The sequence below is a fragment of the Rana temporaria genome, chromosome 5 (assembly GCF_905171775.1).
Source record: "Rana temporaria chromosome 5, aRanTem1.1, whole genome shotgun sequence".
Lineage (NCBI taxonomy): Eukaryota > Metazoa > Chordata > Amphibia > Anura > Ranidae > Rana > Rana temporaria.
Genome location: NC_053493.1, coordinates 3,614,146 through 3,758,324, shown reverse-complemented (window position 1 = coordinate 3,758,324; position 144,179 = coordinate 3,614,146).

Genomic DNA, 144,179 nt, shown 5'->3' with positions numbered 1-144,179 from the left:
ATGTCTAATTCATTCGAAGGTCCCGGGCACATTATTCCTTCCCTGACAAATTGCTTCCAGGATAATGGTTCACATGGAATCTAATTATTTCCCAATTACATTGGACCTCTTAACCTTCCAATGGCCAGAGCAGTTTGCAGTTTTGTGACTGTAAAAGGCAAATTGTCCAAAAAAGAAAGACATGGGCTAACAACGCTAACCTGCTGCTAACTGAAAGCACTGGTTGCCTGACTGTCATGCTGATCCTTTGGCTTTCTTTTTTGAGTCACTGACCAGAAAAAAATCTACAGACCAGGAGTTTTAATTTCGTTACGACTTCACCTTCCAGAAATTTGTTCCAATTCTGCAATGTATTGAAATCAGAGGCAGCCCAGCATAGAGAGTATCACGAGGGCCATGTACCTGAGGTGAGACCGAAGTAGTGGGGAGGCCTCCCTTTGCACCTCGGGTCCTTGAAGCCTCTGGAGATTGAGACAGAGACTTGGTGGACACCCAGTGGCACGGGTGCAGGGGTGCAGGGCACCGTGCAAGCCTTGATCCGAGCCAAGGTCAAGTCCGCTCTGGCAATGAAGTACAGAAGGGTTAATCGGAAGAATGGTTGAGATCCAAGCCAGGGTTGTAAGGCTTGCTAGAGTTCCCTCATAATATCAATGCATTGTAAGGCTTTCTAGAGTTCCCCCATAATTTCAATGCTTTTAGAGATGTATCCTTTAACCCAGAGCCATTAGGATTACCGTATTTTCCGGCGTATAAGACGACCCGGCGTATAAGACGACCCCCTAATTTTCCAGGAAAAATTTTGATTTTGGGATATACTCACTGTATAAGACTACCCCCTTCTTACTGTCTTTCTGGAAGCTGAGGGGGAGCCAGAACCGCTGACAGAAACAGGCTTTTTCAAATCTCACTGTGCCATTACATTACATGCCCAGACTGTGCCATTACATTCCTCACTGTGCCATTACATTACATGCCCAGACTGTGCCATTACATTACTCACTGTGCCATTACATTACATGCCCAGACTGTGCCATTACATTACATGCCCAGACTGTGCCACTGTGCAATTACATGCCCCCACATTGCCATTGTGCCATTACATGCCCCCACATTGCCATCACTTGCCCCCACTGTGCCTGAACTTGTTGCCCCCCCAGTGCATTAACACTCACTTTTTTCCCCAGCGCTGACAGTCCCCCATGCTGCGATCGCGATCGTGAATGATTTCAAAGCCGCGCCTTCACTGCAGAGTGTTCTGTGATAGGATGAACAAAAATCTTCCCAGCAGCGCCTCTGTTATGTTTCCCGCCTATCACGGACGTCTTCTCATCTCGTCCGAGGATGAGAAGGCATCTGTGATAGGAGGAACAAAGAACAGAGGCGTTGCTGGGAAGATTTTTGTTCATCCTATCACAGAACACTCTGCAGTGAAGGCGCGGCTTTGAAATCATTCTCGATCGCGATCGCCGTATGGAGACTGTCAGCGCTGGGGAAAAAAGTGAGTACTTAGACTGTACCCGGCGTATAAGACGACCCCCGACTTTGGATGCATTTTTTTGCATCCAGAAAGTCGTCTTATACGCCGGAAAATACGGTAATTACACAGAAGCTAGGAACAGCCTTGCCAAATGTTATTGTGTACGAGCAGAGTTCCAATCTGGGGTATCAGAGTAAAGGGGGCTGAATACAAATCCCCCCCACTTTTCACATATTTATTTGTATCATTTTCCTTCCACTTCACAATTATGTGGCACTTTGTGTTGGTAAAATCCCAATAAAATACATTTACGTTTTTGGTTGTAACATGACAAAATGTGGAAAATTTCAAGGGGTGTGAATACTTTTTCAAAGCACTGTAAACGCGTTGATGGTGTACTTTAACCTGTTCCTCTGATCAATAAACTACTGACCTTCCTGAAGAATTCACTTGGAAGCACCATTGGACCTCAAAAATCTGGATCTAAATCGTCTTGAATAGTGATGAGCTCAGGCATGTTCTGACTAGGATCCGAACCCACGTGTACCAACCTGCCAGGAAGCTGTCACCCTACACAGACCCATCATGTGGGGTGTCCCCCAGCTGATCTTTAATCAGGTCTAAAATGTATACCTGTAAACCTTTGTACTTTTTTATTTCCAAGAAATTTGGGTGGATTCAGCCCTCCCCCCTCCGTGTGTTGAAGGCGCAGACCAGCAAAATCACGACTTGTTTTCGGCACTAATAAGTCGAGCGTTGGCTTTTCTCGCACTCTGACTCTTCATATTTTGCATATTGTCAGCTTTCACTTCGGAACCGTTAATTGGTCTTTTCAGGCAGTTTAGCTGTTTAATTTCACTAAAAGCTAAAAGCAGTTTCAGAGCTTCGTCTGGCAGGCGGCTAACAAAGCGTCTGCCTTGTGCGTCGGAGGAACAAACCAGAAAACAGGCTGGTTTTTCTTTTTTTGAAAGTGTTCCTTAATCTAAAGAACACCAAGTTCAACTCTTCAATTATTGGTCTGATACACGTCTTAAAATAGACGTGGATTGTGAGAGCTAACATTTCCGTACAGTGAGGTGGCAGCATGAACACCGCCAGGATTCTGTTCTATGGGCTGCTGCCAAAAGAGTTGTTATTACTTTTATTAAATGTTGCAGTTCCCGTGCTTCTGCTGCTTTGGCCGTCTTACCAGGTAAGGAAACATCTTCCAAATTGGACCTTCTGGTAAGATGCAAGGCCCGATTATTAGATCTTAAGGGGGGAGGAATGCTAAGGCACAGGATGTTTGTGTATCAACCACACACTAAATGGAAAGTGAATTACAAAAAGTCCATAGCAGGGAATATGGGGAATAAAAAGTCAATAGCAGAGTCTTTATGTTGATGATGATCTTCTCGATGATGATGATGATGATGATGATGTTCTCAATGATCTTGATCATGATGATCTTTATCACGATGATGATGATCTTCTCGATGATCTTGATCACTATGATGATGATCTTCTCGATGATCTTGATCATGATGATGATCTTCTCGATGATCTTGATCATGATGATGATCTTGAACTTCATGATGATCTTGATCTTCTCGATGATGATCTTTGGATAGAGGACCAGGCAAAAAGCTCTTCTTTGGAGTGAAGCCAACTCTGAGGTACAATATAGATGTAGCACCTTGATGTTTAGACGGGGTTGCTCCGAAATTTACCTGCCAAGTGTAGTTACATTGGCTCATTGTTAGAGATCAATTGAGTTCACCCTAAGTCTGGAATTGCTGCACTTCTTCTCTCTTCTACCGCTAGGTGGCCGGGTACCTGGTGACATTAGATAAGACAAGGGCAAAGAAAGGAAAGATTAGGAGTGTATGGTGTATCTCAGCCAATGGGTAGGGATTTTCTTAAATCCCTTGGCCTGCTTGGAGAACCTATATATTTGGGTGGAGTCAGGTGATCGGTGTTCTGCGCCACCTGGATGGCTGTCTGGGTGGACGTGTGTTGTACTGCCCGGGCTGCTAGGCCAGAGTTTGGGCCTATGCCGGGCACATCTGGCTTCTAGGCTGTCTGAGGGCCTATCCAGAAGCAAGAGAGCAGCGTAGGGTTGGGACTGCGGCTTGCAGTCCAACCAGAAGTGACTGTTCTTCCGGCCGGAGAACCTGTTGTGGTCGGAGGTAGAGGGGAAGCTGTCGCCACTAAGGGACTATCCGCCTTATACCAGGGACCACAGTGAGTAGCTGAAGCAAGTACAGGAGCAGCATTCCCACCAACCTAGGACGGTGAAAAATTGGGAAACTTCAGCAGATGTCAAGCAAGGGACCCAACCAGCGGAGGTGACACTTGCATAGCAGCCTTGTGTGCCAAGCCAGGGACCAAGCCAGTGGGGTGAAGCTTGATAAGTATCTGGAGTGCCAAGCTAGGGACCCAGCAGAGAAGCGGGGTTGACGCTTGAGGAAGATACCACTGAGAAGTTTGGAAGAGCTCTAGGGATTCAGCGGCAGTGAATCAGCAAGTCTAGAGAGAAAGACGGGGAGCTCAGTGGGTTGAGAACCTACAAAAAGTGATTGTAGAAAAGTAAAGCAATTTGTTACGACTTGTGTTAGGAACTGTTCTAAGACTGTTGGCCTAGGAGACAGCATTCCTACACATGCAGATGTACCAAGAGAGAAAAAAAGAAAAAAAGAAAAATGACTGCTGCACACCCTTAAGAGTTATTACTACGTTTTATTAAATATCAGAAAATAGAGCATAAATGGCATTAAAAACACACAGGTAACCAATTATGGTATAGTACCCTAGAAGTGACCTGAGAATACACTCACAAAAACGAGACGGCAAAAATCAGTGACAAATTGAAAACTGGAGCTCGATCATCCAATAAGGAGATCTAAGTCCATAACTCACCCATTCACCCTCCACACAACACAAAGAGACCCCCCACCCCAAGCACATATAAAACCCCCACTGCTATCAATAATCCTAAAGATTTCCACACCATGCGGTGGTTCCCTGTAACTACAGGTGAAGGTACCACCGTCTAAGTGGGAAAAGTGGCAAAAAAGAAAAGCTCAAAAATGGGGACATGAAAAGGATCCACTATATAGTGGTATAGTAATACTGCTCAATTGGAGATAAATAGCAAGTGATAAATCAGATGAGATAGATATAGTCCCAGGGACCGCAGACAATTCTACTAGGCTGGAGAAAAAAAGTGGTATATATGTATATATATATATGTCTCTGCTCTTCAGATGGGTCGCCGCGTCTGGCGTAAACAGTTATTCAATTTCCATCAGATAGTAACTGATAAGGAGGCATTCAACAAAAATATATATTTGAGACACTGTAGTAGTGATCATTATGTATCAGAGTTCACCTATGCTGCACTTAAGAGGACTTTGCAACAATGTAGCCACAATTAATTGACGGGTTCCCATTACTTATGGGTAGTGTCCATTCAAATATATCAAGTAGATATGTCCATCAGATATTGAAATCTTGTTGAACTGCTAGTGGCAATTAGGCTTACATGAATATTGGATGTGTTGATATATACACTGTTGGTGAGCAGATAATTGATCAGCATTCCACAGAAAATAAACGGTTGAAGTTGTACTCACTGTTGGGCTGTTATGTGTAGCTCAGAGTCGTAGCTACCACATCAAATCTGTACTCACGTGCTGCCAGAGAGATTTGCAGCCGAGCCATCCATCCATGTGTAGCACACAGAGCCTGAAGCACTCCTCCTCAGTGCAGTAATGATAGGTGAATAATATAGTAATGTCCAGTATAGAACTGCGATTATACAGTGTCTTCAATGATGTTGGGCAAATACCAATCTCCAAAGTTGAGAATAAAGAATGTATTAGGTCTCCATGGGGTCAGTCTCTCCAATTTGAGCGTGCAAGTTATGTTCAGATTGCACTGTTCATGTCTCCATGTGATACTTTTCCTTAAGTTGCTTAGTGGCTCAAGGTAACCATGTTACCGAGCTCCAAAAGAAAGAAAAGCACTGAGGTTCAAAATATGCATCGGGGGGTCCCTGTACCCCAAGAGTTTACATGTTTCGTTCCTTTAGAACTAGGAACTTCGTCTGACGAAGTTCCTAGTTCTAAAGGAACGAAATTGCAGTGAGTACAACTTCAACCGTTTATTTTCTGTGGAATGCTGATCAATTATCTGCTCACCAACAGTGTATATATCAACACATCCAATATTCATGTAAGCCTAATTGCCACTAGCAGTTCAACAAGATTTCAATATCTGATGGACATATCTACTTGATATATTTGAATGGACACTACCCATAAGTAATGGGAACCCGTCAATTAATTGTGGCTACATTGTTGCAAAGTCCTCTTAAGTGCAGCATAGGTGAACTCTGATACATAATGATCACTACTACAGTGTCTCAAATATATATTTTTGTTGAATGCCTCCTTATCAGTTACTATCTGATGGAAATTGAATAACTGTTTACGCCAGACGCGGCGACCCATCTGAAGAGCAGAGACATATATATATACATATATACCACTTTTTTTCTCCAGCCTAGTAGAATTGTCTGCGGTCCCTGGGACTATATCTATCTCATCTGATTGATCACTTGCTATTTATCTCCAATTGAGCAGTATTACTATACCACTATATAGTGGATCCTTTTCATGTCCCCATTTTTGAGCTTTTCTTTTTTGCCACTTTTCCCACTTAGACGGTGGTACCTTCACCTGTAGTTACAGGGAACCACCGCATGGTGTGGAAATCTTTAGGATTATTGATAGCAGTGGGGGTTTTATATGTGCTTGGGGTGGGGGGTCTCTTTGTGTTGTGTGGAGGGTGAATGGGTGAGTTATGGACTTAGATCTCCTTATTGGATGATCGAGCTCCAGTTTTCAATTTGTCACTGATTTTTGCCGTCTCGTTTTTGTGAGTGTATTCTCAGGTCACTTCTAGGGTACTATACCATAATTGGTTACCTGTGTGTTTTTAATGCCTTTTATGCTCTATTTTCTGATATTTAATAAAACGTAGTAATAACTCTTAAGGGTGTGCAGCAGTCATTTTTCTTTTTTTCTTTTTTTCTCTCTTGGTACATTATATTTTTGATTGCACCCCCCGACAATATCGGTGAGTACTACATATTTGATAAATAGGTGGGATTCCCATATCCTTCTCTCCTTTGTTTACACATGCAGATGTGGTGTCTCGCTGGACGACGTTGCCTGCATGGCTGTCTACCTGTAGTAGTCTCGGAGTCTGCTAATTAACATTGCAACTACCTAAGGGTGTCCTGGCCCTAAACCCTCTCTCCCACAGTTCTGTTCAAGAGAAATAAAATCTCTTTGCATTTAAGAAGTGTCTGGCACCCATGAATCTACCTTGCATTACACCCACTATGCCTTATAACCCACTCTACATAGAAGGATGTCAGCAGCTCTTCGCCCTGGAGGTTCTCAATAGGCTAAAGGAGGCCTGGGATCTTGCTACATAAAAAAAAGACAGAGGAGCACCTCTAAGTGCAATATTTATTTTACAAATGGCAAGGATATATGAACACTCACATCAGGAAATTGATGGTCAGCTCATCTGGTGGAAGGAAACACACAGTCCCCACGCCTCTATTCCGGGGATGTACACAAACCGCGACCAGCGCGGAGAAGCAGGAAGAAGCTGGCCAGTGCTGTAGTTGTTCCGGGTTGGCTGGAAGAACCAGCTTGAAGCGCAGCACCCATAGATGATCACTTGAAAAAGGACAACGCATGCTCTGTACGAGCCTCGTGCACGCTCTGAAACGCGTTGTTGTTCCTGCCTTTTACCCCGGTGACGTCATATGCCTACGGGCACTGTGCTTCAAGCTGATTCTTCCAGCCAACCCGGGAAAAACTACAGCACTGGCTGGCTTCTTCCTGCTTCTCTCCGCGGTGGTCGCCGTTTGTGAACATCTCCGGATTAGAGGTGTATGGACTGTTCCCATGGGTTTTCATTCCACCAGATGAGCTGCCTATCAATTTCCTGATGTGTGTTCATATATAATTGCCGTTTGTAAAATAAAAATTGCACTTGGAGGCTCTCTTCTGTCTTTTTTTTTTCTTGATTATTAGATCTTGGTCCCCAAAATGTTTAAAAATGGTCTCAGTGAACAACCAGGATCCTTTTCCTGGTGGTCATCTCACAAGGTTCACAGAGATCCATAATTTTCTCACGTTCCGCACTTTTCCCTCCTGGCCCTAGGGGGTCCCAACAAGACTGTTGGAAAATAAATCGAGAGAAGATTTTAGACCCTCCCACAGGTATTTACCTTGATTTTAACAGAAATTGTGGACTTCTCAGAGGGATTTATTTATTTATTAAAATGCTTATTGAGAGCGCAGTCTTTACCCGAGGGCCTCGGTGCGCTCATGGAAAGATTTTTTTATCTTTTTTGTATTAGCAGCACACAGGGAATAGTATGGAGCTAAAACAGGAGTCTCCAAACTTTCTAAACAAAGGGGCAGTTTACTGTTCTTCAGCCTTTAGGAGGACCGGACTGTGACCAGTGGGAGTAAAAAAGGTTCCGACATCAGTGGGAAAAATAATACCCCACTGTTTATTTCAGTGAGAGTAATTGCGCCCCATTATTGGTGTAACTGGGAGGAACTGTTCTCCATCACTGATATTATTGGGCCCTATTGTTGGTGTCATTGAGAGGAATTGTACCCCATCACTGATGTTATTGGGCCTATTGTTGGTGTCATTGAGAGGAATTGTACCCCATCACTGATATTATTGGGCCCTATTGTTAGTGTCATTGAGAGGAATTGTGCCCCATCTTTGGTGTCATTGGGAGGAAATGTGAATCTTCATTGGTGTGAGTGGGGAGAATTTCCCCATTGTTGGTATTAGTAGATGAAATAGTGCCAAGGGCTGGATAAAAGCAAACAAAGGGCCGCATCTGGCCCGCGGGCCGCAGTTTGGAGACCACTGAGCTAAAAGAAAAGGAAACCCTCTTTTAACTAACCCCCATCTTCTTCATTGCAGGGCATGATGTTACCATCCAGCCTATGAGATCCTTGCAGAATGATGAGTACCTTAAATCATTACATGAAGGCACTTTAGTTTAGCGCAAGAGCGTCCCCTTGTGATATTTGGGCTGCTCAGCATTCCCTGGATCTCCCCCGGAAGAAGGATGTTGTCATTCTCACTGAGGCACCATGGGCAGAGGATGAGAGTAAGGCTGTACATGACTTTTGGGATCCAGACCTAATGCCGCGTACACACGATCATTTTTCAGGTTGTAAAAAACAATGTCATTTAAAACGATGGTGTGTGGGCTTCAGAGCATTTTTCGGGTTTTGAAAAACGACAAAAAAAATATTCGACCATGCTCTTATTTTTTCACAACGTTTTAAACGATGTCGTTTTTCGGGTTGTAAAAAATGGTCGTGTGTGGGCTTTAACGACGTGAAAAACCCGCGCATGCTCAGAAGCAAGTTATGAGACGGGAGCGCTCGTTCTAGTAAAAGTAGCGTTCGTAATGGAGTAAGCACATTCATCACGCTGTAACAGACAGAAAAGCGCGAATCGTCTTTTACTAACACGGAATCAGCAAAAGCAGCTCAAAGGGTGGCGTCAACGGCATGGAACTTCCCCTTTATAGTGCCGTCGTACGTGTTGTACGTCACCGCGCTTTGCTAGAGCATTTTTTAAAAACGATGGTAACGGAATGGCCTGTGATACCCAGAGACTTTTGAAGGTTGTGGGGTACTCCTGTGCCAGCTTCACTAATGACTCTTGGGTCTAGGGTCATCCTATGTCCCTTTTGGGCATAGAATGACTGAGAACTGATATCTCGGATTACATGAGATGGGACAGTAATGATAATTCATGTATTGCAGGAGATCTGGACATATTACAGGCGATTTCATTCTGACCCCACCAGGTCAATAAGAGTGTCTCCTTCAATGCTTAAAGCGGTTCTCCACCCTAAAGTGAAGTCCCGCTGATCGGAACCCTCCCCCCTCCGGTGTGACATTTGACACCTTTCAGGGGGGAGGGGGGTGCAGATACCTGTCTAAAGACGGGTATTTGCACCCACTTCCGGCCCGGCATTCACGGGCAAAAGACGGGCATTGCGTCACATCCCGTCGCCCCCCCCCCGTTGTGTGCTGGGAACACTCGGCTCCCAGCACACAGCGGGAGCCAATCGGCGGGCGCAACGCGACTCGCGCATGCGCCGTAGGGAACCGGGCAGTGAAGCCGCAGCGCTTCACTTCCTGGTTCCCTCAGCGTGGATGGAGGGGGGAGCAGCAGGGTGACGAGCGATCGCTCGTGCTCTGCTGCGGACGGCGCTGGACTCCAGGACAGGTAAGTGTCCTTATATTAAAAGTCAGCAGCTGCAGTATTTGTAGCTGCTGGCTTTTAATATTTTTTTGGGGTGGAACATCCGCTTTAACATAGACTTTTAAGATGCTAATTACGTCTGAATCTAAGGTCTTCCATTGTGTGATGTTAATGACACTGGCCCGGATTCAGATAGGAGATACGACGGCGTATCTCCTGATACGCCGTCGTATCTCTAAGGCCGGCCGGTCGCATCTATGCGACTGATTCATAGAATCAGTTACGCATAGAGATGCCTAAGATCCGACAGGTGTAAGTGACTTACACCGTCGGATCTTAGGCTGCAATTCCAGGCCGGCCGCTAGGTGGCGCTTCCGTGTCTTTTACACGTCGAATATGCTAATGAGCATTTACGCATTTACGCCGATTCAGAAACGAACGCCCGCCCGTCGCTTTTTTTTACGTAGCTTGCGTTCGGCTTTTTCCGGCGTATAGTTAACCATGCTATGTGAGGCGTATCCTATGTTAAGTATGGCCGTTGTTCCCGCGCCGAGTTTTGAATTTTTACGTTGTTTGCGTAAGTCGTTCGCGGATACGGATGGACGTAATTTACGCTCACGCCGAAACCATTGACGTCCTAGCGACGTCATTGGGAGCAATGCACGCCGGGAAAAATCACGGACGCCGCATGCGCAGTTAAATCGGTGCGGGGAAAATGCGGTGCCAGAGTGTCTGGATAATGATTAGTAATTAGCCCATCTGAATGTGTATCGAAGCCCCATTGTGTGATGTTGGGGGTGGAGAGTTTCATTGTCCCTGTAACTACTGTAGCATGCTTTGTAACTGTATACAAGAAAGCTAAGTTACCATTAAAAGTATTCATTCGTTTGACTCAGAGAAACAGAGCTTGTGTCTCGTCTTTCTGGGGAATTATTATGGATCGTGTCTGCTGGCTTGTCGGACTGTCGGATAAGCTGTCGTGGGTTGATGGAATGGAATATCGTAAACAGTGGTGACCGTTACAACGATAGTTTGTGGGCAACATCGTTTTAATGATAAAGTTGGAAAAAACAAAGTTTTTTCTATATGCTGAAAAACGTCGTTTTTTTCATGCCGAAAAATGATCGTGTGTACGCGGCATAAGAGTTGACAACCAGTTTTATCGGGTACATTGTGGGGAGTGGAAGTGTGGAGGGACCCAAATTTCAGCTGAAGACCTCTGATAAAAACCTCAATAGAGGAAAATGTAATGCATGTTATAAAAGTGACCTGCCCCTGACCAAGAGGTCTTGTGACCCCAGAGTTTCCATTAAATTGAATGTAGAGTATTTTTATTTCCTTTCTTTAAATGTACAGTATATGTGAGAGATTCATCCACCTTACCAACCACTCAGTGTCCTCAATCCCTCTACTCAGTATCCTCCACCACTCTCTGCCAATCCCTCCACTGGCCTCCATTCAGTGCCCTCCACTACTCTCTGCCAATCCCTCCACTGGCCTCCATTCAGGGCCCTCCACCCCTCTCTGCAAATCCCTCCACTGGCCTCCATTCAGTGTCCTCCACCCCTCTCTGCCAATCCCTCCATTGGCCTCCATTCAGTGTCCTCCACCCCCCCCATGCCAATCCCTCCACTGGTCTCCATTCACCCCCCTCTGCCAATCCCTCCACTGGCTTCCATTTAGTGTCCTCCACCCCTCTCTGCCAATCCCTCCATTGGCCTCCATTCAGTGTCCTCCACCCCCTCTGCCAATCCCTCCACTGGCCTCCATTCAGTGTCCTCCACCCCTCTCTGCCAATCCCTCCACTGGTCTCCACTCAGTGTCCACCCCTCTCTGCCAATCCCTCCATTCAGTGCCCTCCACCCCTCTCTGCCAATCCCTCCACTGGCCTCCATTCACTGCCCTCCACCCCTCTCTGCCAATCCCTCCATTGGCCTCCATTCAGTGTCCTCCACCCCCTCTGCCAATCTCTCCACTTGTCTCCACTAAGTATCCTCCACCCCTCTCTGCCAATCCCTCCACTGGTCTCCACTCAGTGTCTGCCACCCCTCTGCCAATCCCTCCACTCAGTGCCCTCCACCCCTCTCTGCCAATCCCTCCACAGGCCTCCATTCAGTGTCTCTCACCCCCCACTGCCAATCCCTCCACTGGTCTCCACTCAGTTTCCTCCACCCCTCTCTGCCAATCCCTCCTCTGGTCTCCACTCAGTGTCTGCCACCCCTCTGCCAATCCCTCCACTCAGTGCTCTCCACCCCTCTCTGCCAATCCCTCCACTGGCCTCCATTCAGTGCCCTCCACCCCTCTCTGCCAATCCCTCCACTGCCTCCATTCAGTGTCCTCCACCCCCCTCTGCCAATCCCTCCACTGGCTTCCATTCAGTGTCCTCCACCCCCCACTGCCAATCCCTCCACTGGTCTCCACCTAGTGTCCTCCACCCCTCTCTGCCAATCCCTCCACTGGACTCCACTCAGTATCCTCCACCCCTCTCTACCAATCCCTCCACTGGTCTCCACTTAGTGTCCGCCACCACTCCACTCAGTGCCCTCCACACCTCTCTGCCAATTCCTCCACTGGCCTCGATTTAGTGCTCTCCACCCCTCTCTGCCAATCCCTCCATTGGCCTCCATTCAGTGTCCTCCACCCCCCACTGCCAATCCCTCCACTGGTCTCCACTCAGTGTCCTCCACCCCTCTCTGCCAATCCCTCCACTGGTCTCTACCCCTCTCTGCCAATCCCTCCACTGGCCTCCACTCAGTGTCCTCCACCCTCTGCCAATCCCCCCACCCCTCTCTGCCAATCCCTCCACTGGTCTCCACTTAGTGTCCTCCACCCCTCTGCCAATCCCTCCACTGGCCTCCATTCAGTGCCCACCACCACTCTCTCTGACAATCCCTCCACTGGCTCCTAATCTCAGCTTGTTACCTGTATAAAAGACACCTGGGAGGCAGAAATCTTGCAGATTCATAGGGGATCAAATACTTATTTCTCTCATTAAAATGCAAATCAATTTATAACTTTTTTTGAAGTGCGTTTTTCTGGATATTTTTGTTGTTTTTCTGTCTCTCACTGTTATAATAAACCGACCATTAAAATTATAGACTGATCGTTTCTTTGTCGGCGGGGCAAGCGTACAAAATCAGCAGGGGGACAAATACTTTTCCCCCCTCACTGTATATTTGTGTGGTTGAGTTCATATAACCTTTCTGGCCAGGATATCTAGGACACAGAAGTTCCCGGCCATGGTGGAGATGGGAGTTGGGTTTTCTTTGTATCGATCTGAGAATAATTTCAGATTTTCATTTTGCCTCCACTCTTCACACGTACAACGAGTAGTGGTGCAACGGATTACAGTTGATCCGAACGGGTCACCCCATTCGGATCGTCACACACTGTGACCCGCGGCTTCGGAGCTAGGCCGAAGCCGCGGCCTTTCCTAATGTTATGGCCGCGGCTCTGGAGCTAGGCCGCGGCCCTTCCTAATGTTATGGCTGTGGCTCTGGAGCTAGGCCGAAGCCGCGTCCATAACATTAGGAAAGGCCGCGGCTTCGGCCTAGCTCAGGAGCCGCGGCCATCTTGGTACAAACCGGCGGCGGCCCTTCTCTCTGTTTACACCCACAGAGGAGGAGGAGCCAGCACTCGTGGGACACACCGCTGGGAGTACTACCTGGGGGGTCTGTCTGCACTACCTGGGGGGGTGTCTGCCTGTTACTACCTGGGGGGGTGTCTGCCTGTTACTACCTGGGGGGGTGTCTGCCTGTTACTACATGGGGGGGGGTGTCTGCCTGTTACTACATGGGGGGGTGTCTGCCTGTTACTACCTGGGGGGGTGTCTGCCTGTTACTACATGGGGGGGTGTCTGCCTGTTACTACATGGGGGGGTGTCTGCCTGTTACTACCTGGGGGGGGTGTCTGTACTACCTGGGGGGGGGGGGTGTTTGCACTACCTGGGGGGGGGGTGCACCGAGGGGGTTCTTTACTGAGGGGGGACTATAGTTGGTGGGAGGGGTGACAATTTTTTTCTTCACCAACCCTAGTGACGCCACTGCAGTGGGGGAGATGTGGATATTACAGTGGGGGGGGGGAGATGTGGATATTACAGTGGGGGAGAATTTTTTTTTAAAAAATTTTGCCGATCCGAAGAACGATCCGAACCGTGAGTTTTTTGATCCGTTGCACCCCTAACAACTAGTGCCTTTTTTATGATTATTATTTCTTTTATTTTCCATTTATTGTTCATATCGGGAACCATTTCATTTATTTATTTTTTTGCTGCTGCCAATGACCTGGTGAAATTTTTCTCTTTTATTCTCATATTAAAAATAGATGTGTATCCGCAGCTGGGGAAAGGCTGTACAAATGTTTTATGAACTGAACGTTCAGAGAAATTGCTCAGACGCCCCCACACACGCTGATATTTATGGCTCGGGGTCGCCTCCCTTCTCTCCCACGACTGACCACATTGTTTTCGGGATTTGGCATGGGGGTGTCGGGGGTGTTCTCTGGGCTTTGGGGACACGTGCAAGAATTTCTATAATGGTATAAAAGTGATAACGCCTTCTGCCAGGATAATGAGCACCCCGAGCGGCTTTAAATAGAACATATGCTAGTTCATAATCGGAATCTTTTGACTGCTAATTGTACGTTGCGGGAGGCGGTGGAAAAATAAAACTTCAATGAACAATAAAATGTATTTATAAAGGGGGACTAGAGGCAGCGCCGCTAATGGATTCTGCGTGGGAAATGTTAAGATCCCGGCAATGCTCCGGTAGTCACCCGGACAGGAAATGAAGGTAATTCTGCCCCACGAGGACACAGACTGCATTCATTAACCCCACCAAGGTTCTAACCACGCCTCCCCCTTTCTGGTTGTGGGTGGAGTTTGGAAGGAATAGAATGTTTGTCAGTTTCTGTTGTCTGGGTTCTCTTCATCATCATCATTTATTACCGGGACAAAAAACTGAAGGGAAATCCAAAATGTTACAGTTGTGAGGTGAGAGACAACCTTCCAGAGGGGACACCTCTCCAATGACAACCGTCTCAGAGGGGATATTGCTTCACTTCCTGTTTCGTCCCCAAGAAAGGAAATCCCCACAAGGACACAATAAAAAGAAAAAAAAAGCTTGGTGGGAATTTTAACCACTTCCTGCCTGCCACGGAGTCCCTTTAACCACTTCCTGCCTGCCCTACAGTCCCTTTAACCACTTCCTGCCCTACAGTCCCTTTAACCACTTCCTGCCTGCCCCGGAGTCCCATTAACCACTTCCTGCCTGCCCTGGAGTCCCTTTAACCACTTCCTGCCTGCCCCGCAGTCCCTTTAACCACTTCCTGCCTGCCCCGCAGTCCCTTTAACCATTTTCCTGCCTGCCCTGCAGTCCCTTTAACCACTTCCTGTCTGCCTTGCAGTCCCTTTAACCACTTCCTGCCTGCCTCGGAGTCCCTTTAACCACTTCCTGTCTGCCCTGCAGTCCCTTTAACCATTTTCCTGCCTGCCCTGGAGTCCCTTTAACCACTTCCTGTCTGCCCTGGAGTCCCTTTAACCACTTCCTGCCTGCCCTGGAGTCCCTTTAACCACTTCCTGCCTGTCCCGCAGTCCCTTTAACTACTTCCTGCCTGCCCCGCAGTCCCTTTAACCATTTTCCTGCCTGCCCTGCAGTCCCTTTAACCACTTCCTGTCTGCCCTGCAGTCCCTTTAACCACTTCCTGCCTGTCCCGCAGTCCCTTTAACCATTTCCTGCCTGCCCCGCAGTCCCTTTTACCACTTCCTGCCTGCCCCGGAGTCACTTTAACCACTTCCTGCCTGCCCTACAGTCCCTTTAACCACTTCCTGCCTGCCCTACAGCAAACTACAGATTTAAAAAAAAAAATCCGGGGACATATTTTTTTATTTTTTTTTACTAGTAATGGCAACAATCTGCGACTCTCTGCATGCCGCCGCCGCCTCACAGCCTGTCAAGTCTTACTCTCCGGGCCCCGGCTATTACTGGATGGGGAGAGGAGGAAGATCACTCCTCCAGGGAAGGCAAGGAGATAGGCAGGTGGCTGGCCAGGATTTGAGCCAAGGCAGAAGAACATGCCAGCGGAGCTGAATGGGCATGTGCCCGAAACTGAAGAAATATTCCCTCCGCTCCGACCAACACATGATCACCAGAAAGGGGCCCAGATAATGGGAAAAATACACCCCCTAAGCTAGTAGGCACGGCGGAGCGGGGGGGGTGTTTAATTCAATTTTTTTTTATTTTAATTCTACTCTGACTGGGCCAGATCCACATACATTTCGATCGGCGCAGCGTGTCAGAGATACACTACGCCGCCGTACCTTACCTGGCGTATATTCGAATCCTCAGCGAGTTTGCGCCGTAAGTTACGGCGGCGTAGTGTATTTCTGGCGGCGGATTTCAAATTGGGCGGGTTGGGGCCCTCAGGGATCTGCTCTCTAAGAAAGTCTCACTGTTAACCCTTTCAGTTACGAACTCCATATCTGGCCTTAGCCCAACTTGAAACCCCATTTGATGGGCGCTGGTAAAGCTGCATTTGATGGGCGCTGGTGAGACTGCATTGATGGGCGTTGGTGAGGCTGCATTGATGGGCGTTGGTGAGGCTGCATTGATGGGCACTGGTGAGACTGCATTGATGGGCGTTGGTGAGGCTGCATTGATGGGCACTGGTGAGACTGCATTGATGGGCGTTGGTGAGGCTGCATTTGATGGGCACTGGTGAGGCTGCATTTGATGGGCACTTCATTGAAAAAAAGGTGTATACATGGGCAGGGCAAATTAGGTGGAGTCAGGGGTGGAGTCAAGGGGCGCGGCAAAATGAGGGTGTCAGAAATCCCTGCACCAGCCCTGTATGCGGGCATAAAAGCCCACCCTTTTGCCGCTGCCACATGTCACATGTGTTACGTAGGGGGCAACATGTTAAATAATTCCAGGTCTGCATAGTACGCTGTTTGCCCGGAGTTCAGCTTTAAACATATAAGAAGAGCAGAGACACCTAATATCCTCACAATATTCGCATCGCTGCGGCACGCCGCCGCCGCATCGCCGCCGGTCCAAACCGCCAGGAAACATTTCAGAACGTCTGACAGTTGTTTTAATGGAAAAGATAATGTTACTTTCTGATACAACTCTTCAGAGGCGTATCGCTGGGTTTTATCACGCGGCGGCGGTGGCGGCGGCGGCGGCGTTCTCCATGGACCGCTGGGCAGTAATGTTATCTCTTTTTTTACCTAGTAGGCAATATTCTGATCGCCGACATCCCCCGGATCACATTCTAAATACTCCGGCAAAGTGTTATAATAGGCGGAAATGACAGCCGTATCGGATATAACAGGATACATTGGAAGGTAATTCTACGCGCTCGCGGCTTTCCCGCTAATATCGCATCCATCGCGGGCCCGAGACTCAGAGGAAGCCATTGAAGTTGGCGAAGTGAACGGCGGGTATATTGGTGCCGTAATAGAAGCGTTGGCTCTTTTTATAAGATGATGGATATCGAGACGAGCGCTGTGCCGCGTGCCGGGGAATTAAAGGGAACTGCCAACCTCTTATATAAAAGAAATGCCAATGTTGGTCTCAACATGCAGCCTCATCACTGCCCATCAAATGCAGCCTCACCAGCGTCCATCAAATGCAGCCTCACCAGCGCCCATCAAATGCAGCCTCACCAGCGCCCATCAAATGCAGCCTCACCAGAACCCATCAAATGCAGCCTCACCAGCGCCCATCAAATGCAGCCTCACCAGCGCCCATCGAATGTAGCCTCACCAGCGTCCATCAAATGCAGCCTCACCAGCGCCCATCAAATGCAGCCTCACCAGCGCCCATCAAATGCAGCCTCACCAGAACCCATCAAATGCAGCCTCACCAGCGCCCATCAAATGCAGCCTCACCAGCGCCCATCGAATGCAGCCTCACCAGCGCCCATCAAATGCAGCCTCACCAGCGCCCATCAAATGCAGCCTCACCAGCGCCCATCAAACGCAGCCTTACCAGCGCCCATCAAATGCAGCCTCACCAGCGCCCATCAAATGCAGCCTCACCAGCGCCCATCAAATGCAGCCTCGCCAGCGCCCATCAAATGCAGCCTCACCAGCGCCCATCGAATGCAGCCTCACCAGAACCCATCAAATGCAGCCTCACCAGCGCCCATCAAATGCAGCCTCACCAGCGCCCATCAAATGCAGCCTCACCAGCGCCCATCAAATGCAGCCTCACCAGCGCCCATCGAATGCAGCCTCACCAGAACCCATCAAATGCAGCCTCACCAGCGCCCATCAAATGCAGCCTCACCAGCGCCCATCAAATGCAGCCTCACCAGCGCCCATCGAATGCAGCCTCACCAGAACCCATCAAATGCAGCCTCAACAGCGCCCATCTAATGCAGCCTCACCAGCACCCATTAATGCAGCCTCACCAGCACCCATCAAATGCAGCCTCACCAGAACCCATCAAATGCAGCCTCACCAGCGCCCATCAAATGCAGCCTCACCAGCGCCCATCAAATGCAGCCTCACCAGCGCCCATCAAATGCAGCCTCACCAGCGCCCATCAAATGCAGCCTCACCAGAGCCCATCAAATGCAGCCTCACCAGCGCCCATCAAATGCAGCCTCACCAGCGCCCATCAAATGCAGCCTCACCAGCACCCATCAAATGCAGCCTCACCAGCGCCCATCAAATGCAGCACCACCAGCGCCCATCAAATGCAGCCTCACCAGAACCCATCAAATGCAGCCTCATCACTGCCCATCAAATGCAGCCTCACCAGCGCCCATCAATGCAGTCTCATCAGCGCCCATCAAATGCAGCTTTACCAGTGCCCATCAAATGCAGCCTCACCAGCGCCCATCAAATGCAGCCTCACCAGCACCCATCAAATGCAGCCTCAACAGCACCCATCAAATGCAGCCTCACCAGCGCCCATCAAATGCAGCCTCACCAGCGCCCATCAAATGCAGCCTCACCAGCGCCCATCGAATGTAGCCTCACCAGCGCCCATCAAATGCAGCCTCACCAGCGCCCATCAAATGCAGCCTCACCAGCGCCCATCAAATGCAGCCTCACCAGCGCCCATCAAATGCAGCCTCACCAGCGCCCATCAAATGCAGCCTCACCAGCGCCCATCAAATGCAGCCTCACCAGCGCCCATCAAATGCAGCCTCATCAACGCCCATCAAATGCAGCCTTACCAGCGCCCATCAAATGCAGCCTCGCCAGCGCCCATCAAATGCAGCCTCATCAACGCCCATCAAATGCAGCCTCACCAGAACCCATCAAACGCAGCCTTACCAGCGCCCATCAAATGCAGCCTCACCAGCGCCCATCGAATGCAGCCTCACCAGAACCCATCAAATGCAGCCTCACCAGCGCCCATCAAATGCAGCCTCACCAGCGCCCATCAAATGCAGCCTCACCAGCGCCCATCGAATGCAGCCTCACCAGAACCCATCAAATGCAGCCTCACCAGAACCCATCAAATGCAGCCTCAACAGCGCCCATCAAATGCAGCCTCACCAGCACCCATTAATGCAGCCTCACCAGCACCCATCAAATGCAGCCTCACCAGCGCCCATCAAATGCAGCCTCACCAGCGCCCATCAAATGCAGCCTCACCAGCGCCCATCAAATGCAGCCTCACCAGCGCCCATCAAATGCAGCCTCACCAGAGCCCATCAAATGCAGCCTCACCAGCGCCCATCAAATGCAGCACCACCAGCGCCCATCAAATGCAGCCTCACCAGAACCCATCAAATGCAGCCTCATCACTGCCCATCAAATGCAGCCTCACCAGCGCCCATCAATGCAGTCTCATCAGCGCCCATCAAATGCAGCTTTACCAGTGCCCATCAAATGCAGCCTCACCAGCGCCCATCAAATGCGGCCTCGCCAGCGCCCATCAAATGCAGCCTCACCAGTGCCCATCAAATGCAGCCTCACCAGCGCCCATCAAATGCAGCCTCACCAGCGCCCATCAAATGCAGCCTCACCAGCGCCCATCAAATGCAGCCTCACCAGTGCCCATCAAATGCAGCCTCATCAGCACCCATCAATGCAGCCTCACCAGAACCCATCAAATGCAGCCTCACCAGCGCCCATCAAATGCAGCCTTACCAGAGCCCATCAAATGCAGTCTCACCAACGCCCATCAAATGCAGCCTCACCAGCGCCCATCAAATGCAGCCTCACCAGCGTCCATCAAATGCAGCCTCACCAGCGCCCATCAAATGCAGCCTCACCAGCGCCCATCAAATGCAGCCTCACCAGCGCCCATCAAATGCAGCCTCACCAGCGCCCATCAATGCAGTCTCATCAGCGCCCATCAAATGCAGCTTTACCAGTGCCCATCAAATGCAGCCTCACCAGCGCCCATCAAATGCAGCCTCGCCAGCGCCCATCAAATGCAGCCTCACCAGCGCCCATCAAATGCAGCCTCACCAGCGCCCATCAAATGCAGCCTCACCAGCGCCCATCAAATGCAGCCTCACCAGAACCCATCAAATGCAGCCTCACCAGCGCCCATCAAATGCGGCCTCGCCAGCGCCCATCAAATGCAGCCTCGCCAGCGCCCATCAAATGCAGCCTCTCCAGGGCCCATCAAATGCAGCCTCACCAGCGCCCATCAAATGCAGCCTCACCAGAACCCATCAAATGCAGCCTCAACAGCGCCCATCAAATGCAGCCTCTCCAGGGCCCACCAAATGCAGCCTCACCAGTGCCCATCAAATGCAGCCTCTCCAGGGCCCATCAAATGCAGCTTTACCAGCTCCCATCAAATGCAGCCTCACCAGCGCCCATCAAATGCAGCCTCAACAGCGCCCATCAAATGCAGCCTCACCAGCACCCATTAATGCAGCCTCACCAGCACCCATCAAATGCAGCCTCACCAGAACCCATCAAATGCAGCCTCACCAGCGCCCATCAAATGCAGCTTCACCAGCACCCATCAAATGCAGCCTCACCAGCGCCCATCAAATGCAGCCTCACCAGCGCCCATCAAATGCAGCCTCACCAGAACCCATCAAATGCAGCCTCAACAGCGCCCATCAAATGCAGCCTCACCAGCGCCCATCAAATGCAGCCTCACCAGAACCCATCAAATGCAGCCTCAACAGCGCCCATCAAATGCAGCCTCACCAGCGCCCATCAAATGCAGCCTCACCAGCACCCATCAAATGCAGCCTCACCAGCGCCCATCAAATGCAGCCTCACCAGCGCCCATCAAATGCAGCCTCACCAGCGCCCATCAAATGCAGCCTCACCAGCGCCCATCAAATGCAGCCTCATCAACGCCCATCAAATGCAGCCTCGCCAGCGCCCATCAAATGCAGCCTCACCAGCGCCCATCGAATGCAGCCTCACCAGAACCCATCAAATGCAGCCTCACCAGCGCCCATCAAATGCAGCCTCACCAGCGCCCATCAAATGCAGCCTCACCAGCGCCCATCGAATGCAGCCTCACCAGAACCCATCAAATGCAGCCTCAACAGCGCCCATCTAATGCAGCCTCACCAGCACCCATTAATGCAGCCTCACCAGCACCCATCAAATGCAGCCTCACCAGAACCCATCAAATGCAGCCTCACCAGCGCCCATCAAATGCAGCCTCACCAGCGCCCATCAAATGCAGCCTCACCAGCGCCCATCAAATGCAGCCTCACCAGCGCCCATCAAATGCAGCCTCACCAGAGCCCATCAAATGCAGCCTCACCAGCGCCCATCAAATGCAGCCTCACCAGCGCCCATCAAATGCAGCCTCACCAGCACCCATCAAATGCAGCCTCACCAGCGCCCATCAAATGCAGCCTCACCAGAACCCATCAAATGCAGCCTCATCACTGCCCATCAAATGCAGCCTCACCAGCGCCCATCAATGCAGTCTCATCAGCGCCCATCAAATGCAGCCTCGCCAGTGCCCATCAAATGCAGCCTCACCAGCGCCCATCAAATGCAGCCTCACCAGCACCCATCAAATGCAGCCTCAACAGCACCCATCAAATGCAGCCTCACCAGCACCCATCAAATGCAGCCTCAACAGCGCCCATCAAATGCAGCCTCACCAGCGCCCATCAAATGCAGCCTCACCAGCGCCCATAAAATGTAGCCTCACCAGCGCCCATCAAATGCAGCCTCACCAGCGCCCATCGAATGTAGCCTCACCAGCGCCCATCAAATGCAGCCTCACCAGCGCCCATCAAATGCAGCCTCACCAGCGCCCATCAAACGCAGCCTTACCAGCGCCCATCAAATGCAGCCTCACCAGCGCCCATCAAATGCAGCCTCACCAGCGCCCATCAAATGCAGCCTCACCAGCGCCCATCAAATGCAGCCTCATCAACGCCCATCAAATGCAGCCTTACCAGCGCCCATCAAATGCAGCCTCGCCAGCGCCCATCAAATGCAGCCTCATCAACGCCCATCAAATGCAGCCTCACCAGCGCCCATCGAATGCAGCCTCACCAGAACCCATCAAATGCAGCCTCACCAGCGCCCATCAAATGCAGCCTCACCAGCGCCCATCAAATGCAGCCTCACCAGCGCCCATCGAATGCAGCCTCACCAGAACCCATCAAATGCAGCCTCAACAGCGCCCATCAAATGCAGCCTCACCAGCACCCATTAATGCAGCCTCACCAGCACCCATCAAATGCATCCTCACCAGAACCCATCAAATGCAGCCTCACCAGCGCCCATCAAATGCAGCCTCACCAGCGCCCATCAAATGCAGCCTCACCAGCGCCCATCAAATGCAGCCTCACCAGCGCCCATCAAATGCAGCCTCACCAGCGCCCATCAAATGCAGCCTCACCAGCGCCCATCAAATGCAGCACCACCAGCGCCCATCAAATGCAGCCTCACCAGCACCCATCAAATGCAGCCTCACCAGCGCCCATCAAATGCAGCACCACCAGCGCCCATCAAATGCAGCCTCACCAGAACCCATCAAATGCAGCCTCATCACTGCCCATCAAATGCAGCCTCACCAGCGCCCATCAATGCAGTCTCATCAGCGCCCATCAAATGCAGCTTTACCAGTGCCCATCAAATGCAGCCTCACCAGCGCCCATCAAATGCGGCCTCGCCAGCGCCCATCAAATGCAGCCTCACCAGTGCCCATCAAATGCAGCCTCACCAGCGCCCATCAAATGCAGCCTCACCAGCGCCCATCAAATGCAGCCTCACCAGCGCCCATCAAATGCAGCCTCACCAGTGCCCATCAAATGCAGCCTCATCAGCACCCATCAATGCAGCCTCAGCAGCGCCCATCAAATGCAGCCTTACCAGAGCCCATCAAATGCAGTCTCACCAACGCCCATCAAATGCAGCCTCACCAGCGCCCATCAATGCAGTCTCATCAGCGCCCATCAAATGCAGCTTTACCAGTGCCCATCAAATGCAGCCTCGCCAGCGCCCATCAAATGCAGCCTCACCAGCGCCCATCAAATGCAGCCTCACCAGCGCCCATCAAATGCAGCCTCACCAGCGCCCATCAAATGCGGCCTCGCCAGCGCCCATCAAATGCAGCCTCGCCAGCGCCCATCAAATGCAGCCTCACCAGCGCCCATCAAATGCAGCCTCACCAGCGCCCATCAAATGCAGCCTCACCAGAACCCATCAAATGCAGCCTCAACAGCTTCCATCAAATGCAGCCTCACCAGCACCCATCAAATGCAGCTTTACCAGCGCCCATCAAATGCAGCCTCACCAGCGCCCATCAAATGCAGCCTCACCAGCGCCCATCAAATGCAGCTTCACCAGCACCCATCAAATGCAGCCTCACCAGCGCCCATCAAATGCAGCCTCACCAGCACCCATTAATGCAGCCTCACCAGCACCCATCAAATGCAGCCTCACCAGAACCCATCAAATGCAGCCTCACCAGCGCCCATCAAATGCAGCTTCACCAGCACCCATCAAATGCAGCCTCACCAGCGCCCATCAAATGCAGCCTCACCAGCGCCCATCAAATGCAGCCTCACCAGAACCCATCAAATGCAGCCTCAACAGCGCCCATCAAATGCAGCCTCACCAGCGCCCATCAAATGCAGCCTCACCAGAACCCATCAAATGCAGCCTCAACAGCGCCCATCAAATGCAGCCTCACCAGCGCCCATCAAATGCAGCCTCACCAGCACCCATCAAATGCAGCCTCACCAGCGCCCATCAAATGCAGCCTCACCAGCACCCATCAAGTAGGCAGTGATTTGACGTATCACACAGAGGATATAACACTTAGGAAGTAGTTTTGATGTGATTATGCGCATGCGCACTGGGTTGCGTCCACGGGACGGCGCATGCGCCGTACGTTACGGTATCTTTATGACGCTCAATCCATCATTTACATGGGGTCACACCTCATTGGCATGGCTCACGCCCACTTCCACCTACGCCGGCTTACGCCGAGGAAACCCAGCGTAGATTTGGGGGCGAGTGCTTTGTGAATACTGTGCTTGGCGCTCTGCGCTACGCCGGCGTAGCCTAAAAAAGATACGCTACGCCGGCATAAATATGCGCCAATGTATGTGAATCCGGGGCCCATGTGTGTAAAGGTAGGTGTCCCAATACTTTTGACAATATAGTGTAGATTTAGAAGGATCTACTGAAAAGTTTGGAATGTTATGTGTGCACTGCTTCCTTTTCATGCATGTCTACCTACACCTTACTAATATGTTTATTGAATAGTTTTGCGTATTTCGCGCTCCGTATTCCGGGTTTTCTAGGTCAGGTAGAACCTCCTGCAGCATGTTTGTTTTTGTCTCTGATAATCCCGGCTTTATCACTTCTAGACGTTTCTCCGTTATAAAAGCGTCCTATTCACCGTCGGCAAAAGTAGACCTAAACGTTGATTATTTATTTCGCTTATTTCTCCCCTTGACCCACAAAGAATAGAACCGGCACAGGCTCCATTGTATTGGCGTCATTTCCAGCTCTCGGAGAGAAGTCTAATCTGGTGTGATTGTGTTTTGCCGAGTTCTGTGCCGGGAACTTCTTTTGTGTAGTAAATTGGCTGAGACCTACATTCAGATGACTCCGCGGTGCTGAATAACGGGGTCGAGTGGTTGCATAACTGCCTTTGGGAGCTCGGGGGAAAATCACATACTTTATGCTTCAGTATCCAAAAAAATCAAACAACTACATAAACTGATAAAGTATTGACTGTGACCCGGGAAATGTGTGCCGCTCAGGCTCGGTGGTAAGGTAATCAATGCTTTCGCAGCCGCTACTAGAGTGCCCACAGGGGATGGAACCCGTTCTGGGTCTTGTGAGGTTTCAGAGAGCATGTGGTCAATGGGGCAGAAGACAGGGTCAGCGGGACATAGGATGGGGTCAGCGGGACATAGGATGGGGTCAGCAGGATGTAGGACTGGGTCAGTGGGGTATAGGACAGGAGTCAGTAGGGCAGAGCATGTGGTCAATGGGGCAGAAGACAGGGTCAGCGGGACATAGGATGGGGTCAGCGGGACATAGGATGGGGTCAGCAGGATGTAAGACTGGGTCAGTGGGGTATAGGACAGGAGTCAGTAGGGCAGAGCATGTGGTCAATGGGGCAGAAGACAGGGTCAGCGGGACATAGGATGGGGTCAGCGGGACATAGGATGGGGTCAGCGGGACATAGGATGGGGTCAGGGACATAGGATGGGGTCAGCGGGACATAGGATGGGGTCAGCGGGACATAGGATGGGGTCAGCGGGACATAGGACGGGGTCAGTGGGACATAGGATGGGGTCAGCGGGACATAGGATGGGGTCAGCGGGACATAGGACTGGGTCAGCGGGACATAGGACTGGGTCAGCGGGACATAGGATGGGGTCAGCGGGACATAGGATGGGGTCAGCGGGACATAGGACGGGGTCAGCGGGACATAGGATGGGGTCAGCGGGACATAGGATGGGGTCAGCAGGATGTAGGACTGGGTCAGTGGGGTATAGGACAGGGCTCAGTAGGGCAGAGCATGTGGTCAATGGGGCAGAGGACAGGGTCAGCGGGACATAGGATGGGGTCAGCAGGACGTAGATCAGGGTCAGTGGGGTATAGAGTGATTGGTGATAAAGAGGGCGCTATAAAGTGATTAAATATATATAAGCACTCGTAGGTTAGTAAACTATAAATATAACAAAATATATATAAAAATAATCACAAATTCCACCTCAAGTGAATCAAGTCGCGATCAGAGCGAGGACCGGGAGCTGTGTGTCGCTCTATTTTTGTTTATAGCGCAAAAAAAAAACAACGCAGAGGTGATCAAATACCACCAAAAGAAAGCTCTTTTTGTGGGAAAAAAAGGACGCCAATTTTGTTTGGGAATTGAGAATCAGACTTAACGAGCACATAGCCAAGATTAGGAATGGCTTTCCCAACCATTCCGTATCGAGGCTTTATGATCTCGTTCATAGTAGGAACCCCGCAGGGACCCTCTTTGTAGGCATAGACAAGTACAAACCACATTGGAGGGGGAGTTCCTTGGTCAGAGAAATATCCAAAACTGAAATGTCCTGGATCCATAGATTGAGAACTTATGTACCATATGGACTCAATGTGGACACTGACATTAACGCCTTTATTAATAATGCGTAGTATGTGTGGATGTCCCCCACTTGGTCTGTCTTGCCTTTGAGGGGGTTGATAACCACCACCCTTATGATGGGGTGCTCATGTGCACAACATCATTGGATGAGTCATGTTGATCATACAGGGGCAGGATATCTTCCAATGACAGGATATTTGGTTGATTTGATTTTTATCACTTTTATACGTTTCCTGTAAATCTTTATTTAACGGTTTTAAAATAATTTTGTGCAATGTTTTTAACTTTTTTATGCAGTATATGATTCCTGTTGATTTATTTGTCCGTGTCCCCGGGATGTAGCTCGCATGAGCTCCTCTCCGGGACACGGTATTGCCATGCCAGCTTCCGGGGTTGTACGTTTGCGGCATCACATCTCCATGATAGCCCCTTGGGCGGGATTAGGGCTGTTGGCGAATCGGGAGCTGACTTCTGTTGGAGCGCACCGACGCAGCCACGTCCAATGACACGCACGCGCGGGATCCCGGGAACGAGGTCTGGTTATTTTCTGTAGTGTGTCCCCGCGATGTAGCTCGCATGAGCTCATCTCCGGGACATGATATTGCCATGCCAGCTTCCGGGGTTGTACGTTTGCGGCGTCACATCTCCAAGACGGCCCTATGGGTGGGAGTAGGGCTGTTTGACGAATCGGGTGCCGGCTTCTTTTGGAGCGCACCGATGCAGCTACGCCCAATGACGCGCACGCGTGGGATACCGGGAACAAGGCTTGGTTCTTTTCTCTGTAATTGTTTGTCGTCCATAAGAGGGGATGGCTCAGCGCGCCGCTCGTGCCCCGAGACGAAGTGACCTATCACGAAACGCGTCGGGCGGAGCGAGCGACGTGCTGACGTCATCCCCCTCATCGCAATATTCGAAACACGAGCGGCTTTTTCCTGGAAACGTCCGGCCGGCGTTACAGGCCAATGTTCGTTTTTATCTACTGAAATGTGAGTTTTCATTTGTATGTCGTTTTTTTTAAATAAATGTCCCTGGTTTTATGCTATGTGGAGCATTTCTTTTTTTCCATATTCACACACCACTTGAGCCCTATGTGAAGCCTCATCTCTTTGGGGACATACCATCATCCAATCTCTCTGCCGTGGATACGCCATTTACTAGCCTGCTTTGTGGAGTGATACGCTGGGTTTGGTCCATTAGGACCTTTGCATCTGGTAAGCAGTTTGCATACGGTGGTGGACTCACATGTGGTGTGCGGTGATTACTGAACAGTGGGATTGAGCACGGGTGTCTTTTCAACCTTGAACCCTTGAACTTTCTTTTTGTATATATTTGGACAAACACATGGACTTTGTTTATTCTTTTGTCTTAATTAATGTATTATTAATTCATTTATAAATTTTTATTTGTTTATACACTCTGTCACGTTTATGATTATTTATTGTGGTGTTCAATCACTGAATGTACCAAGTGGTGTCCTTTTTGTCAGTGCCGCATGCACCTGATCTCTGATTCGGGTGGCTGCGGCTCCCTCCACCTAGAGACACCAAGACACTGGGTCATACACAATTTATCTTTTTTGAGATCTTAATTCATAATAATACACTGTATATTTTTGGGGATTTAATTTTGTTTATATCCCTTTCACATGGTTTTTTCTTGAGAAACAACCACTTTGGTATAGCGCAATTACCTTTTTTATCCCTTTAAACTGTTGTTGTTCACAATCTAATTGCTGCTTATTAATCCACATTAAGCACTCCAACTTAGCGCAGTTGTGCACACATTTTTCTTTTCCAATTTTGTTTGGGAGCCACGTCGCACGACCGCGCAATTGTCAGTTAAAGCGACACAGTGCCGAATCGCAAAAAGTGCTCTGGTCTTTGACCAGCAATATGGTCCGGGGCTTAAGTGGTTAATTTGTCACGTGGCGCAGATATATTTTTACTATCAGTGGGGTATAGGACAGGGGTCAGTAGGGCAGAGCATGTGGTCAATGGGGCAGATGATGGGGTCAGCATGATGTAGGATGGGGTCAGCAGGACGTAGGACCGGGTCAGCGGGAAATAGGATGGGGTTAACATGGTATAGGACAGGGGTCAGTAGGGCAGAGCATGTGGTCAATGGGGCAGAGGACAAGGTCAGCGGGATGTAGGATGGGGTCAGCAGGACATAGGACGGGGTCAGCGGGACATAGGACGGGGTCAGCAGGACGTAGATCAGGGTCAGTGGGGTATAGGACAGGGGTCAGTAGGGCAGAGCATGTGGTCAATGGGGCAGAGGATGGGGTCAGCAGGATGTAGGATGGGGTCAGCAAGATTTAGGACAGGGTCAGAGAGACATAGGATGGGGTCAGTGGGGTATAAGACAGGGGTCAGTTGGGCAGAGCATTTGGTCAATGGTGCAGAGGATGGGTTCAGCGGGGCAGAGGACGGTGCTACAGCATTGGCCCCGCTATACACACTGCTTCTTTATCCTGTGTGTGTATTGTATATCCAGCATGGACTGCAGCAATTCGTCATCTGCAGGAGGTAAGAAGGCATGGCTGTCTGTCCACTGGGACTGGTCGGGGGCCAAGCAGGAGCTGCTAGACTGTAAATACATGCAGGCAGCCGGAGAGAAGGGGGTAGGTGTGGAGGGGGATAAGATTGACCAAGCTAAAGTCACCTGAGGCGGGTGTGCAGTTTCCCACAGTGTCTGGGATGTTTAGACCAGTGGTCCTCAAGTACCCCCAACAGGCCATGTTTGCAGGTTTTCCTTTATCCTGCACAGGTGCTTTAAATCAGAGTCAATGGATTGGTATTTCGGACAGCTATTTTATCTGAGAAATTCCCAAAACATGGCCTGTTGGGGGTACGTGAGGACAGGGTTGAGAACCACTGGTTTAGACGAGCCGCCCATTGGCTGGAGGAGGTAGGGGAATGTTGAGATGAATAATCAGGGTGAGGAGCCCCCTCTGCCTTTCTAAAAAAAACAAATGTCACTGCCCCTACCTATGACTGGTCTATACACTAAGGAGCACTGGAAAGGGCGCATATACATACAAAAACAACATAGAATATCCAAGCTCAAAGCTACCGACCAATCAGCAACCAACCAAATTCACCTGTCTAACAGTATGCGCGTTAAAAACAGAGGTTTAGTTGCACGCATTTGCAAATGCATGTGTACGCTGCAGGCCCCGTCAAGGCTCTCTGTGTACTGCAGTCCTACTCTAAAATTTAACCACTTAACGCCCGCCGCACGACTATTTACGTCCGCAAAATGGCACGGACAGGCAGATGGGCGTATATATACGTCCTTGCCTTTCCGCGGGTCGGGTATCCGATCGGGACCCCCTCCGCTGCGTGCGGCGGGCGGCTTACCTCGGGTCGCGATCCGGGACGACAGCGCGTCGCGATCGCCCCCCGGAGCTGAAGAACGGGGAGAGCCGTATGTAAACACAGCTTCCCCGTGCTTCACTGTGGCGGCGCATCGATCGTGTCATCCCCTTTATAGGGGAGACACAATCGATGACATCAGACCTACAGCCACACCCCCCTACTGTTGTAAACACACACTAGGTGAAGCCTAACACGTTCAGCGCCCCTTGTGGTTAACTCCCAAACTGCAACTGTCATTTTCACAATAAACAATGCAATTTAAATGCATTTTTTGCTGTGAAAATGACAATGGTCCCAAAAATGTGTCAAAATTGTCCGAAGTGTCCGCCATAATGTCGCAGTCACGAAAAAAATCGCTGATCGCCGCCATTAGTAGTAAAAATAATTAATAAAAATGCAATAAAAATAACCCCTATTTTGTAAACGCTATAAATTTTGCGCAAACCAATCGATAAACGCTTATTGCGATTATTTTTACCAAAAATAGGTAGAAGAATACGTATCGGCCTAAACTGAGGAAAAAAAAAAATTTATATATGTTTTTGGGGGATATTTATTATAGCAAAAAGTAAAAAATATTGAATTTTTTTCAAAATTGTCGCTCTATTTTTGTTTATAGCGCAAAAAATAAAAACCGCAGAGGTGATCAAATACCACCAAAAGAAAGCTCTATTTGTGGGGAAAAAAGGACGCCAATTTTGTTTGGGAGCCACGTCGCACGACCGCGCAATTGTCTGTTAAAGCGACGCAGTGCCGAATCGCAAAACCTGGCCTGAGCATTTAGCTGCCTAAAGGTCCGGGGCTTAAGTGGTTAAAATCTCCTCAATGGAAGCACATGCATGCTGATGGATAGATAAGGGGCAGGTGACTGGAGGCCCCTCTGCCTTTCTGCCTGGGGCCAGCGCCGCCCCGCCTGAAAAATGCCATCCTAGGCAAACGCCATGTTTGCCTCACGGTAAATATGCCCCTGATGGGAATGTCTTCTGGGAAAGGCCCTATAAATTTGGATCATAGTGGGGTCCATTGCCAGGTAAGTCTGGAACAGGTACGAGCGGAAAGTACTGGTTAGCCCAGACTGGGTTGCCCTAAAGTCACCAGTGCTGGAATTCTGGGGGCCCCATGTTCATCCAGGGAAAGGGGCCCCCTCAGATCAGGAAAAACCCCCAATATCCAGGCAGGAGTTGGTTAAAGAGTGAGGGGCAGATCCAAAAAAGGATTACGCCGGCGTATCTACTGATACGCCGGCGTAATTTTAAATTTCCCGTGTCGTATCTTTGTTTTCCTCAAAACAAGATACGACGGCATCTGGGATCGATCCGACAGGCGTACGTCTTCGTACGCCGTCGGATCTAAGATGCAATTTTTCGGGGGCCGCTAGGTGGCGTTCCTATCGAAATCTGCGTAGAGTAAGCAAATTAGCTATTTACGGCGATCCACGAACATACGCCGGCCCGTTGCTTTTTTTTCCGTCGTTTGCGTTCGGCTTTTTCCGGCGTATAGTTAAAGCTGCTATACTGAGGCGTACTCAATGTTAAGTATGGCCGTACTTCCCGCGTACAATTTTAAATTTTTTACGTAGTTTATGTAAGTCGTTCGCGAATAGGAATTTGCGTAGAATGACGTCACCGTCGCAAGCAGTTCCGGTTTAATTTCGAGCATGCGCACTGGGATACCCCCAGGGACAGCGCATGCGCAGTTAAAAAAAACATTGTTTACGTCGGGTCACAACGTATTGACATAAAACATGCCCTCATCACAGAGATTTGATTTCTGCACCCTTACACCGCAACAGATACACTACGCCGCCGTAACTTATGGCGCGAATTCGTTGAGGATTTGAAACAAAGCCAAGTAAGTTACAGCGGCGTAGTGTATCTTAGATACGCTACGCCCGGCGCAATAATGCTCCATTGTACGAGGATCTACCCCTGAATGTTCGACCCCCCCCCCCCCCGCGCACTGATATCAGATAATAATCTGAACCTTGGACTCTGAACAATCTCACCGCAGCCAAGTGAAGCCAACTTGGCGCTCCGGGACGGTGAAAAATAATATAGCGCCGTCTTAAAGGATTATGTTTATTTATTACAGAAACAGCCAGAAGTCAGCTAAAAATCCCATTATAAGAATAGCCGTAACTAATCACCGATAAACACTCTCTGGAACACACATATGAATGGAACAGCTGCTGGTCAAGGTTAATTGAGTGAATATTGTTTTGTAATAAAAAGCAAATACAGGGAAGATTAAATATGTCTATGGCCGTGCCTCACTTCTCTCGTATCGTTAATTTTCATCTAGACAAATGTAATTGCGCTAAATTAAAGCAACAGCCTCAAGATTTACTGCGCCGGGAGAATCGGGGACATTCCATTCCAGCTGCTCTAAATAGTAATTAAGTCTCTCTGAACCCAAGAACAAAAATGTTGAATATTATAACGTAACCGTCCTTAGATGTGGTGGCCACATTAGTTTTCTTCACTTTTTTTTACTTCCTGTCCTAGGGTGACAACACTCATTGTACTGTTTCTACAGAGGTGCAACGTTGTCACCCTAGGACAGGACTACAGAACATCTCTCCATTTCTCCATAATATAGAAGGTGGTGCTCTGTAGGAAGTAAGCTGGGCAGGGTCTAAAGTTAAGCTCTGGGAGGCAAAATCTGCCCTTGCAGAGGGTCCCTAACTATAAAGATTCTGGCCCGGATTCAGAAAGACTTTACGCTGGCGTATCTATTGATACGCCGCGTAAGTTTAAAGATGCGCCGTCGTATCTCTGCGCGGTATTCTTGAACGTAGATACGCCTGAAATCTGGCTTCAGCCGACCGACGTAAGTCTTAGTACGCCGTCGTATCTTGGGTGCATATTTACGCTGGCCGCTTCCGTTGATTTACGTGTCGAATATGCAAATGACCTAGATACGTAGTTCCGTCCGGCGCATCTATATACGCCATTTACATAAGGCGTCGGTCCGGCGTAACTTTACCCCTCATAAAGCAGGGGTAAGTCATGTTAAGGTATGGACGTCGGAAACGAACGAACAGCGTCGTAGTTTACGTCGTTTGCGTAAGTCGTAAGTGAATGGGGCTGGGCGTAGGTTACGTTCACGTCGACAAAGCATTGAGCCGACGTATCTTTGGGAGTATTTGCGACGTGACTCTGAGCATGCGCGCGCATGCTCCGTTCGATCCCCAACTCATTTGCATGGGGTCACGGCTCATTTCAATACAACACGCCCACTGCCTGGATCATTTGAATTAGGCGGGCTTACGCCGGACCATATAAGCTACGCCGCCGTAACTTCGGGTGCAAGTTCTTTCTGAATACACTACTCGCCTGACTAAGTTACGGCGGCGTAGTGCATATGAGGTGCGCTACGCCCGCCTAAAGATACGCGCATCTTTCTGAATCCCGGCCTCTATGCTTGTTTAGTTTAGGCAAGGAGGGATAAGGTTAGGGTGACCACGTGTCCCGGATTGCCCGGGACAGTCCCGCATTTTGCAGGTCTGTCCCGGGCACATTCATTCTAGGACAATATAGTGTCCCGGAATGAAACTGACACAGCCACCCTCCGGGCCATTCTGATGCCCCCAAAAAAGTCGGGCACATCACCGCTTTACTCACTGACAGTACTTGTCCTGGCCGTGAATGCCACGAGTAGCACAATCCCGCCCCCTGCTTGTGATTGGAGAAATCATAAATCCCGCCTCTTGTGTCCAATCACTGTGCTGTGATTCGTTACAGCACAAGCTGATTTTTGGGAAGGGAGGGTGTCCCTGAATGGTAGTTTGGAAATGTGGTCACTCTAGATGGGGCCTACTTGCCCCATCCCTTGGCAAGGAAGGCTCCAGTGGCTTTCGTGGTCAGCAGTGCCTGGACAAGGTCATCTAGAACCCAGAGCGAACATGCCAAACTGCCCCCAAAGATGTACGAGCATTATGTGTCAGCAAAAATCCCCCACAAAAACACTAGGCTATAATCTGCATGCTTACCCCCTAAGCATAAATTCCCCTACAGCTCAAATGCCCCCCCCCCCAAAAAAAAAACTCCACCTAGCACAAATCCTCTGCCTAAAATGTCCCCTCCTAATACACATCTTCTCTACCCCACCTACATATTCCCCCCTCCTAGCACAAATCTCCTTCCTTTCATCTCCCCTCCCAACACAAATGCCCCTAAATCACAAGTCAGGAGATGCTCACTTGAAGGTCAGGAAGAGGTCAATGGCAAGTAAGGAGGAGATCAACTGCATTTCAGAAGAAGGTCACTTGAAAGTCAGGAAGAGGTCAACTGCAAGTAAGGAGGAGGAGGTCAGCTGCAGGTCAGGAGGAAATCAACTGCAAGTCAATAGAAGGTGACTTGAAGGTCAGGAAGAGGTCAACTGCAAGTAAGGAGGAAATCAACTGAAGGTCAGAAGAAGATCACTTGAAAGCCAGGAAGTGGTCAACTGCAAGTAAGAAGGGAGGTCAATTGTAGGTCAGGTGATGGTAAACTGCAAGACAGGAAGGAGAAGGTCACTTGAAGGCCAGGAAGAGGTCAACTGCAAGTAAGGAGGTCAACTACAGGTCAAGAGAAAGTAAACTGCAGGTCAGGAGGAGGTCAACTGCATGTCAATAGAAGGTCAGGAAGTGGTCAACTGCAATAAGGAGGAGATCAACTGCAGGTCAGGAAATGGTCAACTGCAAGTCAGGAGAAGGTCACTTGAAGGTCAGGAAGAGGTCAACTGCAAGAAAGAAGGAGGTCAACTGCAGGTCAGGTGATGGTAAACTGCAAGACAGGAGAAGGTCAATTGAAGGTCAGGAAGAGGTCAACTGCAAGTAAGAAGGCGGATCAATTGTAGGTGAGGTGATGGTAAACTGCAAGACAGGAGAAGGTCACTTGAAGGTCAGGAAGACGTCAACTGCAAGTAAGGAGGAGATGAACTGCAGGCCAGGAGATGGTCAACTGCAAGTCAGGAGAAGGACACTTGAAGGTCAGGAAGAGGTCAACTGCAAGTCAGGAGGAGATCAACTGCAGGTGAGGAGAAGGTCAACTTCAGGTCAAATGCACCTATCAATCAAATGTAATGATCTCAGAGGTGTCCCTAAACTACTCTACATCTACAAAAAAAGTCCAATGCCATTGGGCATTCCAGGTAACAATAAACGCTCTAGCCTAGGCTTTGCAAGCAGGTCAGACCTGACACCGTGTATGTGTGTGTACACTCTCTATTTGGGTCAGCAGTACAGTTCGTATATATTTTAAAGGTCCTTACAGCCGAGCGCCAGGCAGGTATGTAGATAAACATTACAAATGGATATATAGGGGCTGTTTTATTTGCACAGCCAGGCTCCTACCCTGCACTGCCCAGCACGGTCTAGTACACGCCCCTAGCCTGTTGATTGGACAATGAAGGAGCAGCTGCACACCCATGAGGTTATCCTTTTACAAACTTTTCTCTCTCCTCCTTTTATAAATATTGTCATCACATGTGGAACGCAGAAGAGTCTGATTGGCTCCCAGCGCAGCTATGAAAATGACAGTCGTTGCAATAATGTCGCCAGGTACCCGGCCATCTAGTGACAAAAGAGAGAAGTGCAGCAATTTCAGAATTAGGGCAAAGTTAATTGTCAATTGACCCCCCCAAATTAGCCAAAGCAACTATTACTTGGCAAATACATTTAGGAGCAACCCTGCCTAAACATCAGGGTGCTACATATTTAAACCCATAGGCGTGCACAGGGGGGTGTGCAGTGGTACCTGGGCACACCCTAATCCAGGGTTCGACAAACCCCGGGCACCAGGTCGCAATTGCGACTAGAATTAGCGACCTGGCGCGGCACAGCTGGGGTATCCTGTGTCTCCGTGTGCCCCCACCTCCCCCGCCGCGTGATCGTGTCAGGCTGCATCGGCCTTCTGCAGGCCTATGCTTCCTTCTATGATTTGGCGCCTACTTGTGGTGGCCTTTGGTATGACAAGACAACCAGCAATGCTAATGGAGCTTCCCATGTCTGTTTTCACTGCCATCTCCTTCCCTCTAATTAGAACCCCCAAACATTATATATATTTTTTTATTCTAACACCCTAGAGAATAAAATGGCGGTCGTTGCAATACTTTTTGTCACACCGTTTTTGCGCAGCGGTCTTACAAGCGCACTTTTTTGTGAAAAAAATACACTTTTTTTAATAAAAAAATAAGACACCAGTAAAGTTAGCCCAAGGACAAGGACAAAGCAAGGACAGATTACAAGTATATGGGGTATCCCAGCCAATGGACAGGGATTTTCTATAATCCCTTGGCCAAATTTATTTGGGTGAGGTCAGGTGATCGGAGTTCTTTGCCACCTGGATGGCTGTCTGGGTGGACATGTTCTGTATTGCCCCGGGCTGCTAGGCCAGAGTTTGGGCCTATCCCGGGCACATCTGGCTGCTAGGATATCTAAAGGGCCTATGCAGAAGCAAGAGACCAGCGTACGGTTGGGATTGCGGCTTGCAGTTCAACCAAAAGTGATGGTTCAGGCGGCCAGAGGACCTGTCGTGGTCGGAGGTAGAGGGGAAGCTATTGCCAGTAAGGGACCAACCACCTTATTACCAGGGACCACAGTGAGTAGATGAAGAAAGTACCAGAGCAGTAAATTCTCACCAACTGGGGATGGTGAAGAATCGGGAAACTTCAGCAGGTGTCAAGCCAGGGATCCAACCAATGGGGTGACGCTTGCAGAGCAGTCTTGTGTGTCAAACCAGGGACCAAGCAGTCCAGTGGGGTGACGCTTGAGGAGTATCTTGAATGCCAAGCCAGGGACTGAGCAAGCCAGTGGGGTGAAGCTTGAGGAGTATCTTGGATGCCAGGCCAGGGAACGAGCAAGCCAGTGGGGTGACGCTTGAGGAGTATCTTGGATGCCAGGCCAGGGACCGAGCAAGCCAGTGGGGTGACGCTTGAGGAGTATCTTGGATGCCAGGCCAGTGACCGAGCAAGCCAGTGGGGTGACGCTTGAGGAGTATCTTGGATGCCAAGCCAGTGTGGTGACGCTTGAGGTGTATCTTGGATGCCAAGCCAGGGACAGAGCAAGCCAGTGGGGTGAAGCTTGAGGAGTATCTTGGATGCCAAGCCAGGGACCGAGCAAGCCAGTGGGGTGACACTTGAGGAGTATCTTGGATGCCAAGCCAGGGAACGAGCAAGCCAGTGGGGTGAAGCTTGAGGAGTATCTTGGATGCCAAGCCAGGGACAGAGCAGGCCAGTGGGGTGAAGCTTGAGGAGTATCTTGGATGCCAAGTCAGGGAACGAGCAAGCCAGTGGGGTGAAGCTTGAGGAGTATCTTGGATGCCAAGCCAGGGACAGAGCAGGCCAGTGGGGTGAAGCTTGAGGAGTATCTTGGATGCCAAGCCAGGGACCTAGCAGGCCAGTGGGGTGAAGCTTGAGGAGAATCTGTGAGTGCCAAGCTAGGGACCCAGCAGAGAAGCAGAGGTGACGCTTGAGGAAGATATTCAGTGTGAAGATTGGAAGCGCTCAGGAGATCCAATGACGACTGGGATCTGCAAGTCTGGTAAGAGAGACTGGGAGCTCAGGGGTGTGAAGATCTACAAGAGGAGATTGTAGAAGAAGTAAAGGAGTTTGTTACGACTTGTGTTAGAAACTGTTACAAGACTGTTGCCATAGGAGACAGCGGTCCTACACATGCAGATTTGGTGTCTTGCTGGATGCCTTTCCCTGCATGGCTGTCTACCTATAGAAGTCTCGGGGTCTGCTAATTGACATTGCAACTACAAAAGGGTGTCCTGGCCCTAACCCTCTCTCCTACTGTTCTGTTCAAGAGACAATAAATCTCTTTGCATTCAAGAAGTGTCTGGCGCCCATGAATTTACCTTGCACTACACCCACCATGCCTCGTAAACCATTCTAAATAGAAGGATGTCAGCTGTCCCTCACTCTGGAGGTCACCATTAGGCCCCAGGGGCCCCGGAGACCTTGCTACACATACATTTTAGGACCAGGGGATAGCGGGAGAAAGGAAATAGGTGTAAGGTTACATCTGAAAACTTGCTTGATCGGATATAGTGAAGCAGGGGAGGCGTGTTATAATTGAAGACATAAGGAACGTCTTATGAACTCGCCCCGTCTTGGAAAAAAGTAAACACAACATTACCACCACGCTGGGTCCTCATCCAGAGAGTTCATCTTTTATGATGATAAATACGGCTAATCCATCTTGGCGGTGGAGGCGGCGCAGCACATCGCAGCCCCCCCCCCCATGGCGAGATCTCGGTGGAACGTTGCGGTGGCTGCACGGCTCCGATCAGGGCAAATATTCCTAATTGGGTTCTTGTAAAGTGTTCTCTGGAGGAGGCGGAGAGGGAACACAAACATTATGAACAGATCTCGTAGTCAGGAATAATTATCAACAATTTTAATTGGTTTCAATCATCACAGTATGAGTTTCGCTTTCTTCCTCCTCCTTTTTTTTCTCTTTTCCCCCTTTTTTCATCATTAGCGCGCCTCGAGAGATTTGTTTCATGCTAAAATATTTTAATCATCTAATTAATAACACAAACTGGTTGGGCAATATTTAAGACGTCTGTTTGCTGAATATCCTAATTTAGAGAAAAAATAAATAAAAAACGAGTTTCTGGAGATGAGCATGCGATTAACTCTTCGATTGCAAAGAAGGTATTGAATACGCCCCAGGTGTACCCTCTCTGGGGGACGCAGTGGGCAGGTGGGCGGCACGGCACGGTGCAGCGGCAGGAAGAACACACTCAGTCCCAGTGCAGTGACAGAACTTGTATAGAAGTAATGCAAAGACAGTTCACAAATAACCCGGAGAGAAGGCAACCCAACCGTTCTAACAGTGGCGGCCCGTCCATTGGGGGCGCCGAAGCACCATCCCCTCTATCCACGGCCACCACCCCCATGCTCTATCCACGGCCACCACCCCCATGCTCTATCCACGGCCACCACCCCCATGCTCTATCCACGGCCGCCACCCCCATGCTCTATCTACGGCCGCCACCCCCATGCTCTATCCACAGCCCCCACCCCCATGCTCTATCCACGGCCACCACCCCCATGCTCTATCCACGGCCACCACCCCCATGCTCTATACACGGCCGCCACCCCCATGCTCTATCCACGGCCACCACCCCCATGCTCTATCTACGGCCGCCACCCCCATGCTCTATCCACAGCCGCCACCCCCATGTTCTATCCACAGCCGCCACCCCCATGTTCTATCCACAGACGCCACCCCCATGCTCTATCCACAGCCGCCACCCCCATGCTCTATCCACAGCCGCCACCCCCATGCTCTATCCACAGCCGCCACCCCCATGCTCTATCCACAGCCGCCACCCCCATGCTCTATCTACGGCCGCCACCCCCATACTCTATCCACAGCCGCCACCCCCATGTTCTATCCACAGACGCCACCCCCATGCTCTATCCACGGCCGCCACCCCATCCTCTATCCACGGCCACCACCCCCATGCTCTATCCACGGCCACCAACCCCATGCTCTATCCACGGCCGCCACCCCATCCTCTATCCACGGCCGCCACCCCCATGCTCTATCCACGGCCGCCACCCCATCCTCTATCCACGGCCACCACCCCCATGCTCTATCCACGGCCACCACCCCCATGCTCTATCCACGGCCACCACCCCCATGCTCTATCCACGGCCACCACCCCCATGCTCTATCCACGGCCGCCACCCCATCCTTTATCCACGGCCACCACCCCCATGCTCTATCCATGGCCGCCACCCCCATGCTCTATCCACGGCCGCCACCCCCATCCTCTATCCACGGCCACCACCCCCATGCTCTATCCACGGCCGCCACCCCCATGCTCTATCCACATCCGCCACCCCCATGCTCTATCCACGGCCGCCACCCCCATCCTCTATTCACGGCCGCCACCCCATCCTCTATCCACGGCCGCCACCCCCATGCTCTATCCACGGCCACCACCCCCATGCTCTATCCACGGCCACCACCCCATCCTCTATCCACGGCTGCCACTCCCATGCTCTATCCACGGCCGCCACCCCCATGCGCTATCCACGGCCGCCACCCCATGCTTTATCCACGGCCACCACCCCGAGCTCTATCCACAGCCGCCACCCCATCCTCTATCCACGGCCGCCACCCCCATGCTCTATCCACGGCCACCACCCCCATGCTCTATCCACGGCCGCCACCCCATCCTCTATCCACGGCCGCCACCCCCATGCTCTATCCACGGCCACCACCCCCATGCTCTATCCACGGTCGCCACCCCCATGCTCTATCCACGGCCACCTTCCCCATGCTTTATCCAGGGCCGCTAATTTGACAGGTCACCGCCACCCCCTATTCATGCACCTGGCCCCTTTCAGGACGCAAATAACCCAGAGAGAAGGCAACCCAACCGTTCTAACAGTGGCGGACGCCAAAGCACCATCCCCTCTATCCACGGCCACCACCCCCATGCTCTAATCACTGCCGCCACCCCCATGCTCTATCCACAGCCACCACCCCCATGCTCTATCCACAGCCGCCACTCACATGCTCTATCCACAGCCACCACCCCCATGCTCTATCCACGGCCTCCACCTCATCCTCTATCCACGGCCGCCACCCCCATGCGCTATCCACTGCCGCCACCCCCATGCTCTATCCACGGCCACCACCCCCAAGCTCTATCCACAGCCGCCACCCCCATGCTCTATCCAAAGCCGCCACCCCCATGCTCTATCCACAGCCTCCACCTCATCCTCTATCCACGGCCGCCACCCCCATGCTCTATCCACAGACGCCAACCCCATGCTCTATCCACAGCCGCCACCCCCATGCTCTATCCACGGCCTCCACCTCATCCTCTATCCACGGCCGCCACCCCCATGCTCTATCCACAGACGCCAACCCCATGCTCTATCCACAGCCGCCACCCCCATGCTCTATCCACGGCCACCACCCCCATACTCTATCCACAGCCGCCACCCCATCTCCTATCCACAGACGCCACCCCCATGTTCTATCCACAGACGCCAACCCCATGCTCTATCCACGGCCGCCGCCCCCATGCTCTATCCACGGCCACCACCCCCATGCTCTATCCACGGCCGCCACCCCCATGCATTATCCGCGGCCGCCACCCCCATGCTCTATCCACGGCCGCCACCCCCATGCTCTATCCACGGCCGCCACCCCCATGCTCTATCCACTGCCACCCCCATGCTCTATCCACGGCCACTACCCCCATGCTCTATCCACGGCCGCCACTCCCATGCTCTATCCACGGCCGCCACCCCATCCTCTATCCACGGCTGCCACCCCCATGCTCTATTCACGGCCACCACCCCCATGCTCTATCCACGGCCACCACCCCCATGCTCTATCTACGGCCACCACCCCCATGCTCTATCTACGGCCACCACCCCCATGCTCTATCTACGGCCACCACCCCCATGCTCTATCCACGGCCACCACCCCCATGCTCTATCCACGGCCGCCACCCCCATGCTCTATCCACGGCCGCCACCTCCATGCTCTATCCACGGCCACCACCCCCATGCTCTATCCACGGCCGCCACCCCCATGCTCTATCCACGGCCGCCACCCCCATGCTCTATCCACGGCCACCACCACCATGCTCTATCCACGGCCACCACCCCCATGCTCTATCCACGGCCACCACCCCCATGCTCTATCCACGGCCGCCACCCCCATGCTCTATCCACGGCCGCCAACCCCATGCTCTATCCACGGCCACCACCCCCATGCTCTATCCACGGCCACCACCCCCATGCTCTATCCACAGCCGCCACCCTCATGCTCTATCCACAGCCGCCACCCCCATGCTCTATCCACATCCGCCACCCCCATGCTCTATCCACAGCCGCCACCCCCATGTTCTATCCACAGACGCCACCCCCATGCTCTATCTACGGCCGCCACCCCCATGCTCTATCCACAGCCGCCACCCCCATGTTCTATCCACAGACGCCACCCCCATGCTCTATCCATGGCCGCCACCCCATCCTCTATCCACGGCCACAACCCCCATGCTCTATCCATGGCCACCACCCCCATGCTCTATCCACGGCCACCACCCCCATGCTCTATCCACGGCCGCCACCCCATCCTCTATCCACGGCCGTCTCCCCCATGCTCTATCCACGGCCTCCACCCCATCCTCTATCCACGGCCACCACCCCCATGCTCTATCCACGGCCACCACCCCCATGCTCTATCCACGGCCACCACCCCATGCTCTATTCACGGCCGCCACCCCCATGCTCTATCCACGGCCGCCACCCCATCCTCTATCCACGGCCGCCACCCCCATCCTCTATCCACGGCCGCCACCCCCATCCTCTATCCACGGCCGCCACCCCCCATGCTCTATCCACTGCCACCACCCCCATGCTCTATCCACGGCCACCACCCCATCCTCTATCCACGGCTGCCACTCCCATGCTCTATCCACGGCCGCCACCCCCATGCTCTATCCACAGCCGCCACCCCCATGCTCTATCCACGGCCCCCTTTCCCATGCTCTATCCAGGGCCGCTAATTTGACAGGTCACCGCCACCCCCTATTCATGCACCTGGCCCCTTTCAGGACGCAAATAACCCAGAGAGAAGGCAACCCAACCGTTCTAACAGTGGCGGCCGCCAAAGCACCATCCCCTCTATCCACAGCCACCACCCCCATGCTTTATCCACAGCCACCACCCCCATGCTTTATCCACAGCCGCCACCCCCAAGCTCTATCCACAGCCGCCACCCCCATGCTCTATCCACGGCGCCACCCCATCCTCTATCCAAGGCCGCCACCCCCATGCTCTATCCACGGCCGCCACCCCCATGCTCTATCTACGGCCGCTGCCCCCATGCTCTATCCACGGCTGCTAATTTGACAGGTCACCACCACCCCCTATTCATGCGCCCGGCCCCTTTCAGGACGCCGGGTACCTGAATTACAGCGGCGGGAGTGATTTTTTTAAGCACCTGATTAGAGCCTGAGGTTCTAATAGGCTTCAAAATGGGGTGGGCTCGCGGCGCAGAGCATTGTGCCACGAGCCCGCCCCAGGTGTTACAACAGCAAATTAAAATTCGCTATTGAAACACTGATGCTCAATCCGGCCAATCAGAAAGAGGTCTGGGATTTTCCGATTGTCCAAAAAAAGAAGAGGAGCCCCAGTTGGCCGCCGAGGAGGAGGGAGGAAACAGAAGCCACCGGTGAAGCCCAGGAGAAGTGCTGCCCCCCAGAGGTTACAGGGAGGGTTAGTGTTGTGAGGTTACAGGGAGGGTTAGTTTTGGGATTAAAATAGTGAAAGTGATTCTGCGCAACGTATCTCACATCGCAGTGACACACAAAATTTAAAACACAAAAAAGTGAAACACGATACAAATCAAAATATAAAATAGAAATAAAAATAAATAAATGAATACTCAGTGCAATATCAGTGATATAAGAGAGATAATCCCACTCAAATATAAAACCAACTATATAAGTGTAAACCAGAGTCCAAACTGAGAACCAAATCAATGGTAGGTAGAGTGATGTGAAAAAGAAAAAGGGGGCAAGTCCTTAAGTGTAAATAAATTGACAAATAGGTTTGACAAATAAAGGCTGCCAGATGAAAGGTTAGACGATGCTGAATCCAGTGAATACAATGGCAAGTAGATGATGGAATATATCCTTCACTAGGCTCTCAAGCCTCTTACCTTCAGAAAGGTATAAATCAGCATTAGATCTCTCACACAGTGGCAATCCTCTATGGATGGTTTCCTGTCCGTTCGTCCCTTGAGCTGGCACCACGTCTCTTTTAACGATCCATATAGTACTCCGCCCAAATAGATAAAAGGAGAGAAAGAGAACAGAGGAGCCTCCGATGGTGAAGTACAGTAAATAAGGGTGTACTTTATTACAGGAAAAATCTGTGCTTACAATTTAAAAACAGACGTGCAGCAATTTTAAAATGAGCGGCGTTCACAGCGCCGGCTTACGTCACTCCAGGTGTACGCCAATCCCTACGCGTTACGACACAGGGTCACGTGTCTTCATCTGGGGCATCTGATTGGCGAGCATTCTACTGTTTATGTATCTAAGAAAACGGAAATAGTATCGCCGCCATTTTATTGAAGTCCAAGTGTTATATATTATGTGCCTCTCTAGTGGGTCATATTGCATTGGAATGGCATATCTCAATCTGAAGATAGATTTCGGCAATACACGTCTCCATGGTAACTGGACGGTATAAACTGGCTAAAATTCAAAATTACATCGTAAGTACCGCTACATGTCGGACGTCCATATATCAATACAAATAAAAATTTTTTTTTTTTTTAAAATTCTATATTAGAATGTGTATGTGTATCTCCGCAGCGTGAGGGTGAAAAATACTAGGGGGAAATAAAATCACCATCATAAAGGTGTACCCAGTGGGGAAAACCCTCTCAGGCACCTTATATTGCGGGGGATAAATACATTATATGTATACAGGTACATCCAAATAAATATATAATGGTCACAATCATATATAAAATGGGCCTAAAAAGTGACAGGTTAATACATTCATCACATACTAAGCGTACTGTAGCGCAATAGTAAAAATATTTTAAAAATATTTAAATGTTAAAATCCATAAAAATTATTAAAAAAATGTATAAATGCTAAATACCAAGATATATTCTATATATAAAAATATATATAGAGAAATGTATATATATACAAGTATATATATACACACAAAGGTCGCACACCTGGTTTGTCGCATCACATACCAACAATCTATATGTTATACCATCATATAAAGGCTAATCACACTGGATTGTGGAAAAGCAAACATACACAGAGCAGCTACATATATGGGCGAACTATAATAAATAGATTAAAAATTACTAAGGAAACAATTGAGATCAAACTCAACGTTCATACCACCCGGTACAAGTGTACGCATGGTATGGATCCATTTGGATTCCTTCTGGCTAATTGTACGTATTTTGTGACTCCCTCTCCATGAGGGATTGTATTTTTCTACCCCCCAAAATTGTAATTGGGTGGGGTCACAGTTATGTACTTGATCAAAGTGTCTAGAGACACTATGTCTCGGGAAGCCTTTTATTATGTTCTCCACATGTTCATTGATCCGAACCTTCAGAGCCCTCTTCGTTCTGCCAACATATTGGAGGTTACAACTACATTGTAGCACATATACGACCCCCTCAGTATGACATCCAATAAAGTCTTTAATCACATGGGTTACGCCTGTGTTTGTCGCTACGAACTCAGTACGTTTCTTTTGGAACCTCTGTGATTTCCGACATGCTTTACAGTTCTTGCATGGATAAAAACCCTTTCCTGAAAAGAAGGTATAACCTGGTTTTGGTGGTGGTTCAACTACTGTCTTTACAATCAGGTTTCTCAGAGTTGGTGCTCTCTTATACACTATCCTCGGTTTTTCTGGAAGTAGTTGTCCTAGATCCTTATCTCCCTTCAAGATGTGCCAATGCCTCCCAATCAGTTTGGCCACATCTTTATATTGGGAATTGTAGTCCAGGATAAGAACCGGTGCATTTTGTTGTTGGTATATTTTTGGTTTATCTTGCAACATCAAGATCCTATCTAGCTTTCTGACAGTATCTATTTGGTCTTTCACCCATGATCCTTCATAGCCTTTTTCTTTAAACCTCATGCCGATCATGTCTGCTTGTACTGTATAGTCACTCTCTTTCGTGCAGTTCCTTCTTATTCTAATAAGTTGCCCTTTCGGGATATTAAATAGCCAAGGTTTAAAATGGCAACTGTCCATCGAAAGATAACTGTTTGTATCAACATTCTTAAAATGTGTTTTAGTGACTATCTTGTCTTTTTCTATACTAATATTTAGGTCTAGGAAGTCTATAGTCTTCTCATCAATTTTCCACACTAGGGAGATGTTCTTATCATTATTATTGAGTGTCTCAAAGAAGTTCTCCAACCCTTCTCTACTCCCGTTCCACAGGATGATGATATCATCTATATATCTCTTGTAGAGGGACAACTCGACTGGAGTGTTCTCATATATGGCTGATTCTTCCCATAGTGCCATGAAGGCATTCGCTACACTAGGTGCGAACTTAGCCCCCATGGCAATGCCAATAGCCTGATGGTAATAGCTCTGATCGTACCAAAAATAATTACATTTCAGGCAAAGATCGAGGCACTTGATGAGAAACTTCCTCTGTTTACAGACAAGACTGCTAAATTTACGTAGAAGCCATTTAGTAGCAGAGCAGGCATCGTGGTGCTGTACAATAGTGTACAGTGATGTAACATCTGCTGTAGCTATTAGTGTGGTACCTTCACATACTGGCACTGTATCCAAGAGCTGTAATATGTGTTTTGTATCCTTGAGGTAGGCTGGTGTCTTATGGACAGCAGGTTGGATGAAATAGTCAATATACTGTCCCATCCTGGCAGTAAGGGAATCTATCCCATTAACTATGGGCCTGCCAGGTGGGTTTTCACGAGATTTGTGGATCTTAGGGATAGTGTAAATAACTGGTATCCTACACATTTCAGGTAACAGGAATTTAGCTTCCTTCTTATTTAGGATATCTTTTTTCTTTCCCAAATCTATAAGTAATGTTAGCTCTTTCTTGTATTTTGAAGTAGGATTCCCCAGGAGTTTATCATATGTGTTACCATCTTGCAGTTGTCTACTAAGTTCACTCTGATACTGTTCCTTTGATTGTATCACGACGGAAAATTGATGAGAAGACTATAGACTTCCTAGACCTAAATATTAGTATAGAAAAAGACAAGATAGTCACTAAAACACATTTTAAGAATGTTGATACAAACAGTTATCTTTCGATGGACAGTTGCCATTTTAAACCTTGGCTATTTAATATCCCGAAAGGGCAACTTATTAGAATAAGAAGGAACTGCACGAAAGAGAGTGACTATACAGTACAAGCAGACATGATCGGCATGAGGTTTAAAGAAAAAGGCTATGAAGGATCATGGGTGAAAGACCAAATAGATACTGTCAGAAAGCTAGATAGGATCTTGATGTTGCAAGATAAACCAAAAATATACCAACAACAAAATGCACCGGTTCTTATCCTGGACTACAATTCCCAATATAAAGATGTGGCCAAACTGATTGGGAGGCATTGGCACATCTTGAAGGGAGATAAGGATCTAGGACAACTACTTCCAGAAAAACCGAGGATAGTGTATAAGAGAGCACCAACTCTGAGAAACCTGATTGTAAAGACAGTAGTTGAACCACCACCAAAACCAGGTTATACCTTCTTTTCAGGAAAGGGTTTTTATCCATGCAAGAACTGTAAAGCATGTCGGAAATCACAGAGGTTCCAAAAGAAACGTACTGAGTTCGTAGCGACAAACACAGGCGTAACCCATGTGATTAAAGACTTTATTGGATGTCATACTGAGGGGGTCGTATATGTGCTACAATGTAGTTGTAACCTCCAATATGTTGGCAGAACGAAGAGGGCTCTGAAGGTTCGGATCAATGAACATGTGGAGAACATAATAAAAGGCTTCCCGAGACATAGTGTCTCTAGACACTTTGATCAAGTACATAACTGTGACCCCACCCAATTACAATTTTGGGGGGTAGAAAAATACAATCCCTCATGGAGAGGGAGTCACAAAATACGTACAATTAGCCAGAAGGAATCCAAATGGATCCATACCATGCGTACACTTGTACCGGGTGGTATGAACGTTGAGTTTGATCTCAATTGTTTCCTTAGTAATTTTTAATCTATTTATTATAGTTCGCCCATATATGTAGCTGCTCTGTGTATGTTTGCTTTTCCACAATCCAGTGTGATTAGCCTTTATATGATGGTATAACATATAGATTGTTGGTATGTGATGCGACAAACCAGGTGTGCGACCTTTGTGTGTATATATATACTTGTATATATATACATTTCTCTATATATATTTTTATATATATAATATATCTTGGTATTTAGCATTTATACATTTTTTTAATAATTTTTATGGATTTTAACATTTAAATATTTTTAAAATATTTTTACTATTGCGCTACAGTACGCTTAGTATGTGATGAATGTATTAACCTGTCACTTTTTAGGCCCATTTTATATATGATTGTGACCATTATATATTTATTTGGATGTACCTGTATACATATAATGTATTTATCCCCCGCAATATAAGGTGCCTGAGAGGGTTTTCCCCACTGGGTACACCTTTATGATGGTGATTTTATTTCCCCCTAGTATTTTTCACCCTCACGCTGCGGAGATACACATACACATTCTAATATAGAATTTTTAAAAAAAAAAAAAATTTTTTATTTGTATTGATATATGGACGTCCGACATGTAGCGGTACTTACGATGTAATTTTGAATTTTAGCCAGTTTATACCGTCCAGTTACCATGGAGACGTGTATTGCCGAAATCTATCTTCAGATTGAGATATGCCATTCCAATGCAATATGACCCACTAGAGAGGCACATAATATATAACACTTGGACTTCAATAAAATGGCGGCGATACTATTTCCGTTTTCTTAGATACATAAACAGTAGAATGCTCGCCAATCAGATGCCCCAGATGAAGACACGTGACCCTGTGTCGTAACGCGTAGGGATTGGCGTACACCTGGAGTGACGTAAGCCGGCGCTGTGAACGCCGCTCATTTTAAAATTGCTGCACGTCTGTTTTTAAATTGTAAGCACAGATTTTTCCTGTAATAAAGTACACCCTTATTTACTGTACTTCACCATCGGAGGCTCCTCTGTTCTCTTTCTCTCCTTTTATCTATTTGGGCGGAGTACTATATGGATCTTTAAAAGAGACGTGGTGCCAGCTCAAGGGACGAACGGACAGGAAACCATCCATAGAGGATTGCCACTGTGTGAGAGATCTAATGCTGATTTATACCTTTCTGAAGGTAAGAGGCTTGAGAGCCTAGTGAAGGATATATTCCATCATCTACTTGCCATTGTATTCACTGGATTCAGCATCGTCTAACCTTTCATCTGGCAGCCTTTATTTGTCAAACCTATTTGTCAATTTATTTACACTTAAGGACTTGCCCCCTTTTTCTTTTTCACATCACTCTACCTACCATTGATTTGGTTCTCAGTTTGGACTCTGGTTTACACTTATATAGTTGGTTTTATATTTGAGTGGGATTATCTCTCTTATATCACTGATATTGCACTGAGTATTCATTTATTTATTTTTATTTCTATTGTTTAAGCCTGTAAACAGAGGAAGTTTCTCATCAAGTGCCTCGATCTTTGCCTGAAATGTAATTATTTTTGGTACGATCAGAGCTATTACCATCAGGCTATTGGCATTGCCATGGGGGCTAAGTTCGCACCTAGTGTAGCGAATGCCTTCATGGCACTATGGGAAGAATCAGCCATATATGAGAACACTCCAGTCGAGTTGTCCCTCTACAAGAGATATATAGATGATATCATCATCCTGTGGAACGGGAGTAGAGAAGGGTTGGAGAACTTCTTTGAGACACTCAATAATAATGATAAGAACATCTCCCTAGTGTGGAAAATTGATGAGAAGACTATAGACTTCCTAGACCTAAATATTAGTATAGAAAAAGACAAGATAGTCACTAAAACACATTTTAAGAATGTTGATACAAACAGTTATCTTTCGATGGACAGTTGCCATTTTAAACCTTGGCTATTTAATATCCCGAAAGGGCAACTTATTAGAATAAGAAGGAACTGCACGAAAGAGAGTGACTATACAGTACAAGCAGACATGATCGGCATGAGGTTTAAAGAAAAAGGCTATGAAGGATCATGGGTGAAAGACCAAATAGATACTGTCAGAAAGCTAGATAGGATCTTGATGTTGCAAGATAAACCAAAAATATACCAACAACAAAATGCACCGGTTCTTATCCTGGACTACAATTCCCAATATAAAGATGTGGCCAAACTGATTGGGAGGCATTGGCACATCTTGAAGGGAGATAAGGATCTAGGACAACTACTTCCAGAAAAACCGAGGATAGTGTATAAGAGAGCACCAACTCTGAGAAACCTGATTGTAAAGACAGTAGTTGAACCACCACCAAAACCAGGTTATACCTTCTTTTCAGGAAAGGGTTTTTATCCATGCAAGAACTGTAAAGCATGTCGGAAATCACAGAGGTTCCAAAAGAAACGTACTGAGTTCGTAGCGACAAACACAGGCGTAACCCATGTGATTAAAGACTTTATTGGATGTCATACTGAGGGGGTCGTATATGTGCTACAATGTAGTTGTAACCTCCAATATGTTGGCAGAACGAAGAGGGCTCTGAAGGTTCGGATCAATGAACATGTGGAGAACATAATAAAAGGCTTCCCGAGACATAGTGTCTCTAGACACTTTGATCAAGTACATAACTGTGACCCCACCCAATTACAATTTTGGGGGGTAGAAAAATACAATCCCTCATGGAGAGGGAGTCACAAAATACGTACAATTAGCCAGAAGGAATCCAAATGGATCCATACCATGCGTACACTTGTACCGGGTGGTATGAACGTTGAGTTTGATCTCAATTGTTTCCTTAGTAATTTTTAATCTATTTATTATAGTTCGCCCATATATGTAGCTGCTCTGTGTATGTTTGCTTTTCCACAATCCAGTGTGATTAGCCTTTATATGATGGTATAACATATAGATTGTTGGTATGTGATGCGACAAACCAGGTGTGCGACCTTTGTGTGTATATATATACTTGTATATATATACATTTCTCTATATATATTTTTATATATATAATATATCTTGGTATTTAGCATTTATACATTTTTTTAATAATTTTTATGGATTTTAACATTTAAATATTTTTAAAATATTTTTACTATTGCGCTACAGTACGCTTAGTATGTGATGAATGTATTAACCTGTCACTTTTTAGGCCCATTTTATATATGATTGTGACCATTATATATTTATTTGGATGTACCTGTATACATATAATGTATTTATCCCCCGCAATATAAGGTGCCTGAGAGGGTTTTCCCCACTGGGTACACCTTTATGATGGTGATTTTATTTCCCCCTAGTATTTTTCACCCTCACGCTGCGGAGATACACATACACATTCTAATATAGAATTTTTTAAAAAAATTTTTTTTATTTGTATTGATATATGGACGTCCGACATGTAGCGGTACTTACGATGTAATTTTGAATTTTAGCCAGTTTATACCGTCCAGTTACCATGGAGACGTGTATTGCCGAAATCTATCTTCAGATTGAGATATGCCATTCCAATGCAATATGACCCACTAGAGAGGCACATAATATATAACACTTGGACTTCAATAAAATGGCGGCGATACTATTTCCGTTTTCTTAGATACATAAACAGTAGAATGCTCGCCAATCAGATGCCCCAGATGAAGACACGTGACCCTGTGTCGTAACGCGTAGGGATTGGCGTACACCTGGAGTGACGTAAGCCGGCGCTGTGAACGCCGCTCATTTTAAAATTGCTGCACGTCTGTTTTTAAATTGTAAGCACAGATTTTTCCTGTAATAAAGTACACCCTTATTTACTGTACTTCACCATCGGAGGCTCCTCTGTTCTCTTTCTCTCCTTTTATCTATTTGGGCGGAGTACTATATGGATCTTTAAAAGAGACGTGGTGCCAGCTCAAGGGACGAACGGACAGGAAACCATCCATAGAGGATTGCCACTGTGTGAGAGATCTAATGCTGATTTATACCTTTCTGAAGGTAAGAGGCTTGAGAGCCTAGTGAAGGATATATTCCATCATCTACTTGCCATTGTATTCACTGGATTCAGCATCGTCTAACCTTTCATCTGGCAGCCTTTATTTGTCAAACCTATTTGTCAATTTATTTACACTTAAGGACTTGCCCCCTTTTTCTTTTTCACATCACTCTACCTACCATTGATTTGGTTCTCAGTTTGGACTCTGGTTTACACTTATATAGTTGGTTTTATATTTGAGTGGGATTATCTCTCTTATATCACTGATATTGCACTGAGTATTCATTTATTTATTTTTATTTCTATTTTATATTTTGATTTGTATCGTGTTTCACTTTTTTGTGTTTTAAATTTTGTGTGTCACTGCGATGTGAGATACGTTGCGCAGAATCACTTTCACTATTTTGATTCCTGTTTTTGTGTATGGTAAACACTGCTAGGTTTTGCTGCACTGTATACATTTTGTTTGAGGTATTGATTATTAAGGATTCATATTAGCGCGGAAGCACTTGCCACTATATTCTTAGTTTTGGGATTACAGGGAGGGTTAGTGTTGGGATTACAGGGAAGGTTAGTGTTGGGGTTACAGGGAGGGTTGGTGTTGGATTACAGGGAGGGTTAGTGTTGGATTACAGGGAGGGTAAGTGTTGGGGTTACAGGGAGGGTTGGTGTTGGATTATAGGGAAGGTTAGTGTTGGGGTTACAGGAAGGTTAGTGTTGGGGTTACAGGGAGGGTAAGTGTTGGGATTACAGGGAGGGTTAGTGTTGGGGTTACAGGGAGGGTTAGTGTTGGGGTTACAGGGGGGGTTAGTGTTGGGGTTACAGGGAGGGTTGGTGTTGGGATTACAGGGGGGGTTAGTGTTGGGGTTACAGGAAGGTTAGTGTTGGGGTTACAGGGAGGGTTAGTGTTGGGGTTACAGGGAGGGTTAGTGTTGGGGTTACAGGGAGGGTTAGTGTTGGGATTACAGGGAGGGTTAGTGTTGGATTACAGGGGGGGTTAGTGTTGGATTACAGGAAGGGTTAGTGTTGGGGTTACAGGGAGGGTTAGTGTTGGGGTTACAGGGAGGGTTAGTGTTGGGGTTACAGGGAGGGTTAGTGTTTGGGTTACAGGGATGGTTAGTGTTGGGATTACAGGGAGGGTTTGTGTTGGGGTTACAGGGAGGGTTAGTGTTGGGGTTACAGGGAGGGTTAGTGTTGGGGTTACAGGGAGGGTTAGTGTTGGGGTTACAGGGAGGGTTAGTGTCGGGGTTACAGGGAGGGTTAGTGTTGGGGTTACAGGGAGGGTTTGTGTTGGGATTACAGGGAGGGTTAGTGTTGGGGTTACAGGGAGGGTTAGTGTTGGGGTTACAGGGAGGGTTAGTGTTGGGGTTACAGGGAGGGTTAGTGTTGGGGTTACAGGGAGGGTTAGTGTTGGGATTACAGGGGGGGTTAGTGTTGGGATTACAGGGAAGGTTAGTGTTGGGGTTACAGGGAGGGTTAGTATTGTGAGGTTACAGGGAAGGTTAGTGTTGGGGTTACAGGGAGGGTTAGTGTTGGGGTTACAGGGGGGGTTAGTGTTGGGGTTACAGGGAGGGTTAGTGTTGGGGTTACAGGGAGGGTTAGTGTTGGGGTTACAGGGAGGGTTAGTGTTGGGGTTACAGGGAGGGTTAGTGTTGGGATTACAGGGGGGGTTAGTGTTGGGATTACAGGGAGGGTTAGTGTTGGGGTTACAGGGAGGGTTAGTGTTGGGGTTACAGGGAGGGTTAGTGTTGGGGTTACAGGGAGGGTTAGTGTTGGGATAACAGGGAGGGTTAGTGTTGGGGTTACAGGGAGGGTTAGTGTTGGGGTTACAGGGAGGGTTAGTGTTGGGATTACAGGGGGGGTTAGTGTTGGGATTACAGGGAGGGTTAGTGTTGGGGTTACAGGGAGGGTTAGTGTTGGGGTTACAGGGAGGGTTAGTGTTGGGATTACAGGGGGGGTTAGTGTTGGGATTACAGGGAGGGTTAGTGTTGGGGTTACAGGGAGGGTTAGTGTTGGGGTTACAGGGAGGGTTAGTGTTGGGGTTACAGGGAGGGTTAGTGTTGGGATAACAGGGAGGGTTAGTGTTGGGGTTACAGGGAGGGTTAGTGTTGGGATAACAGGGAGGGTTAGTGTTGGGGTTACAGGGAAGGTTAGTGTTGGGGTTACAGGGAGGGTTAGTGTTGGGATAACAGGGAGGGTTAGTGTTGGGGTTACAGGGAGGGTTGGTGTTGTGAGGTTACAGGGAGGGTTTGTGTTGGGATTACAGGGAGGGTTAGTGTTGGGGTTACAGGGAGGGTTAGTGTTGGGGTTACAGGGAGGGTTAGTGTTGGGGTTACAGGGAGGGTTAGTGTTGGGGTTACAGGGAGGGTTAGTGTTGGGATAACAGGGAGGGTTAGTGTTGGGGTTACAGGGAGGGTTGGTGTTGTGAGGTTACAGGGAGGGTTTGTGTTGGGATTACAGGGAGGGTTAGTGTTGGGGTTACAGGGAGGGTTAGTGTTGGGGTTACAGGGAGGGTTAGTGTTGGGGTTACAGGGAGGGTTAGTGTTGGGGTTACAGGGAGGGTTAGTGTTGGGATTACAGGGGGGGTTAGTGTTGGGATTACAGGGAAGGTTAGTGTTGGGGTTACAGGGAGGGTTAGTATTGTGAGGTTACAGGGAAGGTTAGTGTTGGGGTTACAGGGAGGGTTAGTGTTGGGGTTACAGGGGGGGTTAGTGTTGGGGTTACAGGGAGGGTTAGTGTTGGGGTTACAGGGAGGGTTAGTGTTGGGGTTACAGGGAGGGTTAGTGTTGGGGTTACAGGGAGGGTTAGTGTTGGGATTACAGGGGGGGTTAGTGTTGGGATTACAGGGAGGGTTAGTGTTGGGGTTACAGGGAGGGTTAGTGTTGGGGTTACAGGGAGGGTTAGTGTTGGGGTTACAGGGAGGGTTAGTGTTGGGATAACAGGGAGGGTTAGTGTTGGGGTTACAGGGAGGGTTAGTGTTGGGGTTACAGGGAGGGTTAGTGTTGGGATTACAGGGGGGGTTAGTGTTGGGATTACAGGGAGGGTTAGTGTTGGGGTTACAGGGAGGGTTAGTGTTGGGGTTACAGGGAGGGTTAGTGTTGGGGTTACAGGGAGGGTTAGTGTTGGGGTTACAGGGAGGGTTAGTGTCGGGGTTACAGGGAGGGTTAGTGTTGGGGTTACAGGGAGGGTTAGTGTTGTGAGGTTACAGGGAGGGTTAGTGTTGGGGTTACAGGGAGGGTTAGTGTTGGGGTTACAGGGAGGGTTAGTGTTGTGAGGTTACAGGGAGGGTTAGTGTTGTGAGGTTACAGGGAGGGTTAGTGTTGGGGTTACAGGGAGGGATAGTGTTGGGATTACAGGGAGGGTTAGTGTTGTGAGGTTACAGGGAGGGGTAGTGTTGGGGTTACAGGGAGGGTTAGTGTTGGGGCTACAGGGAAGGTTAGTGTTGAGGTTACAGGGAGGGTTAGTGTTGTGAGGTTACAGGGAGGGGTAGTGTTGGGGTTACAGGGAGGGTTAGTGTTGGGGCTACAGGGAGGGTTAGTGTTGGGGTTACAGGGAGGGTTAGTGTTGGGGTTACAGGGAGGGTTAGTGTTGGGGTTACAGGGAGGATTAGTGTTGGGGTTACAGGGAGGATTAGTGTTGGGGTTACAGGGAGGATTAGTGTTGGGGTTACAGGGAGGATTAGTGTTGGAGTTACAGGGAGGGTTAATGAAAAGTGTCTAGAGCCCGTCATCCACTCAATTGTACTAAATTTAAGTTAATCCTGCCCAATCGAAGAACCTTATTTATTAGCAGAGTGGGTTCCATTCCGGAGACATGGGGTTATTTTATAATGACTCCGGGGCTGAATTGTGATATCTTTGTTCTTCTTTCATTGATTCTTTGCATCTCTCTCCTGTTCCTGGAAATCCCATAAATAGAAGGTTCCTGTTGTCGGTGAATCTGGGACACGAATAAAGCTTGTTTCTATTTTAAATGCCTCGTCGGTGACACCTCGGGCCCCCGGCGCTCTCCGTGTACAAACAGTACACCAGTAAATGGATGCGCACCACGCTGGGGGGGAGGGGGGTCGAGCTTTGAAATGCCCCCGCCGCTCTCACGTCGCATCGTTACCTCTCCTCACCTCTATTCACCGACTCAACAAAAGCCTGCAGTTATTTTTTAATGATCGGCAGAACACTTAGCTCTTCCCTATTGATGTATAAAAATAAAAAAAAAACAAGAACGCTTCTCTTTTTTTGCGTCCTGCCAGCGGGATATTGACGTCGCTTTAGAAAAATCACATATATTGCGAATTCTCTCCCCAGACTGAATTACGAGGCAGATCATTCACATCAGGAATCGCTCGTTAACAGCTTCAGAGTCTCGCTATTCACCGAGTTCTATCACTTAGAGGGATGAGAAGAGAAGAGAGCGGACCACTCTTTTCACAAAATGAGCCGGGAACACTTACGAGATGACGTCACTTAAGAGCCGAAACATTCTGGGGTAGATCCACATACGAGATACGCTACGCCGCTGTAACTTACATTAGGCCGGTTTCGAATCCCCATAGAATTTGCGCCGTAAGTTACGGCGGCGTAGTGTATCTCAAGCAGCGTAACGGCGCGGAATTCAAATCGGCGATTAGGGGGGCGTGTTTCATTTAAATGAAGCGCGTCCCCTTCGCCGAATGAACTGCGCATGCTCCGTTTCTAAATTTCCCGCCGTGCATTGCGCGAAATGACGTCGCAAGGACGTCATTTTTTAAACTTAGACGTGACTTACGTACATTCCGATTCACGGACGACTTACACAAAAAGAAAAGAAAAAAATTCATATTTCGACACGGGAACGACGGCCATACTTAACATGGCAAATCTAACTATACGCGACGAAATAGCAGCTTTAACTATACGCCGACTACAGACGACGTAAAAGAATGCAACGGCCGCGCGTACGTTCGTGGATCGTTGGAAATAGCTAATTTGCATACCCGACGTGGAAAACGACGTGAGCTCCACCCAGCGGACGCCGAAGTATTGCATCTTAGATCCGAAGGCGTATGAAGACGTACACCTGTCGGATCTAACCCAGATGCCGCCGTATCTTGGTTTGAGGATTCAAACTAAAGATACAACGCGGGAAATTTGAAAGTACGCCGGCGTATCAGTAGACACACCGGCGTACTCGCTCTGTGGATCTACCCCTGTGTCTCCAACCCTTTTAACTGCAACAGTCATTTTTACATGTTTAAAAATCATTTTAGGCCTGAAGTCTAGTTAACCACTTAACCCCCGGACCATATTGCTGGTCAAAGACCAGAGCACTTTTTGCGATTCGGCACTGCGTCGCTTTAACTGACGATTGCGCGGTAATGCGACGTGGCTCCCAAACAAAATTGGCGTCCTTTTTTTCCCACAAATAGAGCTTTCTTTTGGTGGTATTTGATCACCTCTGCGGTTTTTATTTTTTGCGCTATAAACAAAAATAGAGCAACAATTATGAAAAAAATTCAATATTTTTTACTTTTTGCTATAATAAATATCCCCCAAAAATATATAAACAAAAACATTTTTTTCCTCAGTTTAGGCCGATACGTATTCTTCTACATATTTTTGGTAAAAAAAAAATCGCAATAAGCGTTTATCGGTTGGTTTGCGCAAAAATTTATAGCGTTTACAAAATAGGGGATAGTTTTTTTGCATTTTTATTAATAATTTTTTTTTTTTACTACTAATGGCGGCGATCAGCGATTGTCATTTTCACAGCAAAAAATGCATTTAAAATGCACTGATTACTGTGAAAATGACAATTGCAGTTTGGGAGTTAACCACAAGGGGGCGCTGAAAGGGGTTATGTGTGACCTCATATGTGTTTCTAACTGTAAGGGGGTGTGGCTGTAGGCGTGACGTCATCGATTGTGTATCCCTATAAAAGGGATCACACGATCGATGACAGCCACACAGTGAAGAACGTTCTTCAGCTCCGGGGACCGATCGCGGGACTCCAGCGGCGATCGGGTCCGTGGGTCCCGCGGTCCTGGTGAAGGAGCTTCGGACCGGGTCGTGTGTGCGCGCCGCGACCCACGGCTGGGCACTAGCAGAGGACGTACCTGTACGTGCTTGTGCCCAGCCGTGCCATTCTGCCGACGTAAATGTGCAGGAGGCGGTCCTTAAGCGGTTAAAGGGGTTGTAAAGGTAATTTTTTTCTCCTAAATATCTTCCTTTCCCTTAGTGCAGTCCTCCTTCACTTACCTCATCCTTCCATTTTGCTTTTAAATGTCCTTATTTCTTCTGAGAAATCCTCACTTCCTGTTCTTCTGTCTGTAACTCCACACCGTAATGCAAGGCTTCCTCCCTGGTGTGGGGTGTCGTGCTCGCCCCCTCTCTTGGACTATGGGAGAGTCAGGACGCTCTCTACGTTGCAGATAGAGAAAGTAGCTGTGTGTTAGTAGGCATCCTGACTCTCCTGTAGTCCAAGGGAGGGGGCGAGCACGACACTCCACACCAGGGAGAAAGCCTGGCATTACTGTGTGGAGTTACAGACAGAAGACAGGAGGAGGGTCGGGCTGCTCTGTGCAAAACAAGTATAATATTCTCGTTATTTTAAAAAAGAATGTGAATATTGCCCCTAAATATGTTGCTCACACTCCAGTGAGTGGGGCAATATCACATGTAGCATATTTGTCATTTTTATACATAGCTGATGTGTGCGAGTGCCTTGTCGAAACCTCTAAATAACATTTAAACACCGTGGCCCGGATTCAGAGAGATCTGCCTATCTCTCGGCGGGCGCAACGTATCTCAGATACGTTACGTCGCCGTAAATTAGGGCGCAAGTTCCGTACTCAGAAAGAACTTGCGCCCTAGGTTACGGCGGCGTAACGTATGTGGTCCGGCGTAAGCCCGCCTAATTCAAATGTGGATGATGTGGGCGTGTTTTATTCAAATGTAGTGTGACCCCACTTATTTGACGTTTTTTTTTTACGAAAAACTCCCAGTGCGCATGCTCGAAATTACGCCGCAATTCGTCAATGCTTTAGACATGAACGTAACTTACGTACAGCCCTTTTCGCGAACGACTTACGCAAACGACGTAAAATTTTCAAAATTCGACGCGGAAACGACGGCCATACTTAACATAGGATACCCCTCATATAGCAGGGGTAACTTTACGCCGGAAAAAGCCTAATGTAAACGACGTAAAAAAATGCGCCGGGCGGACGCACGTTTCTGAATCGGTGTATCTACCTAATTTGCATATTCCTTGCGTAAATATACGGAAGCGCCACCTAGCGGCCAGCGTAAATATGCAGCCTAAGACACTTACGCCGGTCGTATCTTAGGGAAATCTATGCGTAACTGATTCTATGAATCAGTCGCATAGTTACGACCCTGCGACTCAGAGTTACGACGGCGTATCAGGAGATACGCCGTCGTAACTGCTCTCTGAATCCGGGCCCATGTGTTCACCTTTCAAGACTCGTGAGTGCCGCACGCAGACCTGCCTATGAGGGAGGCCTAGCAGTAGGGTTACGTTCCTGTCATTTAAAGACAGCATAAGAACACTCATGGAGCCAGCTCTCTGTCCAAGGAAGGTCTCCATAATCCTTTGCAGCTTTGCAATCTGGTGAAACCCTGCTCCGGGTAGGGAAGCACCCGGTGAAACCACCTCAGGGGCACACGCTTAAAGAAACAAACCTCAAACATTTTCCTGTATGCAAGTCCTGAATTTTTGTACTGCCTTCTCAACCACCCTGGCCCTGGCTAGCTCTGTCCACTGGAGGACAGGGAAGAGGAGTTTCACTCCTTGGTGTATTGTGGCTCACTTCAACAAACTTGGGAAGAGAAGTCCTACCGAGCCATTTGGTGCCAAGAAGCTTCATGGTTGACTGAAACAGCCCTCCATCATATGCAGACTGGATGACCATGGACAGAGTTTTTGTTTGCCGCCAGTTAATGGCACTGTTGTTGGGTTGTTGGTTGGCCGCCAGTTAATGGCACTGTTGTTGGGTTGTTGGTTGGCCGCCAGTTAATGGCACTGTTTTTGGGTTGGCAGCCAGTTAATGGCACTGATGTTGGGTTGTTGGTTGGCCGCCAGTTAATGGCACTGTTGTTGGGTTGTTGGTTGGCTGCCAGTTAATGACACTGTTGTTTGGTTGTTGGTAAGCCGCCAGTTAATGGCACTGTTGTTGGGTTGTTGGTTGGCCGCCAGTTAATGGCACTGTTGTTGGGTTGTTGGTTGGCCACCAGTTAATGGCACTGTTGATTGACTGCCAGTTAATGGCACTGTTGTTGGTTAGCCGCCAGTTAATGGCACTATTGTTGGTTGGCCGTCAGTTAATGGCACTGTTGTTGGGTTGTTGGTTAGCAGCCAGTTAATGGCACCGTTGTTGGTTGGCCGCCAGTTAATGGCACTGTTGTTGGTTGGCCGCCAGTTAATGGCACTGTTGTTGGTTGGCCACCAGTTAATGGCACTGTTGGTTGACTGCCAGTTAATGGCATTGTTGGTTAGCCGCCAGTTAATGGCACTATTGTTGGTTGGCCGTCAGTTAATGGCACTGTTGTTGGGTTGTTGGTTAGCCACCAGTTAATGGCACTGTTGTTGGTTGGCCGCCAGTTAATGGCACTGTTGTTTGGTTGTTGGTTGGCCAACAATTAATGGCACTGTTGTTGGTCGTTAGTTGGCTGCCATTTCCATGGGCATATTCTCTGCTTTCCATGACCATGGACAGAGTTTTTGTTGGCCGCCAGATAATGGCACTGTTGTTGGGTTGTTGGTTGGCCGCCAGTTAATGGCACTGTTGTTGGGCTGTTGGTTGGCCGCCAGTTAATGGCACTGATGTTGGGTTATTGGTTGGCCGCCAGTTAATGGCACTGTTTTTGGGTTGTTGGTTGGCACTGATGTTGGGTTATTGGTTGGCCGCCAGTTATTGGCACTGTTGTTGGTTAGCCGCCAGTTAATGGCACTGTTGCTGGCTGGCTGCACTGTTGTTGGGTTGTTGGTTGGCCAACAATTAATGGCACTGTTGTTGGGTCGTCAGTTGGCTGCCATTTCCATGGGCATATTCTCTGCTTTCCAGTCACCATTTCCAGCACAGTTTGACAGTCACGCTGTGGCTCAAGCAGGCAATTAGAGCAAAAAATAGCCGATCATTTTCCAGGAATGGTCCTCCTAATATTAGGCGGCAAATCACGGCTCTATCCATGCTCTGTCGGGGGGGAAATAATTACATGTTATCTTTTTATTTTGTAATTAGTCATGGAAAAGAAAGAGAATGAAGCGCATTCATTGGCACGGTAAATGGGAGAGACGCCCAAGACAAGATTATTTACTTGGCATTTGTGAGAGGCGGAGAACACGTGTTATTTTTATAAGTGTCGTGCACAATTTAATTGGAATAAGCTTTGCTTCTAGAGAGAACAGATTATCAACTCAAACCAACTGGAGCAGAAGGCACCCCGTGGAAGAAACTCCGGTGATATAATTAGAACGAGCATCACCTTAAAGATGAGATCCAGGAAGATGAGGGAAAAAAATACATTTTGTTATGAGCAAAGAACTTTCCTTGCCTTCAGACTTATTACAAAGTTTAACAAAATATCATGTATTGCAGATTACGAACTCTTAGATGTGATGGCTGCATTCGTTTTTCTTCTTAAAGTGAATGTACCGTATTTATCGGCGTATACCGCGCACTTTTTTTCCCTAAAAATCAGGGCAAAATCGTGGGTGCGCGATATACGCCGATACCCGCTTCCCGCGCTGAGTTTGAACCACTGCGCCGGCAAATACCGAGCGCAGTACACTCGGGTATAGTCGGGCAGGCTCGGCTCCTCTCGCGGTCACGTCCTGTATGTCCTTTATGCGAGAGGAGCCGAGCCTGCTCGACTATACCCGAGTGTACTGCGCTCGGTATATGCCGGCGCAGTGGTTCAAACTCAGCGAGGGAAGCGGGTATCGGCGTATATCGCGCACCCACGATTTTGCCCTGGGAAGCGGGGATCGAGCGGGGAGGACACCACGATGGCCGCAGAAAGACGCCGGACCGGACGAGGCCGCCGATGGACGACGGGCAGGACGCGATGGACGACAGGCAAGACACTGACGAGGGGCATCCAAACTGTAAGAATTTTTTTTCCCAGGAATTTTTCTTCAAGTTCGGGGGTGTGCGCTATATGCCGGGGCGCGCAATAGGCCGATAAATACGGTAAATGCGAAAAAAAAAAATCAGTAAACCTGTTGCCTACCTTGATGTCCTCTTATGAACCGTACACACGATTGGAATTTCTGAAGGAAAAAGTCTGAAGGACTTTTTCCATCGGAAATTACGACCTTGTGTATGCCCCATCGGATTATTTCCATCGAAAATTCCGATGAATCCCATCAGAGTTTAGATAGAGAACATGGGCCAGATTCGCGTAGAATCGCGGCGGCGTAACGTATCGTAGATACGTTACACCGCCGCAAGTTTTCATCGCAAGTGCCTGATTCACCAAGCACTTGCGTGAAAACTTACGCTGGCGGCCTCCGGCGTAAGCCCGCCTAATTCAAAGGGGCGTGTGCCATTTAAATTAGGCGCGCTCCCGCGCCGGACCTACTGCGCATGCTCCGTTTTGAAATTCCCGTCGTGCTTTGCGCGAAGTGACGTCATTTTTTCGAACGGCGACGTGCGTAGCGTACTTTCGTATTCCCGGACGTCTTACGCAAGAAAAAAAAAATTTGAAATTCGACGCGGGAACGACGGCCATACTTTAACATGGGCTGTGTAAAGTTAGGGCAGGTAAAACGACGACTAAATTTGCGACGGGAAACTAGACTAGCGACGACGTACCGAACGCGAAAAACCGTCGGGGATCGCCGTAAAACCTCATTTGCATACCCGACGCTGGAATACGACACAAACTACACACAGCGGTGGCCGCGGTATTGCATCCTAAGATCCGACGGTGTAAGACAATTACACCTGTCGGATCTTAGGGATATCTATGCGTAACTGGTTCTATGAATCAGGCGCATAGATACTCTGAGAGATACGACGGAGTATCTGAGATACACCGACGTATCTCTGCTGTGAATCTGGCCCCATGTTCTCTTTTACTCCGATGGAATTCCGATGTGATTTTGGTCAGACAAAGGTCCGACCGTGTGTTTAGTATTTGCTTTTCAGTAAACTGTGTTCTCATAAGTCGTTCCACCTTTACTTACTGCTTATAAAAAAGGCCTAGCTCCTATTCCCGTCCCTAGGTGACAACGGCCCACTAGCATGTGGACCCTCAGATTGGGCCCCTCCTAACAGGAAGCGACCTGCCCTCTGGCAAATCCCCTTCTGGGGATGGGGGGGACTCCTAGGGGTGGAACGATGTATACTTCATAGAAAGAAGATGGATGTTTAGACTAGTGGAACTGTGTTTTGGTTCACCCAAATGGGCTTCCCCTACGATAGGCCCTAACCCCCTCATCTACCAAGATGTGTTTATAAACGTCCTGGTATTGAGGTCTCATGCTTTGCTCTAACGCAGGTGGTCAGATACTACAGCTAGCACCTGTGTTCTTCACCTATAGCAGCCCACTTTCCCATAAGGCAGGCAGGCCTACAGGTACTCGGTTGCCCCCCCAGGACTTATACACATTGGCCCGGATTCAGTAAGAGTTGCGCATAAATTACGGAGGCACGATTTTGCCCTGCGCCCCCGCAAATTTGCGCCGCTGCCCTCGATTCACGGAGCAGTAGCTCCGTAAATTGCGAGGGCGCGCCGGCAAAATTGCCCGGCGTAAGCGCGCGCAATTTAAATGATCCCGCAGGGGGCGGGAATCATTTAAATTAGGCGCGTTCCCGCGCCGATCGTAAAGCGCATGCGCCATCGGGAAACTTTCCCGACATGCATTGCGGCAAATGACGTCGCAAGGACGTCATTTGCTTCAAAGTGAACGTGAATGGCGTCCAGCGCCATTCACGAATCACTTACGCAAACGACGTGAAATTCAAATTTCACGACGCGGGAACGGAGGGTATACTTTAGCATTGGCTGCCCCTACTATTAGAAGGGGCAGCCTTACGCTAAAGACGCCGTACGGAAACTCCGTAACTTGCGTACGCAGGGCTCGCGCAACATTGTGAATCGGTGTTGGTATGCAATTTGCATACTATACGCTGAGCACAATGGGAGCGCCCCCTAGCGGTCATCGCAAGAATGCAGCCTAAAATCTGCGTGGCATAAGAGCCTTATGCCACGCAGATTTTAGGCTGCAGTCGGTGTTACGATGTTCCTGAATCAGGAGCATTCGTAACGCCGGCGCAAGCAAGCAATTGCGCTGCGTAACTATGGTTACGCAGGCGCAATTGCTCTCTGAATCCGGGCCAATGTCATAGTGCCTGGCTTCCATGCCAGGGGCATGTGCGAACTGAGCGAAGCAAACAGATACTTGCGGTTTACAGACAGGCAAGGCTCAGAATAGTCATGGGTAATGTCTGAATGTCAAAAGGCAGGCAGAGTTCAGAGAATAGTCTATATCCAATCCGAGGTCGTCAATGAGGTAATCCAGGTCAGATATTACACATGCTATCACAAGCATGAGACTGCATTGGCTGGCTATAATCAGGTCTCCAGCCAGAGACTGGCCACATTAATCACCTTGCAGGTGAACAGACAGACAAGGCGAATGCCACAACTAAAACCAGGATGCCGGAATGAGGAGCAGGAGAGTTAGACGCTTCTGAAAATAGGGTGGGTGGATTCTAATGGTGGAGTAATGTGTTATTTGGAGAAATAAGATGGTGGTGTAGACTAGTGGAGCTGGTTTGGTTCACCCAAGTGGGCATCGTGTGCCATGAGTTCTTTATGAAGTTCTTGGTTTGGAGCCAATCTCTTTATGAAGTTCTTGGTTTGGAGCCAAGCTCTTTATGAAGTACTTGGTTTGGAGCCAATCTCTTTATGAAGTACTTGGTTTGGAGCCGATCTCTTTATGAAGTACTTGGTTTGGAGCCGATCTCTTTATGAAGTTCTTGGTTTGGAGCCGATCTCTTTATGAAGTACTTGGTTTGGAGCCAATCTCTTTATGAAGTACTTGGTTTGGAGTCGAGTTCTTTATGAAGTACTTGGTTTGGAGCCAATCTCTTTATGAAGTACTTGGTTTGGAGCCAATCTCTTTATGAAGTACTTGGTTTGGAGCCGAGTTCTTTTTGAAGTTCTTGGTTTGAAGCCGAGTTCTTTATGAAGTTCTAGCTTTGGAGCTGAGCTCTTTATGAAGTTCTTGGTTTGGAGCCAATCTCTTTATGAAGTACTTGGTTTGGAGCCGATCTCTTTATGAAGTACTTGGTTTGGAGCCGATCTCTTTATGAAGTACTTGGTTTGGAGCCGATCTCTTTATGAAGTACTTGGTTTGGAGCCAATCTCTTTATGAAGTACTTGGTTTGGAGCCGAGTTCTTTATGAAGTACTTGGTTTGGAGCCGAGTTCTTTATGAAGTACTTGGTTTGGAGCCAATCTCTTTATGAAGTACTTGGTTTGGAGCCAATCTCTTTATGAAGTACTTGGTTTGGAGCCGAGTTCTTTTTGAAGTTCTTGGTTTGAAGCCGAGTTCTTTATGAAGTTCTTGGTTTGGAGCTGAGTTCTTTATGAAGTTCTTGGTTTGGAGCGGAGTTCTTGGTTTGGAGCCGAGTTTAGGGCTGGGGAAAAAAATCGATTTGAATCTAGAATCGAGTTGAGAGGTCAAAACAATTCAGATTTTCAGCAAATGTTTTTTTTAGATTTTTTTTTTCACCAAAACCGGCGCTGACACCTCGCCGATCCTGAAGAGGAGTTTTTAGGTGAGGCAGCGGCTTCGGCCTAGTCCGCGAGGCCGGACGCCGCGGACTAGACCGAAGCCGCGGCCTTGCCTAAAAACTCCTGCAGCTCCTCAGGACCGGCGCGGTGTCCATAAAAAAAAACTTGATTCGAATAGTGAATCAAGTTTTTTTTAAAGATTTTTTTGGAGAAAATCGCCCAGCTTGTAACGGACACATGCATGCTGCAGAGACAGTTATAATCTTCGTGCAGGGGGACTACAAGGAACTGCATGGCTTGTCACAAGTGGATGTACCACAGTGTATTCTGAGCTCAAAGGGTTAATTGGACAAGTTTCTTTTCATTGTTGAATGCTAATGTACCCTTCGCATAGCTAATGAACCCTCTTTTGTGTGCAGGTAAACAGTCCCCCTGTGAGGTGTATGCTGATGGGGATTATGTGTGAGTGATAATTGTTTTAAAGGTTAATTGAATTCTATGTGCCTGGCCAGGAAATGTTAAGTGGGGTGAGGTGCCGAAGCGGCTAGAAACTGGCCAAGTGATTAATTCAAGGAGATGTCATTGTTCTTGTAACAGTTGTAACCAGATATAAGCAGGTGAAATATGCCAAATAAAGTCAGTCTACTTGACCCTTCAAACGTAGCACGTCTCGTTTCTTGGAAGGGCGTTCGATGGGATATACCGGCGGTACCTGCATATCGCAGCTTGCCAGGGAAAAGGACGTCTCAAACGGCTGAGACCCTCACACCAGCGGGTAGCCGTTACACAGCTCTTTATGAAGTTCTTGGTTTGGAGCCGAATTCTTTATGAAGTGCTTGGTTTGGAGCCAAATTCTTTATGAAGTGCTTGGTTTGGAGCCAAGCTCTTTATTAGGGATGAGCTTAGAGTTCGAGTCAAACTCAACGTTGGAGCAGGCAGCCGGGACCCAGTAGATTACCACCGCTGGATTTTTTATTTATTTTTATTAATAAAGGACTTTTTTCTACGGTGTGTGTGTTTTTTACAACTATTTACACTTACTTCGTGAAATGGTACGGGTACAATGTACCCCATTACCAATTCACATAGGGGGGGGGCCAGGATCTGGGGGTCCACTTTGTTAAAGGGGTCTTCCAGATTCTGATAAGCCCCCCGCCCGCAGACCCCCACAACCACCGGCCAGGGTTGTGGGGATGAGGCCCTTGTCCCCATTAACATGGGCACATCCTCCCCATGTTGAGGGAATGTGGCCTGGTACGGTTCAGGAGAGGGGGGGGCCGCACTCTGTCCCCCCCTCATTTCTGCGGCCGGCCAGGTTAACGTGCTCAGATAAGGGGTCTGGTGTGGATTTTTGGGGGAACTCAACGCCATTTTTTAAAAAAAAATTGGGGTGGAGTTCCCCTTAAAATCCACACCAGACCTGAAGCGTCTGGAATGGATATTTGGAGGGAACACCTTTTTTTTAAATTGACGGCGGGGTTCCCCTTTATATCCATACCAGACCTGAAGGGCCTGGTAATTGAATTTGGGGGGACCCCCACGCTTTTTTTTTTATGAATGAATTCTCTCTGAATTGCCGGGAGCTGACAATTCATTATAGCCGCGAGTCCGGTTTTAAATGACTTTATTTCTTTCAGAAATGACACTTTGTGCAGGGACAGTTCCGTTAAAATTAGCACTTTTGATTTCAAATGTTCGAGTCCCATAGACTTTAACGGGGGTTTTAATGTTCACACGAACATTTGGTGTGTTCGCAGGTTCTGGTGCGAACCGAACAGGGGGGTGTTCGGCTCATCCCTACTCTTGATGAAGTTCTTGGTTTGGAGCCGAGTTCTTGATGAAGTTCTTGGTTTGGAGCCGAGTTCTTTATGAAGTTCTTGGTTTGGAGCAGAGCTCTTTATGAAGTTCTTGGTTTGGAGCCGAGTTCTTTATGAAGTTCTTCGTTTTAAGTGGAGATCTTTATGAAGTTCTTGGTTTAAAGCGGAGTTCTTTATGAAGTTCTTGGTTTGGAGCAGAGCTCTTTATGAAGTTCTTGGTTTGGAGCCGAGTTCTTTATGAAGTTCTTGGTTTGGAGCCAATCTCTTTATGAAGTTCTTGGTTTGGAGCCGAGTTCTTTATGAAGTTCTTGGTTTGGAGCCGAGTTCTTTATGAAGTTCTTGGTTTGGAGCCAATCTCTTTATGAAGTTCTTGGTTTGGAGCCGAGTTCTTTATGAAGTTCTTGGTTTGGAGCCGAGTTCTTTATGAAGTTCTTGGTTTGGAGCCAATCTCTTTATGAAGTTCTTGGTTTGGAGCCGAGTTCTTTATGAAGTTCTTGGTTTGGAGCCGAGTTCTTTATGAAGTTCTTGGTTTGGAGCCGAGTTCTTTATGAAGTTCTTGGTTTGGAGCGGAGTTCTTTAAGAAGTTCTTGGTTTGGAGCCGAGCTCTTGATGAAGTTCTTTGTTTGGAGCGGAGTTCTTGATGAAGTTCTTGGTTTGGAGCGGAGTTCTTTAACCACTTGAGATCCGCGCTATGGTCGAAAGACGTCCACAGCGCGGCTCTCAAGTGCCGGGTGGATGTCCCTGTTGTTGTTGTTCCCTGTGCGCGCCACTGGGGGCGCGCAGCGGGGAAACAATGTGCCCGGCGCATCATTCAGGAGGGGATGCGAGTGACTGGCGGCCGCGATGTCCGCCAAACACACGCGATCGTCGGTGACACAGCAGGACGTGGAGCTCTGTGTGTAAACACAGAGCTCCACGTGCTGTCAGGGAGAGAGGAGACCGATCTGTGTTCCTTTACATAAGGTTTGGTTTGGAGCCTAGTTCTTGATGAAGTTCTTGGTTTGGAGCCGAGTTATTGATGAAGTTCTTGGTTTGGAGCCGAGTTCTTGATGAAGTACTTGGTTTGGAGCCGAGTTCTTGATGAAGTTCTTGGTTTGGAGCCAAGTTCTTGGTGAAGTTCTTGGTTTGGAGCCGAGTTCTTGATGAAGTTCTTGGTTTGGAGCCAAGTTCTTGGTGAAGTTCTTGTTTTGGAGCCAAGTTCTTTATGAAGTTCTTGGTTTGGAGCCGAGTTCTTGATGAAGTTCTTGGTTTGGAGCCAAGTTCTTGGTGAAGTTCTTGTTTTGGAGCCAAGTTCTTGATGAAGTTCTTAGTTTGGAGCCAAGTTCTTGGTGAAGTTCTTGGTTTGGAGCCGAGTTCTTGGTGAAGTTCTTGGTTTGGAGCCGAGCTCTTTATGAAGTTCTTGGTTTGGAGCCGAGTTCTTGATGAAGTTCTTGGTTTGGAGCCGAGTTCTTGATGAAGTTCTTGGTTTGGAGCCGAGTTCTTGATTTGGAGCAGAGCCCTTTATGAAGTTCTTGGTTTGGAGCAGAGCCCTTTATGAAGTCGGCTTTAGCTGCATTACTGGCAGGAAGTCGGTGGATGATGATAAGCGTTTCATCTGAGTCAAGTTGTGTTTGGGTCTGTCTGACCTCTCAGGAGAAGTGTGGCGCGGCTGACGCATTTTACTCGGGGAAGGGAAAAAAACATTATTTCGGCTTCTCCAGGTTTATGATCTTTTCTCCGGAATATCAGAATCTCAGTATATTGCGGCTGGCACGCCGTTTGTTCTACAAACTCCTCTGTTCCATTAAGTCAAACAATCGCTGTAAATATTTCACCAGCAGACATTGTTTTCATTTCGTTTCTCTGGATCATTTCTGTATCATTTTCTCCGGACAATCTTTATTGTTATCACATTTTATTAAAGTGGACCCAACTTCAGATATAGGCGTAGGCAAGTTACGTCAGTCGGATGAAGCCTATTTTTAGGCATATCTCAGTTTGTGGGCACGGCGCATAGAAATGACGGCGCATATTTGCACTTACGCGGCGTATCTCGATATACGTCGGCGTAAGTGCTTTGTGAATCCGGGCCATAATAGTTAATTGATTCCTTTTAAAAATGATTAAAAATAGATAACAATCAATCATATAATGTACCTGCAGTTTCTAGTTTCGTTTTTGCATGTTGTTTCCTGCTTCTGTGCTGTACAGAGCCACAGAGCCAATACAGGGCAGTGATGGTTTGGAAAACGAAACTGATTGGTGCTGAGGGGTTTTAGACACACAGTAATCACACCTCCTTGATTAGTGACCACAGAGAGAAAGCTCCCAGCACTGTGGATATCAGGAAACAGACAACCAGGAAGTGTGGAGATCAGAGAAGAATTACAGCAACTTGAGAGCAAAAACGAACAATGAGGACATGAAAACAGCACTGCATTAAGGTAAAGGAAGCTATTAAGATAAAACATTTTTTTCCTTTACAAACCCTTTAACCACTTAGGCCTCGTACACACGACCGGATCTCCGCTGGAAACGGTCCAGCAAGATTCCTCCTCCGGATTTGGATCCGATGGCGTGTACACACCATCGGATCAAAATCCGTGCGGAATTCCTCCGCGGTGACGTGTCGCCGCGACGATGACGCGGCGACGTGCGCGACGCTGGAAGGTAAGTACTTCCACGCATGCGTCGAATCATTACGACGCATGCGAGGGAGGGGAGCGGACGGATTGATCCGGTGAGTCTGTACAGACCACCGGATCAATCCGCTGGTCCCGATTCAAGCGGATAGATTTCTTAGCAGGCTAAGAAATTTCTATCCGCTTGAAATGGACCGGCCAGACGAATCTCCGCGGATAAATATCCGCTAGGCCGTACAGACGACCGGATTTGTCCGCTGGAACTGATCCGCGGATAAATTCCAGCGGATAGATCCGGTCGTGTGTACGGGGCCTCAAGGACAGAAGGTGTTTTTCAGATTTGGTGTTTGCAAGACTAAAACATTTTTTTTTGCTAGAAAATTACTTAAAACCCCCAAACATTATATATATTTTTTTCTAACACCCTAGAGAATAAAATGGTGGTCATTGCAATACTTTTTGTCACACCGTATTTGCGCAGCGGTCTTAGAAGCGCACTTTTTTTGGAAAAAAAATCACTTTTTTGAATAATAAAAAAAAAAAAAACACAACAATAAATTTGGCCCAATTTTTTTTATATATTGTGAAAGATAATGTTACGCTGAGTAAAATGATACCCAACATGTCACGCTTAAAAATTGCGCCCGCTCGTGGAATGACGTCAAACTTTTACCCTTAAAAATCTTGATAGGCGACGTTTAAAAAATTCTATAGGTTGCATTTTTTGAGCTACAGAGGAGGGCTAGAATTATTGCACTCGCTCTAACGATCGCGGCGATACCTCACTTGTGTGGTTTGAACACCGTTTACATATGCGGGCGCTACTCGCGGATGCGTTCGCTTCTGCACGCAAGCTCGTCGGGACGGGGCGCTTTAAAAAATAAAAATTGTTGTTTTCTTATTTATTTTTATTTATTTTATATTTTTTTACACTGAAATATAAAAAAAAAAATGTATCACTTTTATTCCTATTACAAGGAATGTAGACATCCCTTGTAATAGAAAAAAGCATGACAGGTCCTCTTAAATATGAGATCTGGGGTCAAAAAGACTTCACATCTCATATTTAGACTTAAATGCAAAAACAAAAAAAAAAATAATGAAATTTTGTAATTTAAAAAAATTACATAAAAAAATGGGCGGGACTGACGTTTTGACGTCACTTCCACCCAGCAATGCTATGGGGACGAGTGGGGGCCACACAGCAGGCAGCAGGACCCGATCGACTCCGCCGCTACCGACGGCTACGGTAAGCAGCGGAGGGCGCGGGAGAGGGGGCCCCTTTCCCGCCACCGATAACGGCGATCTCGCCGCGGAGACCGCCGTTATCGTTTACAGGACTGCTCGTACAAAAGATGGATATCTCGGTTGTGGCAGCAGCTGCTGCCGTTACCGAGATATCCATCTTTAAAAACAGGATGTATACAGGTAGTGCAGAATTATTAGGCAAGTTGTATTTTTGAGGATTAATTTTATTATTGAACAATAACCATGTTCTCAATGAACCCAAAAAACTCATTAATATCAAAGCTGAACATTTTTGGAAGTAGTTTTTAGTTTGTTTTTAATGTTAGCTATTTTAGGGGGGTATCTGTGTGTGCAGGTGACTATTACTGTGCAGAATTATTAGGCAACTTAACAAAAAAAATATATATACCCATTTCAATTATTTATTTTTACCAGTGAAACCAATATAACATCTCAACATTCACAAATACACATTTCTGACATTCAAAAACAAAACAAAAACAAATCAGTGACCAATATAGCCACCTTTCTTTGCAAGGACACTCAAAAGCCTGCCATCCATGGATTCTGTCAGTGTTTTGATCTGTTCACCATCAACATTGCATGCAGCAGCAACCGCAGCCTCCCAGACACTGTTCAGAGAGGTGTACTGTTTTCCCTCCTTGTAAATCTCACATTTGATGATGGACCACAGGTTCTCAATGGGGTTCAGATCAGGTGAACAAGGAGGCCATGTCATTAGTTTTTCTTCTTTTATACCCTTTCTTGCCAGCCACGCTGTGGAGTACTTGGACGCGTGTGCTGGAGCATTGTCCTGCATGAAAATCATGTTTTTCTTGAAGGATGCAGACTTCTTCCTGTACCACTGCTTGAAGAAGGTGTCTTCCAGAAACTGCCAGTAGGACTGGGAGTTGAGCTTGACTCCATCCTCAACCCGAAAAGGCCCCACAAGCTCATCTTTGATGATACCAGCCCAAACCAGTACTACACCTCCACCTTGCTGGCGTCTGAGTCGGACTGGAGCTCTCTGCCCTTTACCAATCCAGCCACGGGCCCATCCATCTGGCCCATCAAGACTCACTCTCATTTCATCAGTCCATAAAACCTTAGAAAAATCAGTCTTGAGATATTTCTTGGCCCAGTCTTGACGTTTCAGCTTGTGTGTCTTGTTCAGTGGTGGTCGTCTTTCAGCCTTTCTTACCTTGGCCATGTCTCTGAGTATTGCACACCTTGTGCTTTTGGGCACTCCAGTGATGTTGCAGCTCTGAAATATGGCCAAACTGGTGGCAAGTGGCATCTTGGCAGCTGCATGCTTGACTTTTCTCAGTTCATGGGCAGTTATTTTGCGCCTTGGTTTTTCCACACGCTTCTTGCGACCCTGTTGACTATTTTGAATGAAACGCTTGATTGTTCGATGATCACGCTTCAGAAGCTTTGCAATTTTAAGAGTGCTGCATCCCGCTGCAAGATATCTCACTATTTTTCACTTTTCTGAGCCTGTCAAGTCCTTCTTTTGACCTATTTTGCCAAAGGAAAGGAAGTTGACTAATAATTATGCACACCTGATATAGGGTGTTGATGTCATTAGACCACATCCCTTCTCATTACAGAGATGCACATTACCTAATATGCTTAATTGGTAGTAGGCTTTCGAGCCTATACAGCTTGGAGTAAGACAACATGCATAAAGAGGATGATGTGCTCAAAATACTCATTTGCCTAATAATTCTGCACTCCCTGTATATACAGTGGGCGGGCGTTAAGTGGTTAAAGCGGGGGTTCACCCAAAAATCACCTTTCTGCCATTAAATCCAGCATACTGCTGACATCTGCAGTATGCTGTTTTTTTTTTTTTTTTTTTTTACTTATCGTTTTATCAGCCGTTGTTTTTTTTTTTGTTTAATATATATTTTTTTTATTGATAGAAATAGACAGTACAATAAGAGTAAATCAACTCTTTAAAGAAGCATCAATACAGAATAATAACTTGGGGAATATAACAAATGATGCATCACAGAGAGCACAAGCATTTCAATTGTCTATTATTAGAGAAAAAGAAAAGAGATAAGAGGGCAGAAAAAAGATGGAGAAAAAGATATTAAAGGGGATAGAGGATGGAAAAGCAGGGAAGGGTAGGGAAGGGGGAGAGCCGGGACACATGGCAGTCATATCGAGCATATCGCTAAACTAACATATTTAGTAAGATATCAGGAATAAGGGGGAACCATATCAGAGAGTGGGAGAAAGGGTCACAATTTGGTGAAAAACAGCCTCATGTGGTTTCAGACCTGTAAAGAGGCGAGGAAATAATATCTAAATAGCACTGTGTAGAGATAAATGAAGACCAGGGCGCCCAGATTAAGGAGTGTTGTTCGCTGGTGTCTCTTGCAACGTGAGTGAGTTCTTCCATGAGGCTAACCTCAGAAATCTTTTGCAACCATGTTTTAATGGAAGGAGTTTCAGGTTGACCCCAGAGACGAGGGATAATAGCTTTGGCTGCATTAAGAAGGTGTGGGATGATTGAACGTTTGTATTTGCCAATGGGTCTAGAGGTGGCGTGGAAAAGAACCGTCCACGGTTCAAGGGGGATTTGTACCTCAGTGATCTGGGATATCAAGTTTAAGACTTCTGTCCAGTAAGGGCGAATGAGGGGACAAGACCACCAAATGTGGGCAATTTGACCGCAATTCCTCCAACAGAGTGGAGAATTACTAGGAAACATACGGTGAAGCTTGGCAGGAGTGTGGTGCCATCTAGTAAGGAGCTCGAAGTTAGATTCAGTCATGGAAGAAGCCAGGGAAGAGACATGCATAAGCTTGAGCATCTTATCCTTTTGTTTATTAGTAATAGTAATTCCTAAATCCTTCTCCCACCGGGATAGATATTGTCACGTACCTCGGAGGGTGAGCCCGACGTGCAGGAAGTGGCAGCCGTTACTCCTCTGATTCCGGGACCCCTGGTAGAGTAGACAGGGGGAACGGAAATACAGAGTCGCACAAGCGCCTGGAGAGACGCTGATGCAGGGGCTGGTTGTTGCTTCTGCAGGATCTGATGGAGTCTCTGGAAGGCAGGTGCAGCCTGGCAAGTAGCAGACCGGAGGGAAGATGTCTTGTAGATCAAGCAGCAACAAGTCCCAGAAGACAGTGCAAAGTCCCAGAAGCCGGAGAGAAGCTGGACCAGCCGATCAGGCACAGGAAGGTCAGGATGGTAGAGGGGTCGTCAAGCCGGGTCAGTAACAGGCGGGCGGCAGAGTACCAGGGATGAGGCAGAGGGATGGTCGGAGCAAGCCAAAAGGTCAGGGCAGGCGGAAGACAGGGTCAACAGGAACAAGCCGGGTATCAGGATCTGGATCAAGCAGGGGTAACAGGTACTGGCAGGTTCAGGAAACACTTTAGACCGGACAGCAAGAGGCCAGACTCTCAGGACGCCTTAAGTACCCCGTTTTGGCGCCGAATTGCCGTTTGCGCGCGCCCGTGCGTCGTTGCCGCCGGTGCGCGCGCCTGTGCGCGCCGTAGTACCGCGAACGCGCGTGCCCGCGCGCCGTTGCCGCGATTGCGCGTGCCCCGCGCGCGCCGATGCGCCATCTGGTGGCTGAGGAATTTCATGACAGATATTCTGGATACAAAGGGCATTGTAAGTCTAGAAGGGCCTTGTAAAATTGGGAGATAGAGCGTGTAGGAGGATCCCTAGGCAGGAGAATCTGTTCTATGCTGTTGAGATCTGGGATACCTCTTAAGGGACGTGGTAATGTATGGAAAAAACTACTCAATTGCTTGTATCTCCATTTATCTAAGAATGAGGGTGAATTATGACCCAGAATCTCAGACAGGGGCCTAAGACAATTGGAGGAAACAACATGGTACAATAGGAGAGGGCCACCCGGTGACCATTTCTGAAAGCCTGAGTCAAGGAGACCGGGGGCGAAGTATCTGTGAGACATCAAGGGAGTTAATGGGGAGTTATAGGACCACATACATTTCTTATGTAGATCATCCCAAATTTGTAGGGAAGATAAGGTGAGAGGTGAGGTGGTAGGGGATAAATCTCTAAAAGAGCGTGGGATCCAAGGGGTCACAGAGAGATCAGAGCCACATAAAAAATGTTCCAATTGGACCCATAATTTGGAGGCGGAGGCATATTTCCAGTCCGCTATCCATGCTAATATAACTGCTTGATAGTAAGCTTTAAAATTAGGTAAAGCCAGTCCCCCTGAACATTTGGTTCTGAAAAGAGTCTCTCTAGAAACCCTGGGACGCCCATCCCTCCATATAAAGCGAGAGACCATGGTTTGTAAAAGGGTAAAACAACCTATTGGGATCTTCAAGGGAATCATTTGCAACAAAAAAAGAATACGGGGGAGTACGTTCATCTTTATTATGCTGACCTTACCTAGCCAAGAATGAGAGAGGGAGGACCACTTCCGGAGATCATCCTTAATAGCATTTAGAAGAGGGATATAGTTATGCCTAAAGAGGGAATGGAGGTGGGGAGTCAAATAAACGCCAAGATATTTCATGCGCGATGAAACCCAGCGAAAGGGAAATAGGGGTCTCAGCTGATCAGCTATTCGTTGGGGAACTGTTACATTTAAGATTTCGGATTTTGAAAGATTAATCTTAAAGTTGGAGAGACCTTGGAATGAGGAGAATTCAGACATCAGATTCGGCAGTGAAATACGTGGCTGTTGGATAAAGAATAAAATATCAGCCGTTGTTATCCGGCTCCGAGCGAGGATTTCTGCGGGGGAATAGGCGTTCCTAAGCCAAGCGGAGTTGATTGACGGGCTGCTAAAGCACGTCGCGCCTTCCGAAAATACCCGAAGTGACACTCGGGTGTTTACGGCGCCTGGGCAGTCAGATCTACACGGCAGGCGCAGGCGCCGTTTAGCACCGTAAACACCCGAGTGTCACTAAGGGTATTTTCGGAAGGCATGACGCGCTTAAGCAGCCTGCCAATCAAATCCGCTTGGCTTAGGAACGCCTATTCCCCCGCAGAAATCCTCGCTCGGAGCCGGATAACAACGGCTGATAAAACGATAAGTACAAAAAAAAAAAAAACAGCATACTGCAGATGTCAGCAGTATGCTGGATCTAATGGCAGAAAGTTGATTTTTGGGTGAACCTCCGCTTTAAGTGTTCCCTGTGTAGTGTTTCTTACTGTAGGGGGGGGGTGGGCTCTCTGTCACATGACACTGAACTCGGAGCCGAGATCAGTGTCATTCTCACTAGTCAGAGCAAGGAGATGCTTGTTTACACAAGCGTCTCCCCGCTCTCTACCTCCGTGACACGATCGCGGGGATCCCCACGGCAGCCAAATGGTCCGGGGGTGAAGTGGTTAAAAAAACTTCAGGAAAGTCAGATTATCAGTTTTGCTGAAAGCTGATTTCTGATTGGTCACTATGAACGCACACACCTGTGTCATTTATGCTACATCCCCAACCAATGGATGGATATTTTTTTTTTTTACATGGAAGATATATATATATATATATATATATATATATATATATATATATTTTTTTTTTACATGGAAGATATATATATATATTTTTTTTACATGGAAGATATATATATATATATATATATATATATATTTTTTTTACATGGAAGATATATACTGTATATATATATATATATATATATATATATTTTTTTTAAGTGCTGGAATGAATGAACATTTTCCAGCTCATTAGGAAGAAAAGTTGGCGGTTCAGTGACACAAATGCTGTCCGTTGGAGGGGCCGCCATCTGTCCCGCCCTCTCAGTCTCTGGCGAGAAGATCGATTCGGAATAAATTGAAGACGTCATGAATGAACATATCCTGAGATGGCTCCGGGTCAGATTTCCATAATTAATTGTTTTGTTATTTTCATCTCCCCGAGAGATCTACCGCTCTTCATATCATCGCAAACTGCCTTCTGGATTAAGTTGGAACCCCCCGGCCATAAAAATAATTATTATATATACAAACCTACCTCCCCAAATTATTGTATATCTCCTGAGCAGCGCTTGTGATTGAACTACCTCACACCCAAAGCAATTTAACCACTTAAGGACCGGACCAATATGCTGCCTAAAGACCCAAGGTGTTTTTACAGTTCGGGACTGCGTCACTTTAACAGACAATTGCGCGGTCGTGCGACGTGGCTCCCAAACAAAATTGGCGTCCTTTTTTCCCCACAAATAGAGCTTTCTTTTGGTGGTATTTGATCACCTCTGCGGTTTTTAGTTTTTGCGCTATAAACAAAAATAGAGCGACAATTTTGAAAAAAATGCAATATTTTTTACTTTTTGCTATAATAAATATCCCCCAAAAACATATATAATTTTTTTTTCTTCCTCAGTTTAGGCCGATACGTATTCTTCTACCTATTTTTGGTAAAAAAAATCGCAATAATCGTTTATCGATTGGTTTGCGCAGAATTTATAGCGTTTACAAAATAGGGGATAGTTTTATGCCATTTTTATTAATATTTTTTTTTTTACTACTAATGGCGGCGATCTGCGATTTTTTTTTTTGTGACTGCGACATTATGGCGGACACATTTTTGGAACCATTGTCATTCTCACAGTCAAAAGTCCTATAAAAATGCACTGATTACTGTGAAAATTACAATGGCAGTGAAGGGGTTATCCACTAGGGGACGCTAAGGGGTTAAGTGTGCCCTAAGGGAGTGATTCTTACTGTAGGGGTGACGTCACTGATCGTCATTCCCTATATCAGGGAACAGACAATCAGTGACACTGCCACAGTGAAGAACGGGGAAGTTGTGTTTACACTCACCTCTCCCCATTCTTCAGCTCCTGTGACCGATCGCGGGACACCGGCGGCGATCGCGGTCACGGAGCTTCGGACCGGGTCGCGCGCGAGCGACCCACGGCTGGGCTCTTAAAGGCAATGTAAAGGTACGTGCCTGAGACCAGCCGTGCCATTCTGCCAACGTAAATGTGCAGGAGGCAGTCCTTAAGTGGTTAATGGCACATCAGCGTGCGCAATGGCCGTTCCGGTATTTACGAAACGAATGCGCCGGTAGCGCAGAGCTAATCCCCATTTACTATTATGCCGAATGCGCCCGGGAGGAGGCGCACAGTGCGCCACTATGGACCTGGCGCACAGCATCTGCAAATTTAAATGAAAAGAAGCTGGAAGTGACAAAATCTTGATAAATATCAAGTGGTATAGCTGCATTGGCGTGGGTTGAAGAGGCGCACCTGTAAACCTGCCTTTTTTTTGTTATGCTGATCACAAAGGGAAACTCTGCGCCAAATTTTAAATAAAAAACCGGTGTGGGTACCCCTTCAGGAGCATACCAGGCCCTTGGGTCTGGTATGGATTTTAATTAGGAACACCTACGCCGTAAAAACGGCGTGGGGGTTCCCCCAAAATCCATACCAATGGCCGGTTAGGAATGGGGGTGGGGACAAGCGAGCGCCCCCCCCTCCTGAACCGTATCAGGCCGCATGCCCTTAACATGGGGAGGATGCTTTGGGGGTATGTGACCCCTCAAAGCACCATGTCCACATGTCGATGGGGTCAAGGGCCTCATCCCCACAACCCTTGCCCGGTGGTTGTGGGGGCCTGCGGGCGGGGGGCTTATCGGAATCTGGAAGACCCCTTTAACAAAGGGGACCCCCAGATCCCGCCCCCCCCGTGTGAAATGGTAATGGGGTACAAATGTACCGCTACCAGTTCACAAAACAGTGTCAAAAATTTAAAAAAACACAATAGCCGGTTTATCACAATTCCTTTATTAATGTCTTCTTTCCGCGCTTCTTCTCCCATCTTCTTCTTTTCTGCATTCGGGTTTCTTCCTCCATCTTGTTCTCCCTCTGCTTCTTCCTTCGGTCTTCTCATCCGCATCTTGCTCCGGCTTCTTCTTTTGTGCATTCGGGTTTCCTCCTCCATCTTGTTCTTCCTCTGCTCCTTCCTTCGGTCTTCTCGTCCGCATCTTGCTCCGGCTTCTTCTTTTGTGCATTCAGGTTTCCTCCTCCATCTTGTTCTTCCTCTGCTTCTTCTTTTGTGCATTCGGGTTTCCTCCTCCATCTTGTTCTTCCTCTGCTTCTTCTTTTGTGCATTTGGGTTTCCTCCTCCACCTTGTTCTTCCTCTGCTCCTTCCTTCGGTCTTCTCGTCCGCATCTTGCTCCGGCTTCTTCTTTTGTGCATTCAGGTTTCCTCCTCCATCTTGTTCTTCCTCTGCTTCTTCTTTTGTGCATTCGGGTTTCCTCCTCCATCTTGTTCTTCCTCTGCTTCTTCTTTTGTGCATTCGGGTTTCCTCCTCCATCTTGTTCTTCCTCTGCTCCTTCCTTCGGTCTTCTCGTCCGCATCTTGCTCCGGCTTCTTCTTTTGTGCATTCGGGTTTCCTCCTCCATCTTGTTCTTCCTCTGCTTCTTCTTTTGTGCATTTGGGTTTCCTCCTCCACCTTGTTCTTCCTCTGCTCCTTCCTTCGGTCTTCTCGTCCGCATCTTGCTCCGGCTTCTTCTTTTGTGCATTCGGGTTTCCTCCTCCATCTTGTTCTTCCTCTGCTTCTTCTTTTGTGCATTCGGGTTTCCTCCTTCATCTTGTTCTTCCTCTGCTTCTTCCTTTGGTCTTCTCGTCCGCATCTTGCTCCGGCTTTCTTCTTTTGTGCATTCGGGTTTCCTCCTCCATCTTGTTCTTCCTCTGCTTCTTCTTTTGTGCATTCAGGTTTCCTCCTCCATCTTGTTCTTCCTCTGCTTCTTCTTTTGTGCATTCAGGTTTCCTCCTCCATCTTGTTCTTCCTCTGCTTCTTCTTTTGTGCATTCAGGTTTCCTCCTCCATCTTGTTCTTCCTCTGCTTCTTCTTTTGTGCATTTGGGTTTCCTCCTCCATCTTGTTCTTCCTCTGCTCCTTCCTTCGGTCTTCTCGTCCGCATCTTGCTCCGGCTTCTTCTTTTGTGCATTCGGGTTTCCTCCTCCATCTTGTTCTTCCTCTGCTTCTTCTTTTGTGCATTCGGGTTTCCTCCTCCATCTTGTTCTTCCTCTGCTTCTTCTTTTGTGCATTCGGGTTTCCTCCTCCATCTTGTTCTTCCTCTGCTTCTTCTTTTGTGCATTCAGGTTTCCTCCTCCATCTTGTTCTTCCTCTGCTTCTTCTTTTGTGCATTCAGGTTTCCTCCTCCATCTTGTTCTTCCTCTGCTTCTTCTTTTGTGCATTCGGGTTTCCTCCTCCATCTTGTTCTTCCTCTGCTTCTTCTTTTGTGCATTCAGGTTTCCTCCTCCATCTTGTTCTTCCTCTACTTCTTCTTTTGTGCATTCAGGTTTCCTCCTCCATCTTGTTCTTCCTCTGCTTCTTCTTTTGTGCATTCAGGTTTCCTCCTCCATCTTGTTCTTCCTCTGCTTCTTCTTTTGTGCATTCGGGTTTCCTCCTCCATCTTGTTCTTCCTCTGCTTCTTCTTTTGTGCATTCGGGTTTCCTCCTCCATCTTGTTCTTCCTCTGCTCCTTCCTTCGGTCTTCTCGTCCGCATCTTGCTCCGGCTTCTTCTTTTGTGCATTCGGGTTTCCTCCTCCATCTTGTTCTTCCTCTGCTTCTTCTTTTGTGCATTCGGGTTTCCTCCTCCATCTTGTTCTTCCTCTGCTTCTTCTTTTGTGCATTCGGGTTTCCTCCTCCATCTTGTTCTTCCTCTGCTTCTTCTTTTGTGCATTCGGGTTTCCTCCTCCATCTTGTTCTTCCTCTGCTCCTTCATTCGGTCTTCTCGTCCGCATCTTGCTCTGGCTTCTTCCCCGCTTGGTTCTCCGGACAACCCGCTTCCATGGGAAGCTCCCGCTGTGTGACGTTTCTGTTCTGCTGACAGTTCTTTTATAACTGAGGTGACCCCGCCCCCCTCTGACGCACATGGACTTCACAGGGACTTCCCTATAGCTTTCCCCGTGGCGTCAGAGGGGGGGGGGTGGGGTCACCGGGTGACGCCGCATCCTCAGTTATAAAAGAACTGTCAGGAGAACAGAAGCGTCACACAGCGGAAACTTCCCATGGAAGCGGATCATCCGGAGAACCAAGCGGGGAAGAAGAAGCCAGAGCAAGATGCGGACGAGAAGACCGAAGGAAGAAGCAAGATGGGAGAACAAGATGGAGGGAGAAACCTGAATGCAGAAAAGAAGAAGATGGGAGAAGTGCGGAAAGAAGACATTAATAAAGGAATTGTCAAAAACCGGCTATTGTGCATTTAACATTTTTGACACTTTTTTTTGTGAAATGGTAGGGGTACAATGTACTCCATTACCATTTCACATTGGGGGGGCGGGATCTGGGGGTCCCCTCTTTTCATGCATCCTGCCAGGTTGCGTGCTTGGATAAAGGGTCTGGTGTGGAATTTTTTTCGGGGGAACTCCACGTAATTTTTTTTTAAATTTGACGCGGGGTTCCCCTTAATATTTATATCAGACCTGAAGGGCCTGGTAATTGAATTTGGGGGGACCCCCACGCTTTTTTTTTTTTTTATGAATGACATTTCTCTGTATTGCCGGGACCCGACAATTCATTATAGCCTCGAGTGATTTTTAATGACTTTTTTTTTCTTCAGAATTGACACTTTGTGCAGGGACAGTTCTAAGCACGGGAAACATGCGCTATTTCACAGGCATACTATAGACACCCCCCAGGTACGAAATTTAAATTAATATTTCACATTTATTGTTTCACTTTAAGCATTATTAAATTCACTGCTCCCGAAAAAACGGCTGTTTTTAAAACTTTTTTTTGCATTGATACATGTCCCCTGGGGCAGGACCCGGGTCCCCAAACACTTTTTAGGACAATAACTTGCCTATTAGCCTTTAAAATGAACACTTTAGATTTCTCCCATAGACTTCTAAAGGGTGTTCCGCGGCTTCTACCGTTTACATATTTATTATTGCGCTGCGCCCGTCTGCTGCGCCAGTTCACACGCTCAATTAATGATTTATCCGGCGCACCGATCAAGGCATGAAAACGGCGCAGCGCATTGTTCATAGTAAATCAGCGCCACAGATCACAGATCTCCAGGGACGCAAGTCGTCTCTTCCTTCATTTCTATAATGACTTATATTATAGAGAGGAGGCTGATCTGTGCCAGACATTTGTGAACACCGCCAAGAACTGCACAGACATCTGGATTTGCAGGATTGTGTCATCTCTGAGAAGCACCCCAGTCCAGGGAGTTATACTTCCTATAGATTGTATCTATCTATATACTGTATATAATTACCCCTATATATGAGGAGTACGGGGGGGTACTTCCTATAGATTGTATCTATCTCTATACTGTATGTAATTACCCCTGTATATGAGGAGTGGGGGGTACTTCTTATAGATTGTATCTATCTACCGTATAGCGTGCACCCCTAAAGTTGCCCGAAATTCCTGTGGAAAAAAGATTTTTTGTACAGTACTTACAGTTTTGGTGTCTTGCGCGGCGTCCATCGGCGGCCTCGTCGGGTCCGGCGTCCGTCTGCGGCTTCGGGTGTCCTCTTCGTCGGGTCCGGCGCCCGTCTGCGGCTTCAGGTGTCCTCTTCGTCGGGTCCGGCGTCCTTCTGCGGCTTCGGGTGTCCTCTTCGTGGGGTCCGGCGTCCGTCTGCGGCTTCGGGTGTCCTCTTCGTCGGGTCCGGCGTCCTTCTGCGGCTTCCGGTGTCCTCTTCGTCGGGTCCGGCGTCCTTTTGCGGCTTCGGGTGTCCTCTTCGTCGGGTCCGGCGTCCTTCCCGCGCCGAGTTTGAATACTGCGCCGACATATACAGAGCGCAGTACACTCGTGTATGGTCGGGCAGGCTCGGCTACTCTACTCTACTACTCTACTCTGTACGTCCAGGACATCAGCGCATAGAGGAGCCGAGACTGGCCGACTATACACAAGTGTACTGCGCTCGGTATATGTCGGCGCAGTATTCAAACTCGGCGCGGGAAAGCGGGTATCGGCGTATATCGCGCACCCACGATTTGGCCCTGATTTTCAGGGCAAAAAAGTGCGCGGTATACGCCGATAAATACGGTATATACTATATATAATTACCCCTGTATATGAGGAGTACGGGGGGGGGGGTATTTCCTATAGATTGTATCTATATACTGTATATAATTACCCCTGTATATGAGGAGTACGGGGGGGGGGGGGTACTTCCTATAGATTGTATCTATATACTGTATATAATTACCCCTGTATATGAGGAGTACGGGGGGGGGGTACTTCCTATAGATTGTATCTATATACTGTATTTAATTACCCCTGTATATGAGTAGTGGGGGGGGGGGGGTATTTCCTATTATGGATTGTATCTATATACTGTATATAATTACCCCTGTATATGAGGAGTACGGGGGGGGGGGTACTTCCTATAGATTGTATCTATACACTGTATATAATTACCCCTATATATGAGGAGTAGTGGGGGGGGGGTATTTCCTATTATGGATTGTATCTATCTATATACTGTATATAATATATATCATTACCCCTGTATATGAGGAGTACGGGGGGGGGGGGTACTTCCTATAGATTGTATCTATCTATATACTGTATATAATTACCCCTGTATATGAGGAGTAGTGGGGGGGGGGGGTATTTCCTATTATGGATTGTATCTATATACTGTATATAATTACCCCTGTACATGAGGAGTACGGGGGGGGGGGTACTTCCTATAGATTGTATCTATATACTGTATATAATTACCCCTGTATATGAGGAGTACGGGGGGGGGGGGGGTACTTCCTATAGATTGTATCTATATACTGTATATAATTACCCCTGTATATGAGGAGTACGGGGGGGGGGGGGGTACTTCCTATAGATTGTATCTATATACTGTATATAATTACCCCTGTATATGAGGAGTAGTGGGGGGGGGGGTATTTCCTATTATGGATTGTATCTATCTATATACTGTATATAATTACCCCTGTACATGTGGATTAGTGGGGGGGGGGGTATTTCCTATTATAGATTGTATCTATCTATATACTGTATATAATTACCCCTGTATATAAGGAGTACGGGGGGGGGGGGTACTTCCTATAGATTGTATCTATATACTGTATATAATTACCCCTGTATATGAGGAGTACGGGGGGGGGGGGGTACTTCCTATAGATTGTATCTATATACTGTATATAATTACCCCTGTATATAAGGAGTACGGGGGGGGGGGGTACTTCCTATAGATTGTATCTATATACTGTATATAATTACCCCTGTATATGAGGAGTACGGGGGGGGGGTACTTCCTATAGATTGTATCTATATACTGTATATAATTACCCCTGTATATGAGGAGTACGGGGGGGGGGGTACTTCCTATAGATTGTATCTATATACTGTATATAATTACCCCTGTATATGAGGAGTACGGGGGGGGGGGTACTTCCTATTATAGATTGTATCTATCTATATACTGTGTATAATTACCCCTGTATATGAGGAGTACGGGGGGGGGGGGGTACTTCCTATTATGGATTGTATCTATCTATATACTGTATATAATTACCCCTGTATATGAGGAGTAGTGGGGGGGGGTACTTCCTATTATGGATTGTATCTATCTATATAATATATATAATTTCCCCTGTATATGAGGAGTAGTGGGGGGGGGGGGTACTTCCTATAGATTGTATCTATATACTGTATATAATTACCCCTGTATATGAGGAGTACGGGGGGGGGGGTACTTCCTATAGATTGTATCTATACACTGTATATAATTACCCCTGTATATGAGGAGTACCGAGGGGGTATTGATGAGATGGATGTCCTGTAATGATGCACGGTGTCAGTGTGGCATCAGATGACAGGAGAGGTGTGATTTGGGATGTGAGTGACGTTGGTGGTGATGAGGACGGGGTGTAATAGAGACGATGGGAATCCGGACGGGAGAACGGCCCATATATGGAATCCTCTTCCTTCCTCCCTCCCCGAGTGACGAGTCGCTGTGCTTCCCCCATCACCAGACACCCAGATCCCCCTCTATATATGGAAGGGGAAGATTCCTCTGCACAGGGGAACACGTGCTGATCATTATTCCACAACAATTATCCATCAATCTATTCTCTTCTAACACATCGAGGGGAAGAACAAAAAAAAAAACAGTCACATGTTCTGTTCCTCGCCATTTCCATTCATTTCAGAAAGGATTGGGACTTCCTGAGACGCTGCAGTCTGCAATATCCATCACTAAGAATTATTATATATAATTATTATTCAGGATTTATAGAACAGAAACTGTTTGTGCTACATACATCCTGAATAATAATAATAATAATAATAACATATTTAGTAATTGATATATAATAATGTAATAATAATAATAGATATATAATAATGATAATAATAAAATATATATATTTATATTATATAATTATTATTTAGGATTTATATAATATAAACAGTATGTGCTATATATATATATATAATTATTATTCAGAATATATAGAACAGAAACAGTTTGTGCTACATACCTATAAATATATATATATAATATATATAATAATAAAATATATTACATATATATATATTATATATAATTATTATTATTCAGGATTTATATAATAGAAACAGTGGGCCAGATTCACGTAGAATCGCGGCGACGTAACGTATCATAGATACGTTACACCGCCGCAAGTTTTCATCGCAAGTGCCTGATTCTCAAAGCACTTGCATGAAAACTTACGCCGGCGGGCTCCGGCGTAATTTAAAGGGGCGTGTGCCATTTAAATTAGGCACGCTCCCGCGCCGGACCTACTGCGCATGCTCCGTTTTTAAATTCCCGCCGTGCTTTGCGCGAAGTGACGTCATTTTTTTGAACGGCGACGTGCGTAGCGTACTTTCGTATTCCCGGACGTCTTATGCAAGAAAAAAACATTTTGAAATTCGATGCGGGAACAACGGCCATACTTTAAAATGGGCTGTGTAAAGTTAGGGCAACTAAAACGACGACTAACTTTGCGACGGGAAACTAGACTAGCAACGATGTAACGAACGCGAAAAACCGTCGTGGATCGCCGTAACTACTAATTTGCATACCCGACGCTGGTTTACGACGCGAACTCCCCCCAGCGGCGGCCGCGGTATTGCATCCTAAGATCCGACGGTGTAAGACAATTACACCTGTCGGATCTTAGGGATATCTATGCGTAACTGATTCTATGAACCAGCTGCATAGATAGGACGACCCTAAAACAGAGATACGCCGTCGTATCTCTTTTGTGAATCTGGCCCAGTATGTCCTATATAAATCCAAAATAATAATATATTTAGTAATGGATGTTCCTCGCAATTTCCATTCATTTCAGAAAGGATTGGGGCTTCCTGTGACGCAATATCCATCACTAAGTATGTTATTATATAGAATTTTACAATATATATTTTATATACATATATATATATAATTATTATTCAGGATTTATAGAACAGAAATATACATCCCAAATAATAATATATTTAGTAATGGATGTTCAATCTAAATCCCGCCCGCACACAGTAGTAACAATTTCCCTCATGGCTCTTTATAAAAAAAAGTAAAGTGGAACTCCGCTCACATTTATCCACTTGACCTCCAGAAGGTTTTACCCCCCCCCCCCCCCCCCTTTCATGACCGGGCCATTTTTTTTTTACGACACGGCACTGCGTTACTTTAACCACTTCCCGTCCTGCCACCGTCATTATACTGCGGCAAGATGGCTCGTTCCCGCCGTAGTTGCATGTTGGCGTGGGAACTCACTTTTGTGGGAGGGGATCCCATTTACCAGCAGGGGGAGACAATCAGCGGGTCCACGGACTCTATGTCCGCTGGCCACCCGTGATCGTTCCCCGCAGTCACAGAACGGGAAACTGCCTGTGTAAACAAGGCAGATCTCCGTTCTGACGGGGAAGATCACACAGATCCTGTCTTTCTGTTATGCTATGTTTCCCCAGTGAGCCCATCCCCCATACAGTTAGAACACACACAGTGAGGCTGGGTTCACACTACTGCGAATTGGAAGAGGATTATCTGTATCCAATTCGCAATAGGAGGAGATTGTGAGCCAGGCTGAAATCAGGCCTGAAACAGTGAACCAGCATGCACCGAACCCCCGGCTGTGAGCCGCATCGGCATGCAGTGTGAACCCGGCCTCAGGGAACATATTTAACCCTTTGATTGCCCCCTGATCTTAACACCTTCCCTGCCAGTGTCATTAGTACAGTGCCAGTGCATATTTTTAGCACTGATCACTGTAATAATGTCACTGGTTCCCCAAAAAAGTGTCAAAAATGTCAGTTAGATGTCCGATATTTCCGCCGCAATGTCGCAGTCATCCCACTGATCGTCGCTATTACTAGTAAAAAAAAAAAGCCATAAATATATCCCCTATTTTGTAGACGCTATGGGCCAGATTCAGAAAGAATTACGTTGCGCAGCGGCGGCGTAACGTATCCCATTTACGTTACACCGCCGCAGGTTTACAGCGTAAGTGCCTGATTCACAAAGCACTTACCTGTAAACTTGCGGCGGTGTAACGTAAATCAGCTTGGCGCAAGCCCGCCTAATTCAAATGGGGCGGGCACCATTTAAATTAGGCGCGTTCTCGCGCCGAGCATACTGCGCATGCTCCGTCCGTCGAAGTACCCGACGTGCATTGCGCTAAATGACGTCGCAAGGACGTCATTGGTTTGACGGACGACTTACGCAAACGACGTGCAATTTAAAATTTTGACGCGGGAACGACGGCCATACTTAACATTGCTTAGACCACCTAGGAGGCAGCCTTAACTTTACGACGCGTATCGCTACGAAAACAACGTAAATTTGGATCGACGGTCATCGCGGACGTTCGTGAATCGCCGTAACTAGTCACTTGCTTATTCTACGCCGACTGCAATGGCCTCGCCACCTAGCGGCCGGCCTAGAATTGCAGCCTAAGATCCGACGGTGTAACACAAGTCACACCTGTCGGATCTTAGGGCTATCTATGCGTAACTGATTCTATGAATCAGCTGCATAGTTACGACAATCGTATCTCAGAGATACGACGGCGTATCAGGATATACGCCGTCGTATCTCTTCTCTGAATCTGACCCTATAACTTTTGCCCAAACCAATCAATAAACGCTTATTGCGATTTTTTTAGAAGAATACATATTGGCCTAAACTGATGTTTAATGTAGTTTACTAATTTTTCAAAATTTTCTTTTTTTTTTGTTTATAGCGCAAAATAAAAACAGTGAAAAGAAAATTGTGAAAATAGCGAAATAGTGAAAATAGAAACTGCAGAGGGGATCAAATACCACCACCAAAAGAAATCTCTATATGTGGGGGAAAAAAAGGACGGCAATTTTGTTTGGGTACAACGGCGCACGACTGCGCAATTGTTAGTTAAAACGACGCAGTGTCGTATTGCAAAAAATGGCCTGGTCAGGAAGGGGGTTAATCCTTCCGGGGGGCTGAAGTGGTTAACTAGCAATTGCGCCGTCGTGCGATACTGTACCCAAATACATTTTTTGTAATTTTTCCCACAAATAGAGATTTATTTTGGTGGTATTTGATCACCTCTGTGGTTTTTATTTTTTGCACTATAAACAAAAAAAGGCCGCATTTAAAAAAACAAAAAATAGCGACAGTAATCAGTGCTAATAGTACAGTGACAGTGCATATTGACACTGGCTGGGACGGGGTTAACATCAGGGGCGATCAAAGGGTTAACTGCGTGCCTAGAGAGTGTGGTTGACCAGTGTGTTGATAGACACACGTTGCCTGTCTGCATGGTGTATCCAGTTGTCTGGTGGCCTCAAGGCTGTGTAGTTTGCTGACCTTGGAGGGACTAAATTGGCAACCACAGGACATGGAACCCTAGCAGAACAGGGGTTCCATGATAGGACCATATGCTGTAAATAGTGAGCCAGCACTTGGGATAGAGGTCTCCTAGTTCCCGGCAGAGAAGTTCCTGAGAAAGGCTGCCTAGCATGGGAGCTGGCTTATCAGTTGCCACTAGGGGACAACTAATGCCCTTGTGTCTAGAGTCTCACTTACAAGAACCTGTAATACATTGTACTATTTCTCACTACTCATAAGTGGGCTCAACCTGTATAGTTGTAAGACTATTTCTTGAACACTTACAGAAAAGGCAGAGGAGCCCATATTTTCCTTGCCAAACAAGATGGGTGACCTCTACCTAGGGAACCTTGTGTGGACTTGGCTCGATAAGAGATGGGGGTGCCCCGGTGAGTTGGGTTGGCCAGTGTGTTGATAGACACACGTTGCCTATCTGCATGGTTTATCCCGTTGCCTGGTGGCCTCAAGGCTGCGTAGTTGGCTGCCCTTGGAGGGACCAAATTGTCAACCACAGGACATGGGACCCTAGAAGACCAGGGGTTCCTTGATAGGACCATATGCTGTTAAAAGTGAGCCAGCACTTGGGATGGAGGTCTTATAGTTCCCGGCAGAGAAGTTCCTGACAAAGGCTGCCTAGTAAGACACCGATTGGAAATCCATGATTTCATCCTACAATGCGACTTAGACTGTCTCTTTATTACAGAAAGCTGGCTCACAGCTGACTGTAACACCATTCTAGGTGAACTGGTGCCAGAAAATTATCGCATTATAACAGAAAACAGAGTGGGGCAAAGAGGAGGAGGCCTGGCAGTGATCCATAAGACTCACCTCGCGATCACTAAACCAGCCCTTCAGTACCCTCACCCTGCAACTACAAACAAACCCCCAGGAGACCGTCCATATTCTTCTCTGCTATAGACCACCGGGTCCAAAATCGCAGTTTCTCTCACCCTGGACAGAATTCATGTCCACTTTCACCCTAAATAGCAAACACCTTTTGCTACTCGGGGATTTCAACCTCTGGGCAAACTCCTCACAGGATCCCGTGGCCGACACCTGCATTGACCATCTGGAAGGACTAGGTCTGCAGCAACTAGTATGTGGGCCCACACATATTTCCGGTCACACGCTCGACCTGATTTTCAGACAAGATCTGGAAATAAACATTTTGGAAAATGAACCATTGCCATGGACAGATCACCATGCAATTAAATTCATAGTTTCCATAATTCCACCATTAATAAAAATACCTAAGCCGGTGATAACACACTGGGCTAGATCTCAGAAGAAGCTCCATTCGGAACTCTTCAAATCTACCTTAGGTAATAAAATAAAAATAATCCAACCACCTCAAACAGCCTCTGAAACACTGGACGCCATAAATACAGCCCTATTACAGTCAGCCGACTTAATAGCGCCGAAACGCAAGACCTGCATCCGGAAAAACAACTCCGGCTGGTTTAACAACCAGCTGTCGGTACTGAAGCAAGAGCGCAGAAGGGCGGAAGCCGCCTGGAAAAGAAACGCTTCAGAGGAGAACCGCACCATCTACAAGGCAATAACAAGAAAATACCATAAAGAAATCTTCAAAGCCAAAAAATATCACTTTTCCAATGCCATTACTAACGCCATAAACCGCCCTCGCGAACTCTTCAAACTGGTCACTCAGACCATGAATCCAGGATGTCTTGAACCCCCCAGTTCAAACACCCAGGAATTCTGTAATGAATTATCGGATTTCTTTATCAATAAAATCGAGAGAATCCGGGAAAGCATTCAGCAAATCAATACCCCCCTGAACCCCCCTCTCAATCATTCACACAACACCCATAGAGATTTGGAAGAATCTACAAAGTTCACTCTGAAACCCATCTCCATCGATGCCGTTAAAAATATCATCAGCGCTTTGCGAAACAGCACAGCGCCTAATGATATTATCCCCGCTAAACTGCTGAAGGAATGTGCCGATATCCTGGCGCCGCCTATCACGCAGCTTATAAATCAGTCATTCAAGGAAGGCATAGTGCCCTCACAGCTGAAAGAGGGCACAATTCAGCCCATCTTGAAAAAACCCACCCTAGACCCCAAGGACCCAACTCACCGCCGCCCCATAACAGGCCTAACCACCCTCTCCAAGGTATTGGAAAAAGTAGTGGTACAACAGCTGCAACAGCATCTGGACACCCATAATCTACTTGATCCATTTCAATCGGGTTTCCGTCCCGGACACGGGACGGAAACAGCATTGCTCAAAATTTGGGATGACGCCCTCGAGGCCGCAGACGAAGGAGAATCCTGTCTCCTGGTTCTGTTGGACCTAAGCGCAGCTTTCGACACGGTAGACCACAAACTGCTACTGACTTGGCTAGCTGAAGTAGCCAGAGTCGCAGAAGGTGATTTAGCATGGTTCTCCTCCTTTCTGGAAAACCGATCACAAATAGTGAAATTGGGACCTTTCACTTCTGAAAAACGCACTGTTTCATGCGGAGTCCCCCAGGGATCCCCCCTGTCACCGGTGCTGTTCAATATATACCTTCGCCCTCTCTTTGAAATCATCAGTGGCCAAAAACTACTTTATCACTCTTATGCAGATGACACGCAACTGTATTTTCGCATCCGTAACAAAAAGGATCATCATCCAAATCTAGAGACATGCCTCTCTTTGATAGAAAACTGGATGACCAAGAGTTATCTTAAACTCAACAGTTCCAAAACAGAACTTCTTCTGTTACACGCCAGCCGTAAGAGTCAACGGACAACAACCTGGACCCCCCCCGCCCATTTTGGGCCAAATCATCACCCCTAGCTCCAAAGTCAAAAGTCTCGGGATCATCTTTGACACCTACATGACAATGGACGCACAAATAGGGTCAGTAGTCAGCGGATCCCACCATCTGCTGCGCCTACTACGCAGACTTATTCCATTTATCCCCAAAGAGGACATAGCAGTCGTGGTGGGAACAATTGTGAACTCCAGATTGGACTATGCTAATGCCCTTTACCTCGGACTCCCAAAGTACCAAATCGCTCGTCTGCAAGTCGTACAAAATACGGCCGCCAGACTTGTGACTGGGAAAAAGCCCTGGGAATCAATCTCACCTTCGCTGAGAACCCTTCACTGGTTGCCAGTAAAGGACAGAATTGCTTTTAAAGCACTCTGTCTGACACATAAGTGCATCCATGGGAAGGCTCCCCAATATCTTTGCGACAAGATAAAAGCTCACAACGCCAATCGCGTTCTGCGATCCACCAACCAAAATCTGCTTCAGATACCCAAAGCCAAATTCAAGTCCAAAGGAGAAAGAAGATTTGCGCTCCAAGGTCCCAGACTATGGAATGCTTTACCAACCAGCATTCGGTTGGAGGAAAACCACCTGACCTTCAGAAGAAAGATCAAAACTCATCTCTTTTGATATCAAGAGAGACAGGAACAACGAGCGCCCAGAGGCGATTTAGTTCGCATGTGCTGCGCTATATACATTTTTCATTCATTCATTCATTCATTCATTCAGCATGGGAGCTGGCTTATTAAATGCCACTAGGTGATGCTACACACAGGGTTACTCTCAGCCAAGTATTTTACCCTAGGAGGCCTTCTTGTTGACCAGAGGAGGACACATTGGACTTACAATACCCAAACAACTGCTAAACCAAAGTTGGCTTATCAACTGCCACTAGGCTGCAACTAAGGCCCTTGTGGGAATCCAAGGGCCTTACTTACAATAATCTGTAATACATTGTACTACTTCTCACTACCCATAAGTGGGCCCAACCTTTATAGTTGTAAGACTATTTGTCGGACAACATGGCAGACTGGGCAGAGGAGCCCATCTTTTCCTTGCCAAACAAGGTAGGTGACCTCTACCTAGGGACCCTTTTGTGGACTTGGCTCAAGGAGGTGGGGGTGCCCTGGTGAGTTGGGTTGGCCAGTGTGTTGATAGACACATGTTGCCTGTCTGCATGGTGTATCCAGTTGCCTGGTGGCCTCAAGGCTGCGTAGTTGGCTGCCCTTGGAGGGACCAAATTGGCAACCATAGAACACGGGACCCTAGAAGACCGGGGTTTCCTTGATAGGCCCATATGCTGTAAATAGTGAGCCAGCACTTGGGATAGAGGTCTCTTAGTTGACTGCAGAAAAGTTCCTGAGAATGGCTGCCTAGCATGGGAGCTGGCTTATTAGTTGCCACTAGGTGATGCTACACACAGTTTTTCTCTCAGCCAAGTCTTTTCTTTTACCCTAGGAGGCCTTCTCGTTGACCAGAGGACACATTGAACTTACAATACCCAAACAACTGCTGAACCAGAGTTGGCTTATCAGCTGCCACAAGGGGGCAATTAAGGCCCTTGTGGGAATGCTAGGGCCTCCCTTACAAGAATATGTAATACATTGTACTACTGCTCCCTACCCAACGTGGAACCCAACCTGTTTAGCTGTAGGACTATTTGTTGGACAATATTGCAGACTGGGCAGAGGAGCCAGTCTTTTCCTTGCCAAGCAAGGTGGGTGACCCCTACCTAGGGATCCTTGTGTGGACTTGGCTCAGTAAGAGATGGTGGTGGCCTGGTCAGTTGGGTTGGCCATTGTGTTGATAAAGATAGGTTTCCTGCCTGTATGGTGTATCTAGTTGCCTGGTGGCCCTAAGGCTGTGTAGTGGGCTGGCCCTGGAGGGACCAAGTTGGCAACCACAGGACACGGGACCCTGGAAGACCGTGGTTTCCTCGATCGGACCATATGCTTTAAAAAGTGAGCCAGCACTTGGGATAGAGGTCTCCTAGTTCTCAGCAGAGAAGTTCCTGACAAAGGCTGCCTAGCATGGGAGCTGGCTTTTTAGTTGCCACTAGGTGATGCTACACACGGGGTTACACTCAGCCTAGGCTTTTATTTTATCCTAGGAGGCCTTCTCGTTCACCAGAGGAACAGAGGACACATTGGACTTATAATACCCAAACAACTTCTGAACCAGAGTTGGCTTAGCAGCTGCTACTAGGGGACAACTAAGGCCCTTGTGAGAATCCTAGGGCCTCACTTACAAGAATCTGTAATACATTGTACTACTGCTCCCTACCCAAAGTGAAACCCAACACTGTTTAGCTGTAGGACTATTTGTTGGACAATATTGCAGACTGGGCAGAGGAGCCAGTCTTTTTCTTGCCAAGCAAGGTGGGTGACCTCTACCTAGGGATCCTTGTGCGGACTTGGCTCAGTAAGAGGTGGTGGTGCCCTGGTGAGTTGGGTTGGCCATTGTGTTGATAAAAATAGCTTGCCTGCCTGTATGGCGTATCCAGTTGCCTGGTGGCCTTAAGGCTGTAGTTGGCAACCACAGGAGATGGTACTGTAGCAAACCAGGGGGTCCATGACAGGCCCATAGGCTGTAAAGAGCGAGCCAGGAATTGGGATGGAGGTCTCCTAGTTCCAGCAGGGAATGGAGGGTTACTCTCAGCAAAGTCTTCTATTTTCCCATTGGAGGTCTTCTCATTGAGAAAAGCAACAACAACCAAGATCTTTTGCCTCAGATGACACCCAAACCCTTGGGCTTACAATACCCAAACAACCACTGAACTGGGGACTTGGTAAAAGCAGCACTTATCCATCCAGGAGTGGGCAATCTCTGTTCTTTCCACGATTTAGTAAACCACTCAAGGACTTTAAATTGCATGTCATGAAGAGCTGAGATCTCTCAAGTACCATCATACTGGAGTACTCAGGCTGGTTGAGTTTAGGCGGTGAGGAGTTGTGACGTCTACAATACCTTCTTGGTATTATTTGTTGCATTCATATGCCTTACTCGCTGTACAATGAAGAGTTGTGACCTTTCAGCTCTTCAGTACATATTGGATGCATCAAAATACCTTCTTTACAAAGAGAGGAACCTTCTACCGGGATGTTTCCTGCTGAAGATCTTTCTCCAGAATACAAATATTATAAAGGATCGCTCTCCAATATTCATAAGACATCACAACTAGGCACATTTAAAATCATCCAAAACCAGATCCACCTCATTAAGGAACCTCACGCAATTATTTGGTGGCCACCTATGTGAATGACTTTAAAATAATTGATAAGCATATCAGGGTGCCCATATTTTTAATATACAGTATTTTTTAACCACTTCAATACCGGGCACTTACGCCCCTTCCTGCCCAGGACAATTTTCAACTTTCAGCGCTGTTGCACTTTGAATGACAATTGCGCAGTCATGCAACACTGTACACAAACTAAGTTTTTAGCATTTTCTTCCCACAAATAGAGCTTTCTTTTGGTGGTATTTAAACATCACTTGGGGTTTTTATTTTTTGCTAAACAAAAAAAACACATTTTAGAAAAAATAATTTATTTTTTTAGTTTCTTTCATAAAATTTTGTTTTCCTCTTCACTGACGGGCACTGATGAGGCGGCACTGATAAAGTGGCACTAATGAGAAGGCACTGATATGCAGCACTGATGGGCACTAGGGGTGCAACGAATCAAAAAACCCACGGTTCGGATCGTTCCTCTGATCAGGAGTCACGGTTCGGATCATTTTTCGGATCGGCAAAAAATAAAAATAAATTCTCCCCCACTGTAATATCCACATATCCCCCCCCCCCCCCCACTGTAATATCCACATCTCCCCAACTGCAGTGGCGTCACAAGGGTTGGTGTCACCCGGTGCAGAAAAAAATTGTGTCCCCCCCCCCCTCCCACCAACTATAGTCCCCCCTCAGTAAAGAACCCCCTTGGTGCAGACACCCCCCAGGTAGTAACAGGCAGACACCCCCCCAGGTAGTAACAGGCAGACACCCCCCCAGGTAGTAACAGGCAGACACCCCCCCAGGTAGTAACAGGCAGACACCCCCCCCAGGTAGTAACAGGCAGACACCCCCCCCCAGGTAGTAACAGGCAGACACCCCCCCAGGTAGTACAGGCAGACAATCCCCCCCCCCCAGGTAGTGCAGACAGACCCCTCAGCGGTGTGTCCCACAAGTGCTGGCTCCTCCTCCTCTGTGGGTGTAAACAGAGAGGAGGGCCACCACCGGGTGTACCAAGATGGCCGCGGCTCCGGAGCTAGGCCGAAGCCTTTCCTAATGTTATGGACACGGCTTTGGCCTAGCTCCGGAGCTGCAGCAATCCGCGGGTCACAATGTGTGCTGATCCAAATGGCGTGACCCGTTTGGATCACGGATCAACTGTGATCCAGTGCACCACTAATGGGCACCAATAGGCAGCACTGATATGCGGCACTGACAGGCGGCTGTGGTGGGCACTGACAAGCGGCACTGATGGTCAGCACTGATGATGAGGTACTAACAGATGTTACTACTAGTTTCTTTCATAAAATTTGGTTTTCCCCATCACTGACGGGCACTGATATGTAGAAATGATGGGCACTGATGGCACCAATAGGCGGCACTGACAGGTGGCACTGATGATGAGGAACTGACAGGTGTTACTGCTGGGCAGTGATTGGCACTGTGGTGGGCACTTGCAGAGTTTATTATTGGTGCACTGCTGGGCAGGTGATTGGTACATTTGAGGGGGCTGTGCTGATAATCAATGTGCTCTCCCTGTCAGCGCGAACCGAGGAATGTCGTTTACAGGCACTTCCTGATTCACGCGATGATCAGCTGTGATTGGTCACAGCTGATCACGTGGTAAGAAGCCTCTGACAGTGGCTTCTTATCACGATCGGAGATGCGGGGTGTCACACTGACGCGCCGCACTCGTGATCGCCGCTCTGTGCGCCCCCACGGCGTGCGCCGGCATGTTATCCTGCTGGACGTCATATGACGCCCAGTCAGGATAACAGAACCACTTCCCGGACGTCAATATGCTATAGGCCAGGTGGGAAGTGATTAATTATATAATTATATTCAAGCCTAGCCAATTAGGTGGAGAAAAGGCAGCTGGTTGGTTTAAATTCTATAGGCCAGATTCACGTAGGAGAGCGTATCTTTAGTTGGGCGTAGCATATCCTATTTACGCTACACCGCCGCAACTTAGACAGGCAAGTGCAGTATTCACAAAGCACTTGCTCCGTAGGTTGCAGCGGCGTAGCGTAAATCGGGCAGCGTAAGCCCGCCTAATTCAAATGTGGAAGAGGTGGGAGTGTTTTATTAAAATGAGCCGTGACCCCATGCAAATGAAGCGCCGATCGTACGGCGCATGCGCACGCATGCTCAGTAGCACCTCGAATTTACTCCATAAGATACGCCAGGCCCAATGCCTGTGACGTGAACGTAACCTACGCACAGCCCCATTCACGTACGACTTACGTAAACGACGTAAAAAGATACACTTGCCGACGTCCATACTTTGCATTGGCTGCGCCTCATATAGCAGGGGTAACTTTACGCCGAACGTAAGCCTAACGTAAACGGCGTAGCGGGCGCAAGTACGTTCGTGAATCGGCGTATCTACCTAATTTACATATTCAATGCGTAAATCTACGGAAGCGCCCCTTGCGGCCAGCGTAAATATGCACCCAAGATACGACGGCGTAGGAGACTTACGCCGCTCGTATCTTGGCCAAATCTATGCGTAACTCATTCTAAGAATCAGGCGGATAGATACGATGGCTCACATTCGGACTTACGACGGTGTACGTGGAGATACGCCGTCGTAAGTCCACTGTGAATCTGGCCCTATTTGTTTATGTGTTTGTCCACTAAATAAATGTACAATTGTTTTTTTAAATGTAACCAAACAATTATTTGCATGATGTTTTAGCAACATAGGAGATAACCGGAAACTGGTTTCTGAAAAGTTTATATTTTTCATGAATGTATGAAAGGATCGAATTGTAGTATCATATTAGAGATGAGAGGTAGAGCCTACATCCACATTTTGGTTGGGCTTTGGGTATTCAATATGCGTAGTAGGTTCCCCCATCTTTAGAAGGGTCACCTAGTAGGATTAGCAGCACGGCTTTTTCTTATAGACATTTAAAGCGGAGGTTCACACAAAAAGTGAACCTCCGCTTTTTATTTCGGTTGCATATCGGACAAGAACTGATGTAAGACTTGCAAAATTCCTCCAAATTGGGCCACCAGAAGGTGCGTCGTACCAATTCAAGAGTCTTATTAACTCCAAAGTGACCTGCAAGTGGGTGATCATGAAGAAGTTTCAAGACTTCCACTCTAATGTTTTCTGGGACAAAAACCTGACTTCCTCTCCAAAACAGCCCGTTTCTGGAAGTTAGGGAGACATTAGAGGGTTTGGACGAATCGGAAGATGCTCCTCGGATCATGGAGATTAGGTCAGTGTGTAGGAGCAGGAAGTTGCCATCCGACAGGATGGTATCGGGAATAGAAGTATCCTTTGGGTTATCGTACATTTGGGATAATGCATCCGGTTTAATGTGTTTGGATCCTGGTCGGAAGGTAATATGGAAACAAAAACGAGAAAAGAAAAGAGCCCAACGGGCTTGTTGAGGTTTAAGACGTCTGGCAGATTTCAAATACTCCAAATTCTTATGATCTGTGTAGATCAGTACAGGATGAATGGCGCCCTCCAATAGATATATCCATTCCTCTAGAGCTGTCTTAATGGCCAGTAGTTCTCGATCTCCTACATCATAGTTCTTTTCTGTGGGGGGAAAGCTTTCGAGAGAAGAATCCCACTGGGTGTCCGCACTCCAGCGGCGGAAATCAGTAACATAGTCCTCCACTGCTCTACGCCCCTGTTGGAGAGCGAGTAAAGCAGCTTCAGCAGTAGCAGTCCTTTGCGGGTCGTCGTAGAGCTGTGCCATAGTCTGGAAGAAGTTTAGCAAAGTCTCTGTCTGGACACCGTTCTCCTCTAACAAGCGATGTGCCCAATTTTGGGGTTCCCCTTGGAGTAGGGAAACGACAAATCCCACTTTAGTGGCTTCCAAAGAAAAGGTTCGGGGTTGCAAAGCAAAGTATAACTGACATGCGTTTCGGAAGTCCCGGAACTTGGTTCGATCCCCGGAGAATCGTTCGGGCATGGGAACCCTGGGTTCAGGTGGCAACATCACAACTGACGGACCCGCAGATGACGATGATCTAGCAGTGGATGCTGAAGTTGCGTCCCCAGAAGCTGATAAGTTCTGAACCTGCCCCTCCAATCTCAGGTAGCCATCTTTTAGGTTTTAAATGGCCTAGGTAAGTGATGCTAAGTGTTTACACACCTCTTCCATAGCCGGAACTACGCCTGCAGACTCTGTCATGGCTGCCTGATACTGTTACGTACCTGGTTTCCAGAGTCTGATGCAGGGTAGCCTCTCTTACGACTCTGGTTCGCGAGCCACTGGATATGGGACAGCGGGCTCGGAGCACAGAGGGGTAGGAGTGCCGGGTGGTGATGTGTAGAAGCAGGTGGACGAATACCTCTGGCAAGTAGATGCTGAACGTACAGCGGAGGATGGGTCAGCGACCCGCACAGAAGCTGCGACTACAGCGGCACAAGTTAGTAACAGTTCAGGTAGGATGGGTCAGCGACCCGCACAGAAGCTGCGACTACAGCGGCACAAGTTAGTAACAGTTCAGGTAGGATGGGTCAGCGACCCGCACAGAAGCTGCGACTACAGCGGCACAAGTTAGTAATAGTTCAGGTATACCGGGAAAGCAGGGTCAAACAAGCCGGGTCATAACAGGTGATCGTGCAGAAAGATGACTGAAGAATGGTCGGTAAACAAGCAGGTGGATCTGGCAGCAGTGAAGTCAAGCAGGCGGATGGTCAAACGGAGCCGGGTCAGGATAGGAGAGATGAGAGGAGTCAGACAAGCCGGGTTCGGTGTTCAAATCAGTTTTCAGGTAGAGTAGTCAAAACAAGCCAAGTTCAGTGTTCAAATCAGGTTTCAGATAGCAAACAGGTCTCAGATAGGATCCACGTCAGAACTGCAGATCAGGCAGCAAAGACACTGTGCTGCTGAGGTGTTTAAATAGGGCAGCCTGCTGTTAATCACTGAAATCAGTCTGCACCATTAACCCTTAAGTGGCAGATCCATGACACTCAACCTATGAGGCATCTACAACCTATGACCACATGTCCATTGGATTTATACTGGACATTTTTGCTCCTCGGATAAGACCCCATCTGTGTAGAAATCCATACTCACCCTATGAGGCATCTACCACATATGACTACATATCTACTATTGGATTTATACTGGATATTTGTGCTTCTCAAATGAGATTACAGCAGTGTAGAAATCCATTCTTACCGTTGGGGTCAGGGATGCACCACAGGGTAGTGAACCCTATGGCCAACTGCTGCAATCAGAGAGGAAGCGTGAGCCCAAGATTCCCCAGGGCGCGGAGTCTAAGACCCAGCTTTGTGTTCACCAGAGCCTCTGGTAGTGAGGATGGCCTTCGCCGCAGATGGATCCAGGTCGCGACCCCTGGGGTCCCCAAGGTCACGCTCCGCAGGGAGAGGGGGGAAGCAGCAACCAGGACAAGCGATAGTGATGGGTAAAGCCGAGGTCGGAGAAACAGGCAGACAAGGGTAAACAAGGAACAGGCCAAGGGTCAGGGAAACAGGCAAACAGGAGAAGTCAGAGACGAGCTAAGGTCGGTACACAGGAAGGTAAACGTAGCACACTGCAGACAGGAACAAGCTACAAAGGTTCAACAGCACTGCAGACCTGTTGTGCAACAGTTATTATAGACTTCTTGGGATGGCCTGGGGTGGGGCCATACAGGAAGGAGAGATGATAAAAGACAGCCAGAAAGAGGGTCAGGCCTCTAATGAAGACATGAGACAGGTAAGCTGCCAGACATTATTGCATATCCATGACACTTACCCTATGAGGCATCTACCACATGTCCATAGGCATCTACATAGGACAATGGATATTATTTGTACATTGATTGGGTTTTGATGCATTTCTTTGATATCATTTCAAGAGATCTTTTTTTACCATTATTGGATATGCAAGGAATTTTGAAAATTTTTCATGACAGGTTTTCTGAAAACACGGCAGGATGCTTTGAAATCTTTTTGAATGAAGGTGATCTGTTAGTTAGTTATATAGGGCCAGATTCACAGAACAGATACGACGGCGTATCTCCTGATACACTGTCGTATCTCTTGTTCTATCTATGCGGCTGATTCATAGAATCAGTTACGCATAGATAGCCCTAAGATCCGACAGGTGTAATGGACTTACACAGTCAGATCTTAGGATGCAGTACCTCGGCCGCCGCTGGGTGGAGTTTGCGTCGTATTCCAGCGTCGGGTATGCAAATTAGCAGTTACGGTGATCCACGAAGGTTTTTCCCATCGTTACGTCGGCGCAAGTCTTAGTTTCCCGTCGCAAAGTTAGGGGTGCTATTAACATGGTGTAAAATTACTCCACCATGTTAAAGTATGCCCGTCGTTCCCGCGTCGCTTTTGAATTGTTTTATTTTCCGGCGTAAGTATGTTACACACGTCGCGATTCACAAACACGTCGGGCCGCCGTAAGTTCGCGCAAAGCACGTCAGGAAAATTGAGAACGGAGCATGCGCAGTACGTCCGGCACGGGAGCGCGCCTAATTTAAATGGTACCCGCCCCATTTGAATTGGGCAGGGTTGGGCCGGACGTGTTTACGATACACCGCCTCAAGTTTACAGGTAAGAGCTTTGTGGATCGGGCACTTAGACTGAAAACTTGCGTCGGTGTAACGTAAACGGGTTACGTTAAACGGCCGCAATTCTACGTGAATCTGGCCCACAGTTCATATTTTAGAAACAAATGATAATTTTGAGATACCCTAAACTTTCATTAACCTACTACCTACACTCTGTTGTGTTGGAAGGATGATGTGAAGGGAACAAAGGACACCCCTATAAGGGGCAGAGAACACTGTTTTGGGGGGTTAATGGGTGGAGGACACTGCTATGGGTGGAGCACAGGACACTACTGTGGAGGTGAGGGGCACTGATGTGACACACTATGTGCTATTTATGCTATCTTTTTATTGGGGGGAGATATATATACTCGAGTATAAGCCGACCCGAGTACAAGCCGAGGTACCTAATTTTACCCCAAAAAACTGGGAAAACGTATTGACTCGAGTATAAGCCTAGGGTGAGAATGCAGCAGCTACTGTAAGTGGAAAAGAGGGTCAACAATGCCCATTTTCACGCCTCACTGTGCCCATTTTCACGCCTCCTGTGCCCATTGCAACCTCACTGTGCCCATTGCCACCTCACTGTGCCCATTGCAGCCTCCCTGTGCCCAAGTCAGTGTACCTGAAATTCTTGACAGGCTGCGGGCGTCCATTCATTGTTTAAAAGTCGCGGTCTCCTCCTGGTCCCGTTCCGTGATGGGCATTTCCCAGCAGCCTATCCCGGACGTCTTCTCATCCTCAGACTCAGATTCCCAGCAGACACTGTGTTCAGTGTTCCGCCAATCACGGATGTCTTTTCATCCTCGGACAAGAGAACGTCCGTGATAGACGGAACACTGAACACAGTGTCTGCTGGGAAACACCTATCACAGAAGGGGAAAGCCGCGACTTTTAAACAATGGACGCTCGCAGCCCTTTAGGTACACTGACTCGAGTATAAGCTGAGGGGTGTATTTTTAGCCCTAAAAAAAAGGGCTGAAAAACTCGGCTTATACTCGAGTATATATATATATATATATATATATATATATATATATATTGTTTTTTTTCTTTAAGGGTGCCGTCCGGTGATCTTTGGTTTCCTCTATATTGTTCACGTAGATATCAACCTCTGAAAGGTTGCCTAACCCCGCTCTAATGCATCATACGTTGTAGATATAGTCATTTTTAGCAGAGGTTCCCTAAAATCGGAAAGTTATTTCAAGAGTTCCTCTATGTTGAAAAGGTTGAGAAAGTCGGCATTATTGGGTTTTAACTTTTCATAACCGATACCAAATGGATACAAAGTTTAGCTTGACTTTAAATCTATCAGCATCTGTCCACAATATAAATACCAGTTTGGTTGACCCGTATAAAAGACTCTTTAATAGATAGTGTCATATTTGGTTTATGGAGTACACTAGCAATGAATAGTAGAGTTGATGGGTGGTAGAGTGTCCATTGATGGGTGGTAGAGTGTCCATTGATGGGTGGTAGAGTGTCCATTGATGGGTGGTAGAGTGTCCATTGATGGGTGGTAGAGTGTCCATTGATGGGTGGTAGAGTGGCCATTGATGGGTGGCAGAGTGGCCATTGATGGGTGGCAGAGTGGCCATTGCTGGGTGGAAGAATGCCCATTGCTGGGTGGAAAAGTGGCCACTGATGGGTGGTAAAGTGTCTATTGATGGGTAGTAGAGTGGCCATTGATGGGTGGCAGAGTGGCCATTGATGGATGGTAGAGTGGCCATTGATGGGTAGAAGAGTACCCACTGATGGCTGGTAGAGTGGCCACTGATAGGTGGAAGAGTGTTCATTGATGGGTGGAAGAGTGCTCATTGATGGGTGGAAGAGCGCTCATTGATGGGTGGAAGAGCGCCCAAATGGATACAAAGTTTAGCTTGACTTTAAATCTATTAGCATCTGTCCACAATAGAAATACCAGTTTGGATGACCCTTATAAAAGACTCTTTAATAGATAGTGTCATATTTGGTTTCTGGAGTACACTAGCAATGAATAGTAGAGTATCCATTGATGGGTGGAAGAGTGCCCATTGATGGGTGGAAGAGTGCCCATTGATGGGTGGTAGAGTGCCCATTGATGGGTGGTAGAGTGCCCATTGATGGGTGGTAGAGTGCCCATTGATGGGTGTGGGTGGAAGAGTGTCCATTAATGAGTGGTAGAGTGGCCATCGATGGGTGGTAGAGTGGTCATTGATGGGTGGTAGAGTGCCCATTGATGAGCAGATGGCTCATACAATAATAGATCCTTTAGATCCCCATTCTACATCCAAATAAACATGCAGAGATAATCAGAATGAGCATTAGCTGTGAGTCAGTGCTCTGTCCTTGTACTATGAATTCCATCCCCGCTCACTCTCAGTGCTCATCTGAAGGTGGTACTTATAGTACATTGCTCTATATTTAACAGAAAAACGAATCCAATCATTCTCTAAACAATTGAAGTCCAATCTTATAAAAACACTATTTCTCCATCCATGTGTGCCGCCCAGGACAATCTGTCTATTGACATCTGAAGAATACACCTACGTGTTCCGCTGTTCCTTTATGTCCTCAGTTCTATTCAACCAAAAGGTAGCTCAGTTCAGACACTAAACCTGATAAAGAACAGAGAGTACATAGAAATACCAGTTTGGATGACCCTTATTAAAGACTCTTTAATAGATAAGTGTCATATTTGGTTTCTGGAGTGTAGAGGACACTAGCAATGAATGGCAGAGTGTCTATTGATGGGTGGCAGAGTGTCCATTGATGGGTGGCAGAGTGTCCATTGATGGGTGGCAGAGTGTCCATTGATGGGTTGCAGAGTGGCCAATGATGGGTTGCAGAGTGGCCATTGATGGGTTGCAGAGTGGCCATTGATGGGAGGAAGAGTGCCCATTGATGGGAGGAAGAGTGCCCATTGATGAGTGGAAGAATGGCAATTGATGGGTGGTAGAGTGGCCATTGATGGGTTGCAGAGTGGCCATTGATGGGAGGATGAGTGCCCATTGATGGGAGGAAGAGTGCCCATTGATGAGTGGAAGAATGGAAATTGATGGGTGGTAGAGTGGCCATTGATGGGTGGTAGAGTGGCCAATGATAGGTGGTAGAGTGGCCATTGATGGGTGGTAGAGTGGCCATTGATGGGCAGTTGGCTCATGCAATAATAAATCCGTTAGATTCCCATTCTACATCCAGATCAACATGCCGAGATAATCACTGAATGAGCATTTGCTATGAGTCAGTGCCCTGTCCTTGTACTATGAATTCCATCCCCGCTCACTCTCAGTGCTCATCTGAAGGTGGTACTTATAGTAGATGCTCTATATTTAACAGAAAGACTCATCCAATCATTCTCTAAACAATGGAGTCCAATCTTATAAAAACGCTCTTTCTCCATCCATGTGTGGGGGATGATCCATCTACAGAGGTTGATGATCTCATGCTGAGCCGCCCAGTACAATCTATCTATTGACATCTGAAGAATACACCTACGTGTTCCGCTGTTCCTTTATGTCCTCAGTTCTATTCAACCAAAAGGTCGGACTAACCTGATAAAGAACAGATAGTACATAGACTGGTGAGGAAGAGAAAGCCAGCACACAGAAAACTAGACTCGGAAGCAAGATTTGTCCAAATGCAAAAAAAGTTTCACCAACAGAGTCTGTTAAGGGAAAGGGGGGGAGGGGGTGGAGATTTGGTATCTCTTTATTGGGAAATCCCACCCCCTGGGTTTGTGATCTGGGTTGAGTTATCTTTATATAAATATTGGGGCGGGTAGCACAGAAGGTTGATGGGAATTAGTAGCCTTCTGAGAGCTACCAAGTAATCTACAGTTGTGGGCAAAAGTTTTGAGAATGACACAAATATTAGTTTTCACAAAGTTTGCTGCTAAACTGCTTTTAGATCTTTGTTTCAGTTGTTTCTGTGATGTAGTGAAATATAATTACACTCACTTCATACGTTTCAAAGGCTTTTATCGACAATTATATGACATTTATGCAGAGTCAGTATTTGCAGTGTTGGCCCTTCTTTTTCAGGACCTCTGCAATTCGACTGGGCATGCTCTCAATCAACTTCTGGGCCAATTCCTGACTGATAGCAACCCTGAGGATTGACCACAAGTTCTCAATGGGATTAAGATCTGGGCAGTTTCCAGGCCATGGACCCAAAATGTCAACGTTTTGGTCCCCGAGCCACTTAGTTATCATTTTTGCCTTATGGCACGGTGCTCCATCGTGCTGGAAAATGCATTGTTCTTCACCAAACTGTTGTTGGATTGTTGGAAGAAGTTGCTGTTGGAGGGTGTTTTGGTACCATTCTTTATTCATGGCTGTGTTTTTGGGCAAAATTGTGAGTGAGCCCCCCACTCCCTTGGATGAGAAGCAACCCTACACATGAATGGTCTCAGGATGCTTTACTGTTGGCATGACACAGGACTGATGGTAGCGCTCACCTTTTCTTCTCCGGACAAGCCTTTTTCCTGATGCCCCAAAACAATCGGAAAGAGGCTTTATCGGAAAATATGACTTTGCCCCAGTCCTCAGCAGTCCATTCACAGTATTTTCTGCAGAAGATCAATCTGTCCCTGATGTTTTTTTTGGAGAGATGTGGCTTCTTTGCTGCCCTTCTTGACACCAGGCCATCTTCCAAAAGTCTTCGCCTCATTGTGCATGCAGATGCGCTCACACCTGCCTGCTGCCATTCCTGAGCAAGCTCTGCACTGGTGGCACTCCGATCCCGCAGCCGAATCCTCTTTAGGAGACGGTCCTGGCGCTTGCTGGACTTTCTTGGGCACCCTGAAGCCATCTTCACAAATGCAGTGGAATTTTTTTTTTATGGGATTAAGTTAATTTTCATGGCAAAGAGGAACTTTGCAATTAATTGCAATTTGTCTGATCACTCTTCATAACATTCTGGAGTATATGCAATTTCCCATCTCAAAAACGGAGGCAGCAGACTTTAGTATTTGCGTCATTCTCAAAACTTTTGGCCATGGCTGTACAAAAGATTGCTTAAAGATACCCCTTTAGGGTAGGTCCAGAGTGGAGCTGGGAGGAGAACCTTCATCAGGGAGAAAGGACGGAAGAGCTGGTTGGTACTTCTTGTTAAAGAATTGACAGCGAATTGGTACCTCTTGTTGATGTGAAGGAGGAGGTTACTTAAGACCTAACCGAAGAGCACTTTGTACGAATTTTATATTTGCAGTTAGAATTCTAAAAGGTTGATTGTGTGTGCAATTATTTGTTGGGACATGAGTAGAGTGGGCCAGGAGAGTGAGGCCAGCAAAAGGTAAGTAGCCAAGGATAGAAGAAAGTGAGACCAGGGAAGATGTGAGTAGCTGAGGTCGGGAGAAACAGAAGCCAGGAAAAAGGGGAGTAGCCAAGGCTGGGAGAAACTGAAGCCAGGAGAAGACGAGTAGCCAAGGCCGGGGAAAGTGAGGGCAGAAGAAGGTGAGTAGCCAAGGTCAGGAGAAAGTGAGGCCAGGAGAAGGCGAGTAGCCAAGGAAGGGAGAAAGTGAGGCCAGGAAAAGGGGAGTAGCCAAGGTCAGGACAAAGTGAGGCCAGGAGAAGGCGAGTAGCCAAGGCCAGGAGAAAGTGAGGCAAGAAGAAGGTAAGTAGCCAAGTCCATGAGAAAGTGAGGCCAGGAGAAGGTGAGTAACCAAGGCCAGGAGAAGGTGAGTAGCCAAGGCCAGGAGAAAGTGAGGCCAGGAGAAGACGAGTAGCCAAGGCCGGAAGAAAGTGAGGGCAGTAGGTGAGTAGTCAAGGTCAGGAGAAAGTGAGGCCAGGAAAAGGGGAGTAGCCAAGGTCAGGACAAAGTGAGTTCAGGACAAAGTGAGGCCAGGAGAAGGTGAGTAGCCAAGGCTGGGAGAAAGTAAGGCCAAGAGAAGGTGAGTAGCCAAGGCCAGGAGAAAGTGATGCCAGGAGAAGGTGAGTAGCCAAGGCCAGGAGAAGGTGAGTAGCCAAGGCCATGAGAAAGTGAGGCCAGGAGAAGGTGAGTAGAAAAGGCAAGGAGGAAGTGAGGAAAGGAGAAGGTGAGTAGCCAAGGCCAGGAGAAGGCAAGTAGCCAAGTCCGGAAGAAAGTGAGGCCAAGAGAAGGTGAGTAGTCAAGGTCAGGAGAAAGTGAGGCCAGGAAAAGGGGAGTAGTCAAGGTTGGGCGAAAGTAAGGCCAGGAAAAGGGGAGTAGTCAAGGTAAGGAGAAAGTGAGGCCAGGAGAAGGCGAGTAGCCAAGGCCGGGAGAAAGTGAGGCCAGTAGAAGACGAGTAGCCAAGGCCAGGGGAAAGTGAGGGCAGGAGAAGGTGAGTAGCCAAGGCCAGGAGAAGGTGAGTAGCCAAGACCAGGAGAAGGTGAGTAGCCAAGACTTGGAGAAAGTGAGGCCAGGTGAAGCAGAGTAGCCATGGCCAGAAGAAAGTGAGGACAGGAGAAGGTGAGTAGCCAAGGCTGGGACAAAGTGAGGCCAGGAGAAGGTGAGTAGCCAAGGTAAGGACAAAGTGAGGCCAGGAGAAGGTGAGTAGCCAAGGTCAGGAAAAAGTGAGTATATCCCTGCGGTAGAAAGGAATCTAAAAAGTTGAAATGCGTTAAATGTCCCATTCCATTAAGCAGGCGCCAATCTTAAACATCATGGCTGACGATTAAGAAATGTTGGGAGTACCACCCAACACATACTAGACTCACTGTCAAACCTTTATGGGTTATTTAATAGATGTCTCGTTAAACAATTTATAAAAAGTCTTTTAATACTTTTCAATTAAAGATGGAACTTTTTAGATAAAATTTTCTTTTGTTTTTGTCTGAGTTGCCTTCAAAATCCTATAGAGGATAGAATAAAACGTATTGCTAAATACAGGGATGGTGGTAACCGGTTACCCTCAACTGAGTGACCTATACATTCTTTACAGGGCAAAGATGGTCACCAGGACAGGTTTTCTCTTTTTTCTTTAATTTCATCATGGTTGCTTTAAATTGACTCTCAGAGAGTCTAAGTATGGAAGCCGCCATTGCAGACCTCTTCTTTGAGAATACTAGTTCCCTGGCCATCATGTTTACATGTTGGCTTCAATTCTTTCATTACTGCGTGCTTGTTGGGGGTCTTTGTTTTAAAAATTTTAAGGACAGACACAACCCAGTCAACCATTTTGGGGGAAAAAAAGGGCCAGCAATGGCGGCCCCCGTGCTTTTCTTAGGATACAGTCAGATTTATTTTTGGGGAGGGGGATGCGCCCAACAACCACAAAACAAATATGGCTGCCATCGATGTAAATAACTGAAGAACATTTGAGCGTCTTGGCAGTTCACAGACGTTTAATTGATTGCTGCTTTATGGAAGAAAAGCTTGGAATTTCCTGTGCGCCGTGGGCGTGCATCAGAAACAGTCTTTGGACGCGCAGCTAATCGTCCCTATTCATGTTCCATCCTCTACATACACTTAAGCGGTCTAAATTTAGAGGGGAAAAACACGCTGAGTACACCAAAGACACTTGGCATCCCAGATGTCCTGTAGTTTTCTCTTCTGACAACCTCCTGTGAAGGAGATCAGATGGAGAGGAAATCACTGAGGAGACTATTAATAACATCCGAGCAAGCATTACTATTCATACATCGCTGCACTGTGCCCGCTTTATTTATTATTGGTGGCTTATTAAAGGGTCACTAAAGGAATTTTTTTTTTTAGCTAAATAGCTTCCTTTACCTTGCTGCAGTCCTGGTTTCATGTGCTCATGGTTCGTTTTTGCTTTGATGTTGCTGTAAATCCTCTCTGTTCTGGACACTTCCTGGTTGCCTGTTTCCTGATAACTACAGTACTGGGAGATTTCTCACGGTGGTCACTAATCAAGGAGCTGTGTGTAAAACGAAACTGGATTGGTGCTGAGGAGTTTTAGACAAAGTATCACTGCTCTCTATTGGCTGACTGCCCTCTAGTGGCTCTCTGTACATCAGAGAACCAGCAAACAACAGCAAAAACGAAACTACACTGCAGGCACATTATATGATTGTTTTTTTATCTATTTTTAATCATTTTTAAAAGGAATCAGTTAACTATTATGTCTCTGTGCCCTGTAAACAGTCATTTCAGCTAAAAAATTTTTTTCCTTTAGTGACCCTTTAATTATTATGCTAAAGATCTGTGGATCATAAAAACATATTATAGTGAAACCTCGGACCGCGAGTAACGCGGTTAACAAGCGTTTTGCAATACGAGCATTTTTTTTTTTTTAATCCTGACTCGGTTTGCGAGTGTTGTCTCGCAAGACGAGTAGGATTCAAGCCTCAACACTTTGCTGGGTTTTTGTTTGCCTTCCTCTGGATCAACTGTGGGTGAAGAATTGTGTATATGGGATTGTTTTTATAAAAATGTTTTGGTTGAACTGGATGGACGTGTGTATTTTTTTAACCTGACTAACCCTCTCTCTCTCCCCTCCCCCCCTCTATCTCTCTCCCCGCCCCCCCCCCTCTCTCCTCCTCTCTCCCCCCTCTCTCTCTCCCCCCTCTCTCTCCCCCCCTCTCATTTACAAGTATATTTAAAGACATATGTTAACCACTTGCCGACCTCCTCATGTACATTTACGTCGGCAGAATGGCACGGACAGGCACATGTACGTACCTGTACGTCCTCTGCTTGACGTGGGTTGGGGGTCCGATCGGGACCCCCCCCCCCCCCCCCCGGTACATGCGGCGGTCGGTAAGCCTCGGGGAGCGATGCGGGACGACGGCGCGGCTATTCGTTTATAGCCGCCCCGTCGCGATCGCTCCCCGGAGCTGAAGAACGGGGAGAGCCGTATGTAAACACGGCTTCCCCGTGCTTCACTATGGTGGCGCATCGATCGAGTGATCCCTTTTATTAGGGAGACTAGATCGATGACGTCAGACCTACAGCCACACCCACCTACAGTTGTAAACACAGACAAAGTGAACCCTAAATGTTACAGCGCCCCCTGTGTTTAACTCCCAAACTGCAACTGTCATTTTCACAATAAAGAATGCAATTTAAATGCATTTTTTGCTGTGAAAATGACATTGGTCCCAAAAATGTGTCAAAATTGTCCGAAGTGTCCGCCATAATGTCGCAGTCATGAAAAAAATCACTGATCGCCGCCATTAGTAGTAAAAAAAATAAAAATGCAATAAAACTATCCCCTATTTTGTAAACGCTATAAATTTTGCGCAAACCAACCGATAAACGATTATTGCGATTTTTTTTACCAAAAATAGGTAGAAGAATACGTATCGGCCTAAACTGAGGAATTTTTTTGTATATATATATATGTTTTTGGGTAAAAGTAAAAAATATAGCATTTTGCATTTTTTTCAAAATTGTCGCTCTATGTTTGTTTATAGCGCAAAAAATCAAAACCACAGAGGTGATCAAATACCACCAAAAGAAAGCTCTATTTGTGGGGAAAAAAGGACACCAATTTTGTTTGGGAGCCACGTCGCACGACCGTGCAATTGTCTGTTAAAGCGACGCAGTCCCGAACTGTAAAAACCCCTTGGGTCTTTAGGCAGCATATTGGTCCGGTCCTTAAGTGGTTAAAATGCATTTTTTTAAATATTCAAAAACATCTGGAAAATATATTTACAAACATACATTTTCACATATATGCCTTTGAAAATGATATTTAAATTATATTTTGGGGACGCATTTACAAATATATGTAAGAATATATGTTGAAATTACTTTTTTATGTGTTAAAAAAATCTGAAGAATATATTTAAATTTTTTTTTCCAATATATGTCTTTGGAAAATACATTTAAATTATATTTTTGGAATGCATTTACAATTATATTTAAAAATATATGTTTAAATGCATTTTTTTAGATTTTTAAAAATATCTGGAAAATATATTTCAAAAAATATATTTTCAAATATATGCCTTTGGAAAATATATTTTAATTTACAATTTTGGAATAGATGTAAAAATATATTAGCGTAGGCCAATATATTGTAAATATATTTAAAATATATAATTTTTTTAAATAAATATATTGGAAATATATTTTTCTTCCATATGGGTATGTAACCCCGATTTAATGTTATGGTAGCTGGCAACACATCCACACTGCAGGGCACCACATTTAACCCCTTGACTTGAGCAGGGGGAAAGACAGCACGGGGGAAGAAGACTTGCAACTCCCCTGCCTGCCCAGGTATCGGGTGAGGCATCGGAGCATTTCCCCCCCCCCCCCCAGTACAAGTACTCGGGGAAATGCTCGGTATCGGTACTAGTATCGGTATCGGGACATCCCTAATATATATATATATATATATATATATATATATATATATATATATATAAAAAATACAATTGTCCCCTCTTGGGCAGTCATATAAAGCGTGTGTGTTGTAATACTCCATGTCTCGTCTCCTCCGCTCCTCCACAGAATCAGCAGGTAGCCCAGTTCATTTAATATTACCATTTCCCAATATTCAAAAATGTGTAAATTCTAAATTTGAAAACCCGAAAATGTGAAAATCTGAAACAACAACTATTAAATTATAGGTATTGGAATTTCCTTTCAAATTTGGCTGTAAGTGAACGTAACAAATCTATCCGAAGTTACGAATTATCCAAAATAACGAATGCTGCATCTAAACAAATGGAAAGTAACAAATTAATAATAAATAACTATTATAATAATAATAATAAAAACTTTTTATTATTATTTATTATTAATTTGTTCCGTTCCATTAGTTTAGATTCGTTATTTCGGATAATTCGTAACTTCGGATAAATTTGTATTTGTTATGTTTACCAACAGACAAATTTAAAAGGAAATTCCAATACCTATCATTTAATAGTTGTTATTGTTAGTTTATCTATTATTTAGAATTTTTGGATTTTCGTCCTTTCCAATTTCCTTTCTTAACCACTTAACGACCGCCGCACGACGATATACGTCGGCAGAATGGCATGGCTGGGCAGATGGACATACCGGTACGTCCTTTACATCTACCCAGCCGTTGGTCGCTGGCGCGCGCGCGACCCGGTCTGAAGCTCCGGGACCGCGAGACCTGCGGACCCGATCGCCGCTGAGGTCCCGCGATCGGATCCCGGAACTGAAGAACGGGGAGAGCCGCGTGTAAACACGGCTTCCCCGTGCTTTACTGTGGCGGCTGCATCGATCGTGTCATCCCCTTTATAGGGAGACACAATCGATGACGTCACACCTACAGCCACACCCCCCTACAGTTGTAAACACACACTAGGTGAAACATAACCCCTTCAGCGCCCCCTTGTGGTTAACTACCAAACTGCAACTGTCATTTCCACAATAAACAATGCATTTTAAATGCATTTTTTGCTGTGAAAATGACAATGGTCCCAAAAATGTGTCAAAATTGTGCGAAGTGTCCGCCATAATGTCGCAGTCACGAAAAAAAAAAAAAAAACGCTGATCGCCGCCATTAGTAGTAAAAAAAAAAAATATTAATAAAAATGCAATAAAACTATCCCCTATTTTGTAAACGCTATACATTTTGCGCAAATCAACCGATAAATGCTTATTGCGATTTTCTTTACCAAAAATAGGTAGAAGAATACGTATCGGCCTAAACTGAGGGAAACATTTTTTTTTAATATATTTTTGGGGGATATTTATTATAGCAAAAAGTAAAAAATATTGAATTTTTTTCAAAATTGTCGCTCTATTTTTGTTTATAGCACAAAAAATAAAAATCGCAGAGGCAATCAAATACCACCAAAAGAAAGCTCTATTTGTGGGAAGAAAAGGACGCAAATTTTGTTTCGGTACAACATTGCATGACCGCGCAATTACCAGTTAAAGCAGCGCAGTGCCAAATTGTAAAAACACCTCTGGGCATTTAGCTGCATATTGCTCCGGGGGTTAAGTGGTTAATTTTGGATTTTTAAATTTAATTTTTTTTTTCGAATTTACGAATTGCGATCGTAAGGAATGACCCCAAAAAAACAATGAATAAAACAAAAACAAATGACTTTTTCGGCAGTGCACATGTCCAACCCACACCGTGATGACCATGGGTCCTAACATACAGGCTGGGGACTGCACGATACATTTGGTGGCTTCAGTTGAAATCATTTATCACCCCCCCCAGTTATAACAGGGCTTTAGAGGACCTTAGGCCCCTTTCACACTTGTGCGACTTTTCCTGCGACTCTGGACATCAGAGTCGCATGCCAAGCGTTCCATATGATTCCCAATGGATAACCATTCATATCTGTGCGACTTCAAAGTAGTCCCTGTACTACTTTGGTCCGACTTTGATGCAAGTTGAGGTCCATAGACCTCAAGTTTACACAGGCATTCCCTGAAATTGCGTCAAAATTGTGCGACTTTCAAGTCGTGCCGGTGTGAAAGGGACCTTACTGAACAGCCATCATTCTCCTGTACTAATCAGTTCAGTATCCTGATTTATCAGTTCATTTTATCACAAGTTATCTAGGCTCTTTCTCTGCTTTCTGCAAACACAGGACCCAGTTTTTTTTTAGTTTTTTTTTTACTACCTATAAAAATAAATGATTCCACCCCGGATCGCAGCGATGTTCATATGTGCCGTTCTCTTCTTCTTGGATTATTACTCGACGCGGCACATTGAGTTTATTCGCCATTACAGCTGTTAGAAGATCGACCTTATTCCACCTCAATTATGGAGTCCATTAGTGATCTGAACTTACAACTACCCACAAAATGCCGTGAAAGCTTTAAAGAGACGCAGAGACGCAACGCTTAAGTAGGGAGCATATGTTGTATAAGTACCGAGGCATCTGCTGCACCGCGCCAGGTGACACCGGAGATGTACGGCACAACCGGCTATGTGACAAATCAGATGCCACTAGAATATAAAAGTAGTTTCTGCTTTTGTAGATGTGCACATAAATAGTAACATAGAAACAGATAGAGAGACAATAATAATATAAAATAATAATAATAATAATAAAAATTAATATTTATACCCCCCTTCATGACCAGGTGTTTTTTTGCTATTCGGCACTGTGCTTTTTTCACTGGTAATTGCACTCATACAACTCTGTTCATAAATTACATTTATATCATTTTTTTTTTCAAATAAAGCTTTCTTTTGGTGGTATTTTGTAACGGAAGGGCCTGTGATACCCAGAGACTTTTGAAGGATGCGGAGTACTCCTGTGCCAGCTTCACTAATGACTCTTGTGTCTAGGGTCATCCTATGTCCAATAGGGGCATAGGATGACTGAGAAATTAGATCTCGGATTACATGAGATGGGACAGTAATGATAATTCATGTATTGCAGGAGATCTTGAAATATTACAGGTGGTTTATTCTGACACCAACAGGTCAATAGGACAGTATTCATTCATGTGGGGACACATACTGTTAAGGTGTTAACCCCTTCCCGACCGCCGCATGTACATATACGTCGGCAGAATGGCACGTACAGGCACATTGGCGTACCTGTACGTCCCTGCCTTCTAGCGGGTGGGGGGTCCGATCGGGACCCCCCCCCGCTACACGCGGCGGTCGGGTTCCCTCGGGAAGCGATCCGGGACGACGGCGCGGCTATATGTTTATAGCTGCTCCGTCGCGATCGCTCCCCGGAGCTGAAGAACGGAGAGAGCCGTATGTAAACACGGCTTCCCCGTGCTTCACTATGGCGCTGCATCGATCGAGTGATCCCCTTTATAGGGGAGACTCGATCGATGACGTCATTCCTACAGCCACACCCCCCTACAGTTGTAAACACACACTAGGTGAACACTAAATCCTACAGCGCCCCCTGTGGTTAACTCCCAAACTGCAACTGTCATTTTCACAATAAACAATGCAATTTAAATGCATTTTTTGCTGTGAAAATGACAATGGTCCCAAAAATGTGTCAAAATTGTCCGAAGTGTCCGCCATAATGTCGCAGTCACGAAAAAAAAATCGCTGATCGCCGCCATTAGTAGTAAAAAAAATTTTTTTTTATAAAAATGCAATAAAACTATCCCCTATGTTGTAAACGCTATAAATTTTGCGCAAACCAATCGATAAACGCTTATTGCGATTTTTTTTACCAAAAATAGGTAGAAGAATACGTATCGGCCTAAACTGAGGAAATTTTTTTTTATATATGTTTTTGGGGGATATTTATTATAGCAAAAAGTAAAAAATATTGAATTTTTTTCAAAATTGTCGCTCTATTTTTGTTTATAGCGCAAAAAATAAAAACCGCAGAGGTGATCAAATACCACCAAAAGTAAGCTCTATTTGTGGGGAAAAAAGGACGCCAATTTTGTTTGGGAGCCACGTCGCACGACCGCGCAATTGTCTGTTAAAGCGACGCAGTCCCGAACTGTAAAAACACCTTGGGTCTTTAGGCAGCATATTGGTCCGGTCCTTAAGTGGTTAATTGAGTCTGGCTCCTAATATATTTCATTGTCTATTTCATTGTCTATTAAGTCTGGCTTCTGAAGGACCCCTCATTGTGTGATGCTAATGACACTGTATTGTGTGAAAGTTCTATTGATGAGAGATATGTGTTGGCAGTCTGAAAGGTCAGATGTCTGACCTTTCAGGTGTAGTGGCTTAGCATGTCAATTATGTTTACTAAAGGCATGTGTTTTATGTAGCAGGTGAGAATAACTTATCGCGGAGTCAGAACGTCTGGGTAAAAATTAGTAATTAGCTCATCTGAATGTCATCTAACGGAATGTGTAATGAAGTTCCTTGTGTCATGTTGTGGGTGGAGTTGAGTCATTGTCCAGATTTGGTTTCTAACTGTATATAACAAGCTGAGTTTACCATTTAAGTGTTCATTTGTTTGGAACCAGAGAACAGAGCTTGTGTCTCGTTGTTGGGGGAAAAATCCATATGGATCGTGTCTGATGGATTGTGGAGTGTCGGATAAGCTGTCTTGGGTTGATGGAATGGAATATCGTAAACGGCGTTAACCCCTGACATGAATTTTAGGGCCCTTTCACACGGGCGGACCGTATGTCCACTCTTTCATCCATCCGTGTGCGGATAAAAAAGGGACATACATGGTCCCTATGAGATTGCGGGTGTCAGCGGATGAACATCTGAGTATCTGCTCCTTTGTGCAAGAAGGAACATGATGAGCACTGCCAGAGCCCTACAAAATGACCTCCGGCAGGCCACTGGTGTGAATGTCTCTGACCAAACAATCAGAAACAGACTTCATGGGGGTGGCCTGAGGGTCCCACGTCCTCTAGCGTGCTCTGTGTTCACTGCCGGACACTGTGGAGCTCGATTGGCATTTTCCATTGAACACCAGAATTGGCAGGTCCGCCACTGGTGCCCTATGCTTTTTACAGATGAGAGTAGGTTCACCCTGAGCATATGTGACAGACGTGAAAGGGTCTGGAGAAGCCGCGGAGAACTTTATGCTGCCTTGATGCATCGTTCAACATGACCGGTTTGGTGGTGGGTCAGTGATGGTCTGGGGAGGCATATCCATGGAGGGATGCACAGACCTCTACAGGCTACACAATGGCACCCTGACTGCCATTAGGTATGGGGATGAAATCCTTGGACCCATTGTCAGACCCTACGCTGGTGCAGTGGGTCCTGGGTTCCTCCTGGTGCATGACAATGCCCGGCCTCATGTGGCGAGAGCAAGCAGCCAGTTCCTGGAAGATGAAGGAATTGATACCATTGAATGGCCCCCACGCTCACCTGACCTAAATCCAAAAGAACACCTCTGGGACATTATGTTTCGGTCCATCCGGTGCCGCCAGGTTGCACCTCAGTCTGTTCAGGAGCTCAGTGATGCTCTGGTGCAGATCTGGGAGGAAATCCCCCAGGACACCATTCATCGTCTCATTAGGAACATGCCCTGATGTTGTCAGGCATGCATACAAGCTCTTGGGGGCCACAAACTACTGGGGACCATTTTGAGTTGTTGCAATGAAATTTCAGCAAAATGGACAAGCTTGCTGCATCATTTTTTCACTTTTCGGGGTGTCTTTGAATTCAGCCCTCTGTAGGTGGAGAATTTTAATTTCCATCAAATGATGTGCCATCCTTTCATTCCTAACCCATTACCCAGTCCATACCAGTATAGGTCCCAACACATTACCCAGTCCATACCAGTATAGATCCCAACACATTACCCAGTCCATACCAGTATAGATCCCAACACATTACTCAGTCTATACCAGTATAGATCCCAACACATTACTCAGTCCATACCAGTATAGATCCCAACACATTACCCAGTCCATACCAGTATAGATCCCAACACATTACCCAGTCCATACCAGTATAGATCCTAAACCATTACCCAGTCCATACTAGTATAGATCCCAAACACATTACTCAGTCCATACCAGTATAGATCCCAACACATTACCCAGTCCATACCAGTATAGATCACAATACATTACCCAGTCCATACCAGTATAGATCCTAACCCATTACCCAGTCCATACCAGTATAGATCCCAACACATTACCCAGTCCATACCAGTATAGATCCCAACACATTACCTAGTCCATACCAGAATAGATCCTAACCTATTACACCAGTCCGTAGCAGTATAGATCCTAACACATTACTCAGTCCATACCAGTATAGATCCCAACACATTACCCAGTCCATACCAGTATAGATCCCAACATATTACCCAGTCTATACCAGTATAGATCCCAACACATTACCCAGTCCATACCAGTATAGATCCTAACCTATTACCCAGTCCATACCAGTATAGATCCTAACACATTACTCAGTCCATATCAGTATAGATATCCAGCATGAGATTTTTGCCTGTTGAGATTTGATATGTTTTCAAAGTGTTTCTTTAATTTTTTTGAGTAGTGTAGTTTGAGATGCCTCCAAGACCACTCAGAAGTTCTGGACGGTACATGTGACCTCCTCCTCTTCTAAGATGCTCTGGATAAAAGCTAACTGATGATGAATAATCGTTTGAGATGCCTCCAAGACCACTCAGAAGTTCTGGACGGGTACATGTGACCTCCTCCTCTTGTAAGATGCTCTGGATAAAAGCTAACTGAGAATGAGTAATAGTTTGAGATGCCTCCAAGACCATTCAGAAGTTATGGATGGGTACATGTGACCTCCTCCAATGCTAAGATGCTTTGAATAAAAGCTGAGGATGAATAATCGTTTGAGATGCCTCCAAGACCACTCAGAAGCTCTGGACGTGTCCATTTGACCTCCTCTTCTACGATGCTCTGGATAAAAGCTAACTGAGGAGGAATAATCGTTTGCGATGCCTCCAAGACCACTCAGAAGTTCTGGACGGGTACATGTGACCTCCTCCATTTCTAAGATGCTCTGGATAAAAGCCAACTATGGGTAATATTAGTTTGAGATGCCTCCAAGACCATTCAGAAGTTCTGGACGTGTCCATTTGACCTCCTCCTCCACTTCTACGATGCTCTGGATAAAAGCTAACTGGGGATGAATTTTAGATGCCTCCAAGACCACTCAGAAGTTCTGGACGGGTACATGTGACCTCCAGTTGACCTCTTTCAATGCTCCATCGAGTTTTCTCAGGCTGGTTTTTGCATTTCCAAGACTTGTATGAGGAGAGAAGCATTTTTGATGCAAATAAAACCCCTTTAAAGGATATATTTTTCATATACAGAACATTTCTCTGGTTGGATATAGCTGATTGAAGGTCTATGAATAGACATAATAAGATAAACATATTATCACTGAGAACATAATAGCGGCTGGGGGGGGGGGGGGGGGGTTTGAAGAGATGATTGCCAAGCAACATGTTGACAGGTGATTATGTACAATGTAACAATAAACCGCGTACGAGATTGTCTCCATTGTCCTGAATGTCTGCTATGGAATGTCGGGAAATCAGGGTACATGTCAGACATAGAAGAAGATGAATAGAAGGGGGAGGGGCTCCAAGCATCTCCGAGGTCCCTTGACGACCAGAGGAGACAAAAGAAAACGGCGTCTCTGTCTGGGAGTTTGCTGGAAAGTTTTACTTAAATCAGTTTTTTGATAATTGCCATTTAATAGGGAGACAGAGGCGCCCGGTGTCCAGAGCGATGCCACGCCCGACGGAAGGATTACATTCGTTTACTGAAAACAACAAGTGTACAAATCTATCCAACGCGCTTCGGGGGATAAGCCGCCTCCTGCTAGCATACAAAAAAATAAGAATGTACAGTCACTAAATGCACCTTCACCTGAGAATACAAAAGTCTGTGCACCGGCCCTGAAAAGGATAAATATTTGATATACACAGATCATGAATTCTGATTAAAATTTTTTTTTTAAAAAATTGGAGGTAAAAAAAAAAAAAAAAAAAAAGAAAGAAAAAGATTTGATTGGATGTCAAAAGTAATATTAACCACTTGCCGCCCGCCAATGACATATTGACGGCGGCAAAGTGGTTGTAGAATCCTGACTGGACGTCATATGACGTCCTCAGGATTCTAAGCCGCTGCGCGCCCCCGGGGGCGCGCATCGCGGCGATCGTTGTTGCGGGGTGTCAGTCTGACACCCCGCAACACCAATCTCGGTAAAGAGTCTCTCACGGAGACTCTTTACCACGTGATCAGCCGTGTCCAACCACGGCTGATCACGATGTAAACAGGAAGAGCCGTCGATGGCTCTTCCTCACTCGCGTCTGACAGACACGGGTAAAGGAGAGCCGATCGGTGGCTCTCCTGACAAGGGGGGGTTCGCGCTGATTGTTTATCAGCGCAGCCCCCCCTCGGATCGCCACATGGACCACCAGGGATGCCCACCAGGGAAGGGCAAAACAAGAAAAAAGTCAAAAAAATAAAATAAAAAAGTCTGAAAAAAAAAAGTCTGGGAAAAAAAAAAAGGATGCAAAAAAAAAAAGATGCCAATCAGTGCCCACAAATGGGCACTGACTGGCAACAAGTAAATCAGTGCCGCCCCACAGTGTCCATCAGTGCCGCCCCACAGTGTCCATCAGTGCCACCCCACAGTGTCCATCAGTGCCACCCCACAGTGCCCATCAGTGCCACCCCACAGTGCCCATCAGTGCCACCCCACAGTGCCCATCTGTGCCGCCCATGAGTGCCCATCTGTGCCGCCTATGAGTGCCCAGTGCCGCCCATGAGTGCCCATCAGTGCCGCCCATGAGTGCCCATCAGTGCCGCCCATGAGTGCCCATCAGTGCCGCCCATGAGTGCCCACCAGTGCCGCCTATGAGTGCCGCCTATGTGTGCCCATCAGTGCCGCATACCAGCGCTGCCAATCAGTGCCACCTCATCTGTGCCCGCCAGTACTGCCTCGTCGATGTCCATCAGTGCCATCTCATCTGTGCCCATCAGTGCCACCATATCAGTGCCCGTAATTGAAAGAGAAAACTTACTTATTTACAAAAAAATTACAGAAAAAAAAATAAAAACTTAATTTTTTTCAAAATTTTCGGTCTTTTTTTAGTTGTTGCGCAAAAAAAAAAAATCGCAGAGGTGATCAAATACCACCAAAAGAAAGCTCTATTTGTGGGTAAAAAAGGACGCCAATTTTGTTTGGGTACAATGTAGCATGACCGCGCAATTGCCATTCAAAGTGCGACAGTGCTGAAAGCTGAAAATTGGCTTGGGCGGGAAGGTACGTAAGTGCCCTGTATGGAAGTGGTTAAAATAAAACAATGATATATTTCAACGCATGAAGTCATAAGTTGATACATACAATCTCAGTGAGAGACCGGATGGAATGTAATCAAAAAGAATAGGGCTGCGGAAATTAACGATTAATCCTTTGATTAATCGTTAATTTTTTTGATCGATCAACATTATTTTGATCGGTTACTTACCTCTGCCGTCTTCCGGGTCTCCGCTGCCTCACCCATAGGAAAGTCCGCGGCTTCGGCCTAGCTCTGGAGAGGCGGCCATCTTGGTCCAACCGGCGGCGGCCTAGCTGACATCATCACCCCTCAACTGCTCATGGATCCAGATGGAGGGGGTCTGCCGGCTTCTACTGTATTCTGGTATGTCTGCTGGGGGAGATGTCTGATATTACAGAGGGGGAGATGTCTGATATTACAGTGGGGGGAGATGTCTGTTATAGGGGGGGGGGGGGAGATGTCTGTTACAGTGGGGGGAGATGTCTGATATTACAGTGGGGGGAGATGTCTGATATTACAGTGGGGGAGAGGTCTGTTACAGTGGGGGGAGATGTCTGATATTACAGTGGGGGGAGATGTCTGATATTACAGTGGGGGAGAGGTCTGTTACAGTGGGGGGAGATGTCTGATATTACAGTGGGGGGAGATGTCTGATATTACAGTGGGGGGAGATGTCTGTTAGGCCCCGTACACACGATAGAATCTATCCGCAGATAAATCCCAGCAAATGGGTTTCTGCGGATAGATCCTATGGTGTGTACACTCCAGCGGATCTGTTTCCGCGGATATTTCTCCCCTGGGATGGATTCCAGCAGATCGAATATTCGCTGACATGCCAAACAAATCCATCTGCTGGAATCCATCCCAACGGATGGATCCGCTGGTCTGTATAGACTCACCGGATCCATCCGTCCGAAGGGATCCCCCGCATGCGTCGTAATGATTCGACGCATGCGTGGAATTCCTTATATGACAGCGTCGCGCACGTCGCCGAGTCATAATCGCGGCGACGGCGCGACACGTCATCGCCAGAGGATTTCGGCGCGGATTTCAATGCGATGGTGTGTACACGCCATCGCATAGAAATCCGCGGAAATCCTCGAGAGGATTTATCCGTGGAAACGGTCCGCTGGACCGTATCCGCGGATAAATCCTCCCGTGTGTATGGGGCCTTACAGTGGGGGGAGATTTCTGTTACAGTGGGGGAGATGTCTGTTACAGTGGGGGAGATTTCTGTTACAGTGGGGGAGATTTCGGATATAACAGTGGGGGGGAGATGTCTGTTACAGTGGGGGGAGAGATGTCTGTTACAGTGGGGGAGATTTCGGATATTACAGTGGGGGGAGATGTCTGTTACAGTGGGGGGAGAGATGTCTGTTACAGTGGGGGCAGATGTCTGTTAGAGCGGGGGGGGAGATGTCTGTTACAGTGGGGGGAGATGTCTGATATTACAGTGGGGGGAGATGTCTGTTACAGTGGGGGGAGATGTCTGATATTACAGTGGGGGGAGATGTCTGATATTACAGTGGGGGGAGATGTCTGATATTACAGTGGGGGGAGATGTCTGATATTACAGTGGGGGGAGATGTCTGTTACAGTGGGGGGAGATGTCTGATATTACAGTGGGGGAGATGTCTGATATTACAGTGGGGGGGAGATGTCTGTTACAGTGGGGGAGATGTCTGTTACAGTGGGGGAGATTGCGGATATTACAGTGGGGGAGATTGTGGATATTATAGTGGGGGAGATGTCTGTAACAGAGGGCGAGATGTCTGTTACAGTGGGGGAGATGTCTGTTACAGTGGGGGAGATTGCGGATATTACAGTGGGGGAGATTGTGGATATTATAGTGGGGGAGATGTCTGTAACAGAGGGCGAGATGTCTGTTACAGAGGGGGAGATGTCTGTTACAGAGGGGGAGATTGTGGATATTACAGTGGGGGAGATTGTGGATATTATAGTGGGGGAGATGTCTGTAACAGAGGGCGAGATGTCTGTTACAGTGGGGGAGATGTCTGTTACAGAGGGGGAGATTGTGGATATTACAGTGGGGGAGATGTCTGATATTACAGTGAGGGAGATTGTGGATATTACAGTGAGGGAGATTGTGGATATTACAGTGGGGGAGATGTCTGTAACAGAGGAGGAGATGACGTGGATATTACAGTGGGGGAGATGTCTGATATTACAGTGGGGGGAGATGTCTGATATTACAGTGGGGGAGATGTCTGTTACAGTGGGGGAGATGTCTGATATTACAGTGGGGGGAGATGTCTGATATTACAGTGGGGGATATGTCTGTAACAGAGGGGGAGATTGTGGATATTACAGTGGGGGAGATTGCGGATATTACAGTGGGGGAGATTGCGGATATTACAGTGGGGGAGATTGCGGATATTACAGTGGGGGAGATTGCGGATATTACAGTGGGGGAGATTGCGGATATTACAGTGGGGGAGATTGCGGATATTACAGTGGGGGAGATTGCGGATATTACAGAGGGGGAGATGTCTGTTACAGTGGGGAAGATGTCTGATATTACAGTGGGGGAGATGACGTGGATATATTACAGTGGGGGAGATTGCGGATATTACAGTGGGGGAGATGACGTGGATATATTACAGTGGGGGAGATTGCGGATATTACAGTGGGGGAGATGACGTGGATATATTACAGTGGGGGAGATTGCGGATATTACAGTGGGGGAGATGACGTGGATATATTACAGTGGGGGAGATTGCGGATATTACAGTGGGGGAGATTGCGGATATTACAGTGGGGGAGATGACGTGGATATATTACAGTCTTCTTTTATAATTAATCGAAATTAGTCGAATAATCGAACACGAAAATTTTAATCAGTAACAGCCCTAAAAGAAGAATATATGAAAAACACAGAGATAAAGATAATAATGTCATAAATAGTTACACAAATAATAATTATGTTTTAAATATTCCAAAAAAGGAGGTGAATTGTTCTCCAATAATTAGTCACAATCTCTCTCTCTCTCTCTCTTGCTGTGTTTATGGTGTGATTTTCATAGGTCGTGTGACTCAAAAACGCAACACGTGGGTGTTTTTCATGCGTTTTTAATGAGGAGATGCATTTTTTTTTTTAACTGACCAAAAAAGTGGAAAGCAGGATTTTTAACACCGCAATTAAAGCTCATTGGACCAGTGTGAAGACATACAGTGCCTTGAAAAAGTATTCATACCCCTCGAAACTTTCCACATGTTGTCATGTTACAACCAAAAACATAAATGTATTTTATTGGGATTTTATGTGAGAGACACAAAGTGTCACATAATTGTGAAGTGGAAGGAAAATGATACAAATAAATCTGTGAAAAGTGTGTGTGGGGGGAGGGGCATTTGTATTCAGCCCCCTTTACTCTGATACCCCTAACTAAAATCTAGAGGAACCAATCGCCTTCAGAAGTCACCTAATTAATTAATAGAGTCCACCTGTGTGTCATGTAATCTCAGTATAAATACAGCTGTTCTGTGAAGCCCTCAGAGGTTTGTTAGAGAACATTAGTGAACAAACAGCATCATGAAGGCCGAGGAACCCACCAGACAGGTCAGGGATAAAGTTGTGGAGAAGTATAAAGCAGGGTTCGGTTATAAAAAAATCTCCCAAGCTTTGAAGATCTCACGGAGCTTCTGTTCAATCCATCATCGGAAAATGGAAAGAGTATGGCACAACCGCAAACCTACCAAGACATGGCCGTCCACCTAAACTGACCAGGCCGGGCAAGGAGAGCATTCATCAGAGAAGCAGCCAAGAGGCTCATGGTAACTCTGGAGGAGCTGCACAGGAGCTGCACAGCTCAGGGGGAGAATCTGTCCACAGGACAACTATTAGTGGTCTCTCCACAAATCTGCCCTTTATGGAAGAGTGACAAGAAGAAAGACATTGGAGAAAGAAAGACATAAGAAGTCCTGTTTGCAGTTTGTGAGAAGCCATGTGGGGGAGGGGACACAGCAAACATGTGGGGGAGGGGGGCACAGCAAACATGTGGAAGGTGCTCTGGTCACATGACACCAAAATTCAACTTTTTGGCCTAAAAGCAAAACGCTATGTGTGGGGAAAACTAACGCTGCACATCACCCTGAACACACCATCCCCACTGTGAAACACGGTGGTGGCAGCATCATGTGGTGAGGATGCTTTTCTTCAGCAGGGACAGGGAAGCTGGTCAGAGTTGATGGGAAGATGGATGGAGACAAATACAGGACAATCTTAGAAGAAAACCTGTTATGCCGCGTACACACGATCGGTTCGTCTGATGGACCGTTTTCATCAGACGAACCGATCGTGTGTGGGCCCCATCGGTTATTTATTCATCGGTGAAAAAACTAGGAACTTGTTTTAAAATTATCTGATGGTTAAAAAACCATTAGAAAAAAACGATCGTCTGTGGGCACGTCCATCGGTTAAAAATCCAGGCATGCTCAGAATCAGGTCGACGCATGCTCGGAAGCATTGAACTTCATTTTTCTCAGCACGTCGTTGTGCTTTACGTCACCGCGTTCTGACACAATCGTTTTTTTAACTGATGGTGTGTAGGCAAGACTAATGAAAGTCAGCTTCATCGGATATATGATGAAAAAATCCATCAGACCCTTTTCATCGGATGAATTGATCGTGTGTACAGGGCATTAGAGTCTGCAAAAGACTTGAGACCGGGGGGGGGGGGGGGGAGGTTCACCTTCCAGCAGGACAACGACCCTAAAGTACAGCCAGAGCTACAATGGAATGGTTTAGATCAAAGCCTATTCATGTGTTAGAATGGCCCAGTCACAGTCCAGACCTAAATCCCATTGAGAATCTGTGGCAAGACTTGAAAATTGCTGATCACAGACGCTCTCCATCCAATCTGACAGAGCTTGAGATATTTTACAAAGAAGAAGAATGGGCAGAAATGTCCCTCTCTAGATGTGCAAAGCTGGTAGAGACTAGGGGTGCAATGGATCACAGTTGATCCGTGATCCGAACGGGTCACCCCCTTCGGATCGGATCACACTGTGATCCGCGGATTGCCACGGCTCCGGAGCTAGGCCGAAGCCGCGGCCTTTCCTAATGTTACGGCGGCGGCTCCGGAGCTAGGCCGAAGCCGCAGCCTTTCCTAATGTTATGGCCGCGGCTTCGGCCTACCTCCGGAGCCGCGACCATAACGCTAGGAAAGGCCGCGGCTTCGGCCTAGCTCCGGAGCCGCCGCCGTAAGATTAGGAAAGGCAGCGGCTTCGGCCTAGCTCCGGAGCCGCGGCCATCTTGGTACACCCGGCGGCGGCCCTGCTCTGTTTACACCCACAGAGGAGGAGCCCGCACTCGGACACACCGCTCGGGGAGTGCCTGTCGGTACTAGCTGAGGGGGGGTCACTGTACTGAGGAGGGGGGGTCACTGTACTGAGGGGGGGTCACTGTACTGAGGAGGGGGGGTCACTGTACTGAGGAGGGGTCACTGTACTGAGGAGGGGGGGTCACTGTACTGAGGAGGGGTCACTGTACTGAGGAGGGGGGGTCACTGTACTGAGGAGGGGGGGTCACTGTAATGAGGAGGGGGGGGTCACTGTACTGAGGGGGGGTCACTGTACTGAGGGGGGGTCACTGTACTGAGGGGGGGTCACTGTACTGAGGAGGGGGGGTCACTGTAATGAGGAGGGGGGGTCACTGTACTGAGGAGGGGGGGTCACTGTACTGAGGAGGGGGGGGGTCACTGTACAGAGGAGGGGGGGGTCACTGTACTGAGGGGGGTCACTGTACTGAGGAGGGGGTCACTACTGAGGGGGGTCACGGTACTGAGGAGGGGGGTCACTGTACTGAGGGGGGATCACTGCTGAGGAGGGGGGGTCACTGTACTGAGGAGGGGGATCACTGTACAGAGGGGGGGGGTCACTGTACAGAGGGGGGGGATCACTGTGAGGAGGGGGGATCACTGTGAGGAGGGGGGGGATCACTGTGAGGAGGGGGGGGGGTCACTGTGAGGAGGGAGGGGGTCACTGTACTGAGGAGGGGGTCACTGTACTGAGAGGAGGGGGGTGTCTGCACTGAGGGGGTACTATAGTTGGTGGGGGGGGGGGGCATGTGGATATTACAGTGGGGGAGATTTTTTTTTTTTGCCGATCCGAAAAATGATCCGATCCGTGACTCCTGATACGAGGAACGATCAGAACCGTGAGTTTTTTGATCCGTTGCACCCCTAGTAGAGACACCCCTAAAAAGACTTGTAGAGAAAGGGGGTTCTACAAAGTATTGACTCCGGGGGGCGCCATACAAATGCCCCTCCCTTTTCACATATTTATTTGTATCATTTTCCTTCCACTTCACAATTATGTGAAACTTTCTGTCTCTCACATAAAATCCCAATAAAATACATTTACGTTTTTGGTTGTAACATGAGAAGATGTGGGAATTTCAAGGGGTATGAATACTTTTTCCATGGCACGGTATATAGAATTTGAAGGGATGCATTTTTCTTGCCAATTTGATGCAGTGTGTGGTGTATGGTCTGAGCACTGACAGGCTGACCCCTCCCCCCTTGTCACCATCTGACACCAAATTTATCTTGGTCTCATCAGACCACAGGACAGGTTCCAATAATCCATGTCCTTAGTCTGCTTGTCTTCAGCAAACTGTTTGCGGCTCTTTCTTGTGCATCATCTTTAGAAGAGACTTCCTTCTGGGACGACAGCCATGCAGGCCAATTTGATGCAGTGTGCAGCGTATGGTCTGAGCACTGACAGGCTGACCCCTCCCCCACCCCTTCACCCTCTGCAGCAATGCTGGCAGCACTCATACGTCTATTTCCCAAAGACAACCTCTGGATATGACGCTGATCACGTGACCTCAACTTCTCTGGTGGACCATGGCGAGGCGGGGGGAGGGGAACCTGTCCTGCTATACCGCTGGATGGTCTTGGCCCCCCGTGCTGCAGATCAGTTTTAGGGTCTTGGCGATCTTCTTATATCCTCGGCCATCTTTATGTAGAGACACAATTCTTTATATCAGATCCTCAGAGAGTTCTTTGCCATGAGGTGCCATGTTGTCCTTCCAGTGACAAGTATGAGAGAGTGAGAGCGATAACACCAAAAAAAATTAGGCGCGCTACTGCATCCTAAGATCCGACAGTGTAAAACTATTACACCTGTCGGATCTTCTGCCTATCTATGCGTAACTGATTCTATGAAACAGCCGCATTGATAGAAACAGAGATGCGACGGCGTATCCCTTTTGTGGATCTGGCCCAAAGTGTCATTTCTTCAGTGTTGTCACATGAAAAGATTTACACAAATGTGAGTGAGGGGTGTACTTACTTTTGTGAGATACTGTATATATAATTTTTGGGGGTTCTGAGTAATTTTCTAGGGGGTGACTAGGGAGTCACCCACATCCCTTTGTACCACCCTCCCCATTTCGCACAATCTTGTCACCTCTAAAGCTTTGGCACAATGCGCTGTGATCCCCGAGTATCATCCAAACACACGTCCCGGTTCCGAAGTCCTGCGATTGGACGTTGTGCTATTCCAGGACTTCCCGGCAGTGACTCGGCACACCGATTGGATCATTTCTCATGACATCATCTCATATTAGTAAATTGTTTTTTTTGGCCGACGGTAATAGCAATTCCCCAGCAGAATCCTTGTGTCATGGACGACCTTCCGTTGTCAGGAGAATCCGTTCCCGGCGCATCAGTGGCGCTCGCGGCGCGCGTACGGGTGCGCGCGCACGTTGACAGTGTTTGGCGCCAAGGATTCCCTATATAAACAACCTGATCCCTCACCAACTTGCTGTCCTGTCTACAGCGTTTCCCTGGATAATCTGCACCTGTGTATTTGCTGTTCCTGAGTACCTGACCCGGCTTCCTCTGACCTCTCTTGTTTGCAACCTGCCTCTGACCCCGGCTACGTCTGACCTCCGCACCTGCTTAACCCCTGGCTCTGTCTTTGCCCGCCTGTTATACCGACCCGGCCTGAACCTTGACTACCCCTTTTGGACTCTGCTTTGGCTCTGATCTGCTCATCTGTGTTGACCCGGCTTGCCTGACCTGTTGCTTCCTGCTCCACAAGTGCCTCTGTTGCTTCCAGCCTGCTGCCAGCTCCCTGCCAGGACCTCAGTGCTTTATCCTGCTTCTGCTTCCAGCAAACTACCCAGCCTACTACCAGGCACTTGTGCCCCTCTGTACACTTGATCCCCTGTCCACTCTATCAGGGGCTCCTGAGTCGGAGGCTTACGAGAGGCCGCTCCCTGCACATCGGGCTCCCATCACCAGGTACGTGACAGTACAGGACAGCCATGTCCGAGCCCACGCAGGGAGCGTCTCCCATGGAGGACTTATGCCGTCACCTGGATGGCCTCACGACTGCCGTAAGAACTCTGCAGGAAGGATATGCCCGCCTGGAAGGGCGCATTCAGACTTTGTCCGCAGCAGCCCCGGCCGCATCTGGAACCTCCTCGGGCCCCTCAGTCGTGATGCTACCGCCTGAGCCCAGAGTCCCCACTCCAGAAAGATTTTCTGGGGACCGAACCAAGTACAGAGCCTTCCGCAATGCTTGCAAGCTCTTTTTCGCCCTACAACCCAGGACCTTTTCACTCGAGTCCACAAAAGTAGGATTCGTTATCTCACTGTTGTCAGGTGAACCTCAGACTTGGGCTCATCGCCTCTTGGAGCGTAAGGAAGTTTGCCTTGAGTCACTGATGACCTTTTTCCAAGCAATGGAGCTCCGATACCACTTGGAATGACTCTGCCCTGCGTCACCAGTTCCGCACGGGCCTATCAGAACCCCTAAAAGACGAATTAGCCCGAGTTGGCATCCCTGCCACGCTTGAAGCTCTCATCCTGTTGTCCGTACAGATCGACAGGAGATTAAGGGAACGCCGAGCTGAACGCACGACCAACACGCATCCCAGCGCATCTGCACGCCCAGTTTGGATGATGCCACGGGTACCCCGTTTTCCTTATTCCGCTCTTCCTAACCCTGTGCCAGCCTCCTCCGATACTTCAGAACCAATGCAGCTAGGCCTGCTCCGCCCATCTCTGACCCCGGAAGAGCGCCAGCGGCGGCGAATTAACAATCTGTGCCTGTATTGCGGAGAGTCAGGCCACTATGTGAGGACTTGCCCGGTCAAGATTCGTAAGTGCTCAACCCTCTCATCTGCTTTCTCTCCCACAGTACGTAACATTGACACTCATCTAGCTGTTTCCATCTCTTTGCAGCTCCCAGGAAAGAAACGTCCAGGTTCCCGCAATTATTGATTCCGGTGCCTGTAGCGGCTTCATGGACGCTTCGTTTGCCTCCCAACATGGCATTCCGCTGCGACCCCGACGCCAAAAACTTGCCGTCCATCTAGCCGATGGGTCTACCATCAGATCCGGCCCTGTCACACAGGAAACCATGCCTCTCTACGCTCTCATCTCCAATAACCACTGGGAGTTACTCTGCCTGGATATCATCGAGTCCCCAATGTTCCCTATCATTCTAGGCATGCCCTGGCTGAAGGCTCATAACCCACAGATTGATTGGAATTCTGGGAAGGTCCATTTCCCTTCTTCTTATTGCCGCCAGTATTGCCTTCAAGAACCTGTCGTCAACTCGTCCCCCCTATTATGTCTAGAAAATGAAGCCGAAAACCGTCTACTAGTCCCAGAAGCCTACCACAGTTTTTTGGACGTTTTCAGTAAAAAGGGCGCTGAGACCCTACCACCACATAGGTCGTACGACTGTCCTATTGAGCTCCTTCCTGGGGCAGAAATCCCTTTCGGTAGGATCTTCCCTCTGACCGAATTGGAACTGGTTGCTCTAAGATCTTATATAGACGAAAATCTAGAAAGGGGCTTCATACGTCCTTCCACATCTCCTGCCGGAGCGGGAATATTCTTTGTAGAAAAAAAAGACCATTCCCTACGCCCCTGCGTAGACTACCGGGACTTAAATAAAATAACAATTAAGAATAGGTACCCTCTTCCGCTGGTTCCCGAACTATTTCAGAGGCTTGGAGCCGCGACTATTTTCACCAAACTCGACCTCCGCGGGGCTTATAATCTAGTCCGCATAAGAGATGGCGACGAATGGAAGACCGCGTTCCGCACCCGATTCGGGCATTTTGAATACCTTGTCATGCCCTTCGGTCTGTGCAACGCCCCCGCAACCTTCCAACATTTCGTAAACGACATTTTCAGAGAGTACCTTGACCTGTTTGTCATAATCTACCTGGACGATATCCTGATCTTCTCCTCTTCTCTGTCTGACCATCAAGAACACGTTCGAAAAGTACTTACACGGCTCCGTCAACATAACCTATATGCCAAATCCGAGAAATGCGAGTTTGAGCGAGAGAGCATTCAATTCCTGGGCCTAATCATTTCGGCAGAAGGTATTGAAATGGATCCACAGAAGGTCACCGCCATTACGGATTGGCCCGCTCCCACCGACAAGAAAGCAAACCAACGCTTTGTGGGATTCGCAAACTTTTATCGAAAGTTTATTAAGGGGTTCTCCTCCATCATCACCCCCATTACCAATTTAACCAGGCAAGGCACCCGGTTCCAGTGGTCTCCCGAAGCCCAGGCTGCTTTTTCTACTCTTAAGGGACTGTTCACGTCGGCCTCCATCTTAAAACATCCTGATCCAACCTTACCCTACATCCTGGAGGTTGACGCATCAGAAGTGGCGGTCGGAGCAGTGCTCTCCCAGAGACAGGGGCCCAAGGCCCTGCTGCATCCAGTCGCATTTTTCTCCCGCAAGTTATCAGAAGCGGAGAGAAATTATGATGTCGGAGACAGAGAACTTCTGGCGATTAAAGCCGCCCTCGAGGAGTGGCGCTACCTCCTGGAAGGTGCAGCACACCCCATCCTAATCTTTACCGATCACAGGAACTTGGAGTACCTGAAGAGTGCAAAGAGGCTGAAGCCACGCCAGGCCAGGCGGGCACTTTTTTTTTCTCGTTTTTATCTTCCATATTACCTATAGACCCGGGTCAAAGAATACCAAACCTGACGCACTCTCCCGGATGTTTAATGGGCCGGAGGCTCCTTCTTCTCCTGACACTATTCTAACCACCGGCAACTTCCTTGTACTTCAAGGGGACCTTCTGTCCCAAATCAAGCAGGCGTCCTCAGAGATTTCTATACCGCCAGTTCCCACCCTACAGCTCAGAGACGATTTTTTTATGGAACAAGGACAGGATCTTTGTGCCCCAGCAACTACGGGTAGCAGTCCTCAGATCTTGCCACGATCATGAATTAGCAGGCCATTTTGGGGTCCACAAAACATCTGAACTTCTCCAGCGTACCTTCTGGTGGCCACAGTTGTCCCGAGATTGCAGAAACTACGTGGAATCCTGCACTACCTGCATCCAAAACAAGGGCAGCAGAGCCAGAGCATGGGGATTACTAAAGCCACTACCTGTCCCGGAGAAACCATGGAGGATGATATCCATGGACTTTATTGTTGAGCTCCCTCCATCAGAAGGTTATACCACCATCTTTGTGGTGGTGGATAGGCTCTCTAAGATGGCCCACTTCCTGCCAATGATCGGAACACCTTCTGCTCCTGAAACAGCAAAGATCTTTGTCAGGGAAATAGTGAGGCTCCATGGCATACCCGCCAACATTGTATCTGACAGGGGGGTACAATTCACGTCAAGATTCTGGAAATCTCTATGTGGAGCTCTAAAAATTGACCTTTCTTTTTCATCTGCATATCATCCGCAGACCAACGGTCAGACTGAGCGTACCAACCAGACGCTTGAGCAGTATTTGCGCTGCTTTTCAAGTTTTTCTCAGAATGATTGGTCCTCCCTGTTGCCTCTTGCAGAATTCGCCTACAATAACTCTGTTCATTCCGCTACCAAACAGTCCCCATTTCTTGCCAATTACGGTTTTCACCCATTGTTCCTTTCCAACAATATTCCGGAATGTTCGGTACCGGCTGCCCAAGAAACCCTGGATTTCTTCACAACCAACAATAAGCTGCTCCGGGAGACAATGGAGAAAACCCAGGAATACAATAAAGAGGTATTTGACAGGGGGAGGAGAGGAGAGCTTGATCTATCACCTGGGGACCAAGTATGGCTGTCTACCTTGAACCTGAAGCTGGCCTGCCCATCTAAAAAATTAGGTCCCAAGTTTGTGGGTCCTTACCAGATCCTCAGGAAAATTAATGAAGTTGCATATGAATTAAAATTACCTGCCTCCTTCCGGATCCATCCAGTTTTTCACGTGGCCTTACTCAAACCTACAGTCCCGGTCCTCCAAAACCTGTACTTGTCGATGGCGAAGAGGAATATGAAGTGGAGTCCATCCTGGACTGCAGGAAGAGGCGCAACTAGATTCAATATTTGGTGAAGTGGAAGGGCTATGGTCCGGATGAAAATTCATGGGAGCCAGAGACTAACATCCATGCCAAGAGACTGATTCTGGCCTTTAAACGGGCACACCCAAACAAGTTGGCCCAGTTGGGCATCTGGAGGCTGCCCGTAGAGGGGGGGCAATGTCATGGACGACCTTCCGTTGTCAGGAGAATCCGTTCCCGGCGCGTGCGCATTGGTGCGCGCTTGCCCGCGCATTGGAACGCACTTGCGCGCGCATCAGTGGCGCTCGCGGCGCGCGTACGGGTGCGCGCGCACGTTGACAGTGTTTGGCGCCAAGGATTCCCTATATAAACAACCTGATCCCTCACCAACTTGCTGTCCTGTCTACAGCGTTTCCCTGGATAATCTGCACCTGTGTATTTGCTGTTCCTGAGTACCTGACCCGGCTTCCTCTGACCTCTCTTGTTTGCAACCTGCCTCTGACCCCGGCTACGTCTGACCTCCGCACCTGCTTAACCCCTGGCTCTGCTTTGGCTCTGATCATCTGTGTTGACCCGGCTTGCCTGACCTGTTGCTTCCTGCTCCACAAGTGCCTCCGTTGCTTCCAGCCTGCTGCCAGCTCCCTGCCAGGACCTCAGTGCTTCATCCTGCTTCTGCTTCCAGCAAACTACCCAGCCTACTACCAGGCACTTGTGCCCCTCTGTACACTTGATCCCCTGTCTACTCTATCAGGGGCTCCTGAGTCGGAGGCTTACGAGAGGCCGCTCCCTGCACATCGGGCTCCCATCACCAGGTACGTGACACCTTGTTTATCAATAACACGGACAGATGCGAAGCGCGTCAGTATAAATACACCAATGACGCGTCTCTGATGTCCATGTGTGGTAAACATCGTACATTCACTGATAAATAAACTTCTCTGTGTATTGATTGACCTGGAAGATCTGGGTCACCCTTCAGAGGAGATGTACTGAGCCCCATCTGTTTCATGGAGAGTTTACAACGGGTCACCGTCATCGGGAACAACGATCAGTGACGTGTCACAGCAAGCCACGCCCCCCTACAGTAAGAATTACTCCCTAGGGAACACTTAACCCTTACAGCACCCCCTAGTGGTTAACCCCTTCACTGCCAGTTCTATTTTCACAGTTATCAGTGCATTTTTATAGCACTTTACGCTGTATAAATGACAATGGTCCCAAAAATGTATCAAAAGTGTCCGAAGTGTCCGCCATAATGTCGCAGTCACGAAAAAAAATCACTGATCGTCGCCATTACTAGTAAAAAAAAAAAACAATATTAATAAAAATGCAATAAAACTATCCCCTATTTTGTAAACGCTATAACTTTTGCACAAACCAATCAATAAACGCCTATTGCGATTTTTTTTACCAAAAATACGTAGAAGAATACGTATCGGTCTAAACTGAGGATAAAAATGTTTTTTATATATATTTTTTGGGAATATTTATTATGGCAAAAAGTAAAAAATATTGCAATATTGACGCTCTACTTTTATTTATAGCGCAAAAAAAAAAAAAACGCAGAGGTGATCAAATACCACCAAAAGAAATCTCTATTTGTGGGAAAAAAAGAACGCCAATTTTGTTTGGGAGCCACGTGGCACGACCGCGCAATTGTCAGTTAAAGCGACGCAGTGCCGAATCGCAAAAAAGGGGCCAGGTCCTTTACCTGTATAATGGTCCGGGTAATGTGCAGCAGAGAAGCAGGAAACATGAAAAAAAGAAACTGAAACTGTAGATACATTTTATGATTGATTTTTATATATTTTTAATCATTTTTAAAAGGAATCAGTTAACTATTATGTCTCTATACCCTGTAAACCAGTGGTTCTCAACCTGGGGGTCGGGACCCCCTTGGGGGTCAAATTATGATTTTCCAGGGGTCACCAAATCCTGGACTGTTCCTTAAGCCCGCACCACTCTCCCAGCCTTTTTGCGGCTGCCCAGCGTGTGGCCGCCCAGCTGGGCTGTTCCTGGAGCCCACAGACGCCCACTCGGCCTCTTCGCAGCCGCCCATTCAGATCACGGCATGGCTGGGGGGCAGAGACTAGAGGTCTGCGGACTGGTGAGGAATGTGAAGTGGGAGGGGCTGGAGGAGACCCTATCTCCTGATTTCAGCATAGGTGTCACTGCTTTGAGACACCACCTAGTCTGAGACATAGTAACACTACCTGTGGTTATAGTTGCCATTAAAAGTTCTCACTACAGTCCCCAGATCAGCAGATGACCTTGATCAAGAGCACCTAAGCTGGTTGACCACTTTACTGGCTATTTTTTCCCCCCAAAAAAATGCATTTAAAAAGACTGCTGCGCAAATACAGTGAAACATAAAATATTGCAACAACCGCCATTTTATTCTCTAGGGTCTCTACTAAAAAATTATATAATGTTTGGGGGTTCTAAGTAATTTTCGAGCAAAAAAAATAATGATTTTAACTTGAAAAAAGCGGTCAAAAAAAGGTTTGGGCCCGGATTCTCGTAAAGCGGCGTATATTTCCGCCGGCGTAGCGCATCTCATATGCGCTACGCTGACGTAACTCAGAGAGGCAAGAGCAGTATTCACAAAGTACTCGCTCCCTACGTTGCCCGGCGTAACGTAAATCCGTCGGCGTAAGCCCGCCTAATTCAAAGTAGGTGGAAGTGCTACATGTAAATGAACCGTGACTCCATGCAAATGAATGGCCGAACGAACAGCGCATGCGCCGTCCCGTGGACACTTCCCAGTGCGCATGCTCAGAATCACGTCGGACCGAACGCCTAAGATACGTTGAATCACTGATTGTAACCTACGCCCAGCCCTATTCACGTAGTACTACGTAAACGACGTAAAATACGACGGCTGTTCCGTCGTCCATACCTTTGCATTGGTTGTGCTTCCCTATATGTGGAATAACTTTTCGCCGGACGTACGCCTTACGTAAACGGCGTATATTACTGCGACGGGCGCAAGTACGTTCGTGAATCGGCATATCTCAGCCATTTGCATATTCGACGCATAAATCAATGGGACCGCCCCTTGCGGCCAGCGTAAATATGCGCCCAAGATACGCCGACGTAGGAAAGTTACGTCGGTCGGATGAAGCCTATTTTCAGGCGTATCTAGTTCTGTGGGCACGGCGCACAGATATGACGGTGCATAGTACACTTACGCGGCGTATATCGAGATACGTCGGCGTAAGTCTTTGCGAATCCGGGCCTTGGTGTTTAAGTGGTTAAACGTTCCTAATTTACATACAGAAGTTTATTCCATTGATGTAAAAGTCAATGTTTAGACTTAACTTTCCACTGATAAAGAATGTTTTCAAAACTTGGCAGGCTGCCCAGACTTTGACTTTTGGCTGAGAGCAGAGAGGAAATTCTTTGCATAACAAAGTGCAGAGAGAAAATTATTTTCATGTCAAAGATTGTGAAACCCTGTGTCAAGAATTGCAACGGAAAAAGATCGCGATAACGATTCTTGGCGATTAATCGTGCAGCTCTAGTTAGGGGTCCCCACAACTTGGGAAACTTTATCAAGGGGTCACGGCACTAGTAGGGTTGAGAACCACTGCTGTAAACAGTCATTTCAGCAAAAAAACATTTTTCCTTTACAACTCCTTTAAGTGGTTAAGCGCCCCTCCCCATTGAAATCAATTGAAATTGAAAACCCTTTATTCATCAGCTAGCGGGGGTTAAAAGTGCCCTAAAAACGCTGGTAAATTGTCGCTACTTCTAGCGGCGTTTTTCGGGCGCTGGCATTGTGAAAGTAGCCTTACTGTGACGGTTAGCGGTGCGATTCCAAAGGTATAACGCGCGGTGTGTGAACTCGTCCTCGCCGGTAATCGGAAACAATCCCGTTCCGATCATGTGTGCCCTCATCTGAAGACATTCCCTATTCAAAATGATAGACATTGATGACCCCGGGGTGATAAATACGAATCATCTATAACAGGATCAGATGGCGTGATAATTGGGGCAGATGTGACTTCCTGTCCCCCCTCCCCTCCCCCCACACCTCCAATTTGGTCTCAATCAGCATATCAAACATCATGATGACTCTAGAGAACCCGTTTTCTCATCTCGCCGTCTTTCCCTGCTCTGAGCCAGGAAGTCTCCCCCATATAAGGGCTTCTTTCCTGCTCGACGTAACGCCGCGTCTCCCCTCCTCGCCTCCCCTCCTCGCTCAGCCTTTTATGTCCCGAGTGCTGAGAGGGGATTCAAGCTGTGAATGGTCCTTTTTTATTCTTCCTCCCGATGACAGTCTGTCCGCCCTCACAGCAAGATGTCACCGTCACATCATCTGTCCTAATTACCAGAGAGCCCCCCCTCCCCCCCTAACGCTGCCTTTTCTGTAAACGGAAGCGAGGATTTCTGATCCTGACCTTCATATCGCTGTTTACATAACAAACGCTTAGAAAGGATCACAAAGGGCGATATTTCTGACCGCCGTGTTTTTCATTTTTAGTTCGCCGTTTTCTGACAGCAGAGCGCCATTCGGGGACACGGGGGAAGTTTGCTGTCATTCAGTCACACAGGTGGGCATCAAGCAAGCCGGCGCAGGGTGTGCGTGTATATAGGGGGGGGGGGGGGGGGGTTGTGTATTATTTATATGTGTGTGTACAGTATCTGACAAAAGTAAGAGAGCGATAACACCAAATTTAACACACCTGCTCCCCATTCACACCTGAGACCTTGTAACACTAAGGCGGCGTACACACGACGACCGGTCAAAACCGATGAGAATGGACCGAGGTTCAAGTTTCATCGGTCCAAACCGACCGTGTGTACGGCCCATCGGTCTTTTGTCCTTCGGACCAACATTTTAAAACTTGCTTTAAAATCGAACCGATGGACTGCTGACCGATCGGGCCAAACCGATGGTTAGTACACAAAAGCATCGGTTCAAAACCCGCGCATGCTCAGAATCAAGTCGACGCATGCTTGGAAGCATTGAACTTTGTACCATTCTCATCGGTCATCGGATGAACTGGTCGTGTGTACAGGGCCTAACGAGTCACATATCACCGGGGGGGGGGGGGGGGGGGAGAGAAATGGCTAATTGGGCCGAATTCTGACATTTTCACTTAGGGGCGTACTCACTTTTGTTGCCAGTGATTTAGACATTAATGGCTGTGTGTTGTGTTATTTTGAGGGGACAGAAAATGTACTCTGTTATACAAGCTGTACACTCACTACACAACATTGTAGATACAAAGTGTCATTTCTTCAGGTGTTGTCACATGAAAAGATACAAGAAAAGATTTACACAAATGTGAGGGGTGTACTTACTTTTGTGAGATACTGTATACCCTGTATAGGGGGCTCTACGGTGCACAAGGTTTGGGGGGGTTACACGATCGGAAGATCCTAGTGGTAATGGGCTGGGGCTGGCGGCAATACACTATGGAAATTCCATCAGCTTCCACTTTAATCAATGCAAATCACATGACTTACAACAAAACATTGTGATTGGATGTGAGTACATGGAGAGAAGAGATGGGAGTTATTGATGCACAGCGCCCAACACAGAGATCAAAGTCCCCCCATAACTAATCATACACTAACCCCCCCTGTAACCCCAACACTAATCCTCCCTGTAATCCCAACACTAATCCTTCCTGTAATCCCAACACTAACCCTCCCTGTAACCCCAACACTAACCCTCCCTGTAACCCCAACACTAACCCTCCCTGTAACCCCAACACTAACCCTCCCTGTAATCCCAACACTAACCCTCCCTGTAACCCCAACACTAACCCTCCCTGTAACCCCAACACTAACCCTCCCTGTAATCCCAACACTAACCCTCCCTGTAACCCCAACACTAACCCTCCCTGTAACCCCAACACTAACCCTCCCTGTAACCCCAACACTAACCCTCCCTGTAATCCCAACACTAACCCTCCCTGTAACCCCAACACTAACCCCCCCTGTAACCCCAACACTAATCCTCCCTGTAATCCCAACACTAATCCTTCCTGTAATCCCAACACTAATCCTCCCTGTAACCCCAACACTAACCCTCCCTGTAACCCCAACACTAACCCTCCCTGTAACCCCAACACTAACCCTCCTGTAACCCCAACACTAACCCTCCCTGTAATCCCAACACTAACCCTCCCTGTAATCCCAACACTAACCCCCCTGTAATCCCAACACAAACCCTCCCTGTAACCCCAACACTAACCCCCCTGTAATCCAAACACTAACCGTCCCTGTAATCCCAACACTAACCCTCCCTGTAACCTCAACACTAACCCTCCCTGTAACCCCAACACTAACCCCCCTGTAATCCCAACACAAACCCTCCCTGTAACCCCAACACTAACCCTCCCTGTAACCCCAACATTAACCCTCCCTGTAACCCCAACACTAATCCTCCCTGTAACCCCAACACTAACCCTCACTGTAATCCCAACACTAACCCTCCCTGTAACCCCAACACTAACCTTCCTGTAATCCCAACACTAACCCTCCCTGTAATCCCAACACTAACCCTCCCTGTAACCCCAACACTAACCCTCCCTGTAACCCCAACATTAACCCTCCCTGTAACCTCAACACTAACCCTCCCTGTAACCCCAACATTAACCCTCCCTGTAACCCCAACACTAACCCTCCCTGTAATCCCAACACTACCCCTCCCTGTAATCCCAACACTAACCCTCCCTGTAACCCCAACACTAACCCTCCCTGTAACCCCAACACTAACCCTCCCTGTAACCCCAACACTAACCCTCCCTGTAACCCCAACACTAACCCTCCCTGTAACCCCAACACTAACCCTCCCTGTAACCCCAACACTAATCCACCCTGTAACCCCAACACTAACCCCCCCTGTAATCCCAACACTAACCCTCCCTGTAACCCCAACACCAACCCTCCCTGTAACCCCAACATTAACCCTCCCTGTAACCCCAACACTAACCCTCCCTGTAACCCCAACACTAATCCTCCCTGTAACCCCAACACTAACCCTCCCTGTAACCTCAACACTAACCCTCCCTGTAACCCCAACACTAACCCTCCCTGTAACCCCAACACTACCCCTCCCTGTAATCCCAACACTAACCCTCCCTGTAACCCCAACATTAACCCTCCCTGTAACCTCAACACTAACCTTCCCTGTATCCCCAACACTAACCCTCCCTGTAATCCCAACATTAACCCTCCCTGTAACCCCAACACTAACCCTCCCTGTAATCCCAACACTAACCCTCCCTGTAATCCCAACACTAACCCTCCCTGTAACCCCAACACTAACCCTCCCTGTAACCCCAACACTAACCCTCCCTGTAACCCCAACACTAACCCTCCCTGTAACCCCAACACTAACCCTCCCTGTAACCCCAACACTAACCCTCCCTGTAACCCCAACACTAATCCACCCTGTAACCCCAACACTAACCCCCCCTGTAATCCCAACACTAACCCTCCCTGTAACCCCAACACCAACCCTCCCTGTAACCCCAACATTAACCCTCCCTGTAACCCCAACACTAACCCTCCCTGTAACCCCAACACTAATCCTCCCTGTAACCCCAACACTAACCCTCCCTGTAACCTCAACACTAACCCTCCTGTAACCCCAACACTAACCCTCCCTGTAACCCCAACACTACCCCTCCCTGTAATCCCAACACTAACCCTCCCTGTAATCCCAACACTAACCCTCCCTGTAACCCCAACACTAACCCTCCCTGTAACCCCAACACTAACCCTCCCTGTAACCCCAACACTAATCCACCCTGTAACCCCAACACTAACCCCCCCTGTAATCCCAACACTAACCCTCCCTGTAACCCCAACACCAACCCTCCCTGTAACCCCAACACTAATCCTCCCTGTAACCCCAACACTAACCCTCCCTGTAACCTCAACACTAACCCTCCCTGTAACCCCAACACTAACCCTCCCTGTAATCCCAACACTAACCCTCCCTGTAACTCCTAACACTAACCCTCCCTGTAACCCCAACACTAACCCTCCCTGTATTCCTAACACTAACCCTCCCTGTAATCCCAACACTAACCCTCCCTGTAACCCCAACACTAACCCTCCTGTAACCCTAACACTAACCCTCCCTGTAATCCCAACACTAACCCTCCCTGTAACCCCAACACTAACCCTCCCTGTAACACCAACACTAACCCTCCCTGTAATCCCAACACTAACCCTCCCTGTAACCCCAACACTAACCCTCCTGTAACCCCAACACTAACCCTCCCTGTAACCCCAACACTAACCCTCCCTGTAACCCCAACACTAATCCACCCTGTAACCCCAACACTAACCCCCCCTGTAATCCCAACACTAACCCTCCCTGTAACCCCAACACCAACCCTCCCTGTAACCCCAACACTAACCCTCCCTGTAACCCCAACACTAACCCTCCCTGTAACCCCAACACTAACCCTCCCTGTAACCCCAACACTAACCCTCCCTGTAACCCCAACACTAATCCTCCCTGTAACCCCAACACTAACCCTCCCTGTAACCTCAACACTAACCCTCCCTGTAACCCCAACACTAACCCTCCCTGTAATCCCAACACTAACCCTCCCTGTAACTCCTAACACTAACCCTCCCTGTAACCCCAACACTAACCCTCCCTGTAATCCCAACACTAACCCTCCCTGTATTCCTAACACTAACCCTCCCTGTAATCCCAACACTAACCCTCCCTGTAACCCCAACACTAACCCTCCCTGTAACCCTAACACTAACCCTCCCTGTAACCTCAACACTAACCCTCCCTGTAACCCCAACACTAACCCTCCCTGTAACCCCAACACTAACCCTCCCTGTAATCCCAACACTAACCCTCCCTGTAACCCCAACATTAACCCTCCCTGTAACCTCAACACTAACCCTCCCTGTAACCCCAAAACTAATCCTCCCTGTAACCCCAACACTAACCCTCCCTGTAACCTCAACACTAACCCTCCCTGTAACCCCAACACTAACCCTCCCTGTAACCCCAACACTAATCCTCCCTGTAACCCCAACACTAACCCTCCCTGTAACCTCAACACTAACCCTCCCTGTAACCCCAACACTAACCCTCCCTGTAACCCCAACACTAACCCTCCCTGTAATCCCAACACTAACCCTCCCTGTAACCCCAACATTAACCCTCCCTGTAACCTCAACACTAACCCTCCTGTAACCCCAACACTAATCCTCCCTGTAACCCCAACACTAACCCTCCCTGTAACCTCAACACTAACCCTCCCTGTAATCCCAACACTAACCCTCCCTGTAACCCCAACACTAACCCTCCCTGTAACCCCAACACTAACCCTCCCTGTAACCCCAACACTAACCCTCCCTGTAACCCCAACACTAACCCTCCCTGTAATCCCAACACTAATCCACCCTGTAACCCCAACACTAACCCCCCCTGTAATCCCAACACTAACCCTCCCTGTAACCCCAACACCAACCCTCCCTGTAACCCCAACATTAACCCTCCCTGTAACCCCAACACTAACCCTCCCTGTAACCCCAACACTAATCCTCCCTGTAACCCCAACACTAACCCTCCCTGTAACCTCAACACTAACCCTCCCTGTAATCCCAACACTAACCCTCCCTGTAACCCCAACACTACCCCTCCCTGTAATCCCAACACTAACCCCCCTGTAACACCAACACTAATCCTCCCTGTAATTCCAACACTAACCCTCCCTGTAACCTCAACACTAACCCTCCCTGTAACCCCAACACCAACCCTCCCTGTAACCCCAACACTGACCCTCCCTGTAACCCCAACACTACCCCTCCCTGTAACCTCAACACTAACCCTCCCTGTAACCCCAACACTAACCCTCCCTGTAACCTCAACACTAACCCTCCCTGTAACCCCAACACTAACCCTCCTGTAATCCCAACACTAACCCTCCCTGTAACCCCAACACTAACCCTCCCTGTAATCCCAACACTAACCCTCCCTGTAATCCCAACACTAACCCTCCCTGTAATCCCAACACTAACCCTCCCTGTAACCCCAACACTAACCCTCCCTGTAACCCCAACACTAACCCTCCCTGTAATCCCAACACTAACCCTCCCTGTAACCCCAACACTAATCCTCCCTGTAATCCCAACACTAACCCTCCCTGTAATCCCAACACTAACCCTCCCTGTAATCCCAACACTAACCCTCCCTGTAACCCCAACACTAACCCCCCCTGTAATCCCAACACTAACCCTCCCTGTAACCCCAACACTAATCCTCCCTGTAATCCCAACACTAACCCTCCCTGTAACCCCAACACTAACCCTCCCTGTAACCTCAACACTAACCCTCCCTGTAACCCCAACACTAACCCTCCCTGTAACCCCAACACTACCCCTCCCTGTAATCCCAACACTAACCCTCCCTGTAACCCCAACACTAACCCTCCCTGTAATCCCAACACTAACCCTCCCTGTAATCCCAACACTAACCCTCCCTGTAACCCCAACACTAACCCTCCCTGTAACCCAACACTAACCCTCCCTGTAATCCCAACACTAACCCTCCCTGTAACCCCAACACTAATCCTCCCTGTAACCCCAACACTAACCCTCCCTGTAACCTCAACACTAACCCTCCCTGTAACCCCAACACTAACCCTCCCTGTAACCCCAACACTACCCCTCCCTGTAATCCCAACACTAACCCCCCTGTAACACCAACACTAACCCTCCCTGTAATCCCAACACTAATCCACCCTGTAACCCCAACACTAACCCCCCCTGTAACCCCAACACTAACCCTCCCTGTAACACCAACACTAACCCTCCCTGTAATCCCAACACTAACCCTCCCTGTAACCCCAACACTAACCCTCCCTGTAACCCCAACACTAACCCTCCCTGTAACCCCAACACTAACCCTCCCTGTAACCCCAACACTAATCCACCCTGTAACCCCAACACTAACCCCCCCTGTAATCCCAACACTAACCCTCCCTGTAACCCCAACACCAACCCTCCCTGTAACCCCAACACTAACCCTCCCTGTAACCTCAACACTAACCCTCCCTGTAACCCCAACACTAACCCTCCCTGTAACCCCAACATTAACCCTCCCTGTAACCTCAACACTAACCCTCCCTGTAACCCCAACATTAACCCTCCCTGTAACCCCAACACTAACCCTCCCTGT